Source organism: Ptychodera flava, chromosome 15, assembly GCF_041260155.1.
Source record: "Ptychodera flava strain L36383 chromosome 15, AS_Pfla_20210202, whole genome shotgun sequence".
Classification (NCBI taxonomy): Eukaryota; Metazoa; Hemichordata; class Enteropneusta; family Ptychoderidae; genus Ptychodera; species Ptychodera flava.
In genome coordinates, this window is record NC_091942.1 from 33,463,738 (window position 1) to 33,589,129 (window position 125,392).

The 125,392-nt window shown below is 38.2% G+C and overlaps 1 long non-coding RNA gene across 2 annotated transcripts; it reads right to left on the reverse strand.

The window, feature by feature from the left end:
• Nucleotides 1–50,340: 50,340 nt before the first annotated feature.
• On the reverse strand, nucleotides 50,341–104,544 carry LOC139151952 (uncharacterized). 2 transcript variants are annotated; one of them, XR_011556518.1, is made up of 3 exons: nucleotides 104,204–104,544; nucleotides 54,067–54,217; nucleotides 50,341–52,416 (listed from the first exon to the last, which is right to left on the reverse strand). It is a non-coding gene; the product is annotated as an uncharacterized lncRNA (long non-coding RNA). The 2 variants fall into 2 exon arrangements; XR_011556517.1 differs by lacking the exon at nucleotides 104,204–104,544 and adding an exon at nucleotides 64,609–65,001.
• Nucleotides 104,545–125,392: the final 20,848 nt, after the last annotated feature.

The following is a 125,392-nucleotide window of genomic DNA, read 5'->3' on the forward strand; positions in this document are numbered from 1 at the left end:
TTAAGCCATGTTATTCTGCATACGTAGTTACACATTACCACTTCTTAACAAATATGTGAACAAACATGCGTCTTCTAGAAAATGGGATACATACATATTGATAGACGGTCACGGTGACCTGATAGACGGAGAGCTGAATTAAGGTAGAATGCGTATCGGGGACAGATATTCGGACTCTCAGTCTTTTACGATACTTTCTGGTCTACTACTTGTTGAGGCTAATTTTGAAACTTATGAAGTGATTAAAGTTTTTTGTGTAATTCAGTCATTTTATTTTCCCATATAGAGTCAATACAGAGATGGCGGCCATTTTGAATGTAAAGTGTCGGTAAATATTGGTCACTTTGTTTCTCCGGTACTGAATTTTGCACGATGAACCCTGATTTTTATTCTTGATTTCTAAAGGGAATAGTTTTATGTTTCTCTGCAGAAAGTTTGAGCAAAAGTTTGAGACTTTCGAGGTGCGAACTACCTTAAGCATTTAGAAGACTAGCATTTAGAATAGGCCTATGACTGTCACAAACTTATGGAGGTAGTTTCAGTATTCTGCGCACGAGCTATTCTTCTCTGTTTTAGTTTGTGTGCCTCGCGTCACTGAAATGAGGACACGTGACCATGGGGCATCTTCATTATAGTGCTATCGATGGCAGGGTCGCCATCTCAAGGCGAGGCAATTAAAATTTCTAAAGAGTAAACAATAATCAGGCATACAAATGGATTTCTCTGCGGTACTTGTGAAGTGTATACTGTGTCATTGAAATAAGAATCAATGAGAGAGTCATTATAAAAAAATTATAATTTCAGAATGCGTGTTTTCTTGAATCCCTATTTATAAAGTTGATATAAATTTACTATAACTGTCGCCATCATTATCCTATAGAGAATTTTCTCCCGTATACCACTTCTTTGCTTTTGGCAATGTGAATGTCTATATTCCTGTGAAATTGTCGAGTTTAAAATCTTTTGTGAGTTTTGAACATATCACGACTCTCTGGTAAGCCTTGGAGACTTCCCACATATGCTTTGAACAGTTAAAAGTACCAATGCATGCAGATTCAAGGCTTTGATGGTCTCACCAGTTCTACTCTGTTTTAATGTATTCTTCCATTTTCTTCTGGAGATGTTTCACTTCCTCGCCGGTTAATAATTTCTGACATATCCGAATTGTTCTTCCCTTGTCAGATATTTTAGCACATTAGTTGTGTTATGATAGCTTCAGACACGGGTTGTGAAGGGATCGTGCGTCGGAGCACAATATCCCTTCAGACTGAACTGTACCCAAGTCAACTGTTTATTTTGTGTGTTTTTTTGTTTTTTTTGTTTTTGTTTTTTTTTAATGAATTTGCAAAACTTCCGCCGTTATAATAATTATTGACAACTTCCGCTGTTGAAACTACACAAAGATATTACATCCACAATTATTAATGTAGTTATACGTATATATTATGGATGGGTATGATTGTGATTAGTATAGATACATGAAAGGACAGAGGCTCAATGATGATGGCCATGAAAGTAGTTTGGCAGAATCATCAATAATTCATGGCCTTGGGAATACATATGGTCTGACAAACAACATTGAAAGCATACTTATTCAAATAGCTCTTTGAATTTTTAAAATGTTTATTTCTCTTATAGCCCTAAATTGACTCCAGTAATCAATCGGTTCCTTCCTCATCGGATATTAAAACGTAGTGTACGTAGGCTGTGATCACTTCACATTTAGAGCGCCCTCTCAGTTTGGACTGCAATTGATATCTTGTTTTTGCTTTGTCTACGATTACTACATGTATCTAAATAATCAGAATCTATAAGAGTGGTTAGAGATATTCAAAATAGGCCTACTACGGAATTTTTTTAAAAACAATTTTCAGAATCAGACTTATTCATAATCACCTAGAGGATGATAGGTTGTACTTTTGACGTTATCAAGATTTATGATAATGCACTTTTTTCATTCTCCTTTTAATAAAGGCATATTGAAATATAAAGCATTAGACTTGCCGATGCAAACCATTGTTTTTAATATATATAATGTTATCGTTACCAAATTAAAGTAATCTTGACTAAAATTTAGTTGTCGACTATAACACTCAACCTAACGACGTACGTATAGGCTTTGATAACAAGTTTACCAAAGGGCAGTTCGACATGACTTCGGGAGTAGTATACGGTGCGGTACATGTATTTTACAACCAGAAATTATATTGTGTTTAAAAGTTTTCGATGCTCAGTGAGCTTTGTATTCAGATTTAAGTGACAAACAGATGGATTGTCAAGTTCCATTCCTAAAAACCTTATCAACATTAAACCTCACCTGGAAAACTCTGATGAGTATTTGGCTTTCATTTGATACACATACGCTGAACCTAAAAAGTCCAAGAATGTGCAATTTTTGTGACGCATTGACACTTAAGTAGTTGAAAAACTTGAAAATCTAAATTTCATTTGCACACCAAGTGAATGAGAACATGTTAAACTTTTGTACTATTTTTATAGTTACAATTTAATGGACACTTGCTAAAATTATAAATTTTGTTCGATATTCACATGAACTGCTGAAGTATATCTACGGCGCGCCAAATGTTACAAAAATATTTATCGATTCAGTGCAAAAATAAACTGTCTTTCTCAATTGAAATAAAAATTCGGTCTCATTAGGAAGGAAAAAGTAAGAAAAGTATAATTTAAAAACAAAAGACAGAAATGTCATTTAATACTTCATTTTAACTTGAGAAAAAATCTTTTAAGCGTAATTAGGAAATAAACAATTTTCAACGATTTGAAAAAGTCATACATCCATACTTATCGACATACATACACGTATAATAGTTCGCGAAAAAGGTGCAATGAGTGCTGATTTACAAAAAGAAAAAGAAAATATGTTATACAGTGATACGTCCACAAAATTCACAAAAAATCACTAAAAATCACTACTACCACCGGAAAAAAATAGTACAAAAAATAAAAACGTGAACCACATACAGAAAATAATTGTAAAAGAATCAGACAAAAAAAGCCATGCATACATAAAATTATTTATGTACTTAAGAAAATTAAAAAGCACTACGTCTCATAATAAACGTATTATAGATAATCAAAAATATAATATGAATCACCAGCCGCTTTGACAGTAAAGAGAGAAAATCGGTGAAAAAATTCGGCAGTGATGGCTCTAGACAAAAGTGGATCTCATCTACAAAAAATAAAATAAAATAAAATAAAAACGAAAAAAATAAAAAATGCCATGAACAGAGATACAAAAAAACGCGTGGGCCTGTGGAAAGAAAAAATAAATAAGGACTCGCCACAGCAAAAAAAAAAAAAAAAAAAAAAAAAAAAAAAAAAAAAACGAGCACTCGCCACAGAAAAAAAAAACAACAAGCCCGAAATTACAATTATTTTATTCAAAAAAACTCATGGTTCACGTTTCCTTCGATCGATGAATCCCTAACAGCGGGGAATCCGATCACCACATACTCCAATGTTTGACGAAATATTAATTGAGCATTTCAGTGATAACGTGACATCTTGAAACCTAGCTCTGTTTGGCTGAGCCCTGCTCTACTTGAAACCATACTTGATGAAATGAAGTGGGCAATATTTTCTAAAGAACGTCCAAGTTAACAGTGAATAGTTCCAGAGAGTCAAGTTAACTGAGCCAATTTCAGGCAGTCCACAGGTCAGATCACGAGCGAGACGTACAACCCATGACCCTTCATAGCAACACTGCGAACATATCGATGCCTTAGGCGCGGTATGGCAGGGAGCCCACTGCAGGCCTTCCACCGAGCCGCACTGTCATCGCCGTTTGGCCTACATGATTTCTACACAGTTTTATACGTATGGTTCGATACATCGGGTTCAAATACCATGATAATAAACCACCTCGTTGTTTGCTAATTCCTCGTCTATCCTCAAAGATCACCCAAATTATGATAAAATGAATAGTTTTGAAGAAATCTGCCGCATGTTGAGAGAACGTCCATCGTTTTCCGTGTTCGACAAGACGAGCGACGCAACTGTACAAGCCTTACGACTACGAGTCCCGGTGGTGGCAGTCTTGGAGCAGCCGGGTACGCACGCTCGTTAGAAATTTCGCGGAAAAGGGGGTGATTTTCGCCGGACATCATGGAGAAATCTAGGTCCGCGAAATCGAGAAAAAGGGGTACTTTTTCAGATCATCCTCAAAGAATCAGACCAAAGAAGAAGCGTACCCCACATGTATCTGTTGCAGCTACAGATGACGGACGATGTCTAATAACTCAAGAGCCATCAACTAATACAAGATCAAAACGGATCAGAAAAGTGATTGACAAGAGTGTGACTGATGAACATATGGTGAAGACAAAACAATTGAACGATCACTGTATTTCAAGTTTTCATTATGTTCCTAAGCATACATTGAACAAGGCAGTCTGTTACTGTGCACATCAAACACAAAGTCAACCCATGCTGCTAAGCTAGTGTATTATGTGTTCCTTTTTCACCAAGAGTCAGTACACTTGCTTTGAAATTGGTAAATTATGGTATTCAAATGTCTTGGCAAATATTTAGGTAAAATCACCCAGATATCGGAAAAAGGGGGTGTTTTTCGCAGTGATTTTCTCCCAGATTTTCCCACAAAGGGGGTGTTTTCAGAGAAAAATTCTGGGAAAAGGGGTACATTTCAAACTCTGCTAACGAGCGTGGGTACCCTTCCATCCAGAGACTGCCACCGCCGGGCTACGAGTATGGCGAGAGTGTCCGGCCTTCGCAACGCCAGACACTCTCACTATACTCGCAGGGCTATACACAGTATACACGACATGTCGATCCCCATTGCAGAAATCTTTATATCCACACAGTCCAATATATGGAGCTACGATATTTGTGCAGTAGCCTATACATAGCTCTGGGTGGCAGGGCAGGGCTGTGAGTTACCGGCGTTATACGGCCTGGCCGTATCCGGTAACTCACAGCCCGGCCTTGCTGCGGATCCGTAGCCCTACCACTCCCTTTGCTGGTTGTGTTGAGCTACAGTGTACAGAGAAATAGCGGCTGCTTGATCAGTGTTTGTCAAGTCGGGCGCGTTCGCGTTCTACAGCCTGCTACTACTAGTGAAAACGTTGCCTCGAATTTAGACGGAGTGTTTCAGCCCGATTATTTTTGCCTTTGCCACACTCCGTTTAGAGGCTAAACCCATGGGATACGTGTGTGGCTCGATACATAGCGGCCGCTGCTAGCTTTGCATGGCAGGGCTGTGTACGTGTTACCGGCGTTATACGGGAGGCCGTGTCACACCGGTAACACACAGCCCTGCCATGCAGAACTAGGCCGCAGAGTGCTGCGTAGTATGCAATTTTACTATGCATACCCACACGGCGGCCGCTGTGTATCGAACCACACGTAACCGTGGGCTAGCGGCAAGCCATCGTTTTGTTGGGGTTTGGGCACAGACTGTCTATGATTTGGGAGAGGCGGCCCTACACTTTACAGCGAGGGGATCGCTGGTTGCCGGCGTGTAGGCCTACTGTACTAGCGACAGGACCGCCGGCCGCTGGCTTACCACCTCGAGTGTACATTGGAGCGAGGGGACCGCTGGCAGCCGACGAACCACCAAAAGTGTTTTGTCCATTTTTAACCAAAACTGGTAACTGTTTAATATAGAATGGGACGTGTCGATAGCTTGGACGTCCATGAGATGATATTGAAGACTAGAAGCTGAGAGTTATCGCTGAAATACCCCAAATATCATGTCCAACATCCGAGTGTGATGATCCAAAACCCTCTGGCATTAAACTGTAACAATCATGACGTTGACAATTATTCAATTTTCATGCTGGGCTTTTTATGCGGGGTGTCCCACTCTGTTTTCTTTTCTCGAACGGGCCTCTTTTTTTCTACTGAGGTTTTTTTTTTTTTTTTTTTTTTTTTTTTTTTTTTTTGGTAACCTCTTTTTTTTTTTGTGTAACCTCGCTTTGGTTTTTTTCCCAAGCTGACCTCGTTTTGGTTTCTTTACAGCCTCAACGCCGGCGCGATCTCGGTCGACTTTTCAATTGTGATTCTCTTTCTTTTTTTAGTCAGACCTAATGGTGGTTCGTTTTGTTTTTTGGTAGTAGTGCAAGTACTATTTGTGGTTTTGTTTTTAATCATTTCAATATTTTTTGTGTGTGTGCTTGATTTTTTTTCTTTTTCCCCTTATAATCAGCATTCATTGCTAGTCCAGTCAAAATAGGGTTAGACCCACCACAAATTGCAACAGAATTTTTTTCTTCACAATGCATTTCAGAGAGGTACCCAGAACAACATATTAAAAGTTTACTCAAATCTACCTTGGGGAAATATGCCTAATTTGCATAAATCAAATATGGCGGCCAACCATTCGACAAAATAACATAATTGGTCATATATCACATGTTAAACAAGTTATTTCAGTGATTTCAAAATCTGACACTAGTAATTTGGCTCGGAGAATCATTTTGGAGGTATAATGTTTCATATAGGCACTTCATTAATTTGCATAATTCCAATATGGCGGCCAAAATTCCTACAAAAGACATTTTCGGTCATATACAACGTATTAAACCAGCTATTTAAGTGATTCTAATGTTAAAGGTATATTTCTTTGGCATGGACAAATGATTGTCGAGATGCAATGATTTGCATTGGCACTTTGTTAATTTGAATAAATCCAATATGGTGGCCAACATTCCTACAAAGGACATTGTCGTCATATACCACGCATGAAACAAGCTATTTCAGTTATTTTAAAGTTTTAATATTTTTCTTGGGTATGAAGAAACACTTTTAGTAGTTCCATTTTTACAAAGGCCCTTTGATAATTTGCATAAATTAAATATGGCTGCCATATTAATGCCCCATTGCTTAATAGCTTCCAATATAAAGAAGGGTTTGGTATAGTTTTTAGCACTAGGAATCTATCAAGAAGAAAGTGTTAAGTCCTTGGACATTTATTTTTAAAATTTTTATTTTTCTGTATATGACGACTGTTAATGATTGTTAGTCTTCTGAATTATATATTATCTTTCTCAATATAACATTGGATTCATCAGTGTACGGCATTTTTGTTATTTGTATGGGTTTTTAACACTGTAGAGTGTCAAAACATGTAATCTGTAATGTTTACTGTTGAAAAAAGACGTGTTCAAAATCTTCAGTTTTTAATTTAGACTGAACCCCCTTCTTATGGATGGGTGCATCCTTGTAAGATCCCCCTAGATGGTAGGCAAGAAGTCATAACACATATCAGCAAAAATACAATTAACACAACAAAGCTAAAAAACAAAAAAAATGATATGATCAAAATAAAAAATGCCATAATTCACACAAATTAAAAATTTAGATCTATTGCAAACAATGTCTGATTCATATAAAAACGTTATGGACACACAAACTCACAAAAACTGAAATCAGCATGCTTTAGCAAAGGCTTACAATTAATTCAAACACAGAATCTAACTATTACACAATACATACCAATACATCATGAGTCATTTTTCCCGAGTGTCATTTTTCCAGGTGTACATGTTTGTATCGTGTAACAGTCAGATTCTGTTGGGCTGATGAGTTGTTTGAATTAATTTTAAGCCTTTGCTAAGCATGCAGTTTTCAATTTTTGTGAGTTTGTGTGTCCATAAAGTTTTCAGGAGTCTGACATTATTTGTCTGTATTGTGGCATTTGTTATTTTTGGTCACATCATTTTTTTGTTTCTGCGGTTTTATTATCTTTGTTGTATTTAATGTATTTTTGCTGTTATATGTGATGACTTCTTGCCTATCATCTAGGGGGATGTATCAAAGTCTAACATGCACTCCTCAATAAGAAGGGGATTCAGTCTAAATCAAAAATTACAGATTTTGTACGCGACTTTTTTTAAAACAGTAAACATTAAAGATTACATGTTTTGACACTGTACAGTATAAACTACATATAAACACGATTGGAACTAAATTGGGAAAATTGGATGGTGAAGTAATGACATTTTCATCTGCAAATGTAATCTCATCTGCTTTTCGTTTTAGTTACACACTTGTTTTTTATGAGTAATTTGCAATATTGCAACATTCAGCTATACGGCACCTAACATGTTTGAGAAATTTGAAAAATATGAAAATCCATTTATCCAAAATTAGTTTGTGTCGTCGTTATAAAAATCATAAATAATGCCGTACACAGAGGAATCCAATGTTATATAGAAAATTCACAAAATAATTAAAATTGCATGACCTTCTTACATCTCAATAGTAAACGCACATAAACATGTACGTATTTTAATCCGTTCGGAAGTCATATGTAAGTCTACCAAATTCGCTTTGACACTCTTTTCAAAATACAATATATCTATGAAGGATTTTAACAAATTCAGGTATCACAGACACCTATTAAAATAAACTTTTATTCTAAAATGGATCGTTATTGTCAATAAATTCATAGTATATTTTCCACATTTAAAAATAGAAATTTAATAAAAGTTCAAGGACTTAAGGTGGAGCTGCACATTGCCAATAAAGTTTTTTTCAAACGAATATTTTTTCCTATCTAAGATGACAAGGAAACCCATAGAAACTATATTGTGAAGTGTAATATTTCACTTGAAACAAGAGTATATGTAGGAAAACAGACAATTTTATTTTTCATTATCTATCCTTATTCTAAAATGGCATGGGCTGAAAGAATGACAATCAAAAAAGTGCTTAAAATCATGATAAGCAAAATTAAAAATGCCTCTTATTCAGAATCTAGGAATTTTATTGCAAAACAAAATATTCGTTTTGTTATATAGCATTTAAAGAACATAATTTGGAAATTTCAGAAAACTTGACCCAGCCTGACTGAAGTTAAATTCTTTGGAAATCTGGTATTGGGATAAAGAGGAAGCAGGAAATCGGGTGATTTGCATACATTTGCATACATTAACACTTCTATATCATGCAAAAAAATTACGACTGCTTGCCAAGCTAAAAAGTGAACCTAACCAATTTTCAATCTTGGGTTAACAAATTAATCACAATTGGATAAATATTTGCAAAACAAATATTTTGAGCAACATACGCTGTGTTGGATGCAGTGTCCTCTTAACAGTATAAACTGTGTTGGGTGCAGTGTCCTCTTAACAGTTTCGTCTTGATATTCCTAGTGCTAAAAACTCTACAGAACCTTATTTATATTAGAAGCTATTTAGACATTAATTTGGCAGCCATATTTAATTTATGAAAATTATAAAAGTGTCTTTTAAAAACATTGAACCGCCAAAGGTGTTTCTTCATGCTCAAGAAATATATTTAAACTTCAAAATGGCTGAAATAGATTGTTTAATGCATGATATATGACAGAAAATGTCTTTTGTAGGTATATTGGCCGCCCTATTGGATTTATGCAAATTAACAAAGTGCCAACGCAAATAATTGCACCTCAAAAATCGTCTGTCCATGCAAAAGAAATATACTTTTAACTTTAAAATCACAGAAATAGCTTGTTTAACCCTTTGACTGCTGTAATTTGTACACAAAAATTTTAATGCAATATTTTACCAATTTCTGTGATTTTTTCTGTACCTTTTTTCCATAATTATGAACCAAATTGATATCATATTTCATAAGCAACATTTTTATCAACATTTTGGCAAAAAGCAGAAAAATTGACTGTGGAACATTTTATAAAGTTGATAAAAAAGGCTTTGGCGCTCAAAGGGTTAATACGTGGTATATGACAGAAAATGTCTTTTGTAAGTATATTGGCCTTCATATTGGATTTATGCAAATTAACGAAGTACCTATGCGAATCATTGCATCTCGAAAATCGATTGTCCATGCCAAAGAAATATACTTTTAATATTGAAATCAGAGGAATAGCTTGTTTAACCCTTTGACTGCTGTAATTTTTACACCAAAATTTTAATGCAAAATTTTAACAATTTCTGTGAACTTTTCTGTACGTGTTTTCATAATTTTGGACCAAATGGATACATTTTTCAACAGCTACAGTTTTTTTGCCAAAAGCTTGGCAAATAGCACAAGGTTGACTGTGGTACATTTTATAAAGTTGATAAAAATAGGCTTTTGCGCTCAAAGGGTTAATACGTGGTATATGACAGAAAATGTCTTTTGTAGGTATGTTGGCCACCATATTGGATTTATGCAAATTAACGAAGTACCTATGCAAATCATAGCATCTCGAAAATCGTTTGTCCATGCCAAAGAAATATACTTTTAACTTCAAAATCACTTAAATAGCTGGTTTAATACGTTGTATATGACCGAAAATGTCTTTTGTAGGAATTTTGGCCGCCATATTGGAATTATGCAAATTAATGAAGTGCCTATATGAAACATTATACTTCAAAAATGATTCCCCGAGCCAAATTACTAGTGTAAGATTTTGAAATCACTGAAATAACTTGTTTAACATGTGATATATGGCCAAATATGTTATTTTGTTGGATGGTTGGCCGCCATATTTGATTTATGCAAATTAGGCATATTTCCCCAAGGTGGATTCGAGTAAACTTTTGATATGTTGTTCTGGGTACCTCTCTGAAATGCATTCTGAAGAAAAAAATTCTGTTGCAATTTGTGGTGGGTTAGGTGCCAAAATCTCGTAGATTGACTGGACTATGCACCTTTATATCAAATACACGTGTATGTGTACGTCAATAAGTATGGGAGTGTGGTATTTCCAAATTTTTGAAAAGTTTATTTTCTCATTACGGTTTAAAGAATATTTTACAATTAAGCATTACATAACATTCTGCCCTTTTTTGCAATAATACTTTTCTCGTTTATTTCCTTCCGTAATTCCATCGAATTTTTATTTCAATCAAGAAGGACGGTTGCACGTAATCTTTATCTGTACAGGCACATTCAAATATTTAATGACACATATTTTCAAATGAATGCTATTTTTATGAAAAGGTACATTAATAAAATGCAATGATATGGACGAAAGAACTTTTTTCTTTATTATTCATACACGTTTAAGACTTAAATTTTTAGAAAGAAAATTTGACAGTTTATTTTTACTCTATGACGATAAATATTTTTGAAACATTTGGCGCGCCGTAGTATATCCCAATGCTGCTGAAAATCTTATTTGGTCTAAAAAATATATTCAAATTTACAGGAATTTGAGTGTGTTATCCTATTTGCTCACGTTCCTGAGATGTGCAAATAAGTGACCAATTTTACAGTCGCCCATTAGGTTTAATTGCATCTTTAGATTCTCTGCAAAACACATGTGATATACGCATATGCTATTTATGTGATGCTTGCTTGTCTGAAAAAAAGAATTCTGGACAACTATAGAAATGATCTTAGATTTCCTAAAGTAGCGATTATACGATTGTACAAATTAACCCCAATTATGAATAGCAAAACGAGCACAAACCGATGAACTGATATTCGACCAGAAGGGCAGTTTTACCACCTTTTTGTGGAGTTGAATATTTTTTTTTATCAGAAGTATACTCTTTGCTGTTAAGCTTAATCTGCTCAGTTGTATAACACAAACAGTGGCAACAAAATGTACCGTAATACTTGTCAAGGTAGACCTATCTGTTCAGTTGACAAATAGTTTTAGTATTGTACAGCATAGTAGTGTTATTCTTTTCATCACGTTGATCATACCCTATCACGCCGTAGGGGGCGTTGTTTGATCTAAAATAAGACATTCATTGAATTGACAATGCAGTTTCTCAACTCATTTAACTCGACAGGAGATAAATCTCTTGATCTCAGCAATACTTAGGTTTAGGGTTGATTGATTAGTTGGAATGAATAGAAAACCACATAACCAGAATCAGCATCAAAGTAAAGTAAAAAAATTGATTTCTTCAGTCAATTAACAATTAACACGATTGGAACTAATTTGGGATAATTGGATGATGAAGAAAGGTCGTTTTAACCTGCAAATGTAATCTAATCTGCTTTTTTTTACGTCACACACTTGTTTTTATGAGTAATTTGTAATATTACAACATTCAGCTATATGGGATCTAACGCTTTTGAGAAATTTGAAAATATGCTAATCCAATTATCCCAAATTAGTTCCAATCGCGTTAATTTAAAAATATTTCAAATTGTTAAAATTACTCTGAAAGTCATATATAATGAATATGCACAAGCGTCAGTTTATGGGATGAATGTAGCAAAATATATCTTGTCACAAAAAGATGGCTAGATTTCTCGCATCCATGTGTGTTAGACTGAAAAAGTTCGCGAATAGTCTCGTGATACGGTAACCGTGTGTGGCATCATTAATATTTATAAATGTATCTTGTATGTTGAATTGTAATTGCAGTATACGTACGCCTTTGTCGCACATTTTGAACTTTTACTGTGTCATAGTATCTATTGTCTATATACTTAGGGAAGCTATCATAGATTTTACATCATAGGCTCTCAAAAGACAAGAGTATACTGATTTTAGTCATAGTTTTAGTTATAAGCATATCGCCACCAGTAGAGATATACGTGTAGAAGTAATCTCGCACGTTCACGTTGCCTTACTACGATTGTTGATGGCGCCATCATTTCACAAGTCATACGTCGATGAGATACGGACACTACGAGAAATCGTCTTTGAAATATGTGGAATAATTGACCATTTCTTGTGGGCCTATATTCTCCTGAATTTGGCGACTAATGGAGCGAAAAATGACAAATTAGATGTACAGGCTGAACGTAAGATTGAATTTTATCGCAATCTCCTGAAATTGAATTATACTCCGTTCAGGCCCAGGTGCTATAAATGTTTATAATAGTTATGGTATTCTGGTAACATAATTATTTTCATCACGATTGCTATAGTACGTATCTGTATATTTTAATAAACATAGAACGAGCACATATGCAACTCATTACTTATTCTTTATTAGGCTTCCACAATTGTGTCATTGCTTTCAAATGAGACAGAGCTGGTTACAAATTCGTACACTGGACGTGAAACCGAGTCTGAACAGCGAAGCTATTACTCAGCATTCTCTTTCGAGCCCCGCACGTTCTTTCTTAATTAGATTATATGTGAGTCCCCAAGGTTGAACAAACATGGTAAGCGAGACTTAACACAAATAAAGCACCGGCAATTTTAACTCTCGTGTGCAGTGAATTCATCATTTGCTATTCCGAAGACGCATTGACCAAATCAACGCCTGTTAGCAGGTCAACTCACATGACTTGTGTCGTGCATTTCTTGATGTAAACATCATCTCGGGGGAGATGGAATCGTCCATATGTCTTTGTTGATCGGCTAGAAGACCATTTTCAAATTAGTCCAAGCTTGTAGTCATATATATCTCTTATCCTTAAGATATCTCCATCAAAAGAAGTGTTCTCTGTCCATCTTAAAGGATTGTAGAACACTCTTTTTGTCAATAAATATGTCACTCGTGCTTTACTTCGATTCTTCCATTCTGTGCTTTCATTTATCCGTTATCTCTACTCGTTAATCAGCATAGTAAGAGTAATCTTCCAGCGAGAGCACACTTACGTCATTAAATTTATAAATTATGACCCCATGTTCAATTTATCGCATCGATATACATGAGTATGGACGGTAATGGACGATGTAACCTCTAAACTAAATTTGAAAGTGATAGCTAGACAGGTTCAATGTAGCATGGTGGGTTACACAGTCTTAAATCAAAATGCCTATTCCTCAAGACCAACAATCCCTTCATTGCGATACGAGCTGGTTTATAAATCAAGCCTACAGTTTCAAGCTGCCGTTTATATTTGTAACTCTCTGAGCATGCAGGTAAACCCCCTAGCGCCCTGGAACCAAGCTGATAACGTAACTATATCAAGGGGTAAACCCCCTAGAACATCTGAACCAAGTTGATAACATAACCATATCAAGGGGGTGACATGCCATCTGACGCATTTTTCATATCAATTGTTTAGACCATACAATACAATCACAGGTATCGCAGACTGAAAGGTAATGTCAATTTTATAGATAAGATTGCTTCGATTCATTGTGTTTTCTTTGTATGAAATGATGGCATTGACAAATAGCACGATAGTCAGCAGGAAAAACGAACACACAAACAACAACAACAACAACAACAACAACAACAACAACAACAACGACAACAAGCTTAATTCTTCCTATGTCGTCATTCTTGATATGTTTCCTTGAAGGAGGGTGACGAAGGTAATCATTTCTAATGGTTGTAAAAAATTACTCTATCTGGAGTCTGACATGTCATTCATGTCTGTTGTTGTCATATTGTGCTACACTGAATGGTTTGCCAATCTTAAAACGAGTCATAGGAGGTCAAAGCAAGAAAAAATAAGCCCTTTGATATACTTCGAAATAACAAAATAACCGTAGTAACATTGTTTTGATGGAGAGTTATATTTTACATAATATTTTAGTTTGGTCGACACGACTTGTGTCAAACTTCTGTCACGGTTAATACCAAATTTGCCAGTGACAGATATCAACCTTTCGCCAGGTACTATGCTAAGCCTAAACATGTATTTAACTACAAAGCTGTCTTACATCTGACACTGTGTTCTGAGATACACAACATTGCCGACATTTTGTCAATTTAGGATTAATTAACATAGCATCGATCAGTGTCGTTCATGGAGTCGGCAAACAAAACACACAGACATCAGACACACAATGCTATTCCCAAACACCGAGTCACACAGATCCATAATTCGGACATTTATTATATTTTAACACCATCAACAAGACACACATTGTTTTATAGTGATGGAGTTTGTAAAGACTAATCAATGATCAATAACTACGTATGGAGATAAAAAAGTTAATCGGGAGTATATTATAATACTTTTTTTCAGTGTCTCATCGTTCTTTCATAGAGTTAGATCATTAACTGGATAACAGGAGCTTGCTTCTTGGCAACTTGACCTAGATAAGCCAGACCAGAGTTTTAAACGAGGGCTCTTCGTCAACTCTGAAGACATTCTATCGTGCGAAGACTCTGCTAATGCTACATTTAACTACTTGTTACATCGCTGGTATCGTATCTGAAGATTTAGATGTCGTTAAATCAAATTAACAAACTCTCGAACTGAGGATAAGTTATGTCTCGCAAATTGAAGCGATTAACAGCGAATACCGACTATGCGGCACGCATGGCACACAAGCGAGACGCTTTCTTTCAGCATGCAGCGCCGGAATACTTAACTCTCACATAACACATTCCAGAGGTTAATAAACGCATTGCTAGACTCAAACTGACGTTTGAGGGAATGTTATTTGCTGTACAATTCTATGAGAAAGTGCTTTTGCGGGAGCACAGAGAGAAAAAGTGCTAACAGCCCTTGACAAATTCGCAGAGGTTAATAAACTCAGAGAGTTCCCATTCAAGGAAGTGTGAATATTTTGTTTCTACTATAATCTAAGTGCATTTCATGCTACTTCCAACACTCACCGTGTGAGACAAACACGTTGTATTTACGATATAAACGATCAGCTTGGTTAGCACATCGCATTTCAGAGTAGGCTAACCGACTCATTACAGTAAACCAGCATCAGGCAAGTCAGATAGCAGATCAGTTCTTAATGTACATAACATGTACTTTTGCAATGTAGCCTTCAAAACTTGTAGTTATTGTTCCTGAGAAAAAGCTAGATCCAGTAATATCATCTGATCAGTTATCTGGCCAAACGACTTGCCAAAGATGATTTACTGTATTCTGTTAATGATTCGGTAACTTTAAAATGTGTTATGACACCCGAGGTGATCGTATTCATCGTAAGTAGTAAGGAATATTTGATCTCCAGGACAAAATAAGAATTTTACACCCATTTTATTCATTTATCTACATGGAGCGAAGGAAAATTTAACCATCCATGTAACTAAAGTGTGACCCTGACCTATATACGAACTCACGCATGCGCAACAGGGGTTTGGCGCAGCAGTGCATTGTCCTGAACTAAGCAGGGAAATTCCCTTCTGAGTCACACACAACATGTTTATACATGTACGGGAAATTCCGTGTGAGTCATCACCATCAAACTAGCCTATATAAAGGACCCCGTTGTCAGTCCGGCCGGCCGGTCGCGTAGTCTAGCTGATGTTGAACACGAAGTTCCTATCGGTGCGAACTAACTTTCATATCCATTCAATCCATAATGTCTTAAATATCTTTCCAGAGGTGGACTAAATCCTTCTTGTTTTTGTATTTCTAGCGCCTGATGAAATATGTTCTGAATAAGTTCTGACTCCGGAGCCTCCTCGTTCCGAAGGGTTGCGCCTTTTTCTTGTATTTGTGTAAGCAGCTGTTTATATTGAACATAATAATGTTTATATTTCTCTCGCCTCTTTGATACACCCGTTTTTCCTTGTATTACATCAATAACAACGCCAGGTATAGGAGTTAAGGCTAACAGTACCGGAACTGTTGGAATTGCTGCTATTACAGCAGAGCTTACAAGAATTCCCTTAGTAATATTAAGAGCCATATCAATTCGACCCATTAATTTATAACTTCGTCGATATGCAGCACTTGTTCTTTCTATGTAATCAGCCAATTGTTCAACGCTTTCAACAACTGAGATGTGCATTTTTACTGTATATGTAAGGGGGGATAAAAAATAATTGTAGTAATATAGAAATACAATATGGCAGAAGGAGGAGAAGATATACCACTCCATGATATCAATGATGCAAATTTGAATGATGACGATGTTACTGCTGAAACATCTTTTACCGATGATACTTTTGCAGAAGCCGGTCCTTCCCAGGCTGGCTCACGCGATAGCCCGCAGGTGGATCGTGTGACTGGACAGAGAGTAGAACTTGAAATAGATATGGCTGAAGAATTCTTAGATGAGAATAATATTACTGATGAATCAGCACGAAACGAATTAATTTTGAATGCAAAGATTAGGGATGGAAAGCTGTATTATAAAAACCTCAAGCTATCAAAAACTATAGGACGTGGATTTAGATCACTCGAGACAGTAAAAAGAGAAGCGGGAGGATATGAATTTGTAAGTAAAGTATACAGTTTGAGGGGGAGCAGCGCAGAGCCCGAAAATGTGAGTCATACAACGCATTCTAAAGATGTGATAGCTGATAAAATACCGGCTGAGAAGATGACACCAGAAGACATGGGTATATACAAAGATGAACTGACAGAGTTACGGCAAGATGCTTCTGGTAATGCAGATAAAATACAAGCTTTTGAAAATAAAATCGAAAAATGGAACAATCTAAACCCAGAATATAGAGCTATTAATGATGAATTAAGGATTGCGAATATGCGTCTTGGCGAGCTTAACAATGAAAAAGTTAAAATAAGGCTAGAGAAAAGAGAAGTTGAAAAACAGTTAAAGGAAATTCCTGAAGATCACACCCAAGGAAAAGAAAAAGCCGAGAAACTACTAGCTGAACTAATAACAAGAGAAGCTAAAATTGACAATCGAATTGAATATGAAAATGGTAAGATTAGCGAGGCACGTGAAAGTCTGGCTACGACTAGGTCTCTTCGTGATGTAATTTCTGATCCAGAATTATCACTGAGACTGAAGCTGACAGAGTTATTTAAACGAAATGGTATAACAATCGCTGCAATACTGACTGCCCTTGGAATGACAATATCAACAATTGCCCTGGCTGTGACTAAAGTAGGAGGAGGAGGAGGAGGAGCAGGAACTGGCGGGTCTGGTTCAGGTCCACCCAAAGTATATACAAAAGCGAAAGAAATTGTAAAGCAATTTGGTGAATGGTTAAAAACCTTGGCCGCAAAAAGTGCTGCTGCAATACCAGGTTTAATCGGCTCCCTTGTCAGTTTTCTTTTAAAAACAGCAGGATCAGTTGTTGGATTTGTTGGAGAACAGCTATGGATATTTTTAACTGGATTAACATTAGTCATTATAAATAAAATTATGTACTAATATATGACACCCCTACGGAATCAGCATGTTTGGTGAAAAGAATATTGCAAAGTTTCTTTCTAAAAATAAAGACCTGTTTGGTTTCTCCGTCGAATTGGAATGGTGCAAACTCCGGCGGGTAAATCGACATATCCTTCGAGCAAATCCAGGTGTCCGACTCAAAGATGATAATCTTTATCATAACATATTAGCTTTCGTGAAGGAATGTCAAAAGACTAACTTCTTTAAGCGACTAGAATTCATAGCTGTATTCCAGGATACTGAGGATGACCAAGAGGCTCATCATCTCCAAGAATATTGGGTTCTTCGATTGATTCGCGACACAGGCAATCGATTTATCTTTCAGGCAGACGGAAATATTTATGTAAAGATGTGATTTGAATTTTTTTCTTCTAAGTAATTTATATACACGAAGTGAAACTTAAGATGTGATTAATTTTCTTTTTTTCTTCTACTATATACATTACACGAAAAATGGGGTACGATAGAACATTATCACCGACTTTCACCAACCGAATACCGAATGGAACGAAGTCAGAAAGAACTCATCATGTGATTGCTCATAATCCAAGTGAGGCAGATCCAGGCCAGACACTTATCATACGATGTCCGAAGTTAGAAAGCGGAGTACTCTTAGTTCCAGATACTTTCGACCTGGTTTTTGATCTCGAAGTAATGGGAGGTGGAACTACCCGTGTAGTACAAAATGTTGCAAAAAATTTGGTGGAGCGTATGAAACTCACATTTGAGGGCCAGGCACTTTCCGATTTGAGTAAATATAACCTCATTGAATGCTATCGTGATCTCTTCAAACATAAAAAGGAGAGATCGAACATGACACTGTACGGAATTCAGAACGAAAATCTAAGAAAATTGAGAAGTGGCGCGGCCGATGCAGATGCCGCCGTCGTGGGTGATAATTTACTTTTCGACACATATAAAACAAAATATGCTATTCGTCTCACTCATCCCCTCGTGACAGGTCATGGAGTTGCATATCCAAAAGCGTTAGGGAGTCATATTGAATGGGAAATTACGTTGGCACCCGCCCCCCAATTAATTGTCAGTAATAAACTGATTACAACCAATTATAAATTAAAAAACATTCAAATGGAATACGAGACAATTTCTGACCTCGATCTCGCGAGGTCAACTGCTGGTTATTACAACGGTGGAAAAAGTTACCTTTACGAGCATATACATTATTTTAGAACAATCCCATTCAAAGAATCGGACACGGTTATCAATGAAAATATAAATGTACCACGACGTAGCATTAGAGGTATCGCTATACTCTTCACTAAAAATCAGAATCAGTCAGAACTGAACAGTGAACTTTTCTTTAACCCCTCCATTGAATCTGTGTCTGTAATGATTGAAGGCATTGCAAATAAAGTGTACGCTCAGAAGATGATACCAAGACAATTTTGGCGAGAGTGCGACGGTATTTTGCTGAAGATAAAGATTGGTGTGAAATTGATATAGATGAGGCCGATTATTTGAAGAATAAATTCTGTCTGTTTATCGATCTGCGTAGCTTTAAAGATATTGAGTTTCATGGAAATGGTTTAAAAGTAATGAACACAAAGGACGGAATTCAACTTGAGATCCTGAAGAAAGATACCGCGTGGGTTGGCGATGACGCTCACAATGATAATATATTTGCCCACATTTATGTTATCAGTGATGCCCTGGTCTCTATTGAAAATAGTAGATTAAAGTCTTTACAATTTTAAACCCGTCGTCCGTCCTATCGGCCATGTTTCTGCCAGCCATTCGCCTGTGTCTGGATTGTATAGCTGCACACGTTTGATATCATTTGGCGCCATCATGATTTTACTACGCTTTTCACTACGGATTTCTCCAGCCTTTTTCCGTACAAACTGTACAAACTGTGCCGGCTCGGGCTCCTTCCCAGTTTCAAACAGATCTTTATAATCTTCAAAGTTCAAATGTTTTCTAACACAAACATCTTTCACCCCTTTATTTTTTTTCGTCTCGGAAACGGGAGTTCGAAAAGCATACACTTTCGAGCGTATGCCGACAAAATCAAGAATAGGTTCACCATTCAACTCATCTTTAAATTTACCTATCACTTTTTTATTAATCTTCGGAAAGTTGGGCCCACTCATCCCATAGTATCATATATAGACTTCTCACCATTCTTTTCAACATCTTCTCGGACTATATCATTGAAAGTTACGTCCGGGTCCGGGATCGGCACACTGTAAACAAAACTGTCAGTATCCATGTAGGCTAATCGTATTCCAGGGAACTGTTTTCGAAAGTAATTGTAATGCGTCTCATACATAAGCAGCTTAGAAAGTTCCAGTACTGCGGCGCCGATGAAAACTGGTTTTACATATCTATGCTCATCCGTTTTCAGTTCCAGTAGGGCACTGTCGCAGGAATCGCCATCCTCTTCGGAAGTTATGAAAGTTATATGTTTCATCTTTGGATTATACTTCTGAATCTTTTTACGTCCACTATCCGTGCCGTTCCAGTCCGAAACAAATTTAAAGTCTCTGTACTTTCGAACATCTTCTATTGTCTTACCGAACATTGCATTATTCATCAGCTTATAGAAATTCTTTTCAAAATCTGTCCTCCCCTTTGCCCTCATTTTAGTGTTAAAGTCTATATATTTCGCGAGACATGGAGCTTCATCGAAAGCAAGCACCCGATGAATATTTTTCAATCTCATTCCCATCCGAAGATAGAATTCCAGCAACTTGTAGTGTAAGACATAGGACTCTCTATCCATCACACTTGTAATCAGTCGACCGCCCTGCCTCGGAAATTCATAGTGATGCGGTGCTAATGGCAAATCGCTGTGTTCTAGATGTAATTCGGCTGGGTATTCTAAGTCTACTTCTAGAAAACTTGGTGGAAAGGTGGAACCAGGTCCCCACGCTCCGCCCTCGGCTCCGGCTCCGCCCCCTTCTTCCCATTCTATCTTCATCCAATGAAGTCCGCCCGTAGGCATTGCCTGACTCATTGCCCAGCCGTAGAGATTGTTTGCATCGAGATATTTTATTTCGGTCACTGGTTTCTCTGGATCGTAATTCCCGCCGGCGGGGCCAGCGTAAGCCGGATGATTTGTCTGTAAATAATGAATATTACACTGGCTGATACCTCCTCGTATTCCCCTCTGAATGAATTTCATCTGCTCAGCATCTTGAATGAGTTTAAATTTATTACCCGTGTAAAGTAACATAGCATCCCATGTCAAGCCGGGCGCTGACATGTAATGGGCTGGATCTAACTTGTACGCTTCTAAACATGTGTCACGGAAATTTTCAAATATATTTGCAAGAAGTAGAACGTCAGTCTCACAATAGAATTCCATATAATCTTTAATCGTTTTACATCCAACTTCGTCCCATACTCTTAATGCATGTTCGTAATCAGACTCAGAAATCCCCTCTTCCGTCAATTCGCTATAAAATTCCCCTCTCTCCGGGAGCTCACCCTCTCCCAGTCTGTCAACCGAGTCTAAATATTCGTAGGGGAAGAAACCTTTCGCCCTTTGAATGTCCGGGTACGAAAGTGGCGCCGCCGTCCACCCGTGGTCCGGCACAGTCGTTGCCAACTTCGCCAATGACCCCATCATCAACTGAGCACTGTCCATAAACTTTATAGAAAAGTGGCGTCTCTTTATCTCCATCTCCCCATCGACAACAATTGAGGCGTGAAAAATAAATGTTTTCGAGAGACCCATAATTCCACCATTGCCCGTCTTAGCTATGATTTTAGGCTCTGGTCCCCCTCCGACGTCGATTTCATGTAATTCTTTCAAAATAAAAGAACCATCGTATCCCTTGAGGTTGTGAAAGTAGATAGGAATGGTTCTCAACGGACGGCACTTTTCACAATAAAAAGTCGATCCGTCTAGGTATCCTGCCGGCTCTCCACATGCAATACAGACTGGATTGCCGTAATTAGAAGGATCTTTCATTGGTTTTATTTTCAAATAATACGATTTCGAATAATTCTCAGCCCGTTCTTTCATATCCTTCAGAAAGTCTGTAACACAGGAGAGCCCCGTGAATGTTCTTTTACCATAAACAGTGGGTGGTCGCCCCGTTCCGAAGGCGCCCCACCGTTCCACCATAACATACGAAAGACAAATTGGAATATGTCGGCCAGTGCCCCGCTCAATAATTGCCTCAGTATCTGCATAGACGACGTAGGGGGCGGGGACCTTCTTCCGATGTCCTTCGAATTGACATACTTCCTTAGGAAAACCTGGCTGGGCAGTGTCTGTTCCACAATAATTCTCATGTTCTTCCAACTCTCCTGTTGACGCAAATCCTTTTCCACAAACCAGGCAAATACACTTCCGTCTGTGCACATTCTTACGATTATTATTAGAATTAAGAAGGCGATTTTCCGCAGTAATTGGTACGAAATGGTTCCGTGAGGCGCCGACTATTAGTAAAATCTTCGCTGTCTGTACCGTTCCACCTTCCCCTATCGGAACCGTTCCGTGAGGGGTTCTGTTAGGGGCTCCGTAAAACACAGTTATGCCGGACGGATCGGGATCGGACTCGTAGATCTTAAATACTTTGAGTCTGATGCCCGGATTTTGTCGCTCAAAACGCTCGAAAATAGTATCATCGGCGGGTGTTGGAAATGGAATGCCGTCCCAACAGTAATCGGCTATAAATGGAGAGTACGTATTCCAATTTTTTCTGGTATTACCAGCCTTCTTTTTACGAAACTCGGGGTCGGATAACTTTAAACTTGCTACGACGGCATACTGGAAGCAGTTCTCGGCGCCTCTGAGTAGCACAAGATCGCTCACACATTTCTTATTTTTCAACCATTCCGGCAGTTGGAGGCCGGGGCCAGCCCCGAGTAGTAATTCTACCAGTCTTACTTTAAAATTAAGTATCTCCTCGAGAACTAGACCAGAGCCCTCAACAGCTTCAGCTTTATCAAGCCATTCTTTGTAGTCTTTTACTAATTGTTCTTTCACTGCCGCCCCTCCCTTATCTTTTGTGTATATACCCTCCTTATAGTTAACATAATATTTACGATTTTGCACACTTTGATCTTTTGGATTTTTGAATTTGACTTCCATTTCTGTATAAACACGGTACATCTTTCTTTCTTTGGCCATACCTTCGATATCAATCTGCGCGATATCCTCGACTCGCTTGACTTCGTAGGAAAAATCTTTTTCTATAACTACATCTTTGAATGCTCTCCGTAAGCGACGTTTTTTTATGCTGTAATGCACAGTAAGTCTCCTTGGAATAAACTGCGGCGGCACCTTCTCCCATTTCTTCACCAATTCTTCTCTAAGATCATTGAAATCTATCCATGGTTTTTTACCGAAGGGATTTTCTAGAGTAAAACCTTTACCTGAAGAATCTGTTAAATCTGTGTGAGTCATGGTATACAGATAATTCTGAGTGTCTAGCCCTCTATTTAAATCGAGGTCAAGTATATCGACCAATTGGTTTATCTTATATTCATTCACGATTGGATCCATTGTACTGTCCTATATATATCATAAATAAATTTATTAAAGAAAATATCTATTCTAATTCATCAAAATCCACTATAATATTTTGTCAGCATTTATTTGTTTATATATCTCACCTAATCTTTCTAAGTCGACTAGTTCTTCCGCATCTTGAATTCTGGTTTATTAGGCGCAGCACAAATATTAATCTCTCAACAGTGAAAGAAAGGGCACGTTTATTTAAGCGCGGTTTAAATGCTAAGAATTCTATCTTACTACCTTTTCGGATATTACGAGGTACAATAGCAGGATTTTCTCGGACTGGTAGTAACGGACTCACTGTTTTAAAACCGCAGTCAATTTCTTGAACCATATCAATACATGTAGCGAAATCGTGAGCCCCTCTCCCTCTTTTAAACCGAAATTTAAAATACGCAACTGGCTGAGGCCCCTCGCTCCCTCGCTTCTGATACACTTTAGATGGATTGTAAAATCTGCAGGTCGTTCCGATAGGATTCCCTTCGGTGACGGTTCCGATAGTATTCTTGGAGTGAGCGGCCAGGCTTGCAGCATAACTTTTAGCAGTAGATGCATCGAAACTTTCACCTAGGGTACGGAATATTATTAAATCGGTAAACTTTTGAAGACTCGGTTGCCAACTGACACACACCCCATCGCATGTAGCAGGATCTCTAGAACCGTACTTAGGTCCGATGTTGAAAACTACTTCTAGCTCACTGTCTATGTATATGAAAGGATCTACATATTCACCAAATACTAATTTGCCTCCATCATCAATTTTGATGTTTTCTCCGGTTTCAAGTATTTTTATTGCAGTTGAAATAGAAAGGATTGTCATTGTCTTATCGTATATATCTTAATAAAAAAATTTTAAAAAAATTTCTATGATATAGTATCCCCAAAATGTCATACATATTCATAAATGGACCAACTGGAAGTGGTAAGAGTTACGATGCAGTAAATTTGTCTGCGTCTCACGTACCAGAATTTGACACTAGTTTTTCTAGCAACATTGCCGACTTTTATAATGAGCGCCACGTTTCGATTGCCGATTTTCAGAATCAGTTTATAGAACATACTCTTAGTTTACAATGTCAGGCTGGGAGGGCCTCTCCTTCGGAACGCTACATTATTTGTGACTCTTCCATAATTCAACATCTAACTTTTTCTAGAATCCGGGGCGTTTCCACGGAGTGGGAAGAAAAAAAGATTGTTTCTAGAGCATTTGACCATTTACATAGTTTCATTATCATATTCAAAGATATGCCTTGGGGTTATTGCAGGCGGAATGTGTTGACTCGAGCCAGGTCGTACGAAATCACCGGTACCGCCTTAGAAGAACTAGAAGAGATTCACAACAAGTTCAAACAGACTTTCTTAGAAATTTGCCACGACTACAGGCTTCCATGTTTGGTAATTAGTCAGCCCCTTACGCCTGAAGTTCTCAAGAATATACTTAATCCAACGATTGATACAGAGACAGTCGGACCAGTAGATTTCCACAAGCTTTTGACTTTGGAATTGCATGGGGCAGCTCACGCGATAGCGGCAGCCAGGGATTTTTAATAGACGGTTTCGAGGAGGAGGAACTTGAAAAAGCGTACTTCCCACCTGGTCAAGAACAACTAGAACAACGTCGAGTCTCACTCAAGAACCTACACAAACTTCTTAATGCTTGTGAAACAGTGTGTGCTTATAATGCTCCGTTTGACTTACGAGCACTTGATATGATGAAAAGGGTGGACTTTGGAGTTACTTGTCTATGGTTCATGTCAGTTGTGTACATTATACTTCAACCAGAACTTATAGATAAAGCTGAAAAAGGGGGACTCGAAAGAACGGACTGTGGTAACATGAGAAGTCGTTTTGAAGATCTTGCAAACTTAATATGTTCAGGAACTGAGGGGGTACCACCTCATCCACATACGGCCGAAAAAGATGCAGTAAGTGAACATTACTTACGACAGTACATGATAAATACTTGGCCAGGTGGGTGGAAGCGGGGTGGTAAACTGACACTTTCTTCTTTCAAGAAATTAAGACTTTTTCCATGGTACTTATTGAATAACTTTCGTAAATACTTACGTTAGTACTTGACAAGTACCAGCACAGGAACTTACGTAGTACTTGACAAGAACCAGCACAGGAACTTACGAAGTACTTACGTAGTACTAATAACATTTTCCTCCGGCTCCCAACTATTGAAACTTTCTGGATAACCTTTCCATTTTATCAGATAATATTTCTTTCCTCTAATTTTTTTCGTCTTCAAAATTCGTTCTACTCTGTACAGCTCGTCGCGTTCTGAAGGTGCGCTCTGAAGTTCATCGGAGTAGAAAGTGCCGAGTATTTCCTCTCCATTCAGATCTTTTATTTTGTAAACTGGTGGGTTCCCAAGCCAGCTGCGTACACAACTTTTGAAACTACGAAAATCTCCTCTGTCCAATTTGGCAAATATCCTTTCTTAAAAGTGGTCTTGTATTTTGTAATTCGGACACGTTCTCCCGGCTTGAATTCAGGGTTGGCTCCCCCGGCTGCCAACTCAGGACCGAATAGTGTATAAAATGCCTGCCAATCGTTCTCCTCTGTTACGTCCCTGGGTTTCATTTTGATACTTCCGTGTACGGTGTTATTGTAATTCTCGAGAAGGTGGGGTAGAATAGAAAGCCATTCACGTGTCTGTCTGTATGTAAAGTATTTCCACATCATCGTCTTGAGGGTCCGATTAAAACGTTCAACGACGCTAGCTTTTTTGTCACTGTAGGTGTGAAACCAGTGAATTCCCACCTCCTCCAACCACCCCTGCATTTTTCGGTTCGTAAATTCCCGCCCCTCATCTGTCTGAAGTTTGTCGGGCCTTCTCCCAGATTTCTTAATCACGTCTTGTAGCGCCTGTAACGTATCATCAGCCGTTTTTGACTGTATCGGCCTGGCCCATGCATATTTGCTGAGCACATCGATTACTGTTAGCATGTATCGAATGTTTTATTCTCTTTTGCGAATGGTGAAGGGAATTCCACAAGATCCGCTTGCCACTGGGCGTCTATCGATGTTACAAAAAACGCGCCGGCCCCTTCGGAACGCGCCACGAGTACGAGGGACCGGTTTATGTAGATTATAAGTTAGCTGAGTTTTTAACCAGTCCTGTACCTCTTTCTTAGTAACGTGGAGTCACTGGCGCGTGCTGCGTCATACAATTTTTGTACACCTCCAAAACCAGTTTTCGGGTTGTAATATAATTCTCTAAGAGTGCCTTCAGTGTTGTCGCCTTCAGCTTCAGCTTCCATAATTGCTATATTATACGAATAATTTTATGTCGTACGGAGGGCATCTATATAGTACCAAAATCGGCGGCCACCGGACCCTCTATAAATCTCATACTATACGGATGCCGTAAACGAAATACTAGTTTACTGAATGGCCTACTTTTCAATTGCTTGATTAGGCCCACGGCTTCCCGTTCTGACACCTCCATTCCATATTCTTTTATAATAGTTTTGTTGTCTATCTTGTCGGTGTGTAAAAAAGTACTAACATCTGTATGTTTTCCCTAAATGGTTTACTAATACTAGTATATTGTTGAGTCAGAACCCAGACAGATAGTCCGTCGTGTCTTGCGCTGAAACCAAGTTTGACTAAAACGTCACTGCGCTTCTTCATATCTTTGGACGCGGCGCAGTCATCGAGGATTATTAAAGTGTTTGTACCGGCCCATTCGTTCCGTACGAAGGCTAGTGTATCATCCACAGCATCGAGTCCGACTGGAAACACAAAACACATTGTCATCGGTGAAAATGAATTTTTATTATACGTTTTATTGTCATGAATGTCGGACAAATGAAAACTATATATTCGAATTTTCCTAGGTACGGACCGGTGAGGAGATCCATTACATATTCCGTTTTGCCAGAATTTGTCGGTCCAGTTACAATCATGTTGAATGGTACAGTTGCATACATCGGATCTATATACTGTACATTAATGTAATGAATATTGCTAAAGATAACAAACCAATTTTACCATATTCATGAATAGGGTCTGCGCCGGTCACTGCTGCTGCCCGTTCCGAAGCGTTCGAAGGGCCTTCGGGGACCGAGTCGTGTCATTGTGAGGTGGTGGTGACACTCCGGGCTCGTCCTGCCACTTCACAGGATCCTCCCTCCCTTCCATCTCGTGTACAGCACTTTCTCGAACTTCCGTGTTTATATCACCTTCACTCCGAAGGACATAGATTCTGTTGCGTATTGCAATTCATTATTATAACCTGAGATCGCCGGGCCCGAAAGAATGACCATCTCAGACGGTAAGAGAAGTAAATTGGGCGAAACTGCCATATCAAGTTTGACACCAGTATCATTATTGTGTCTTGATATCGCCTATAACTAATTACTTTGTCGGTATTACGAATTTCATCTTCGAGGAGAACGCCGAATTCTTTTCGGACTTGCTCTGCACTGCCAGTATCGCCTACTATGGTACTGCGAATATTTGCTTGTGCGCCGAGTATGCAATATACGTAGGCTTCAAGGCTTTCATTGAGGCGGGCGAGACCGGCCTTTGTTAGTCCCGAGTCTCCCTTCAGAGGAATGAAACTATTGTATTGTCCCTCCGATCCATCATTTCGGAAGAAAATAGTAGTGCGGTCGTCTTTGTCGGACAGTACATGTTTTTCTTTCCAAAAATGGTATGTGTATAGAAAACGCCTCCGTCGGCGGAGAGGAAAAAGTCCCGACCGTTGTATATCGCTTTTGGCTGTCGAACGGGCCACGATTAGTGTAATATTCATATCCATAACCAAGACCTTTATTTTGACCTTTTCGATAACGAAAGTCGGACTTCGTTGGACTTATATTTCCAAATTCTGTACATAGAAGTTCATATTGGACGAGATTGTACGGATTGTCGCCCGCTTTGAAGGTGGGGGTATCGTCTGGAAGTGCAACGCCCATTTCATGAAGGATCCGACGTATTGTAAAGTATACATGGAAACGGCAGAATGATCGTATTTGCGGAGGAAATTCTTATCAAAGAGATGGGCGAATGATATACCACAACCAGTAGTGCTACACCATACAGCGAAATTCAGTTGCTGGTCCCAATATTTCATGTTGGACCGCCCAGCCAGACATTACTTTCTTTAGCTGATCGATGAGTGATTACGTTATCTTTGAAACACATCCCGTGGATGGAAAGTAAATTTATCTGTCGGCGTTACATATATTTCTAAGTCCATGAGAATAGGTTTTATTCCCCCGTCCGTTTGGAAGGGGGGTATCAGCATGCTGTACTGTCGGTACGCTCGTCTTATTCAATTGAAAAGCAACTGGGAATAGGTCTGTACTCATTATTCGTGTTTCTATATACAGATAGATTTAAATGGAGGAGAATTTTCCCGGAATCCCTGTCGGAATCCCTGTCGGTACGGTTCTGTTAGGGGTACTAACATTCCAGACTATGTTAATACTTTATTTCGGATTCAGGTTTAAACGAATTTTTTATTTTTTACTAAGAATAGATAACATACTGCAAACAATGGAGAATTTAATAAAGTCATCGGCAGCGGCAAATACGACAGCGCCCTACCGGAACGGTTCCCCTATCGGAACGGAAGGGGCTTCGGCACCTTCGGACAATAATCGATCCATAATAGAGACAAAACGTGAAAAAATACTCTGTGTCATCGCAAGTGGTCAAAGCAAGTTATTTTTTGGTAAGGAGTTTACAGTTAGAGAAGTGGAAACTGGAAAGATGAATTCATAACACGAGCCTTTAAAGTCTATGAAGCGAAATACAGTTCTCTTATAAGTGATACCATCACTCAAAGTTTCATAGATCTAGGAGCCCGTGCAATCAGTCAAGTAGTTCCAATCGATGACCGAGATAACTATGCCACTGATCTTAAAAAGGATTTTATTCTAAACAGTGAAATAAAACGATTATCAGGACGGATAGCGTACACATGGGGGCCCGTGATTGCTCTAATTTCCACCGGTTTAATTACGGGTAAACATTTAAATTTTAAAAAAATCGGGTTTAATATAGTACCTGAAATAAATGGATTCAACTTCGACGACTCAGCAAACGGCTCCGCTAGGGACTCCGTCAGAAGCCCCGCCGACGGAGCCCACACCGCAAACGGAAACAACGACTCTACCACCGACACAGCGCAACATAGAGAAAGTGACGTTACCGCCGAAGCATCCAGGGAGAGTTGCTGCGGGCAAGAAATTAGCGGAATGGAACAGGAAAAACAAGGAGAAGAAACTAAAAGCAATGGAGGGGGAGGGAGGGGGGGAGCGATGCGGTAGCAGACCTACCGCCTACAATGAAAGAACAGTGTGATAGCTCACGCTGGTATAATAAATGTTATCTTGTTTTAGGAATTGTGGGAGTTTCATTGACTGCATTAGGGCTATATTGGGGGCGTGCTCGACATACCCCCTGTTCCGTCCGGAACATCCACAGAAAGCGAAAAAAACAGAGCACGTAGCAGCTCCATCCGGAACAGTTCCGACAGGGGTTCCGAGGGGAGGGGAGGGGGAGGGGGAGGGGGAGGGGGGTGTTCCCAGCTCCTCTACATTGTATGAGATGGATTAACTCCCCATATTTTTTATTTTTATTTTTTATTTTATATACTAGTCAGCAATCATGGATATTAAAACAGTTGTAAACACAATGTACGATGGTATTGTAATCGCAGGACTTGCGATGGGATATCTTATGATCTCCAGCAAATTTCTGAAAATAGAGGTTGGCGATCCAAGTCGACCAAATTTAACTCGCTTGGCAAAATTAGGCGGTGCTACTGCTGCTGCGGTTGCGACCAAAGATCTCCTTGAACAGAAAAATATTATTCCTGCAGAACCTTATACTTCGTAATGGGCACCTTCGGAATAATAATAATATTCATCGAACATTTATACTTAGTAATATATACATACAACGTACAACGATGATCATTTGGATTGAAAGCAAAACAGGTGAACCTGTTACTGTTAATTTTTACCCTTGCATTGACACGACACAGTTTACGAAGATAAGACTGCTAGAGTGTGGACTATATAATTCATGGCATAACATAACATCGACGAATAATGTAATAAAATATCAAGAAGGTGACCAACCGAAGAAGACTAAATCAATACGTCCAGGTAACTACAATATCGATACGTTAAACAAAGCAATCGGGTTGAAGCAAAAAATTAATTTTGAAAAACATCTGCCGACAAACCATGTTATCTAACTTTGGCTAAAGATATTAAAGTCTATTTCAATGCTACAGGTAGCTTCGCCAACGTCGTCGGCTTTCAGATAAGCCAGAGGACAACCCAGTTATAAAAAGTACTATGAGTCCGAAGAAAGTGGATTTCTTAACAGTCACTAAATATATAGTTCATTCAGATGTAGTCGATGTTACTGGAAATTATGTTTCATTTGGTTCGGGTGCCTCCGGAGGATACATACAGGGGAAAGTATCGAACTGTTTACAAATACTTCCCATCCGGGATACGAGAGAAATAAGTGAAAAGGTTACTTACGATTTTAAAACGGAGCAATTTCTATGCCATTGAGAAAAGGGGGAGATTACATGAATTCAATGCGTATCTGGATAACAGATCAGGATGGGAACATGATCGATTTCAATAACTGGCCAATTAGCTTTTGTATTGAATTATTGTAGTCCCGAAGCGGGGCCGGTGCGTTCCGAAGGAACCCTATCGGAAGATAAACCATCCCACGACCAATCCTCCAGCAATATAGATCATCTCATATTTCTTTTGCTCAGGACTGGGCTGATAATAATCTGAGAATTGCGCTAACGCTTGCGCTGGACTTGACGTAGAGTTGCTTTGCACCGCTTCTGCTTCTTCCAGGATTTCTGCATCTGTATCTCTTAATTCTGCCGCAGCATGTGCGTCCTTTGCCTGATTTTCTCTTTCCCAGTCAGCCTGGAGTAATCTCTTCTCTGACCAGACGTTGCGATCATGTTCAAATTTTTCTAATGCTTTATCATGTCGGACTTTCTCTTCAATAAGAGCCTCACCATTACCAGAAAGCTTTTGTCCGATAATATTTCCTCCTGTGAATGCCGTTGCATTTAATACAGCACCGAGAACTGTCATTCCTATAGCTGAAGCCATGATTGTGTATGATTACAAGGTATTATTTTAATTTTCACTGTATATAGGTCCCTACGGAGTATGTCTGATCCAAGTGGCTTCGGTCTAGGTACAATTCGTATGCAAAATCTTGAGCTTGAAGATCTGAGTGATGTTAAAGTTAACAATAATACTAAAATGGCTGCTAATCATAATAAGGATTACGTCCTTCGTTATAAAGACCGCGAAAAATATTTCGTTTTAGCCAATGCCGCGGCGCCACCCACGAGCATGCTGTAGAATTTTCCGAACTTAAAGACATTGATGAAACTGTAATTGACGCCACAAAGGCTTCGAATGATTCTACTCCTTTTGCTCTGACATGGGATTCGGCTAGTCAGAAATTCATGCCTTATAATGTGCCGCGTAACATCTTAGATATATTGGATAGTGAAATTGCAGGAGGTGTTGCTGAACCACCAGGAACTCCGAATGTGATTTATTTTGATAGCAATGTAAACAAATATAAATTGTTAGATTTTCGTAGTTGGCTTACTCCTACAAATCCATACATTGCACTTCTTGGTATACCAATTCATCTTAAAATTAGTCCTCTTAATACAATAATGAAGGCAGATAATACACTAAGAAGGTGGATAAACGAGGGGGAGAATTATTGCTCGTATACAGCTAGCGGAGTTCCAGTTAGATTATTTTGGGACACAACTTTAAAGAAACTGGGTCTTAAAAGTGTCGGTGATGAGGCAGCTGTTCTCACTTTACAGACTGTAAATCAACAGATGACTGATAATATGAAAATACTTCAACATGGTACAGTTCTCATTAGATGTGTAAAGTTAGCTACTGGAGATGAATTTGACGATTTGGTTGGATATTATGCTATGAAAACAGATAACAGAACAACTTGTGATATTATCATAAGTATTGATAAAGATCGGGGAGGGGAAATGAGTATTGAATGTTTTGTTGGTGGGAATAGAATAGAGAACGACTTAGGAACTACATTTGTACGTAAAGATAAAAGAGTGAACACTTTAGATATCAGTACCATTCATCTGAAACGTCTCATTTTGTTTGAAGTAATGGTCTTTCGTCATATTTTAAGTTCAGAGGAAATTACTAAAATTTTATCTATCGGGTGAACAAGTTCGCACCGATAGGAACTTCGTGTTCAACATCAGCTAGACTCCGCGACCGGCCGGCCGGACTGACAACGGGGTCCTTTATATAGGCTAGTTTGATGGTGATGACTCACACGGAATTTCCCGTACATGTATAAACATGTTGTGTGTGACTCAGAAGGGAATTTCCCTGCTTAGTTCAGGACAATGCACTGCTGCGCCAAACCCCTGTTGCGCATGCGTGAGTTCGTATATAGGTCAGGGTCACACTTTAGTTACATGGATGGTTAAATTTTCCTTCGCTCCATGTAGATAAATGAATAAAATGGGTGTAAAATTCTTATTTTGTCCTGGAGATCAAATATTCCTTACTACTATCGTACATACTGTACGTCTATACGAAGTGTGCTGCATGAAGTTGAGTTTCATTTACTTTTTGACAACACATGTCTAACTGAAATCTATCCTCATTTATTTTTTGTCACGTTTACATAAATTGATATTTAGGATACTGCCTTTCCTCCAAGACAATAGTTTTCACTTCGACACACGCTGTTTGATGCAGTATTCAACTTCGTCAACCCGGATTTTATTTAGGTCTGGTGGAGTATGTTTTTCTAGGTGTCGAAATACAATTTCTCAGACATCAACATGCTCGGAGTTGTGAAACATAACTCACAAGACAACGAAGTGACTTTACAGGTACATGTATTCAGTTTTGACACGGTTCCTAGATTACAAACAGTAACCATGTAGGATATAGGAGAGGGTAATTTAGCCAATAATACATTGGCTCTGTTTTGCATGTCACATTGACATCAATAAAATTATTGGACGCTGCGTTGAAATTAGGACATCAAGATATTCTCCCCCTAACCATTGAAAAGGTAAGTCGTCATGGTCAGCTGCAGTTTAATAAGGACGGAGTCATAGTTTCAGATCGCCCTCCTATTTGCATTTATCACGATATATGACATGGAATAACATACGTATACCTCTCTTGTCAATATCCGGTTTCATAATTTTGTTCAAAGCGTCTTTATAGTAAAACTCAGAGTAATTTTCCTCCTTAAAATTTCAGAAAATCCTTCGAAATGGTTAGACAGAGGATCTCTGTGTCCTAAGAAAGTGAAATTTATTACAGTTCAGTAACTCCAAACGTGACTGCATGGCTGACTGCATGCATGTGCTATCTTTGAATAGGTGGGGGAGGGGGGAGGTGCGCAAGAAGCTTATGAAAACCTCACATCTGACATTAATACTCACTTACTTGTTGAAAGCTGATGAGTTACGGTCTGCCGCGTATGTACAGTCAGCCAATCACCAGACACATTCATAAGTGCCCCGACCATGAAACATTAATGGAAGTCATTTCCCCTTTCTTCAAGAAAACCTTCACGTTCTGTTTTTTTTTAAAAAGTGCAATTTTCGTCGGCGAGACATTGTATAACCACGTTTTTTTCGCATTGCAGGTTCAACTTGCCTGCAGAGTACTGCGCGTTTAAAGAAACAAGCCAAAGCTCGTCGCTTTGTTTTACGATTAAATAAACGAGAGGCTAGTTTGGAGAAGGTTAGCTATATTGGAAATCGTCAGCGACTGCAGATTGTACTTAATGGCCCAGTCATTATTGCCTGTCAGTATATTGAAACACAACACACTTTTCACAGATTGACACATAAAAAGACATCTTATATGTAATTTGCCCTACGCAGTTTCCTGATGTGTGCGTAAAAGGGAGATTCAGAAAGTGACCTTGCTGTGTTTTCAACCAACTCACATAACTACTCTTCATTTGACTGTGATCGATCCGTGACACATAAATCTCAAGGTTGGCAATCTAAATAATTAGGTCACGACCTCGTCTTATCATGCTGCCTATGGTTCGGAAATTTACTGGTCGGCAGTTTCGTTAAACCTGCCTTGGTGATTAAACGTCAGCTCACGGATGTCGCCACAAATTCCACTCAACCAGTTTTGTTTGTTTGTTTGTTTTTTATTTGGAATTTCTGTGTCAGTGGATGGATTGAACCAGAATGTTAAGCAAAGTTCTGACTCGAGGGCAAAAAGGAAGACTTGTTTCTGGTCATCAAACTCATTCACTCGACAGCTTTCGCTTCAACCTTCCAGGAAGCAGAGATCGATGATGGAGAAAATGAAGCATTGAAGTCACAAGATGTGAACTTTATACAAATCTACCTTCGGCCGATATTCAAATAACAAGAATTCAATACAACACTATGAAAATTAATTGTTCACTATATGCTGACCGGAGCAAAAAAGGGCAAATAGAAATATATAGAAGAGCGTGGTGGCCCCATTTTTGGAAAGAATGCATCACAAGAAATAATTTCTTTTAGCCTTACCATGCAGTGGACAGCAATTCCATCGACAAATGTTAAGATCAATTTTTCTATCCCGCTCTGGGGTTTAATTACCACTTTTTTGACGTCACAATTTTCGGCAGTTTTACTCAATGGCCAACACGTTCTTCTCACCGCCGTGTTTGAACTAACAGCTTCTACTAAGACAGTTTGACCATCATTCTGTTTCCAAAGCTGTATGTCAAGGAAACAACAATGCAATGGTCAATGTCCGACGAATGTGGCAAAATCCTTAGTGTCTCTCGATGCTATCAACACGATATTTGGATCAACTTCTTAAAGAAATATACTATTAAATTACGGCGTGTCATTTCATGGCGTCACACGACACAGACTCTGTAAAATTTAAATTTATCAAACGCATGACTTGTATATGACGCGTTCATAACATGGTACAGGGCATGTAAGTAAGATTTTATTTACAAAAGAGGGAGAAAGAGAGATGTATTCGGACACGAGATTCAAATGCTAAGTGCTGCTACGTCCAAACAAAGCGAAATTACAAGTATCAGAGATTTAAAAGAGGCTCGGGAAAATTGAAACTAAGGGCAGTCAGAAAACATAGATGAGAAGCGATAATCATTGTCTCGGATGTGATCACAAAGTTTGTTTTTTCATGTAAATTCATGAAAACGAACATGTGTTATTGGTGTTTTCGGGTTTTTATTAAAGTAAAAAATCAGATGTAATTGAAAAATGAAAAATACATTTCAACTATTTACTGTAACTATGGACTTTGATATGTTTGAAAGAAAGAAACTTGTTGACATGTTGCATTTCGGCGTCACGTGATAGATCTTTTCTTAATTTTCTTTCTTCTATTGTTTTGAATGTTGAATAACATAGTTGCGCCAAATTGCCACGCGCCATGAAATTGATCAACGCAGTAGGTTTCCGTTAGAACACAACAATGATAATTATTGTGAAGTGTGTCGCATCTAACGTTGCCAATGAGGCAAATCGAACGTCAAATGCAGTCACGCGAAAGCTCTTAACTGTCATTTGAATCAAAACCTACCGGGCTTATTCAAATGGCTTTTGTGAAGTTTCCAAGTTTTGAAGCCGTTTTAATGTTTCATTCAACGCGTCTAACAAAGTCAGTAGATGGGTAATTCTTGTATTAAAAAAGAACATGACATACGTTGGTCATCCAACGCCATTTAAATATTCAAATCTCCAAAGCCCAAGCATTTTACCATTCTCCGATGAATAGTACACTCTCACAACAAATATCAACCCTATAAAATGAACATAAAGGAACGTGAATTTGCCATGAATGAATAGAGTGGCTTTTTACCATTGATAATGACAAATGAAAAATTCTCGCAGCAAAACTTCAATACAGAAAAAAAAAATCTTTAACGAGACGGACGTCTAAGCGAAAGAAACGATCGGCTCTGGTGACTATATACTAGCTTATGAGTCTAAAAACGTGATTGTCGAAACACCACCTGCGTTCATTATCCAATTGTAATTGCAATCTTGCAATCGTACGAGTTATTGCTCTTTTGCGGCACTAAAGCTAAGATATAAGGAGCTACTACAGACTACTTTAATCGGTCCTTGCGGATTTTAGGGACAGCTCTATACTAAAACCGTCTAATATACTCTGTTTAGTTAGATACAGCGGGTCTTTAAGACAAATTGCGCTAAATGGTAAAAGATTGCCGAGAATTTAATAAATCAAGTGGGTAATGCTAATGCAGTTAAGTTAAATTCATTCGCTTTGATTTTATTTACTGAAATATTGCGGTTCTTTTCAAGATATCTCAACGATTTACACCTCAGTGAAATCAAATGTGTGTACAACCACAAATATGGGACTTCGACATCAGATTAAACAAGTTGAGCTTGTTATTGAACGTTAAGATACCCGGTCCTTTTAATTTCATGAGATCCCAATGGAATTAGCGTGAATCTCAGTAAATTCTATATGCGTTGATACTACAATGTCAAAGTCAGAGTCGTTTAGGCCTATTCCTCAAAGGTCAATGCCAACGACCACACGAAATTTGGGCAACATGGAACTTCACGTGCTGCATTCTATGTTATCATGTTATAAAATCAAGTTTACGATGTAATCACGACAGCCACGCAAGAAAACGATAAAACACATTGAGCTGTAGAGATGCGGTCCGTGTTTATATTCTGGTATCATTATAGCGCTCGGTAACAGTCACGGCATGGCTCCTGTATGCTCACTGGGCCCGAGTCAATTTATTTTAATAGGTGATAAAATGTGAGTTAGCTTCTGTGTTGCATGAAAGGGCAGTGTATCAATCAATTTCAGAAAAACGAATAAAGATCAGGGCTTCTCAATCATTTCTTTAGTTCCCTAATATAATGCAGATCAACACAAGAGATACCAAAGTCCACGTGATGCAAAAGTCTGGCTGATAGGATCGAAACACAAAATGACTTGTCATTCATTTTGATAGCATTTAACATTGGTGAAAGGAGTTTTATTGACCTTTCTAACAAGTAATCTTAAGTTGAATATTTGATTCTCTATGAGCGTCGACGAAACCAAAGATCAGAAAACACAGTTCAGTGAATCAATGTAAAAGTACGGTTAGTCTTGACGCCGATCTTCATTTCGTGATTCAAGTGCATATACAGCAGAAGAAGAAAGTGTACTCACAGATTTACCGGTGCGTAGTGTGAGTAAATTATCCGATGGATCAGCCTGACATACAACAGTCAGGCCTCGTAGTGTATGTCAAATCTCTTCAGAGCGCAAAATACCAATATTAGTTTAAATTTCTAACACATCTTTGCTAATTCCGTCTAAAGTTTCTGAATTCCACGCTCCATTATCTCGAAAAAGCAATAATTTCTACCCGTATAAGAGACTGCGGCTAAGCCAGATTTTGACGAGAAACATTTGCAAGCTTTGAGAATATTTCCATGAACTGAGAATCTGGTCGCTGCTACGTGAGAAAGATATTGATTTTGTTGAACGGATAAGACCAGAAAATCTACACATTAAGGAGATGAAACCTTGACCGCCTCCTTTGCCGAAGTAACTGCTCTTGTGTAGTATGTGCAAACAGCCTGAAACGTTTTCATTGTGATTTTAATCGACTTTAAGCCAAATTATCTAGCATCTATTTCACTGGATATTTGTATGATGATAATTTACGCTTGAAACGGCAAAGATTTATGTTGAAAACGTGTCAAGCAATGTTTAACATGTACAGGACAGAGAGATCTGCGAATAATTATTTCACACGCTGTATCATCTTCAGTTTGAGACAAGTGACCAAAACTTCCTCGTTAGGTAAAGTACAGACTCTCTGGTTAAAGCTCCATCAACCAACTGTAACTTTTCACCTATTTCCTACCATTTTTGATCTGTTTATAAAACACACTATCTTATTCTACTCCTAATGCCAACCTTTCAACTTGTAAACACGTTCTGTGTGTTTAATATTCAACTTTACTCTTAAAACATTCACAGTCTGGACTTTAACTCATTTGTAAGTAATCATATTCTGGACATGATATAATAATTTAGCGCGGCTAATAAGATGTATTTCAACAGAGGCAGAATAATAAGACAACGTGCTCGATTTATAGAACAGAAATGATGAAAATATTATCACACGTATAAAAGTTATTTCCTTGGAAGGTAGACCACGTCCAACTATAGATCTTTCAAAGCTGAAAACCCAACGACGGTTTTTCTTGACTTATCGAGAATCAACGTTCTTTCCCTTTCCTGTTTTTGTGACAATAGTCTGTAGAACGTTTTTCCATAGATTATTAAAACATGAGAAATACCTACCTATTGACTTGCAAACTCCAGTAAGTGCAGGGCAAATAGCACGGTCACCCTTGACCCCTGATTTTCTTATTATAAAAGACAAAAGTGTAAAGTTTCTTTATGGGGATGGGTAAAACTTTAAATACTTCATGTTCGATGTAGGCCTACATCGACTTTGACCGTGTAAACAAGTCGGCTCATCATCTGGACTATTTCCCATACATTAGATGTAGGCAGAACACGACACCGACACAACAGATCAATGGCAGCTAGAGTATCATACAAACACTCACGGATTGTAAATTGTGGGCAATGAGGTGACATTCAAGGACAAAACTGCAACTTGATACTCGGCATTACCAATCGATACTTTTAAATATCGATATGTTGCCACTGGGCTCATGACGACATAACATACTCAGTTAAACTTGAATCCTACTCCTCCCCTTCCAATTAATGTTAACATCAAATGATGATAAAGATGGTAGGATCGAGCTCAGAACAATACCAATATTTGGGCTGGAATCCCTAGTATGTTGTAGCTCTTTCTTAAAAAACATTTTTACTGTTCGACTAATGGCTTCGCTTAGCACCCGACAGTGCATAGAATTTACATCGTCTACAGCTAGGACAGGTGGCCACAGTGCGGATCGATCTTCCGTGTACACACTAAGCCTCCCGACAAATAGCTAACGGTGTTTACGCATTCTCATCAAGTTCAAACGTAGACTTTGCTGGCAACTTGAAATCACCGGCCTCAATTCAAGGTTTTAGGGACTGGTCAGTTTCTTCGGCCGGGGGGGGGGCGTTGGATTCATGGGGGGGGGGGGGTCACCCTGTTTTTGACTTTGGTGATAGGGGGGTCACCATGTTTTTGAAATGCGCAATAGGGAGGTCAGTGTGTTTTTGAATTTTGACACAGGCTTTTAACCGCCCTTTTTATGTCGTACGTAAGAATGACATACGATCCTTTTTTCGCTGGAGTTCAATTTTTGTTTCAAGATTGTCCAAGGACAATCGAAGTGATCGTCAGCTCAAGTAGAAGAAATCGCTGAACCGTACACTCCAAATTCACACGCGAATTACCTGTTCACTGATACGTAAGTTATTCCAATGACACGGCAACGAGTTAAGTCCTTCGGCGAAACTACGACCTGGTCGTGTATTACCTTCTCTGTGCATCAGACGTGTTTCCTGCCAGCATTTTCAGATCACACGGTGCTAACGCCAATCCAATAGGCTTCACCATAACAACGCATTCAAATGCACTAGCTGTAATGAATTATATCGGTTTTGACCTCTAGCTATAGGTAGAATGGTAATGGATTATATTTGGGTGGCAATTCTCTAGTATTAATATTCGGGTTAGTACGCAGGGTACTATTGAAGATTTCGATGTGGAAAGAAGCCAAACCGATGTTAAGCTTAACCTTAAACTGTTCACACAGTAAACAGGTTTTGTCAATTTAAGGCGTATTCCTAAATAAGCTCTGAATATTTTGTTGCTATCTCCTTGAATTTCACATATATTTAAAGTGAAAATCATTGACGAAAATCTAATCAATAAACGTCTTCGTATTGTCATTTGTCAAACACTTCCTTCAAGGCAACTCCCTGCGTGTCGTCGGTTACCATAGAGTTAAGTTGTTTATTTGGAACTTGGTGACCGCGTATCTAATGCATCGACAATAGAAGCCACGTTTTGAAATGCTTTTACTTGATAAACTTTAGTCACTGTGATCGATGGCTACCAAGGGAACGGATACCATGGAAACTGAGCGACAGTCACGAAGTCTCCTACACCTTCTTCCTGACTTTCAATGGCGAAGTAGCTGACACCTCACATTCGGGGTATTTCCAGTGACTTATCGGTCACACGATCATGCTCGCAGTCACTCCCATCTACAAAAGTCCTTATCAACAATCGCCCCCGCGTATACATGTACATGTATCCCGCTCCAATGATTTGACGCATTCATTAAGTATGACTCACAACGCATTCATTCCCCAACTTTGAGATTCAATCAGTGGGCATTTTCAGACAAGACACACTGGCTTCTGTCAAAGAGTATACAGATTTCAGTTGTAATTTATTAAGACAGTGTACTCTGCTTGTTATTAGAATATAACTAAGGTTTAATAAGCCACATTTGGGTGCAGAATATTGTCATTTATCAGTGAAAATTGACTTGTAAAAGGTCAGAGAAGAAGGGAAATCGCTTGCGAAATGCAAAGTTGTGTAACATATAAGAGAAACATGTTCCTGTTGCCGGTGACCTGTCAGGTTCCAGTATTACTGGCAATTACTGGAAAATTCAAACATATATGTTTCAGCGATCACAACGACAGACTCATTTAATATCTCTTAACGATAGCTGGATAATTTTATCAGCGAAATGGGAAATACGATATTCAGCTTGACGAAACAATCTTTTTCACATTTCTGTGCGGTGAAGTTTAGGTAAAGAGGCAATTTGCGACTGTGGTTCCACTGATCTGCCGCTCAAAACTCCCCCAGGCGAAAATCGTCGAGGGTCAGAAGGTCCTAGATTGGATATTACTTTGGACTGTCTCCATGACACGAAAGTACACCTAAATTAGATTAAATGAATCGCGATCGTATGATGTGAAATCAAAACCACGGGTGGTCGCTATTTGATGTTCATAGGTTGTATAATGCATTTGTCAGACCCTCGTAACATGCACAAAATGATATCGCCTTCTCATCCACAAAACAGATCAGGTTTTGCCTGTAGTGGATTTCTCCATTTATTGCAATCAGGAAGAAACCCCCCTGGGTCTCACTAAACCTTTCTTATCTTTACACAGATGATTTGCCCCTCACTGCTCAATCACTGCACTTAAAACACTGGATAAAAATTTCAGAGAGTGCACAACGAATAAGAATTTTTGTGATATTTGTCTCGCGATTTAATCATGTTGCTGGGTATAATGCACACATTTTTGCATGTAATAATTGTTATTTGGTGGTTGTCACCTAAATTTAAATCATCAATGTTCTCTGAAACTGATGATATGTGAAGACCATTACGTGATTATTGCGAATTATTTTTATGCATATAATTGAAACTGCTACTTGAATTGCAATGTGCACATGATGTAATATTTTGTTAAAATGAGGGTAAAAAAGTTTGGGTTTTTCTCCACCAAATTTAAAAACAAGGACTGTGCAATAACGTCACTGTTTTGCACCCATCGGGCTACTGCAGAACATCAGGATGGGGTCAGAGGTCAACGTCTGTAAAATGTACTTCATTCGCACCCAGTGCACATCACCTTACACCAAACCTCATTTAACGTCTTATTATCCCTGAAAGACCTTGCTGCAATGCTAGAAAGAGTACTAGTTAACTTATTCCCTCTGGTCACATTCTTTCGAAGGAAAATAAAAAACAATTCTTAACCATCGCTGCATTACCCCGTCTGAATAATTTCAACATCTCTCTCTCTCTCTCTCTCTCTCTCTCTCTCTCTCTCTCTCTCTCTCTCTCTCTCTCTCTCTCTCTCTCTCTCTCTCTCTCTCTCTCTCTCTCTCTCTCCTAAAAAGTTATTCTGTGTTAGAAAAAAGACATTTTCAACTACTTTGTTTGTGATTCAAATGAATTAATCAGTTACCAAAGTAATATTCATGTTTAGTGCAAATTGTCTACTTCAGTGTAATATCTTAACATGAACTTACAAGTATTGGTAATAATCAATAAAGGGGGATTGATATCTTTTTCAAAGGATTTTATCCATCGTCAAATCACAAGTTTTTAAGTTTTTAGTTATATGAAGACTAGTTAATTCGTTAACAAAAATAAAAGGTACTGTGGCTTTTATTTAATTTACCTGTTCGTTGTTTCGTTGAGTTTAATTTTTGTATTAAATCTAACAGCTAGCTGTTTCGTTTAGTTTAATACAGTGTTGAATTAATTCTGTATAAAAGGCGTTGCCATTCAGTGAAACTGGGTTGTACCGCCATGGGTACTGTTCATTTGAGGCCAAGCTCTTTCTGACTTCAATGTGACTGAGAACGCCCGACAATCGTCCATATTCACTTTTAGTATTAATGCTTGTTCCGACATCACATGTCTCAAAGTTTTGTGCCTTCAAGGTGAATAAGGTATTAACATTTGCAGTGACCAGCTATCACCTTTGTATAAATTCCTCCTCGATAAGATAGGAAAAGCTGCGTTCAATCGCTGACCCTGCCTTCTCTGAGCTCAAACGTGTTAGCCATGCATGCAGGCTTTTAAGTAACGCTTATACCATGTCACTGGATTTTTTCTGCTTCGATAAACGACGGGACACATTTGCAAGCATGTGCACTGCAGTATAATCTTATCAATCAATTTGCTAATACGCTAAGTCGGACATAGCGAGATATCAATTAGCCGTCTAAAGTATGGAATCCAAATGCGTTGTAAATCTAGCATACAGATCAGTATGTGCATCGTACATACAACTTACGCTATTAGTGAATGTCTTACGGTTAAGTCAGAATTATGAATATTAGACATTTTCTCTCTTCCTTCTTCAAAAACAGTTCTAGTAGCGTTAACTTTAGCTTGCTTGCGTCAAACTCTTGTCATTATCCCCAGTGCCTTTCGCTTACTAATGACTTTTCTCTGTCTAAGAGCATGTATGATTTTAGGTGCATGCCTGTAGCTACTAATTAGTAAATGTCCACAAAATCGAACAAGCTGAGTAGCAAATGTAGATACTCCATACAGAGTATCGATACGACTTTATTGAGAACCTCCTTCAAATGGCGCGACATGGAAATGGTTATTTTATATGTCAGGCGAAATCAGATCTTATGATTAGTGTTTGTAATTATTCAACGACGCAGTGCACATCAAGTAAATGTTCTGAAAGCGTTCCCCTTTCTCTTCGTCTACATGCCAATTATCTGTCTATGCAATCACGTAAATCTAACTCAATAAAACGTCTAAATTCTTCGAACAGTTTAGTGCTGTTTCATATTGACCTTCATTAAAAGCATATATTGTTTAACTGAATACATAGTATGGTATATCATGTTTCAGATTTTTCTTCAGAATGTTCCCACAGAAGCGCTGATTGGCGATGACACTTTAATGACGTTTTGCTATTCTGGTGGTTGTTAAATTTCAAGACGCCCCCTTTCTCATGCCAGTGTACATCTTTTCGACTGAGAAAATCAAGGAAACGGGAAATGTACTTGACCAGATTTGAATAGTGCTACTGTGCAAAAAATAGGTATTTTACAGCATTTTTTATGATTTTGCAAACATTACAAGAAACGAAACCAAGAACAAAATAGGAAGGCTGAAATGGAAGAGAGAAGTAATGAATTACAATGCTTTATGCTACAGTACTTGTGTTTGTACAAATCTACGACAGAGAGAAGTCTTTTCACAAACGGCGTATGGATCACTCTGAAAGGTTTCGTTGATCTGTTCATTTCAAATTGGTAATTTTGTTTTTTACACGAGCAATACCGACGAGAGAAAGACACGCGCCTATTTCCGTGAAAAATCGGAGAACGCCCACGCACCTTCCCCTTGCTGGTTTTTGTCAGCGTTTCAATTTATTAAGCACTAAAACATTTCCAGATGCATTCAAGTTTGCTCAATCACAGTGAGTGGTAAAATGTACGGCGATGTTGAATGTGTCGCCACAATTTCTGTGGAAGGCATGTACATTTAGTAATGAAGCTTATCATTTATGTTACCTCACGGCAAAGTGTATCGATCTCTTTGTCTCTTGGTTGTCTGTTGCTCTCACCTTGTGACACTATGACGTCGAGTCATAAACTCTGGTCTGTGTGACGTCTTAGGCATCTGTCAGTTCTGCAGATATCTTGAACGACGTCAAAGTAAGCCCAAATGTGGCAGGCAATGCACGGATTGAATGACCAGTCGAAAAGTCATACTTCAATTATGGCGATATTTTCAAAACTTGTTTTCCCATATTTCAGCCAGTAGAGATTTTAGAGCACAAATGATCACTATATGCAGAATACAACATTGCTGTGGATATATGACGTATCCTAATCTGAAAATATTACTAAGTATCCGTTTAAGTGACTGTGTGAATTTTGACAGAAATAAGAAAATTTAGAAAAATGACATTTTTGGATATCCTCATGCGTGAGGTTAATCATGCTCGTTTAAAGTGATCCGAAGTGAAGTTATTTTTAGGTTCTCATATTATGTTTCGCATGTTATCATCTTTTGCGATGCACAAAGCTAAGGATGCAGATTGGATGCGTTGAAAATGAGTGATTTATATCATTTCGCTGTTCAAACTCGCTTTATAAATTGGAGAACAATATATGATGATTACGAAAATTTCAATATAAATGAAGTTCTACAAAGTAAATGTAGTATTACAGACGCAATTTTGTATTCAAATTTTCAAAAGTTTTACCTTCTCAGCTTTACAGACAAGTTGTTCAATAACATATAGATGAGATCATTGCAACGTAATTTAACCCATGGAAAGAACATTGTTTGCATTATACATATATAGACTTGAAAACTTTTCATCCGCGGTTATTGGATCATTTTGGCTGGGTGAACTTGAACTCATACAAAGACGGAGAACGTATTTTATGTATCAGTAATTCCTAAAACTTCCAGTATATGTTATGCTCATCAGGTTATGATCCGGAAACATCTCTACAACTGAATGTATATAACAGGTTTGATTAGAAGTACTAAGGTAACAGAAATAATCTGAAATTATTGCTTCATCCCAAAATAATTCTTTCTTCAGTTGAAATACTGTACTGTGCAGGTAACAGGCTTATCAAAGTACTTTCCCGATTTAATTGCCGATCATAAATTGTTAGAAAAATGCTTGGATTTGATTGATACATGTAGGAATGATAAACAATTGAAAACATCCTCTAACGAATAGAATCTGAATAGACGGAACAAGATATGTAAATCCAATAACACATATTGAGTCAGGTGTTTTCAAGAAAAGTTGATTTAAGTCACTTCAGATTTATCTGCGACCATATATCAATCTTTACTCCGAAATATTGGTGATTACACTCCGAGGCGATAAGTATGCTTTGCCATCTGAGATCATTAGTGTGAAACATGAGAGGGACTTGTGTATGAAATGAAAACGTTAATCTTCATCGGAGACAAGTCGTACAGCTCAAAACCCTTCCGTTATAAGTGACCAACTTTGCTGTAAAATGTTCTATATACCCAAGGTGAAAAAGATTCTGGAGGAAATAATCCCAGTCATCATCGGGAATCAGGACTAGATTAGCATCGATAATCCGTTAATTTATGGTTAAGTTGGGTGCACCATCTTTCGCATCGATGCACACAAATGACATTGTCTGTTGTTCGGTTGCTCAGCTAGGGTAGAGTTCAGTACTAATACGTGAAATCGTAAAGCAAGTCTAATACACTACGCAGAGGATTACCTGTGCAAAAGGCACTACCACATGTGAAGTACGAGGGTATCAGTCTACGAATAAGCGATCAATAGTGATGTCTTCAAAGCTAAGATTGTAAATGACGGATATGATAAGAAACTCCAACCCTTCACCTATCTTTTACCTTGTATCTACCCACAATATGTAATACACAGATGTCCTCCTGAGAAATGACAGTGCGATGCTAAAAGCAGAACGTTGTATATATATATGTGTGTGTAATAACACAAATCACATTGAAATTACAAAATAATACATGTCATATCTCTTCCTTAAGTTTCATGCATCCTGCAATCTTCAGACAGACAGTTAGAACTTTAAAATATCCTCAGTTCTACACTTTCATTTCTGTGGTTGGGACATAGCATTATATTTTGTTGTGGGTGCTGTTGAAATTTGATAAATAATATACGTTTTGTGGCGAGATTTTGAAACCAACTCTGAGCGTTTAACATCGTAGATTTATCAGCATTGATAATGTGTAGTTTTTTCTGATAAGCAAATGCTTATGTTAGGGTAAATCGATGCTTTGTTAATAAAACCATAGTACGCCAAAGGCCTGGTCCTTGTTCTTGATAATTCAGCACTGTTCTCATAAACTTTGTTAGGAGATGATTGCATTGGATCATAGACAGTAGCGGCGAGAGTCACTACTGTCTATGACGTGATTAGCGAAGTACGTCTTGAAGGTGTTGTCAGTGAGGCCGATGCAAACCTCCATATCGACTCCCGTTGAAACTTTGCCTTGTGAACAACACTTCTGGCTTGACGGTCACCTTTTAACGGGCATGCACACTTGTCCCGGCAGTTACAAACAGATGGTTGATCTTTACGCTGGCTTCCGATGATTACCCTCTTATTATAGGACTTGATTATACCGACCATATTCTTCATGCAGCTGTAACTTACTTTAATCGTGTTTCTATTGAAGACCTTGAGAAGTTTGGACCCCTTTGAAAATTGTTTATCAACATGTTGAAGAAATTTCTTGCCGGTATTAGTTTCCACGTTTTTACTGAAAGAGGGTTTGAACCATGTGATGTTACGTTTTCTGTTACTGTTTCTCCTCATTGATTAGTTTTGAATTTGGTCGGTATACCTACCTACCTACCTACCTACCTACCTACCTACCTACCTACCTACCTACCTACCTACCTACCTACCTACCTACCTACCTACCTACCTACCTACCTACCTACCTACCTACATACATACATACATACATACATACATACATACATACATACATACATACATACATACATACATACATACATACATACATACATACATACATACATACATACATATGTATATACAAATGATATCGACTAGAGGATGTTAACATTTTCACAGAAATTGGAAAGCTATCCCAAAAAACGGACTATTAAATTTGTTAAATTCGTTGTTAGTATATAATATCACAAATTCAAGGTAGTGTGCGCCTCAAAAAATAAAGACTTTAACTTATGCTCAAACTTTCCTCAATAAAACTTTCAATCATTCTCTTACCAAATAAAAAATAAAAAAATCAGGGTCACCGTGCAAAGTTTGGAACTAGCGAAATAAATTGCCAACATTTTGTGATATTGAAAATTCAAAACGGCCGCCATTCCTGCTAACGCTACGGGGGAGGGGAATTACAGTTTTGATTTTCGAAAAATCAAGACAGTGAAAGTTTTTCTTTCTCAAAGAGCTTGAAAATGAATTTTACAAACCCATTAAAAAGCATGGACTCACTTAGCGACAATGACGCTACTTTCAGTGCGACGGAGGGCTAGCACCTACCACTGGTGTTGGGGGCCTTCGGCGGAAATCGGCTCATGAGTAGCCAGTCAACATTGGAAAAGTTGTTGACGTTGACCCCAACACTTGTGTCTGTCTGTATGATTACAGTATAGGCATCATTTAAGTGAACAATAATATTTGTTTTATATAGTTTATTGGGGCCGGGTTCGAGGCTGTGAGTGGGACGGTCCCGGGACGAAGCCACCTAATAGTTAATCACAATTGGCTTCGACCTTAGAGTGCCATCAATTTGCAAGCAAGTAGGATTGGAAGGGAGGGTGGGGAATGCCTAAGGTCGAAGCCAAATGTGATTAACTGTTAGGTGGCCTCACAGGTGCCTGGAGTTGCCTGTGTACATGCATGGAGAGAAGTCTCTATGCATGTACACAGGCAACTCCAGGCACGTGTGGGTGGCCTCGTCCAGGGACCATCCCACTCATAGCCTCGATCCAGGCCCATAATAAAACAAGTATCATTGTTCACTAAAATGAGCCCCCACAAGTGGTAGATCAAAAAGTATTGTAGAAATTTGAGAGTCAGACTATCTGTCCCCGAGGCGCACTCTAGTACATTAATTAAGGTCACACTTTCAACCGTCAAAATTTATCTTAAAGCTTAAAGCTATCGACAGAGTTTTATGGAAGGAAACTGTATTCAGAAAAAAACGGGATATACCAAAACTACGAAAAGACGGATACCATCAAAATATATGTATTATTGTCCGAATAAAATTATAGAAATAATCCTGAAGTTAAGTTTTAAAAGTTTCGGAATAGTAGTAATTTGACCAGAAAGCACAAGTTTTAAGATTGATGACAAGGAATATTGGTACACGAGCACGTACGTTGGCTCTGCGTTTGTCGGCAGCAAAGTTCACAGGCTAAAAGATACTGTTCAGATGAGTTGATTAAAACCATCATGTCTAAATGAAATTTTAATGAGCTGAAGAATGTCGGCTGATTTCATTAAACAAATTACTCTGTCATTTAAGCCACATTGGGTTATCCTTTTTGTGAAATTCAATTACATATTCTAAGTGAAAAACGCGGAACCTGAGGTGACATGAAAGAGAGAAATTTGCGTTTTCAGTAACTCGATCTACCTTTCAAAACCAGCCGCAAATGAAATCTTTCTCTCATTTTCAGATATAGTGGGTTAATTTTCCATTTGCTTTCTTTTTCCTTCGACTTAAAGTCAGCAAGCAATAATGAAATCTAAAATCCATGCCGACATTCTCTATATTCGATCAGTGAGACATAAAATATTTTAATCATGGCTCCTGACTGAATTCGTCCATCTTGCATTTTTATTAAGGTGCATAATCAGTTCCGGGCTCCGTTCACATTAAATTTTGAAGTGAAAAAATTGTAGATAAAAATCAACATCTGCAGGTTCATTATAGCTTGAAAATGATTTACCGGGAGTGTCGGAACTTCGCTCAAAGGTCATATGGGACCCATACTACCAATGAAAACACTGTATCCAAGGTACGTTGGCGATAGATGGAAGTTAAAACGTGTTTGTCATAATGTACATCGTACTACTTAAATATTGCAGCTATGATGACGCAATGCATCTTGCATAACATACATTGCTTGTAAACAGGAAAGCCGCGCAGGCGCAGTTCCGTATACTCCAAACCTTTAAATCAGCTCGATGATACTTTGTGGTCTGTCTTCAAGTAAAGCTTTATTTGAACAGGCAGTTCTGTATTATTCACAGGAAAGAGAAATGCACGGATGAATTTCGAAGATACTCTACAGTCAACACGGTGTGACGTATACGTGTTTAACTTCCTTGTGCGGCTCCAGAGCCAGATATCCTTACGGCGGTATTTTCCCACAATGGATAGATTGGTCTTGATTTCCGATGATTCCATGAGCATTATAAAGTGGTTGCTCATTACTAGTAAAAAAACAACTTCGTCTGGAAGACAGTGGGGTAACATGCCCTTCTGTGTTGCAAGGAAAACGTAAAGCGAAAAAACGGAATGTGATATGTGAAAAACAAATTCACTTGCAACAGCAAACGATATAATATGTCACCCCCAAAAATTGTGTTAACTTGCAGTTTGCTTTTTGGTAATGGTTAGTTGGGTGGTTCGTAGGGTGGTACGTACACAGGTTGGGTAAATCGATTGGTGCGTAGCTGTAATAAGTTTCTTGTCCATGGGTTATGTGAACGTGTACACTTGTTGAAGGCTTGAGGTCACATTTAGCGGATGCCACTTCACACTTTTTTATGGGCCGTGTCGATAATGATCGCGAACTATTGATGTCTTCGTTTTGCATTTGATGTCACATTGGAAACCAAGTCAAACACACGACAAGTACAGCCATCGGTATAATATCATAGAGTGATCAAAGGTTTTATATGTTTTCAATATTCCATTGACTTGCCCGGGTATCAAAATGTTATTGTGCAGCAAATACCAACATTGAATGTTTTGAATTTAAATACATGACACGACTGTTTGGTTCGAGAAAAGCATAAATTCGAACAAATAACCCGAAGATTAATATAATGATATAAAATATAATAATGATTGTATTTTAATGTACAACTCAATACCTAATATCATTCTGGCATTATAATGTAATATCAGCTGTACGTTGTATGAGTTTTCTGTGTTCTGGTAATCCGTAAAATGGCGGCTGTTACACAAATGAACAACAATCCTTACTAAACAAAGGATGTCGTCACTTGTATATATTCTAGTGTCTCAATCTGAAATTTAATTCGGCGGGAAATACAAACGTTTAAGCACGACGATTTTCACCCAGTCAATATGTGTATACGTCTACATTTTTGTTGGCCAAACTATGACAAGAAATGCCGCGTTTTCAACAAAAATCACAATTTTTATGGAATTATTTTCAACTATCTGGGCGATGCGTAACTTTGAAAACCTCTGACTAGTCAGTATCCATGGTAACGTACATAAAATTTTAACGACGAATACGTGCTATGAAAATAAAACAGAAAACGACCATAAAATGAAGTACAATGTCATTCTGCGGGAAATTCCGAGGCAGCTGTTGCCAGTCCGCATAGAAACGAACATAAATGTGTATTTCATAGGTTCCTTGGCTTCCATATGGTTCAGTGTAACAACAAAGTTGGATAGTTTTCAAATTAAGATAAATGACGATGTCCATTTATCAAGTTTCATACAGCATGATATAATGCAATCTGCTGATATCTTCTGAGCGGTTGATCCAATGTCTGTATTAGATTTGTCTTTCTCAACAGCCGTGTGCAGAAGTTTGTGGCGCAAAATACTGGGTCACTTGTTCTATTTGAGCGTCGAACGTAATGTTACTCTACGGCGCTTTCGTTTACTTTCTACGAAGTTCTTCGTACTTGCAACAATCAGGCACACGTATTTTATGGTCCCGTACAAATATTATGGAATAAGTTAGCGGACGAGTCAATCAGGTTTCTGCCAGTCTCAATTGTCAGTATTGCGGTTGCCAGAAATAGGGCAAAACACATCGTTCGGTTCCAAAGTGTCCTTTGGCGACAGCTTGATAATCTCGGTTTGATATTTTCCGCGTTCGTCAGACAGTCACGCAGGTTGGCGAAACGCACGCTTGTTCGCCTTAATCAAATGCAAGATCATATCGATAGATAAATACCATGGTAACAAGGTTATCAACCCCATGCACCCTGAAGCAATGTAGACATAATTGCTTAAAATAACGTTTTACTGTGATTGCACATGTCTCTGGGTTTTTTGTTCATTTTCAGGTAATTTTATCGACAAGGCATTAAAGAAGTCAGTGTTAAAAAGCATTAAATTGTAGTAAACTTATGTGACTCAACAATTGCCGTTAGTTTGACTAAACCGATCCTAGAATATATCCTCTGTCCTTTGGGGGATTCCCTCCAATTGTCGTACAGCAAAGGGTCCTATGCAAAGGGCAGCGATTTCTGCCAGTTGAACGCAAACTGTCACACAGAAGCTATCGGCTCGTACGTTGATCTACATCTGCAAATGCTGTGTTTGCAGTTATGGATGTGGCTTTGTGCAAGGTCGTTTTTCTCTGCACGTGCCTTGCAGCACAGCACCACTGTGGCACTGGCGAAACACAGTCCAATCAAGAGGAAAATCCCGCCGATGATGAGAAATATGTTGAGTCCGTTGACCTTCACGGGTGCCAGCACAGAGCCAACTCCCAAAAAGATGAATGCCGGCAGGAATGATGATATCGATAAAATGAGACAGATAATTCCATAAAGTATTTTCAGTTCAACAGGTGGAATTATGTGTTTCAATCTCGATCGGCCTCTTCTGATACTAACATCATCAAAATCCTCCAATGCGCTTGAGTCGCTGGAATCCATTGCTTGTAAGTATTCAAAATGTGTGTAGACTGCGATGGAAAAGTTACCGTGGACCGGATCACTTCTGTCGCCTCTGTAACAAAAATCACAGCGAGACTGATTTGTCAATTCTAGTCACCTCGATAACAAGTCATTTACAATTCTTATGGCAGTATACCTATCTCATGTATACATCCAATCAGAGGTGGGTTGCGGTCGGGCGGATAACACGTTTTGTAGGAAGACACACGCACGCGTGATGAATACCTAATTTACAAACGCACCGTATCTTTGCATAGCAAGGACTCCGTTGCGTGGCTACCGCTTTAAAAGTGTTCTAAAGAATCAATTATGGTATTTCTCCGTAAAAAAGATTTCTGAAACATGCAATTAGAAGTAATATAAAGGAGAGATGGGCGTCGCACTACTTGAATCCGTAAGTTAACGTAAAGTTACGACGAATACTGATAGCGAGCATCGCTCTTAACAAAGATATTCTCCGAAGGAAAAACTTCAAATATACCGCGTGATTCAAAAAAACTAAGGTGCCTTTTATAGAACCGACTGTTGTCAGAAATTGAAAATTAGCGCTATAATGGACGGTTTTCTGAACAATGGACTTATGCACTTAGATAAATATCAGAAATTGTTTGCGTTAGTTAGCTTAGTTGTTAATCTTTTCACATGTTTCAGATCAGAAATGAGATGACGTCATGAGTACACACCATTAGGGTCAATTGATGTCCACCGAAAATGTTATGTGTTATTAAGATATCGTTAATTCTACTTCCACGATATTCCACGCAGATTTTAAAAAGCGTTCATAAAAGGGGTTGTCGACACCAATGCGAATTTACAACACTAGTACAACACTATTCTGGTGGGAATCCTGCGTAAGTATATTGAAGTGTATATAATTATTTCAGTTCATTATCTATAGGTAGAGCACAAATTGCTCAGAGCAATAAAGGTGGGCTTTCCTGTAACATTTAGTTTACCGTAAAAAGAACATGCTTTGTAGGGACAACAGGAATTAGAAAGCTAAGTGCATGGGGTGTATTGAAGATAATGTAGAAGGGGCTCTTTTAATGGAACCATATCATTATGGTTAGGCCTTACGTATGGCAAATTATCAACGAGTAGTGTTGACGTAAAATTCATACACCTTCCGCATTTATCTGGAAAAAGACAGATCTTAATTTGAAAACTCGGAGACTTTTAAGCCACTGTAGAATACTTTTTACGTAGACGTCCAGTTCAGCCCCTAGAGTTCTCTTTTCCCATATAACTGGAAATTTCGCCACCTCCAAGGCTTCTCTTATCGGAGACAATGTGAAATTATGTCACGTTAGAACACTTCAAACGCAGCCCATGCTATGATTTCATACAAAAGATTACGTCGCTAAATCACCCGAACTCACCTTGGCTGAGACCGATGTAAGTTTTCAAGAAGCCTTTCAAAACGCTGGGTACGTAATTCGTGTAATTTTTTTAGGCCAGTAAACTGCATCATCGGTTAGCACAGTGCTATCTGCCAAAGGTCTGTCGGAAACAGACCGAATGGCAATTGTTCATGTATACCACAAAGCAAGCGAGGTAGAAATAATTTGTAAGCCTCTAAACTTTCCAGTCTTCTTCACTTCTAGTCGTTTATAATTCTATATTACCATGCACACAGGCTTCTACGGTTTGGTCTAGAGCATTGAGTCAGAAGGAGAAAGTGTAACTACGTTTATATACTCACCCTGTTCATCACGCACATGCCAATTGGTTTTCCAATTGTATTGTCAAACGTGTGTAAGAGCTTACTATTATGACTTAGCGACGAGGAAATACGACAGGGCTCCGTATGGCTTCTCCCCAGGAGGATCTCCGACTACAGTAGGATTCTATCTCTGCAACAATAACGAGGCGACGAGAGTGCTTAGATAGAAACATGACATTTGTGTGCATTCCAAGATGATGCTTGTGAACCAGAAACGTTAACGTTGTAGATGCCTAATTGCAAGGCGTGATAATTTTGCACAGTTGGGACTGATTAGATGAGGGTCATCTGCAGAAACTAGAGCATATCGTTAATGTTTTTGTCTTCATTACGCTTTCCTCAAAATGACACGACGATTGCAAGCCTACTTTGCGCTTGCGCTAACTCTTTGAAATGTTTACACCCATCACCCCATCCATTTGCCAATCGCTGTTTCTTTCTTTCTTTGTGCCTGCTCTCGTACAGTCTGTTTGTCTACATATAAGATCTTTCATTATTTGTCTGCTAGCCCTGAAACATTGATCTACATATCTACCTACACTCATCTACCTAGATCACCCATCTCACTGACTACCTGTGCGTGCCTGTGTTCCGTCCTACCTGACTGGCCAGTGTCTACTTGCCTATACCTACCTGCCTGGCTACTCATCTGTCTGTCTGTCAGTTATTCTGTTTATTCGCCCATCCATCATCCTTCAATCTACGCATAAATTAACCGATCGCCAACCTCTTGTCTCCTTGTCTCTCTTCCATTATAATACAGTACGTTCACGCCTGAGTCGTTTCTTAATTAGCTGGCATTAATTCAACGTCAACAAAAACATTCATTTTCTTTTTCTCATAAAGACACATAAATCATAATGAAAATTGCAGCTGACGTACACAGTGTTCCGCAAAATGTGAAACACAGTAATTATTTGAAACAACGATACCCTTTCATTTCAATGAAATGGTTGAAACCAGACACAGACTCGTATCAGTTCAGTCTAATTTATGTGAGTAATATTGTTTTTCATAAATGTGTGGACCGAAAGAAGGACGCTACAGATGTACACGCTACGTGTCTAATTTGATTATGCATGCGTGTACCTCTAGCATCACCGACTCATATAAAACTTTAAAAAAACATACATTTTACAGAAAATTACTAGCCCAGTATAGCGTCTTTTGAATAGAAGACAGAAGATTTCCACACTTCCCTTAATAATATGAAACCCAAACTTGCTACAGACTTCTTTGCATAACTGGCATGTATGCAAAGTCAAAATATACAAAGTACGCGTATTTGACGGTAGAAGTACCACAAGTTGGACAGCCCATGTTGCATTTTACTGGCAGAAAGTTGAAACCTTGCAAAATGCAGGATTCGCAATGGAAAAGAAAGCTAATCCTACAGTTATTATACGGGGAACAACGTAGTGAACATCCGAAATGTGGCTGGCTAATGGAGAAGAAACATGCAGCGGACGTGGCGGCGGTTAACTGTTATGTGTAGCTGCACGTCGAAAGAGGCGAATTCTGTCCTGAACCTTGCAAGCTGAGTAGATGATAAATGTGTATGAACCTGTCAGCCTTGCGGCGCACTTGGAGGAGCACGGGTATTATTTCATGAGTGACACGTCATGCCCTGCGGTCAAGGACAGTAACACAGAATATTCCATGTTGCTATGACATGCCTTTTCCATGGGCTAGTAACACTTGCAACATATCTTATCACAAGTCAGCATGATTCATATTTCTCATGTCTTGAGGAAGCAGACTTCCTGCTAATATTACATAGGTGTAGTACGCAAATCCAGCAAAAAGTTCTTTAGCTGTTGAATTATTTTGCTCACCTGTTCAGTGAGATAGTGGCTCGTTTCTCACAAGTTCAATGTTTGGCTTGGTCGCATATTCCGGCTTATGTGAATTTAGGTCTTATTGGCTAAGATAACCTCATGAAGGTCAAAGTTGGTCTCATTTAGATGTGGTAAGACAAGCCCGTAGGGAGAGTTACTCTCATAATTGACTGTATGTGTTTATGTACGGTCCTTTGGGGTACAATTTTCAGTAATTTGGTCTACAATGCGGTATACTAATTCTCTAGAGAATTGACTGAAATTGGTTCGATATTAGTCATCTTCAATTATTCATACGCAGACGACTAGGTGACTTTCATCCACCATTTACCCGCTAGGTTCTATCACGAAAAACATGATGGAAGCCCCAAGCTGGTGATTACCCGGCTTTGGAAATTTATCCTTAGGACTTAAGCTTTTCTCTCACTGTAACAAACTGAAAGGCGAAATAATCCACGAGGCATTGACCTTGAAGCGTAGGCGTGTATGTATGTATGTATGTATGTATGTATGTATGTATGTATGTATGTATGTATGTATGTATGTATGTATGTATGTATGTGTGTATGTGTGAGTGTGTATGTATGTATGTATGTATGTATGTATGTATGTATGTATGTATGTATGTATGTATGTATGTATGTATGTATGTATGTATGTATGTATGTATGTATGTATGTATGTATGTATGTATGTATGAGCAATGGGATAGATGGGTGCATGGATGTATGGATCCATTGGCTCGATTGATGGATGGATACATCCATGGATGGATGGATGGATGGATGGGGGAATGGCTGGATGGACGGATATGTGGGTATGATGTGTGTTTGTTAACAAGCTTACGTATGTGATCTACTTAAAGCAGTACCTGTTATTCATATTCATATTCATACCTCCATCTGCAGTACCTAGACTTTAGCTGCTGTAAATGTACTGACATACACAGAAAGAGTATTTGATCTAATGTGTAACAACATAGTACCCTGAAATGTTCATCTAAGATGAGATCCTTGCCTTTCACCTTTGTCCACACTAAAGACGAACGATGGCGGTATGAAATCTCCAGTTTCAAAACTACTGAACTACTGAACGATTGCAAATTCTTGTGGAGTGGGCTCTAAAACTAAGTAGTTTACAAAATAATTTGCTTAACAACATTCAAGCGTGTCTCTCAAAGGAACGATTTACAGCCAAAAGATTGAACGATGACGTCATTGACAGGTAAAATTTGCAATTCAGTAGATAAGGTAATCCCTTAGTTTTGCATCAACCTAAAATTAGGCTCTGTACACGATTGAAATGTTTCGTTGGTAAAGTAATGACTTGCAAAAATTATTCCGAAAGAGATGGATTTATAATTTGTTGTTCATTTAAATACAAGCCATGTTGTCATACTGGTATTATTTTCACATTGACAGACACATACAATGATGATTTTCCAAATAAATAAATATGGTAAACCATTCTTATGAGGCAGCAGGCCTGTAATACTACCCCTGTTACTTGTATTTGCATGTTGTTCGCTCGATCTACTCCCTTTCCCGCCAACTTTGTGTCTTCTGCATGGCTAGGTAAATCCTTGTCATTCCAACCCACTGTAGCCGAGGTGATTATCACCCTCCACTCTTTCTACATCACTGTTAAACTCCATCAGCCATACATGAGTTGCGTTCAGCAGCTTCTAATGACTTCATCGAAAAGACATTTGTTGCTTGCTGATTCATACTTCACATATCGCTGCAGCTTGTAATGTGATTGGTGAAGCTGATAAAATACATTTCAGGACTTTTATCACTCGCTGTCATGGCAACAGAGCAAAGGGAAAAGCAATTACATTTGCTAGTAATTAATGATGTGAATCTTGCTGGTAAATTGAACCACCCTTCCTCTCGAGATTTTTGAGAGGGATGTGCTGATAACGTTTTTTTTTCTTTCAATATCCGTTTAACATGTCCAACACAAAAGGCATAAAAGTTTGCCAGACAGATAAGACGAGCGGATGCTCTGTGTAGGACGAGACGACATCGTTTGGATAATTCACCTAGTCGTCATTGAACACGTTGAATGAACAAGTCTCACGGTGTCGAAGGCACTGTGACGACACGGGTGAGTTTGCAGAGCGTTGATAGAGCCAGATGTGGTCTCACGTAAGTTAGACGGTATCCTCAATATAATCGCTTATAATTAAGCAATAAACCATCGAAATAGCGGGAAACCATGAGATTTTGGTCAGTTCAATACATACATGAATAAGCCATAGCGAGTATGTATGTTGTGAACAGTTCAAAACAGAGCGGCATACCCTCAATGAGGTGGTTTGTTGCAATTACGTTATACAGTATATTGAAATACTGTTTTGAGAAATATTAAATAGGGGTTCCTGCTCTGACCGGGAGCTCGCGTGTTTTCCACCTGTGGTATTATCTCGTATTTTCGCTTTAATTATCGGGTCTCGACCAATCAGATCGTTATATTTTTTCCATCAATTAGTTTAATGTAAGATTGTTTTCCCGGCTCATATCAACATTTCAAACATCTATGCATTTATCTTGGTGAGGTCATATTACATCAATTTCAACTATGGTTACCGTAATCAAATGGAAATAGAATAGAAATTAATCATGAATAGCCAGCTATGCATGGATTGTATATCCTTAAGTTGCAGATACCAGGCTTCATGAACATATAGGGATTTGTAAACGTGTTCAAGTATTCCTACTGACAAAAGAGAACACGTCAGCTGAGCGTTTACCTATCATTAAGACAACGCAGTGTCAATGAACTTCTTTGTCATCCGGCGGCACATTTTGATTCTGGTTCAGCTGACTTAAAAAGGAAAACTGCGACAAAGATGTGACAAGGTAGTGAATATCAGGTTAATCAACCCAAAGTTCAAACAAGTTAAATTTAAGCATAACCGAGATTTTTCAAACGATCAGCCTGACCGAAACTACAGTATACGATTTGAACAAGTCATCGTTGATGACACAGTCCCCACTTGTTAATGGGTACTTTGATTACATGTCCTAAGAGGATAGAGTCCTCTTCATTAATTGAGACATGCCCAAGTTTTGGCTAAGGACACGAAAAAGTTGTAACAAAATGGCTGCCATGCAGCCATATTGGATCATATCAAGAAACAAATTGACAAACATATGTATGACATAGTTTAATGTCCTTGTACCAACTTTGAATAAAATCGGTTAAGATATGCCTTAGAGTATTATGGCCCTCGACAGGAAAAAATCGTAATAAAATGGCCGCAAGGCAGCCATATTGGATCGTATCACATAACAAATTGACATGCATATGTATGACATTAGTCAATCTCCTTGTACCAACTTTGAATAAAATCCGTTGAAACATGTCTGAGTTATTGCTCTGTACATGAAAATATCGTAATAAAATGGCTGCCTAGCGGCCATACTGGATCGTATCACATAACAAATTGACGTACATATGTAAGACATAGGTCAATGTCCTTGTACCAACTTTGAATAAAATCGGTTGAGATTTGCCTGAGTTATGCCTCTGCATATGAAAAAATCGTAATAAAATGGCCACACAGCAGCCATATTGGATTGTATCACAAAACAAATTGACATGCATATCTATGACATTGGTCAATGTCCTTGTACCAACTTTGAATAAAATCGGTTAAAACATGTCTGAGTTATGGCACTGTATATGAAAAATCGTAATAAAATGGCCGCCTGGCGGCCATATTGGATCGTATCACAAAACAAATCGACATGCATATCTATGACATTGGTCAATGTCCTTTTACCAACTTGAATAAAATCGGTTGAAACATGTCTGAGTTATGGCTCTGTACATGAAAAAATCGTAATAAAATGGCCGCCTGGCGGCCATATTGGATCGTATCACAAAACAAAATGACGTGCATATCTATGACATTGGTCAATGTCCTTGTACCAACTTTGAATAAATCGGTTGCAACATGTTTGAGATCTGGCTCTGTACATGAAAAAATCGTAATAAAATGGCCGCCTGGCGGCCATATTGGATCGTATCACAAAACAAAATGACGTGCATATCTATGACATTGGTCAATATCCTTGTACCAACTTGGAATAAAATCGGTTGAAACATGTCTGAGTTATGGCTCTGTACATGAAAAAATCGTAATAAAATGGCCGCCTGGCGGCCATATTGGATCGTATCACAAAACAAAATGATGTGCATATCTATGACATTAATCAATGTCATTGTACCAACTTTGAATAAAATCGGTTGAAACATGTCTGAGTTATGGCTCTGTACATGAAAAAATCGTAATAAAATGGCCGCCTGGCGACCATATTGGATCGTATCACAAAACAAATCGACGTGCATCTGTATGACATATGAAGTAATCCTTGTACCAAGTTTGAATGAAATTGCTTCTTGCATCTCTGAGATATCTGCGTGAACGGACGGACGCACGCACGGACGCACACACGCACGCACGCACGCACGCACGGACGCACACACGCACGGACATGACCAAACCTATAAGTCCCCCCGGACGGTGTCCGTGGGGACTAATAACCCTTCATTAACCCTTTGCACCCTGACTCCCTGGTACTCTATGCCGTCATCGGACATTTATGTCCGAGCCGGGTTCTGAACTTCATTGATAACCCTGACCCTGTGTCGAAGCCGGTAACCATGTGAACGGCTTACAGTCGTTTCTAAGTTTTTATTGTGTCAAGGAAATCGAATATTTGCACATTTATCCATTTATGTGATCAAAAATTCTTATATCCGATCCCATGCCTTCTGCTTCGAGAACCGGAACGGAAAATGGGAAAGAGCTAGAATGTAACTAGGCTTTCCTGGTGAAGAAAGAGGTTTCTACTCCTCGTCAATCCGGTGTCATTCTCGCAGCCATCCCTATGACCTTTTACCATCACCAGGAAGTCTTGGATTAATTATGCGTGGAGCGTGCCTTTCAGACTTGATAAAAACCACGCTCTCTCCACCACACTACTCTTACAGAATATCAATAAGACTTTATGACGGATATGGCAGACGGACGAGAAAGAGAGACGAATTTCAAATCACTCGAATCTTTCCAGAGTTGGTTGAATAATGCTGCGAGTAACGGTGCGTCCGTTAGTGCCACAGTCTGAGAGCAGTTAATTATATTTCAAATGCTGATTTGTCTTAATTCGTAGAGTCAGCTGTAGTTACATCCATCCACCCATGTGCAACAAGCTTAAATGAAAGATCGATTGAACACAGAATGCAGAACTTCTTCAGATCAAACGTAATGACTAATGACTCTATCATCTCATTCAAACATGATCGGTTTCAAATCTGAGGTTGGTTGAACCACCATGAAAATGTTCCTTGTAGTGCTTAAAACAAACCAAGGATTTTTCAAAGGCGCAAAATCCTTGAAATAATACATTCGGCACGCAAAATAATTTGGCCTGTTCGAAAATGTAGAAAGGCTTTGCACATGCCTCAGTAACAAAATCGTCAGTTTCACGAGAAGAAGCGTCCGAGTCGGAGTAAATGTAAATATAAAGTATTTTGACATAACATAACATAACATAGCATAGCATAATATAACATAACATGACATGACATGACATGACACGACACAACATAACATAACATAACATAACATAGCATAGCATAGCATAATATAACATAACATGACATGACATAACATGACATGACATGACACGACATAACATAACATAACATAACATAACATAACATAACATAACAAAACAAAACATAGCATAGCATAGCATAGCATAGCATAGCATAGCATAACATAACATAACATAACATAACATAACATAACATAACATAACATAACATAACATAACATAACATAACATAACATAACATAACATAACATAACATAATATGAAATACACAATTTTGCCTCAGGGGAACAATCCCCAACATTGTGTGTTGTTCATTCTTTCACTGTTGCCAATAATGATGCAACATTGTGTGTTGTTGATTCTTTCACTGTTTTCAATACTGATGAGTATCACTATATAAAAACCGATAATTAACCGCTGCTGCTTAATACTTTCATCTGATATATCTGAGCTTTGATAAGTTTGGTTTTCGAGTCATTTTCATCAATCTAAGATACAATATAAGACCAGGACGTCTTGTTTATCGTCATTAATCTCTTGTTGTTGTTGAATTGTGTCCGTCAGATATACTTCAGAAGTTGCGACGATCCTCATCAGCGTATTCGTGCAAACAAAGCACGTTTTTGACGTTTTGCCTCCAGTCCACATTTACATACTGAGTAGATCAGATATGGCATTGAAACAAAGATTAGGTAAAAATATCGAACAGGTGATTAGCTGCCCTCGTCAACGATGGCATCAACTGACTGTTCAAGTCATCGAAATGTGATTTTTAACATTGTTTACTGACATCCAGTTTATCGCTGCTTTTTATGGAGTACATAAAATGTACGATAAGCAAATCCACCAAAACTTATAAATTCTAGCAATGTCACATAGTCGTTGCATAATTTGATCAAGTTTTGACCAACGACTTTCACGGTACCGATGATACCCCTGACACGAAGATATGAAGAAAAACGGCAACCGCGAATCTGAAGTGTTCTTTTGAGAAAATTATCGAAAGAAATGACTTGACTAAGGATGAATTTCCAAAACCTTTAGACTGTACGGAAAGGACTTAATTTTTCGAAAGAAGAGAGTTGGATCTCTTCTTTACGTTGTAGTTTTAAAGCGGTGACAGCGAGTACACTCGTACAGAGTTAACAGTCATAGTTTTCAGAGCACCAAACCTGAGGTCAAATTGTTGGAATATGATATCCATGCATACAAAACGTGAATGGTTCGAGAAGTAACCATGCCTTCACAAAATCCATTAAATAAATTAAAGCGAACAACATAAAGTGAAATAATATCGAGGCATCACGTCTAATCTTACAATTCCCCACGAAACGTTGGGGCAAAAAACAGTGATTGCATGTGTACGTATGTATGTATACGCTCTCAATAGAATGGAGGACTCTATGTGTGAGCAATGGTGAAGTCTCTCAGCTTCGTGAAAAAATTGGTTCAACGTTACACGATTGTTGTACATCAACCATTTTTTAAATAAAAAAACTAAGAGTTGTTGAAAAACAGAATTTCGAAATACTTCAAAATACAGCACATGCACGCTAAAATTCATGCAAAGCATTCATTCCTACGATGATAAATATATTGTTGAGTGCGACAAGACTGAATATTACTGAGACACTCATCGATCGTTGTTAACAAACACTATTGATTTCATTGGTGTCAGTTTCAGCTGTGGACTTGACACGTAATGAGTATTGAAATGAAAGCCATTATGAGTATTCTCGTTGATCAGCATACCTTGAAGCGATGAAAAAACTAACACTTACAACTCGGCTTCGTTAACTTGACAAGCTGATTAATGACATGCTAGCGTTAAGTGTTGTTGACGTTCAACTGCCATATACAAATTGGCGAGAGCTCACAATGGGATCACAGGGGAAAAAGCATCTGATGTGAAGACGACATAGAACATTAAACTTTGTTCTGTACAGTGAACGGAATACTCAAGGTTAGTCTAAAATATCAAAGATTCTATGTGAATCATGAACCAGTTCTTATGAAATAATTTAATTAGATCAACGTTGGTAAGGAATATCATCGCTTTCGGGGAAACCAACCGGAAACATTAATAGGAAAACTTGAGACAGATCATGACTGAACATTTGCCTCGGTAGACTAGACCAACGATCTCAGAAACGTCTTGGCTTTCACTGTAATTATCCTCTGACAGACTTTGGTAAAACTCGTTGTGAAAGCCATGATTATTACCTACGTTTTGTCTAGTCATATTATGAGAGTTTGTCATCATGTGATTATTCTTGATTTACTTGCAAAATGACAAAATCGTTGCGACCGTAAATCTGTATTTACATAGTACATTGATTTCAGTGCTCGCTACAAATTTTGCGAACATGTTATTAAGACCCGAAAGAGTGCAATTATACGACTTTAATAAATCAAAAGAGATCGTTGTCATCATGTGATTATTTTTGACATACTTCCAAATGAAAAAATCGTAGCGAAGATAAAGTTGTATTTACACAGAACATTGCGTTCAGTGCTCTCTACAAATTTTGCGAACATGTTATTTAGACCCGAAAGAGTGCAATTATACGACTTTAATAAATCAAAAGAGATCGCCACCGAATGGCGAATAACGTGAGTAAATCATAGAAATAAAGAAGACAAGCCGTCCTCTTTAATGTCTCCTTCTGGGAAACAACGAGACAACGATTGATCCATGGTCATATTCTGTTTGACACGAGTGATCAAAACCTACAGAACACATCAGACCACGTCAGTCAAAAGATGCAGATAGACAAACTAATAGATGAAACAGAGCACACATTTTGAATGATTGTCTCCTGAGCCGCTGAAACGAATGCGGTGCAACCAGAAGCAGAAGAACGACTATAAAATGGCTCTTCAACAAGTTCACGGTCTCGTCACATCACAAGTCATACTCGGAAAGCAAACGTCGTGTATTTGCAGTCCGTTTCCGTACATTTAACTCTGCTTAAAACAGCGTTTATGGTATAGCATAAGAACTCCAAGCGATCTGTTGCTTATTCAAGCGAACATGCTCGTGTGATACTCACCAACTAGCCCTTAACTCGATCTGGCTATGCCCCTGCTTGGACGAGAGAATCACGATTGAACGGTTGACTGTCTTTGTAAAACTCTACGGTGTATCGCCGCTTATCACTTCGTGTTTGAAGTAGTTTGATAGTACAAAGCTAACCAGAGTAAACCTACTCGGCATCAAATGCAGTCATATATACTTTCCAAGCAATGATTTCAACACGATCTGATTCGTGTACAACCCGCTGTGGGAACATTACTATTAATGCGATGTGGCGAGGCACTGCATAGATCACAGCGTCTGATATGAAAGGTTGCCTTCACCACGGCACGTACCGACAACAAATCACAAAGTATCCGACAATGCAAAGAAATTAGAGCCTATTTGTTCAAGTTCTCGGTTTCCTAACGTCATTTTTTTTGGTTTGCTGAGATTATATACTTTCACAAGTTTTCTCATTGGGTATAAACTGCCAAATTTATGTTTTCTAGATCATATTCCATGATAGTTTCCTCGTAATATTTTATGTTGTCGCCGCACCAATTAACATTCAAGAGAAGGGAGGAACGTTTTCACACTTTACATCATAACATACCTAATTCAATCTAAATATTTCCGCAGCTTCCTCGTGAAGGTCAAAACAAACTGTACATTGCCCTACCCTGATGAATTGCAAACCGTGTCCATTTTAGTTTGAAGTTGAAATATACACCGAAGATTTATTTGCTTTAGCTCCGGATTTGACGACGACGCTTAAATTTTCATTTCGTGATCTTCCTGGATTATGCAAATCATTCACTGGTTCCCTGACTTCGTAAGACACATCCTCGATTGCCCAGGCAAATCGCGGCCTAAATAAATCATGATTTTATTTGACTTACCAAGACTTAATTCGTCGTTTACAATGAATAAATCATATTATAGCCGGTGGCAGCACACAGTACATGTATTTTTGGATGTTCTTTTTATGTAATTAGTGAATTAGTTGTTAAGAACATTACAGTGAACGTACTTACCTGTTTGTTCTCAATTATAAAATTTTGCATAGCATGACCTGATTTGAAATCAATGAATCAAGACAAAACATTTATTAAGGTGTCGATCATTTGATCTCGGGAGGGGCGGTCAAAAACAAAAAGCATTTCACAGCATGCTAAGAATGCATTACTTGTCAATTTGTTATGATATTCAGTCCAGTATTAGGAAAACTAAGATAAAAATTTAAAAAGAAACATTTGATTTCGAAATACTTTCAGAGGTGAATCGTTCAAAAGGAACCTGTCCAATCACATCAGACGTTATTTTCCAGAAGATGTCGCTTAGTATATTACTTATTCTGCTCCTTGCCTTGGATATCTTGTTCTCTTAGCCAGAAGATATCACTTCACATAATTCTTGTTCTCAAAGCCAAAATGTCACGTTGTAACTAAACTTGTTTTCATTTAGATTTGCACCAAGTCAGAGACAATGTTGACTTTTAATGCTTCAACCTTTTACTTGGAGACAGAATGGCTCTAGATTGGTGATAATTTTCACCATTTTGCCACGAGCTTTGGTCGGGTGTGACTGTCTCTTCATTATGTCAGAGACTTAGTCTGGCTTGATTTGACACAAAGATGTAGACATGGGGAACAAACGTTGTTAAAGACGTCAATTTTGATGATATACCTTGCTGAGGCTAGTTTTGCCGGTGTGTTTTCAAAATGAGACATTAAGATAGTAAGCACCTTGAAAGTGAAAGACTTAAATTTTTGCTCAAACTCTTCTAAATGAAACTTTCGACCATTCTCTTACCAAATCAAGAATACCGAAACATATTACCCAATATTTTGCGATATTTGAAACTCAAAATGGCTGCCATCCCTGTGTTAACACTATGGGGAAAAATTAAATTTTGGATTTTCGGAAAACTAAGACGGTAAAAGTTTTTCTTTCTTCAAGAGCTTTAAAATGAGCCCCTACAATTGGTAGATCAGAAAATAATTGTAGAAGTTTGAGAGTCCGAATATCTGTCCCCGAGGCGTGTTCTACCTTAAGTCGAAGTGTTTACCGCCACAAGTGAACAACGTCTACGATCATGGGAGCAAAGTCATATGGATTCAAGGTCGAATTCAGCACGTTCAATATTATATTCGAATTCTATACATTTTGAGTTCGGATTATTTCAAGACAGGGAACACGTAATTATTGTTTTAGGAGATTTATCGCATTCCGGTTTAGGAAGTGATTGCGTTCTGTTATTATACTAGCATTGTCGTAAATGGACAGTAACCCGATATTCTTAGTCTCCAAATAAAAGCGTTTCTTGGAAAACATGAAAGTACGCGTTTTGACATTTTGCACACTCCAGAAAACAAGACTTGAGCGCACGGTATGACCGATTTCAAAGCACGTTTACCGGAAAGTGATGTGTACTTAAACCGACTTAGTTGACTACGGATGCCTTGACCTCGAATGACACTGGTGTGAAAGAAATGAAGCCATTGGTTTCCCACAGTGCTGAATCTTTGAACCTTGTTAGAGGACACATTTAGGTTAATTCAATCAATTAGGCTGTTAATTCCTCCAAGGAATTTTCAAGATAGATAGCTTCATCCAGACATTTCCTAACACAATCCTTTCACAATTAGTCCTGAATTTTTTCTGTGTCGCTAAACCCCCAAGGAAATTTGACAAAACCTGTTCAAGAGTCCACATTAAACGGCTCATTTTATTCATCGCTCAATGCAACCGAAATTAGTTCATTTAAAACATTATAACAGTCAAATTGTCATGAATGCATTTTCGTAAATGCGGCAGCTTTATCGCATTTCTTATCCAGCAAGATTCATTCGAGTCACTATTGTATTTTAAAATGGCTGGCTTCTCGTTATGGGTAATTGGAATATGAAAAGAGCGCAACGTTGTCACAAATGAGCAGGAAATTACTCTTTTCACAATTTAGTGCATCGTCGATTTGAGACTGATATGAGAAATATAATTTTGTTGATCTAGGATAAACACAGGAGTGGAATTAATAAAATGAAAAGAGACATCTAAAGAAGGAATACGTCAGACAGGCGCCTTTTTAGTGCTAACACGAATGACCGAAAGCAGGTACTGTAACAATGATTCTTATCGTTTGAAAGAAATATTTGCTCAGAACCGGAGAGATTATATCGGATTTTTTTCATTGGTTTTCATAATTTCCGCAATTTTATCATGTTTGTACTCTTCCAAGAACTTATGTAAAAGAATATGTTGTTCGCTGCTAATGTTAGTGAATACGACAGCGTGGCAGCCTTCCCTCGGCCTGACCTCATTTTTTCAAGGCCATAATAATCAAGGCATTTACTTGGTGTTCACCTGCCTGTCGGGCTAAAAGTTAACATCGACTAATAAATCATAATTATTTGATTAAATGGCAGAGAGTGGGTGAGAAAGAATAACAGAGTGGTGCAACCAGGATTCAGAGAAACAAATCAAACAGAAATGTTTGGCATACAGTATGAATGGGAGAATTCTTATATTAAATAGAGGTTTTCAACGCACGAACGGTTACGCCATGACTGGGACTGACGTAACGCAATCTATGTAGAGCGTGTTATATCGGAGCACTCATGTGTTTTCAGAGTTTAAAATCACTCTCCTACAAATTTTTCACCGTGTTTATTTCGCTCTTTTCCACTGATTTCGGCTAATTTGCAGTTGTGTCCTGCTCTGAATAGAACCCAAACTTTATGAGAAGGTATTCACAACAGGAAGTAGGGTCGCCGCAGACCCTGTTCGGTGTTACTGTCTATTAACTGACTTCTTGGGTCTTAAATCGCAGCTAATGCAAATTCTACCAGCACATAGAGTTGATTAGAACTTCAAGCAATTGCGCCCATGTTCGATTTTACTTCAATTTTGAATTTCTGGATGATTGGATGGAAGATTATTCTCTAAGGCGGCAAAAAGAGGAAAGAGTAATACGATAAAATGGGAATAATGCCTTGCAAAATTATCACCGCCAGATACAAGGTATGAAATTACGGCAACAGATGTATCGAGCACAAATTACAGGTGTCATTATAACCTAATTACATTTAGAACTTTCCGTAATACAAGCGAGGCAGTTGACGTAAATGCTAAATATAAATACTATATTCCTTTGATAGGTTTAACAGGAATTACAAGGTGCAACAAAACTAATTTTATATAATCCATTTCTTTCAAAGTGTAGTCGATACTTTTCCTCGGCTCAATCAAGTACAGCGCACTTATCGTAACAAGACTTGCCGTATATAGACATTGGACACGAGGTAATCTAATTACTAAAATACAGGTTCTATCAACAGTAAATTTGCTGCCATCATATCTATTGGAAAAAAACAGCGATCGAGTGGAACAAATTTCGGCGACTGGTAACCGATTGGTCAAAGTGCATTTCCAGCTCTTTAAGCTGTCTAATGTTAACACTATTAATTCACACGAAGCGGTACTTTGATAACTTGCACAATCTTTCGACTACGGTGGTAATTTAATAGCCTCGCCAGAAGTGTGATGATTTATGGTCACGATGTTGTAGAAAGATTACAGTTTATAGTTGCTAACGCAACGTAATTATCCAACAAAGAATGCAACCAAACGGCCCCATTATAATCCTAGCAGAGTTGAGTTTACCAAGCCGATTGGATGCGTCGACCGTATACGTTGCGCTAGACTCTCCACAGTCGCTGTGCCTTGTTTTATGCGCGCCCACGATGGGCCTGCATTCGAAGGCTACGCTGTGCAGCTAGCTGTGAGCACGCGCTGCCGGACACAGCGACTGTCCATTTTTGCAAGGGTATGAATATTCATAAGGGTAGTGACCTCAAAAGAAACACCTATCTAACTGGGCGGAGAGAATATTACACTATTAGCTAATAGACCTATATATGCGGTATGTTTTTATTTTTCGTTTTTGATTTTATTTGGCTATGGTACTTGTCATTTTTTGTTTGATTAACGGATGCGTGGAGTTCTATAAAGTACCCGGATCAGGCAGAAATCCGACCGGTCGCTTGCAAGAACGTCCAGACCCTGGGATTCGCGTCGCGTCTCTGCGGAAGGGCGCGCGCGTGTTCCAACAGGGAAGAACGCGAATCGCAGGGTCTCTGCCAGACTAACGTTGCGCCAATGCTTTCCAACTTGAAGATGCACTGCCGAGCTCGAAGGCTGTATCAGAGATGAATCAGTGAACTATTTTATGTGTTGATCACTTCCACAGCCAACTTTCGTACCCTTTCGAAATGATTGTTTTTATCACTGAAACTGAACTCTGTATGGATATGTTTGAGCATATCTCTTTTGCTAATCTAGCCTAATTTATGCAAAGGATAGCTTCATTATGCATATTGCCGGAAAACACACCGTAATAATTAAGAACCATTGCTTTCCTCCCGTCGAATGAAAAATCTATGTAACTATCAGATTTAATGAAGCCATCCGTCAAAGACTCATCTCCTTGAAATAGCATAAATGAAGAAAACCGCCAATGTTCGTGTCCCCGAACACTAATGAGGTTCTTTTACACTGATATCAGAAATCACCTAACTAGGGCTGCGATTCTTTTGAGAAAGGACAAAGCTTAAACTCTGACAAATATCAAAACAGATGTATACATCTGCCCACCTACGTGGGGACACTACATCATTAGCTCTGCCTGTCGTTCGGTCAGCTCAAGAAATCGCGTTCTTGCTGGCTCCTTCTTTAAAGTTTACATTGATGTTGACCCCTGAAATAATGGTTAATTCTTGTCCATATAATTGGATTCCTGCCGATATGATTTCAAATCTGTGGGCAAATCTTATTCAAATGTTTATGGGAAAGTTTAAAATAATTCAATGTACCACAAACTTTACAAAAAGAAAATAGAAAACGAATGCTGTTGAAGCTAAGCAAGGTATGCGTTTATTTGAGAACATTTTAAAGGATTACTCAGTCGTTGAGATGACTTGTGTGGATACTGAGACTGTATTCTTATGTTAAAGAATCGCTATTTCAACAACAGAGTACTTTGAAGAAGTTTTGCTGAAAGAAATCTTTCAGCAAAACTTCTACCAACTATCATAAAGTGTTGTCTCTGCAAATTTGAATCCATTTATTTTATCTTAAACTTTTTGTTATTTTAGATATTTCGCCGTGTCGTGCAAGTAGGAAAACAGGGTGAAAGCCGATTAAATAATGTCGTGATTAAATATTCCCTGGCAACTGTCGGCGATAGACATCACATAATTTTGTCATGTTAAACGGTTGCGACATTTCAACGGCCAATTTGCAAGATATTTGTTCACCTGCTGTAACTTGAGAAATTTTTGCGAGTTAATCTTTCAGTAATTGGGAAAGGATTGTTGTCCATTTCGCCGACCCACTGTCATCGCTGACATGTGGATGTTTCTTCTAGCAATTAAACGTGGTTCGTCAACATGCTGGAATTGTTGACTTCACTGAAACTCTACGAACACCTGGGCCTGTGAGAACACTCTGATCCTGGAAAGGTGAACGGCCATAGCCTAGATTTGTGAATAATTTTGAAGTCACAAAAGAAGGAAATATGAGCTCTAGCCTTAACTAATCCTTCAGATCACACATGGGAGCTGATATTGCGCTGTCGGCAAATATCTGGATGTCGTTAGTGATGAGTTACGACCTAGTTGCATCGCTAATCGTGTATTCACGAAGTGTTTGTTTCGAAAGTATTGTTCGTACCAGAATATTGTCAATTTTTTCATCATAGCTGCAAAAGTCACATTTAAACAGACTCCGTTTCCCAGTCAGGTTATTTACATGCCTTGGCACAATTTACAGAGTTGTTGATCGTCATTATTTGAAATATCGTATGAGATACCGCACGGTATGTTCTCTGATAATGATGCTTACATGAATTATATTTTCTAGGTGATCACAAATGTTGATAGATCGGTATGCCGGGATCACACTCTAATGACCTATTTGCGTATTCACTGAATTCTTGTAATGTCGCAATTTATCATGACTTGGCGATCGATTGATTCTCATGTTATGAGATATATCTAATCCTAGTCATCAGTCACTGCCCTGGCATCTCAGCACAGCACAACTTTTACTCTCATCGTGAACATAAAACTTTGGATTTACGAATCGTAAAACGTGTCAACATCCTTTCACCGACCTTCGTAGGAGAAGTTAGAAATTGACATTCTAACATTTTCGACGGTTCGTCTCGGCAATAATCCCATTTCATCTTACTTTAGACGTCTAGATACAGCCTTGATCCCGTTTCCCTTCGGGAACTAATGTCATTATTATGATATTTCTACCATCCAATTAGCGTTATGCTGATGGAAAAGTATAATTTGTTTTCAAGTAGTTGGCCACTACACAATTTTTGTACGCTTACTTTACGCCCTAGAACAGGGTGTCTAGCAACATCACATTCATCTGTACCATCTATTCAGAGCGAGGAGACATTGAGAATTGAGTTTAATATCCTGACTGCTGGTTTGCCTCTGTACTCAAACAGAGAATATACCTGGAAAATGAGACTCCGAGACCTCTGAATGGATGTTTGGAAATGTCAATAAAACGCCACACAAAGAAACAAAATCTGTCGTGATGTTGAAACCCTGGTAATAACCAGCTTCTCACCATGACAAACTATAATTAAATTGAGCATATGTCATATTTTCACCATCGTGACCTTTCACTTTCTCTACCTTTTATCCGACAAAATGTTCCTGTTCGTTTTTTTACTCAGGAAAAATATGCCATCAACAGATTGGAATGCATATGTGATAGTCACTCTCTGCTTTTAAGTTTTCCTAAATTTATTGTGTTTCTAGTAGGCCTGGATCACAATCCTAGCCATCAATCACTCCACATACATGTCATTTCAGAATCATGATTAATGGCATCTGGAATAAGGCTAACGAAAAACAGATGAAATTGTCATCCTCATTATTTCGTCTCTTTACCTGTACACTCAGCTTTCCTGGTATTTGCTGTCTTCCGTAACAAAACGGCGCCATTTTTGAGCCATTAACCTGCCTGGCGCATTAGAAAAGAGAGCTACATTACTCTGAGATGCTTATTGTTGAATACATGCCAAGTCGTGTATTACTATGCAGGGACACGCGATGTTTTCAGATAGCCGCCGCTTGCAGAAGCCCGTCTAGTCAAGTCGAAAAAGCTATGCAAAAACGGATTGCTTTCGGTGAACTACAAGCAGACACTTTCAAATTCACTAAAACTACAATTATGTTCATAGAATCGAAGCAGAAATCTAAAGTAATAATATCCATCTCAGTTGTAGATGACTACTTTACCAAACAATCGAATAACCATTATTTAGTTGAGTATGTGCCAGCTAAAGCTTCATGGAAATTTAAGACTCATTGCTTCGGCGTATAACCTTTCACTTCACAGTCTATTCAAACCAATATGATACATTTTTTAACTGTTGAGTCATTGGGTAAGGTATTGTCACCTTCGCCGTATGATGTAATCACCTTTTTTTAAGGAAGACCCAGCTGAAGAACGTTTTGCCAAATCTTCCCTATACCAATAAGGTATATTAGGGGGGTCCTTCATGGCTTTGTGAGGCGGCTGGACTTTTACGTCTGTTTGTCTTTTGAATTGGTTAGCGTTGGCCTATAGAGTTCCCTATACTTGCCCATTTTGAATAGTCCGGTCAAATGAAAAATAATTGTGTAAACTTTCCTCATCGGGAGCAACATCCCTTCCATTTGTAGTGCAAAGTACGAGTACATCTAATAAGTCACGTTGAAATTCACACTCCGTTATGCTTGATACAGTCGCTGATATTGATAGTATCTATGTGGACACTATACTTCTGCAATATCCATCTTTGCAAACAATCTCGCTGATCTGTGTGAGCTTTTTGAAACATTACACACACACACAAAAGCACGAAGTGGAGTTGAGATTTTCCTGAGATAGATTTTGTTACATCAGTAAATTCTGGATCGGATTCAAACCTACAGCGTACAGCACCTATTCATCTTGCAAAGACATAAGCAGTCAAAACGGCAAGGCTGGATCCGTGCCCGTAAAAGAGAGGTTCAATAACAGAACAAAGATTTACTGCATTTGTTGAGGTTCAATAACAGAACAAAGATTTACTGCATTTGTTGATGATATATATATATATATATATATATATATATATATATATATATATATATATATATTATATATATATATATATATATATATATAATTTAAGCAATAACCCCCGCCGCAGGAGGGTATACACGAGATTTTGGTACAGTGCGCGACATATAGCACGAGCCGATAGGCGAGTGCTATATGGAGCGAATTGTACCAAAATCGAGTGTATACCCGACTGCGAAGGGGGTTATTGCTATTATATTATATCAACTTGTGTGTCTTTGTCGTCTTGGTCCGGCATTTTCGTCAGTTTCAGCCCAAAATGCAGAAAACTGACGTCTGAGAGATCGAACGTCGGAAAATCATCGCCCGAGACCGAGCATTTTTATAAGTTTGGATTACGTTGACAACACACGAACACAATATCCTACGATAACATATGCATTACGTTCATCAAAATTTCATTAATATTTACATGCAACACGAACTGCTTCAGACACAGAAATGGGTCAAGAGTTCAAAGCAAAAGAAAAAGTAACAATTTTTTCGTAAATGTACATAAAAACAATAGCGCTGGCTTTTTTTTTCCGTAGTACACTAAAAATAGATTTGTCTCATTCACTGTCAGTCCGGTGTGCGCCAACCGTCGTAACATTCAGACAGAGGAGGTGGTGCAGTGGGGTTACAGGTTCTATTTTTGATGGATATTTTGGATAGATAATTTGTGCCAGAAAACGTGCAGTTTTGAAATAATCCAGACATGGATTACGGCGACTGTATGAACAGTTGTAATATGCGAGCAGAGTGTGTTGCCCGATTCAGCGAGAGCTGGACGCTGACACAGCGATTTTCGTCGCAGTCGCCAGGAATGATCGCATTGTTATTTTGAACTTCTTCAAGTTCTTGGGCTACATCGTTAGAACACCCTGGTCTGTTACAGCCCAAACTCTAGGAAGGAATATCTGACGTACCGTTACAGTGAGGAAGTTTCAATTTATTTGTGTATGAACGAATACTAGTAGTAGCTTCGTTTTAAAGAGCGGTATGTCGCCTCTCGACTCCTGCTGAATCGATCAAGCAAACTACACAGTGCGCTGTTACTCTATACAATTTTGTACATCATCATACCAAAATAAATGTATTGCTTCGGAGATTTCTTTCATCATAGACCGCTTATTTTCACCAAGAGGTGAGTTGCAGAACCATACTTTATCTCTGTATCGAAATTCGAACTCGGTCTTTGAAACAAAGCGGACTGTTTCGGATTAAGTTCAGAGCCACATCGTTGTAATGCACCGACCGGGCAATTTTCAAAAATGCTGGTTTAGGGGCCCGTTTTACCACCGCTATCAGTGCTAAAACAATATTTTAGCATCGCTCTCGTCCAATCAGAATGGCGCATGGTAGCATGATATAATATAAATATATATATATGTTGTAAATACGTGCGGGACTATGAACAATTCGAGAGAAATCCAAAGAAAGTGGGGGTAACATAAGGGCAAGTTGGGAAGCGGGAACAAGCTATTTATAGATGTATTAAAGCAACGAAGGCCACAAACATTTGACCCCGATATGAGTTGAATTAAGAGTCAACACTACCTGGGGTATCATTCGAATGGTATGAAATATGATGTCCTATTAAGGAGACCAAATTACATTGCTTGGAATATTGCACCCAGGATTATGAAGAAGTGCTTATGAATGTAATGTTCCATCAATGGATGGAATGTATGGAGATTATTATAGATGTTGATGTATCAATGGCGATTAGGCGAAATAACAATATCAGTATTTCCTTTCACTAAACCAAATCTATTTTATATCTATTGACACAAATTTATTTTTCTTGTTTCAAATATAATACATGAATTCAGTAAATTTGGCCACCACCTTCAGGTCACTGTAAGCCAAAAAATAGATCTTCAAACCGACATTTCCAATTTCATAGAATCATTATGTGGGTCACGGTAACACACATACATTCGTAGCTTTCACACAGGAAGGCCAGTTTATTTTGTGCACATTAACCCAGCCAATTTCATTCTTGTTTTTTTTTACATGTAAGTGATGGGTGCTTTGCAAATGGAAATGAAACTTTATCTCTGTCTTAACTTTTTGTTTTTCGTTCATCGTTTTTTCATTACTCCTTGTCAAGTATAGACTATGAAATGACGTTAGCGCATATGGTTTCTCGATTATGCCACTGTAATTGATTCTAAATTTGAGTCGAAAATGGAAACAATATTTGTGAGGATGAGCGCTGAAAGACATTGCGTGTTAGAACTGACAAAAGACATATCACAACTGAGCATCATTAAATATATGATGGCTGGCTGAGGAAATTGCATATTGGAAGTTTATGCTGATAACTTGCCGTGCATATGGGTCTGTCAGCTGAACCTTTGGGATACCTATCATGGATATAATTATCACTGTCACTTCCTCAGACCCTCTCTACTTTAAATCACAACTCCTAATTTTGCTTCCGCTTTTTTCAAACAACTCCCGAATTGACCATTTATCCTATTAAATTAAAATAGCTTCACAATAGACAGAAAGAAAGAGATGGAGAGATATGAGACAGACAGACAGACAGACAGAGACAGAGACAGAAATACAGGGAGAGAAAGGCCGAAAGACAGACATACATAAGAACAGACAGAGATAGACAAAGACAAAGAGGAATAGAGGGGAAAGACATATTGAATGACAGGGGCAAAACTACAGAGCAGTACATCTCATTTCCGTCGGTCATTAAGCCGCAACACACACACTTTTTATCAAATATAAAATACATGTGTTCATCCAAAATTGTCACATGTATACGAATAGATCACTAGCTGAGAGGAAAAGACATTTCTTATACCCTCCGGAGTTTTAGATTAAAAACGAGAACATGATTTAAGTATTAAAAATGAAAACATAATTTATCTAGCGCCAAAGGAAAATATTTCAGGGAAAATACTTAATTTAGTTCCGTAATGGATTAAACATAATTAAATGGGGCAATGTACGCGCACGTTTCCAACGAAAATATTGTCATTTCAATTTGCAGACAGCGGGTTCCTGCTGTGTATCAATTTATCACTCGAAAGACAAATAATACTTTATTTCTAGCGTTCTTGTCTTGTATGTACCGGCAAACTGCTAAGCTACGCATAAAGCTTTCCACCATTTAAGCGGCAACAGTGAGAAAAACGCACACAGTTTATTGGCCAACTTCAGATCGTGTAAGTTGTCTTACGAAGGAAATATTTTTAAAGGATTTCCTTAAATTTACAAGACTTATAAAAACAAAACAGTCTGATCTTTTATTTAAACTCCGTAAATTTGTATTCAAAACTTTGTGTGGGAAAAAAGCAGTTCTTTAAGTGCATATTCAGTTATGTATCTTTTGCGTGGCTCTATTCTTTGTATATGTTTTCTGATTTGTATTTGGGCCGGAGGCCTGGAAATGCAATAAATGCAACAACAAGTTAGTTTTAAAGGATTTTTATATCCACGATCGCCATCTTGGATAATGAGAATACTTCGGCCAGTAGTATTTTCAGGGGTATCATTGATGTTCTGAATGATGTTGGAGAAAAAATTGCCACACGTATGGGTGGGTCGATCGTATCAAAGTTTTCTCTCATGACCATATCAGCAAACCATTCGGGCACTAAACTTCCTCATTGTCTTCAGCGTTCAATATTTGGGTGTGATAAGGCTGCAAGGCGACGCGTAAAGTTACACAATTGTACTCTTCACATCATTTTTCGGTAGCTTCGTTGTAACCGTGACTGCTTTACCTTTTGATGACATGCAAGCGTGTGTGTTCAAGTATTCATTTTTACTTAAAAACACATTGTATATTAATTACCATTAGATATAGTTTTTTTTTCTCTCTCTATACAGGAGTGTTCTTTCGAAGTTGACTGCATCTAAACACGACCTTACCCGGCTCTACAATATTATCATCCTATGGCTAATTGTTTCACCCGGTTTTTTAAAGATTCTCTGATCAGATAGATCCTGTACAATTTTATTTTAATTATACAGAATCAGATGTGCTAGCGATGTAACTGACAAACTGGCTACCTCCTAACGAGAATGTGGTCATGAACAATTCGGTCCTTCAAATCCTTGTAAATCTGAAAATCATTTGGGAAATATAAATCATCAGTCGAGGTTCATATTGGACAAGGTATGCCTAATTAGTTATTCATAGAATCTGACATGTTTCTGAATGATGGTTTATATCCGGTGGCAGAGATTCGGGGGATAGTTGTGTATTGACCTGTCTGGATCGGCGTTGGTTTTCGTCGACACATTTCATAATATTTTCTACGAATAGTATGCGTTAGCAGTAATTTAAAGTGGTGCAAAGTTCACATGATATTGTCAATGTCAAGATCTATTCATCGGGTTCGTTTTCACAGTGTTGAGATAGCTCCAAAAATTCATCTTATTGTCCTGAAAATTGATAAAACGTTTTGACAAGTTAGGGATCAAACTTTCGGGCACTTCTTTGCCATTACAGTTTATTATTCAACTGTTTAAATATTTCTTTCTACCTGCCATTCGTCAAGTTTTCTCAAGGCATCATTGATATTTCTAGTCAACATTACTACCATAGAGATGTCGCACTATGTTTATTTCATTCTTGTTGCAAATCCAGATAATTACTCAAATGTGCATCAAAACAAGTTTTCCTTATGTTACAAATATTTATACGTTATTCATGATACTTAGTGTTTACTATAAGCCCTAAACGCATACAAAATACGAGAAATCTCTTTTTTACCTTAGTTTCTAAATTATTTTCTCCATAGGGTTAAATGTTTTTTCTTTTCAGTTTTTACAGCGATGGATAGGAATACCCTTTCTTCCATTCGTCACACTGTCTCCTGATGCATGAATCCATGCGTTGCATCGTAAACGTGAGATATTCATATACGGTGAACATACACAGTAATTACTCGGTGACGTCATTTAATCTGAATATTGAAAGGTCATCGATACGACTTTTTAGTAACGAAATGGTTATCAAATGGCTGTTGCATGTGTACAATGTGAATATCAAATATTCCTTGAATCTAGAATCAACACTTTTTTTTGAAGTATCAGGAACAAAGGTGCGAAGACGGTTACAACTTTGATAGAATGCATTGTTTTTGTGGAAGAAAACATGACATTTATCTACATTTTCGCTTTTTCTCCCAAAAGTCTGTAAAAATTGCCAATTTTAGGTCACTAGAAAATGTATTTGTATACTATGTCTCTCTTGACGAATGAATTCTAGTCTAGAATAAAATCCAGTTGTTAACAATGAAATTGGACATAACATACATAAAGGCTGCTTTGACAAGGTTAACGCCCAGTGATATTGACATGAGTTGGAGGATATCGAGTGAGTGCATTACATGTACGAAACCAAACCAACGGAAAATACTGAAAACGTTACTAGTAATGGTTCTTTATGGACGAGAATGAAAGAATCTCTTCAGCGTGTCTGTTTAACTCTTAACCAACTTTATTCTATTAAGAGGCTGACAATTCATGACAATTCGCTGTCCAAAGTGATAAATATAAGAAGACTGAGGGAAATCATCACCATGATGATCTCTTCACGCAGGTTTCGTTAATATCCGTTTTGTTAGCTACTCAGTATGGCTTATGCAACCAATCGTCCATCGCACTTACCGTACATGGAATGATGAAACACGTAAAATAAATCACCATATTGCCTTCTTAACTTAGTTAATTCCCATTAATGACTTTCTCCGAATATTGCAATTGAAAAAGTAAGACGTTTGTAATTTCAAATTAAGGACATTTAAACAATCATTAACTGCCAAGGAAAATACGGAACAAATTTATTCGACGGTTTCTAAGTTCCAAATGGAGATAATTTAATTTATTACAAACCAGAGAATGAATTTACTCGGTCGTTTAATATCAAAGATATTAAAATAAGGAGACAGTGAATCTATTAAATTCCCATTAGCTTTTTTTTTCATTTCTCTTGAAATCAAATGCAGCTTTTATAAAAAAATACTTACCGAAGATTTACCAAGAACGTTCTTGAAACATCGGCTACGAACACACAACTTTGATTTTAACAACTAAATAGTGAGTTCAAGTCAAATATGAAAGCCGCATTCATTACGTGTAAATGCCTGAATTTAATCAACCAAATCAAGCACCAAGGATTGGAATACTATCATTTTTAATTATGATATGGCTTAATAACAGAAAAACAAAATAACTGAGATCGTATGATACTTTTTGGCAAGTAATGACAAAAAGATACAACTAACGGGGTTTTAACAGTATGTTGTAGTGCACAGCTCTTAGCTAGATTAGTAGGAAATGTAAAATACCTTAACTGTGGTCCTCATGGTGCTAATGCCCATATTTGGTTATAATTTAATTAAAGTGTGTCAATGGTAACGTTTGATTAGTTTTATATTCTTTTTTTAACAAACTGTACATCTATAACTGTCAAATTATGTCGACATGCCGAAAGTTAAACGTTTAAATTGAATACAGGCTGTGCACGTATAATGCCCAGTGTTATCGTTGACGGTTATTTTACAGCTGACAATGATTTGTTGTCAAAACTTACAAATCATATTGCATACAATATTTGCATTTTGACATACCTATAGGGCACTGTAAGAAAATGCCCTTGTTTACCACAACAAAAACAATGAAAATAGTGGACACAGTGTCATGCATGCATGAATATTAGATGTAACCGTTTGTTGTGTTAGTCTTGCATAGTTGGTGCAATTCATTACCTTTGCCTTAAGAGACAGATATCACCGTTAAAAGGATAATTTCATTGTTTCGATCTTAATGGACAATAAAAGTAGGGGTCCTATAGTTCTAAATGTTAATCGGAAACTTCAATCGTACGAAAACTGGGTAAAGCTATGCATGAACATTACAAGCATTAATTAATGAGACGAATGCTGTGGTTATCGATTCACTATGATAGCTTCAAGTAAATAATGGTACGTTTATTCCCGATTCGAAGCAGTCAGTTAAGGAGACATGATGCATTTTACTTGAAAACAGACTTCGGAGTCAATTAAGCATCTTACATTTCTCACCATAAGATTATTTTTGCTGTTTTTGTAAACTGCCGTTGGAACCTGTAATCACATGATATCCAAGATAGATGGCTTCACCTACATGGACACTTGAATCAAACACGTTGATAAAATATGGTAAAATTAAGCACTACATAATCCGATATCGAAAGAATCAGCTTACATCGAACTGTCAAAAACTTAATTTTTTTTTTAATTTAAAATTTTAATTTAAACAGAAACATCCTACGTTTGGCGACAAAAACATCTTAGAAAACATTGCAGTCACAACGGAGAAGACATTTTTAATGAGAAGAAAGGAGAAAAGACCTGTAAAAATCGATTGCGATATGTCCAAGATCCATGCAGAACCCCAGAGGGCAAATATAAAACCACTTTAGTCGAACTCGTTACCGTAATTAGAAATCGAATTCTAACTGACAACTATCATAGGGCAATTGCCTGATTCACATTTGTGCCCATTTCTATTTACAGACGTGCACGTAGATAATGTGATAAAAACTAGGCTGTTCAGTTGGGCTAGAAAATGCACTATCTAGGTCCTGTATGTGGCCCATTATTCCATAACTCTCGGCATGTTGACCGTGGCAACGTATTAAGCTTTCTGGTACTTCGAAAATAATTGCACACTCAACTAAAACTAATTTCAGTAGATCTAAATTTGTAGCGAGAAATGCGTCATCTAGCGTGAGAAATCGCGCAAATTATCTTTTCTTGCAATTGTTGTAAGAACTGAAGGTTAATTGGAGTGATTTTGGTACTTGAAGGTCAGCCATGATATTGGCATCATGTAAGGCATTGCTGTGGCGGTAAATGGGCCAAGGGCAGTGCAGTAATGGTTGGTGCAGCTACCCTTTAGGAGATCGAGTTGGTGATGATGGTATTGTGTCGGCAGTGGTGGCAGTGATGACTGTGATGGCATTGGCAGTAGGCAGACAATGTTCTTGATTGTTGTGGTTGTAGCATTGAACGTTTTAACGACAATGATGATAGATGATGCATTTTAGTTTTTGAGAATGTTAGTAATTTCATGATTATGGTGAGAATATATATCGATTCGGTAGCAGTTTTAACATTCGTACTAGCCGTGTAACGGTATCTCGTAACGACGAACAGAGTATATTTACCCTAATCTGATGTAGTGTCTGGAGGGTAATGAAAAATGGGATTATTTACCAATCCATTTCACTCTGAAGAGTTTTTTCGCACATGGTGCCAGCTAACTATATCTATCTCTGTGATCGAAAGGTAGCATAAAAACAGGATAGTTTTTCTGCAAACGACGATTCTGGAGAAAGGAGACTTCTAACAATGCTCACAGATATACAAGTAGTTGACGTTGCTACGAATTCAAACAATTCACAAAACAAACTCGTCTCAGTTTTCTCAGTAGAAAATCCGTAGAATGGTAATAGACTGCCTTGAAATCTTACTTTGAAAGTGATAAGATTGCTAGCATGTAACATGTCGCAAAAATCATGTCAACACGATAAATTTCCTCTGTATAATGACGGTTTTTTTAGTTTTGCGATAAGCTTAATTGTGATTAGCTAAACTTTAAACGACAACATGTCATTCAGATTGAAAATCGACATATACTTACAGTTGAAATATGACAAAATGGTTTAAATTTCACAAACACTCTGGTTTAAGGCTTACATCTGCTAACTTTTATGAAACTCCCTAAGTTCGCACAAAAAAGATTATTCTACACTTCACAAAATCGTCGAAATTGCAGAATGATACAACTATTCTTGGTGAACGTTACAATATGAAAACAACGGAGCTCGACAGGATAATATAAATCCTCTAAACACTACAACCATATGGACTCCAAATATTTCACGATGCTCACTTTAGTATGTTCAGAATAGGTTCAGAACTTGAATATATCAGCAAGATTAATCATAGACAATTGGTACCAGTACTCATTTCTGCCAATCAATATACATTAGGCTAAAGCTACGTTTCTGGATTGAAGCAAAGTATCGTTCTGTAGCTTATTACAACATTCATCAGCAGACATAATCCAACTGACTTGTAATGTGTCGTTCTAAAACTTTTCTTGCTTGATTGATAAGCAGTAGTGACAAACTCTTCCTGACCTCGCAAGGCCAGCGAGACTAAGTAGATTGAGACAGCACTTGACCTTGTATTGTATTTCGGAGAACATCCCACAAAACGACAGGTAAGCGGGCAAGACAACAGGAGCGTGTAGGACATGATAATTGATTACTCTTTCTCATCACTTTAACCTTGTACGATGATACTGTACCTATAGTGTACAGCCAGGTTAAACAGACTTTAAGGCCTTGCAAAGTGCACGACCTTAATGCAATGTATTAGTAAGATACCTTCAAGGCTTAAAAGTATAGAAATGTACCATTATTTTCATCATGATTGATATATGTGATTGATATGTGTGTTTATTGTAGTTATCAGTGCCATGTGGCAATTAGACCCTTTTCAATGTTGGGATCTGTTTTCACATCAGATCTAAGTGACTTTCTGCATTAATCATTTGAGATTTGTCATTTTCCTTGCTGAATGTTTCATCCATTCACCAACTTTTCTGTCAAGGTAATGGATCATATCGATCAAAATTGCCAACTGCTATGATTGTGTGTGCATGTGTTCACGAAACACGAACAGCAGAAAGATTATGGGCAAAGCTTGCAAAAACGCGATGGAAGAAATGGACGAAAGACACTTAAACTTCTAATCATATAGATACCTGAAATTAGATTTATCGAAATGAGTGAATCTATCATATTCTGAATGTTGTACCACAATGCATCTGTTTGCAGTACATAGAGGAAGATCATATTTTACGGACATGTACAATTGATGTCAATTTTGTTGATGTTTATTTTTAAGTTCCCGGACAAAGTGACAGAGCAGAGAATAAAGGTTTGGTTTAGTTGCATATTCGTTGTTGTTACATATTCGTTGTTGTGTCCCAATTTGACTATTTGATTAGAGCTGACCGTACGATTAATTGATACTGGTTCAGCTAAATATGACTTAAAACTTTAATCATCATTGCTTGTGAGAAAGCAGGGAGCCACTGAAGTAAGATGCTTTGCTTTTAAACTGGTTCGCTATGATGTGACGGTAAGTACCCGATCCCCGCGTCTATTTTTGACCAAGAAAGGAACTGAAATGTTATCACACGTTTACAGAGAGCATGAATGCCCTTTACATCAGTCTTTCCTCTGCGCATGGAGAAACATAAACATGCAAGACTGTGTGTTATTCAGTTGATTGAGCAGAGTGTTATCAAGAGGTCTCTTTATTGTCGTCACTGGTGTGCATCGCCATTATCTATTTGATAACGGAACTAATTACATCATAAAGGTTGGATTTCCAGCTTTTTCTGAGATTTTTGTCTGGCCATCTTACTTTATCGCTGTAAGTGTTGTCGTATTATGCAAATGACTTGATCCCAATCCCCCAGATTTACACTGAGCTAGTAGCGATGTGTGTTGTAGTCTCGAGGGAGCAACGCTAAGCCTTCCATTAGACAATGGCCACAGTAGCGTCTATCCATCTTCTTGTCAGCTTTACTCTGTGGCTCCAGATGTACAGTGCAGACGCAAGGGACCGAATGAAATTTTACCTACTCGCATCACGGTCCCTCCATGCAACCCGGATTTCCATCACTATGATATGATATCTCAATCTGCTGAATCCGCGTGAGGCAATGATCAGTTCTTGCAAGTCTTCAGTGTGTTTCTCTGATCGATGTATCGACATAATTCCATATAGCTTCCCTATCAAACAACAACATATGAAAGCGATACTCTCTATATACTGAAACTTTAACAGGAATTGAATTTATTAGTCTCGCTGTTGTAGTATTTATGGTTGTACTAAATAATCCGCATAGAAATGTGTCCCTATGCTGTTCAACATCGCAAGTGGATCATAAAACAACCCTGTTTGTTAATTGTCGATCAGACATCGCTCATTTGCAGACGATGCATTGCTCTTCTCTTTCCACACGGGCTTTGCAATTGCAAATTTCATCACGCTTTCAACACTCTTGCGAGTTCATTTGACTATTTGACAGTCCCAACACAAACTAGGTTTTGCCGATTCAAATTTATTAATGATAAGTAATACATTTTCATCAAATAATAAACACATTTTTAAAGCGAGTACAACAATTTCGCCAGACGAGTATTAAATTGCATTGACATCATTTGCATCTGAAGAAAACGTAAAACTAAAACAAAAATGTGCTCTTCAATTTTCATTAAACCCTTCGCCGAATAGTTTTACTTTTGAACGCTCTTCTTTGACATTATCACTACAGAAATGGAATTTAGAATGTGCCTTAGCCATGATATATGAATCTATGGTAACTTGCAAATGTACCTTAATTTTCTTTTACAAAACATGTACAGAATAAAGATACAGCGAGATATCAGATACCTAGAGTGGCATTTATATATTTGGGCATGCTGTTTGACACAATATTCCGTTTCACTTCTGTATAATGCCTGGAAATGTAATTGCTATGCTCTTAATGTTCCGATGTACCCTGTAAAATTAAGTATTACCACTCAATTGTTCAGCAAAATGTTTCACCATTTATACACATTTTAAAAAAATGCTTGTTTACGTGACAATCAACTTATAGTTATTTATCTCCAGACCAGTAGGTCTTTTGCATGCCATTTTGGTTGGCATACAGTACGTAAAATGTTGAAGTGTTCAAACAAAACCCTGGTAGCTTCAATTCACGAAATGCAGACAGGTTCGCTTTTCGACGGTTAGCTGTAACCATTGTAATTAATGTACATTAGACATGATGAGCTGTTGAAGTCCGAGCTAAATGGAAGATTCGCGTGCACAGAGAATAATTCGATGTAAGCCTAGACGAAGGCACTACCTTGGCAGCCGAGCATACAGTATGTGATCTCTATGCTAGGTGCAGAATAGCTAGTTATGTTATGTTATGTTATGTTATATTTATTTATTAAAGTGTCATGTGTGGTCTTAAACAGCTTGGTTGCCACACCCAGCCCCAAGGGCTTACAAGACACTAAAACAGTAAATAAAGTACATAGATATGAATAGCTCGAAATGTAATTTAAGTATAAGAAGCTTCTTGTCTCATTGAAAATGCATGATAGACATAGGAAATTAGAAATTTGAGTTTCTGATGTACATCAAATGAATCAAATACAGAGCACAAGTTTCTGGCTTTAGAGAACAATTGTTTCCTAATAACATTGTAAAGTGTGCAATCAAAAATAAAATGGAGCTCATCTTCTACTACATTTGGACAAAAATCACATAGTCTTTCCTCTTTAGGCACATTCGTGTAACGCCCAGTTTCAATTTTTAGAGGTAAGATACCAACTCTCAATTGTGCTAAAAGTGATCTTTTGGATCTAGAAATGGGAAATTGTAAATATTTCTCCATTCCATATTCCGTCTTAAACATCAAATATGTACGCTAGTATATGATGTGTGTGGCAGCATCAGCTAAAACAGATTGCTTTTGACATTGAAGGGACTATTATAGCATTGATTGTCATCTATCATTCAAATCTGTTGAGTGTACACTGCAGAAGTTAGAAAATACTTTCACATCAACTTTATTTAACCGTACCATGCTGTGCCATTACTCCTGTCGGAAATACACGAAGTTTTGTCGTACAAAGTCGTAAATTCCTTTACCGTTGACATGGCTAACTGCTCGGTGACTAATGAAACCCCAGAGTAGGTACAAGTGGAGGAGGCTTTCAAACTGACAGGCAAGATTACAAATGACACTTTCAATTGTCTTGTCTCGGTGAGACCGTGTCACCCGATGAGGACTGTCTGCCAGCCAGTAGACTAATTTCCGGCTTCATACGATATTTAAAGCATTTCTCCAGAATAACCTGAGATTAAAAAGTCGGTCGAGTTTAATCCCAATGCACAATTAGCTTGATTAGAAGAGGTTTACACCAGTACTACTGATATAAAATGACATTACGCAATTTTCGATATATTCTTGCCTTTTGACACACGATTTCGTACACCAAATTACATTCTTCTCGTAAAATGACACGTCCTAATTCTGAAGTATCGTCGAAAGACTGTAAATTCTTTAGGTCTTATGCCGGTAGTATCTACCATGAAATTCGAAAACGTGCATTAAGAATTTTATGCGTAAAAATCAACTTAAATGCAATGTCTGCTGTGTCAACACACTGTTATCTAAGCATCAATGAAAATCAGTGTTTATTTCTCTGAATACAAGCTTAATGAAGCCATTGTAAAGAAACAGTAAGGAGATCTTTCCATCATGTCAGAGTTCATTGCTGAGTATCATTACATTCGTCTGTGGGAGACATACCAGACGGGAAAGAGGTTGATTTACTTAAAGGAATCTGTTATACCAACACACTTCGCCAATTCTGACTGAAAACATTCTTTTGTCGTTTACAAATGTCTTCTTGCACAGCATGGCTTCAATTCACGCTACTCGAATGTTTTCTATTACAGTGTGTAGTTATAGTCCCTCGTAAATATAATATATGACCTGTGCTGGCACGACATCTCAGACAATATTTTCACATGATTGGCGACATTTTCCATCAATATCATTCCGCTCGCTCTCCATCGATTTCTCAGACACAGCTCTTGTAATTTTCAATTTAGGAAAAGGCTGTGAATTGATTGTTTTCACTTAATACTAAATGTAGGACGTAGTCCGTTAAACCGCTTCTTCTAGGCAGATATAATTCCAGGAGCCTGCGAGGGACTAACAATCTCTCTGTTAATTTCATGGTCGTCGAGCACTTTCAATGGTTAGGCAAAGCGACGGCTTGATTGCAAAGCTTTTGTCTGGTTGTTACAAAAGTAAATTGTATTTCACAGTGATTCGTTCATCCGCTGACTCCTTCTGTCTCGCCTTTGTAGATTTACCTGTGATCGCCATCAACTTGAGATAAATATAAACATGAATTCAGGCAATATCTAATTCCTTAAATGATTTTTAAAGTTGGAATGAGATTTTCACTATCGTTCACTTTCTTCGCTCCGCCCCTCATGCTTTTAAATTGCTCAAACTTCATCGATGGGTTCATATGTTCCTCTGCATCTACAGATGCTTCTCTTGCAGTCGTGACCACAGTCCCTGTCGTTGATGCCATCGGCTTGTGCTTTGCAGCAGAAGACAATAGTAGCCACGGCGAAGAATAAACCCAGGGAAAGAAAAAAACCGCCGATTACGAGGAATATACTGACGCCTTTCACTCTCAGCGGGGCAAATACTGAGCCAACACCAAGGAAAATAAAGGCGGGTAAAAACGATGATATAGACAAAATAAAAGATACGATGCCGTGCAGCACTTTCTGTTCCACAGGTGGTAAAATATACTGCCTTCTCCTTCTCCGAGGCGGCAAATACGTCATTTCCTGGATGTCGTCCTGATCCTCAATGTCGCTTGAATCCATCGTCTTCAGTTCGTCAGTAGACTGTTTTACAATCACTGGCAGTCGGCGTCGTAACAGATCTCGCTCTTCATATTTTGATTGCTGCAGTCATGTAGACAGGACCTCGTCGTCTCTCATATCCAGCATGGGGTTAATATTTACTGCTGGTGATGGACCTTTGCTTTTGTGTGACGTGGACCAATCATAGCAGATCAGACGATTAAATCCTTCACTGCATGAGCACAAGCGATAAGTCGTACATGTTATTAATGTATAATTTTTTTGTCTTCCGCGGTAAATTATACACAATTTGTTCTTGTTTACGCAGTAGCAATAACCTTTCATTTCCTGCATAACATTTATCTCGGAAAGCAGTCTCAACTCAGTTTGTGAGAACAGCTGTTAGCTTATAATTTAATTTTTAGCGTATACTTCTTTTATACACTAGAAATTATGTAACTGGTTTATGTGTCTCTCTATCTGTAGTTGGGTTTTGAAATATTTTTCGATCGCTACTAACGCAATTTTGAACATTTTATTATTCTCCGTGATAAAACTTACCTCTCAAGCTGATTAACATAAGATACAACGTTGCTTTTTTATATTCACATTGATGATATTCATGAAAATCATTATTCTGGACTGATTTCTGTTTCTCTCTTGAAATTAAAGTAAGAGGCCGAAATACCATGCAAGTATTCGTTGTGGATAGAGTCACATTTCTCACGGATTCATGTTACGAAACATACACAAATATACACTTTGGGAATGTTAACTCTACGAGACAATCGACACACTGATACCTAGCGAATTCAACTCATCCAGGTTTACACAATCTAACACATACTTTTCATTGAAGTGTTGTTTCTTCAGTCTGCGGTGCATACAGCTGTCCCTACTTGCTCAATGGTTGCTGTACCCGAATCGTCTGATTGGGTCAAAGGTTTTTGACACGCCGCAGGTGAACGTATCACTTTACAATCGTTGCTTGCTTTACACGGACGATTATTATTGATCGCCCTCTTAATGAAGCAGATGTTACAATTTAGTTTCTGTTTTTTCCTCCATCGATTTCATTTGATCTATAAGACTATCGACTGACTCAGTAGAATTCTTTTAGAGTGATGAGACTCCGTCCATCAACTATTTTATGAAAGACTCCGTCTGCATACACCATGTATCGTAGTTTAACCGAATCTCTTCTTATTTGCACTAGCCAATAACGATCGTATGTAGGACTGGAGTTCCAATATTCTACTTGTTATTGAACTTGACCATCCGTGACCTTGTGAAAGTGCCACAAGGTATACATAAATTTTTAAAATATTTTTGATGCATTATTGAAGCTATATTTTTCAGATCAAAACTCTATTTTAGCTACAAGTCACATCGTGTGAAAATGTCATGCCAAACTTATGCCTTGGCAGATTTATTTTTCCTTCAATCCTACAAAATGCAGAACTAAGACCAGAGAAAATTGTTCCTCGATATCGCTGCATCTCTATTTTTGCCGATTTTGAATTTCCGTAAAAACGGCCACAAATGCGCCTGCAATATTTTCAATACTGTATTTCACCAAATGTACTGAGCCTCTCCTTAAGCAACAATAAATCCAAAACGCTATCGTACAACAAGCCCGGGCTTACTCGAGTCTGATGGAAACTAAACACTGCAGTGAAATGATTGTGTCAGTTGAAGCACGCTCTATCTATTTCAGAATGCAAGACAGTCTACTTGATGATCATCAGATAACATCACACGGATTACAGGTACAGTGTTGTCAAACTCTTGTTTAAATGCATCGGGATAGTGGTAAAGTAACCACAACATGCTGTAAAAGTAAAGTTCTAAAGCGTAAACCTTCAGGAACTAAGGAACAACAGCTGAATGTTCTCAGCACTTTTTATTCAGTATGTTTTCCGCAATTTTGTGCTATTCCAAAACATAAACGTATTAATTGCCCAGCGTTTACATTGCAGATGCTATCTAATATTAACATATATAATTATTGTTGACAATCGAAAAAATAATCATCATTGTAGCTGTATGTACAGGAAATATTAACAAGCTGAATATCGTACTTGTCGTTTCCATATGGTCAACCTTTTACCCCATTTTACTCTGTCAGGTTTTCTTCTACCGTAGAATACAATGGAGTTAGATTTAGCTAATGGTATAGACGAGAATGGGTTTAGATGTAGACCATGAAAGCAGACAAAGCAGAAATACTGGAAAAAACGATCGAGCAGTTAAACCGACTGAAGTCTTTAAATCAAACACTTCGGCAGCAACCATTTTCTTGTTTCATCAAGCAATATGTATTGTATACTTATTCAGCGTCCATTGCCGTATCATTCTTTGGTTGTTTTGTTTAAAATATCGCCCGCCGTTTATGTTTGCAAGAAAAATCCGGATAATTATATATTTTATTGTCTACCCCGCATTACTTAATGTGTGTAGTGCGACTGAGATGTTGTGTGACCAACTTGTTCGGAAATTCTATTTTGTTTACAGCCTTTCTGTGCATTGTGTATAAACAATGTCTGCTTTTCATTCCATCCCTAGTGGTAAGCTTATACATCTTCCTTCTCAAAGTCGATGAAAAATGATATATGTTTGCTTACCCTGAAATATTAAACTCACTCTTAGTACGAGATTAAACTTATGATACGATTTGATGAGAGCGCATTTCGAAGACACCGTAAACCAAATATGTAACTTTATATGTACTTTATTTTTGAACTGTGAATCCTGTCCATGCATAATCAATTGAGCAGGAATGAGAGTAACTGATACCTGGTCAGAGGTGATATGCTCCTAAATATAGTCTGTCTACTGATGTAAAAAGACATTATATACACTACATGCCCCACTGTCTTTATCGGTCTGCCTTTGACTGTCTGTCAGTCTCCCTGTCTTTCTGTACTGCTCTCAATGATGCCTGTAACTCAAGGTTCGCATGAATGAGACAGACAGACAGAGCTGTCTCTAACTGTCGCTAATAAAACAAATTTTGCCTTTAGAACGTCCTTGTTAACAATCACCATGAACGGTATCGAGCCTGAAATTGTTTAAGTATTTCCTAATACGCCAACACGCTTCTAAAATTACTATATCATAAAGACAATAAAAAAACATAAAATCTATCGGACACATAAAGCACACAAAAACAGATTTGCGACAGGTATGAATCAAATAATAGCTGAAGTAATTTATATCTTATATAACTGTAATCCTCGTAAGAAATGGTATTAAAAATTATGATTTAGTGATAAAATAACAATTTTGAAAGGTTCGTTTGTGGAGATGTTGAGAGGCACGTCTAAAAAGAAATGAAAGGAGCTTTACATAAAAAAATCAATTTTTGCACGAACATTCGATGTTGTGATGAAGATCATAAAGTTTGTACAGGATTATTCCTGTCACGTGAAGAAATCTGAAATCTTCTATAAATGCTGTTATATATCTTGTTAGATATGATACTATAGCAACGAGATTTTTTAATATCGCATTGACTCTCTGAAGTATCCATATCAAGTAATAAAAATACATGTGTATGTATATGAGCGAGTTGGAAGCAAAACAAATTTTACCTGTCTGCTATAATGGCATGAATCCATGAAACTCCAGTGAGAGACACCCGATATATTTGAAACATTTTCTCGCTTTTATCTGCGATTGTCTTGCTTCGCGATTATGTATTGAACACCTTGGCCAGCTTTAAAGACACACTAATGTTTATCTATCTATCTATCTATCTATCTATCTATCTATCTATCTATCTATCTATCTTTCTATCTTTCTAATTATAAATGCATTGCAGGAATAAATGTTAAAAGGCAAATATTAAACGTTATATGTTCCTCACTGTATTCTCGTTTTGTTTATTTTTATTTCCTTTTATGGTATGTTTTTGTTGTACCAGTCACGGGAAATGCATGGTGTTTTAGACGACGTTTTATACCACAAGGTGTGAGTGAAGCCATGAAGAGGAACTTGATGACTTACATGTGTAGTTGCAAAGCATTCGACTGTGCAGTATATACATGATTTAACCAAAGTGCAGTTATGCACACCAAGGTAACGATAGATTTCGTTGCAGTTTTTGATGGTTTCACTAATCCTTAAGAGATATAGAGTTGTATTTAACTCGTTCTTTGCAAGGATGGCTTTGTACATTCAGCTTTGGAAAGAACACCCGGCAGAGAAAGACCACAGGTGCCCGGGGTCAGTGTCTATTGTAAGAAAAAAAGATCCCGCCATTACGTTACTTTACGCTGAACAAATCAAATCGCCTGGAGAGAAATCTGTCGGAAGTGCTACCCTGACGGCAGCTTACGTCCGTGATGCATACCAGCTTGAGCCGCATACCTTTATCTCCAACGCTAGTTCAAATTGTACATATTGCAGTGTAGTCTGGCAGAGACCCTGCGATTCGCGTTCTTCCCTGTTGGAACACGCGCGCGCCCTTCAGAGACGCGACGCGAATCCCAGGGTCTGGACGTTCTTGCAAGCGACCGGTCGGATTTCTGCCTGATCCGGGTACTTTATAGAACTCCACACATCCGTTAATCAAAACAAAAATGACAGGTAGCATAGCCAAATAAATTAAAAATGAAAAATAAAAACATACCGCCTATATAAGTGTACCAGCTACTAGTATATATTCTCTCCGCCCAGTTAGATAGGTGTTTCTTTTGACATCACTACCCTTATGAATATTCATATACTTGCAAAAACGGACAGTCGCTGTGTCTGGCAGCGCGTGCTCACAGCTGCACAGCCTTCGAATGCAGGCCCATCGCGGCGCGCACAAAACTAGGCACAGCGACTGTGGAGAGTCTAATTGCAGTGGAAAGTCACTTTGTGTTCTAAATGCAAATAAATGCGCCCAGTCATGTGTATGATAGATACAACAACAAAACTTTTTGTCAAATCGCTTTGCAATTAATGAGACAAAGTTGACTTAATGAAGATTAGTGGTTGTATCTCCATTATCATAATCTCATAGCGATTCACAATCACTACCAATTTCTTGTTAATATCTGTATTATAAAGACACTGAATCTTAGTGGCGGAGTTGTTGGATATGTGACTTTTTGACAGGGTATTTGGAGACCACATCTTAACGTTTATTTAGTAGAAGTGTGGATTTGTCATGTTTGTCAGAAACAAATTTGACCAATCACATTTAACGATCTTGAATTCGATCGGCGACGAGGGAGTTACTTATTGGGAGCTGGGCAAGGTAACAATAGGTAGATGTGGACACCGACGAGAAATAGATCAAGAAAAAGCATAACCTGACACATAATGAAACAGACTGGGACAGAAACAGAGAGAGAAGTGAATGCAGGTCCTTGACAGTGATAGAGAATGAACAGGGACACACAACGAGAAAGAATATAAAAGAAAGATTGACATGATCTGATACAAATGGGCAAGGGAGTGAAAGGTCCAAAGCTTTATAAAAATTTTAGGTATACTTAGTATTTCTGTAGATTTATTCCTCATGTGCAGTCGTATGTGAGTGTGCGATCTCCTACAACGCAGTTTTAAATGTCGGAGACAAAGTGATAGAGTTTGTATCGTGACAAAGAAAACACTCCACTGTTAGATAAACGCTGTGCAAACCTTGCCGATATCAATTATTAATGCATATTGCTTGGATATCTTATAATATTAAATATTTCAATCTCATCCTTGGTTTGACTTGACATTTGACATTTGAGTCGTGAGCACTTCAAAGGGGGAAACAAGATATCTCTATCAAAATTGTTGCATAAGTCATACATACTTAATGCAAATAAATCTGGATTACAAAAAGCCCTATTACGTCCAAATCTTCCCCTAGAACGATGAAAACAATCGCATTCAAGCAGAAGATGCGCTAAAGGCGTATGTGTGTAACTCAGTATTTCGTGAGAATTTCCAGGGCACATATGCACAGTTGATTACACAATAGATGGTGCGTACAAAATCTAGTCTGACAGCAAAGATGCCCACAATGGTTAGTGTCCGATGCAATCGTGCATTTTTCAATGCAATAATTTAGGCAGAGAATCGATGGTAACAGCATTTACACGATTTTGCTGATTAAAAGTGGCTGAACGGGGAAAAGTTATATTTATCTCGGCTTCAGATTCAAAGTCTCATTCAGACATGAGAACACTTGGAGCTTTCTTTAAAAGGCATGCTGCGATGATCCTATATGCGAAGTAAACTGTAGGCGTTACTACTTACGGCAGAATTGTTACTGTAAAATCTGTCTTTAATTCCGCAATGTTTGCCATGGCAACCATAGAGTTGTACGCGGATGCGCAGAAACAAAATTTCCGTTGTCACAAATTTAGACAAGAGACAAAATTTGTATTGGGTGTATGTATGTATGTATGTATGTATGTATGGATGTATGTATGTATGTATGTATGTATGGATGGATGGATGGATGGATGGATGGATGGATGGATGGATGGATGGATGGATGGATGAATGTGTGTATGTGTGTATGTGTGTATGTGTGTATGTATGTATGTATGTATGTATGTATGTATGTATGTATGTATGTATGTATGTATGTATGTATGTATATATGTATGTATGTTGGTGGTGGTTTGGACAGGCAGGTGTTTAGATATACCGTCTTCTTTTCCCAGATAACTTGTTGTATGATGTAATCTCATCAGCGAGAACAATAAGTTCCTCTGTGAAGGGTAAGTTATGATTACTTATGAGAAAAGTGTACGATGCTCAAATATAATCAGAAGAAGAAGCTTGAAGATCATTCCAAGGCGTTCATTTTTACAGGTTGATGGTGAAAGAGTGGACAGTACCATTAACATGAGTTAGTATCAGTGAATTATATGTAAAATTTCTCAACAGTGCATGATATTGGTCGCAGACTACTCATCTTCTGGCAAATGTTAAGCTTTGTCTATGACGCAGCATTGTTTCTGGTAAAAGGTTACGAGAGAGAGGAGGATTCTGGGTAACAAAATAGGTTTCACACGTATTCATACATATAGTTTCTATACATCATTCAAATCTACAAACGTCTTGTACCAAAGACAAACTATTAACATTGTTTCCCTCAGTAAGCCGGTCGCAAGAAGTAAACCTAATATACTTCGACAATGTCTCCATTCTTAAGTAGTCCTAAATATTCCCTTTGCCTGTTCTGATTTCGAAATGTATCCTTGATTATTTCTCGCTTCTTTTCGTTTAGTACATGTGCCGATGCGGAGTCTTTGATCTAAGAGGGACTAACAGCATGTGTGCAAACTTATCCTGACTTTGGCTAGCACGGAAGTATAAACATTTAAAAAGATCATACTCACGACTTGTTGAGATGAGATACACACAGTAGGCAGCATAGTGTGTTGTCAGATCCCTACGGCTTGAAAAGGTTAGGATAACAGTCAGATGTCTCCTAATAGGGTGTCACTCGGTGAAGACGAGGTAACAACTGATGTTTTCCCGTTTAACTTTAGATTTAAAAGTGAGCCAGTCTCATTTTAAAAGGTGTATAGAAGGCAAAACTATGAGTCATCAAAACGCCATTTGCGTTTTGTATTAACGGCGGTGTGAGTTCCTGCAGATGAGCGTGACATCACCAGTGTACGCTAATACTTGATTGGCTTCTCTGCCTTTCTCGTCCTGTTTGAATCCCTCGACGTTAATGTAGACTCTGCCTCGAGTATAGATTTTCCAACGCTCACAATCTTGTGATTCCGTCGTACCTGTCTATCTTGCCAAAAGCTTGCATGGCCCAATTTTACAGCTGTATAGATCAAATGAACTTTTCAACGTCGTGTTCTTGTAAAATCGAAATTTCAATATTTGTTTTGGACGAAATCACAGTGATACGAGTAGTTATTTATAATTTCACATACAAGGAAATTTTTCGGTTGTTGGATGATCTAAATATTTGTAATCTTGATCATAAAAGGGGAGTTTACAGTTTCCTTGGCAAAATGTGAGCAAGAGCGTAAAAGTTGAATTTTCGAGTGGCGCATAAACCTATAAAACCAAAGAAATGTTATACTTCTCTTATCACGTGTGTCCATACCTCTAGTCAGTCATGAAAAGAGTACACTGTGGATAAAGTAAATGCCATTCAAGCATTCCGGATTATTCAAAAACCTGTCGGTTATGTCAGTACTTCACGCAGACCGCCGGCTTATATTTTGTCATTACGTTTACCGTTTGATTACAGGGGTAAATAATTTCTGAAATAAAAATAAATTTAATATCGGGCTCTCGGTGAATCGGTCATTATTTAGCGTATGAGTTCACATTCATCACAGTAAATAATCACTTCGGGGTTTCAGGAATCGTTACTTGTAGCAACAACGCTATTCTTCGACCATATGACTTAATAATTCGATAGAAACTGCCGGGCATTGCGTTTACGTCAAAACAAACAACTCATTCACTTCCCCTAAGGTACAGTAAGGCAAAGAAATATGCCATAACAACGAAAAGCTGTGGCCTCAACGTGGTGACAGCAGGAAATACATAAAGCCATATATGACTCTTTTGGGTAACACATGCCAATACAGATGCTCGTTAGAGTGACGTGACAGGCTAACCATGCTTTCTGTTTTCCAATTAAACTGCGCCTTCATTTTTCTATTAATTTGATTCTTGGTTTTACTTGGCGACTGACAAATGCAAGGATTCACCACAGATATGTGTCATTCAAAACGACTAGCGAGCTGCCAGATCCCTTTATTACTTTGAACTGCTCTTTAATTCGAAATTTCAATGATTAAACTTATCGCAAATTGACACTTTACCCGAACTTATTGACACATTTTCACCACACAAATACTCCAATTTGCGCTGGACAACGTTCTGAAATCTGTCTGCGATATGAATTACTCTTTCTTTTCAAATATTGCGATGAACTTTAAATGTGCTAATTAGATCGGTACCATATGTAATTTTATTTTCCGGTCTGAATTCAATTTACGACTGCAACTTGGAAAAGTATCTATCAATCATTGCTACTTACCTAACTGGCTGCCAATTCAGTGAATAAAAGAATAATTACAGAAAATTTATCAAGAGGTTGACTAGTTTGTGAATGCTTGTGTCAAAAACTGCTGAATTGCGATATAACAACATGGACTAACAGTACGGAAGATTTTCAGGTAGGTCACAATTGCATATCTGCAATTTCAAGTTCTCGCATCATATGCGGCATGTATCGGTATTTTGATTGTGTTTCTATCGGTATTTTGATTGTGTTTCAGGCAAGAGACAGAAAACAGTCACAGTATTCACGTTCTTATTGGAGTTCTGGAAGATTACATACATAAATCAAAGGGTTTACAGTCCCAGCACGTATCTGGAGATTCGTACAAATATTTTAGACTTAAATGGATTATGGGAAAACAGCGAGCACCTGCATTAGCGGGTGTATGTTTTAATCAAGTCCACGCAGCAGTTGCTATGGTTGTCACTATCGCAACTTATGTCTGAATTCTTCAAGGTTAGAAACATAAATAATGGCCACGTGCACGTCTTTTCGAGTCACAGAAAGACTTTCTTTGCCATGCATCAAATTATGTGACACCTAAATGAATCTCTGGAGGGAAAAACAACGACAAAACTTCTTAGAGTTTTTATAAAATATCCGTGGAATGTGATATATAGAATGATATACGTTGAATAATACATGAGTAACCCCAATGGAAGGTAGAACTTAATCCAACGACGGACGCCCAACCTACCTGGGCAGTGCTTGTCTGCCTGACTGCCTGCCTGCCTGCCTGCCTGCCTGCCTGCCTGCCTGGCTAACTAGCTACATCTCTGTCTGTCTCTCTGTGTGTTTGTCTCTCTTGTATGCCATCTCTCATATTATGTAGGATTACTAACAAACCACCTTCAGACATTTTCGAATTCACATGTACAGATTGTCGGCCTTCTCTTACAATTTGAAGGCACATCTTATCAGTAAGCTCTTTCGTAACTTTGAAATTTTGATATTTTATGGGCAGTAAATGCACGTGGACTTTGCTAATCGGCACTTTCCCTCCAAATCAGCATCTTGGGCCATTCTGCATGACCAGCTGTCTCAAGATTACCATGTCATCATGTAACAGCATGATCTACTACAACCTGTTTTTACGTAAGATGAGCAAATATTTATGATATAGCATAACAGAACACTAACAATAGTCTAAAGATATGCCCTGTATTCTATCAGTTTCTTTGCATTTCGATAAACCGATTATCTGTAAATTCTGTTAATTTAGTTTGTAGATGACATATAATTGGACGGATCAGTTCGCTACTTAGAGGACGATATTAAAGAAACGAAGAGAAAATAAGAAACGAGTGCGGCATCGTGCCCACATTGCAACTAAGGAGGATGAGTAACGAGATAGGTAAAACCCAATATGGCGGACATGATACACCTCCCTCTTAAATGATTCCAAATTCCAGCAGGAGTAAACTGTGGAAGTGAACAACTGTCCCTCACAAGCTATTCCTGATGCAGCTCCCATTTGTACCGAGTTTACTGTCATAAATAAAGTGAACCACGTGCACAGCTGCTGTCATGTGCAAGTTGACCACAACGTACATCTGAATAAGTAATATTCCATCTCGGAAGGGCAAAATATGTCCTTGTCATTTTCTTGAAATTCTCACTCGGCATGAGAAGTCATTTCGAGATACCTTTTCAAAATCGCTTTAGCGTGAAATGTTTCAAGATAGCAAGACAACAATATTTTGAAAATCTTCCTTGTTGTTTTTGATAAATATATCACCGTGTATCTTCATTGTGTGGTCAGCACTTGTATCTCAACATATTTGAAAGAATTTTCATGGGAATTTTCATACGAACTCTTTAATAAAAAAACTATATAATATAACAATTCAAAGAGTATAACGTATTTCAATGCGATGTATTTCAGATAGTAAGATGGGAACAACAAATGTTTTCTTCATATTTCATATTCCCTAAAACCTGCAACAAATACTATTTGTACAGTGAGTCTCAACCTCAAAGTCATCAGTTGGTGGATGAAACAACTTGCAAACCGTTAGAAGAATTGCGACATTACATATTTACGTAAGGAAATATGCTGTGTGCCAAATTTTATTGAGCAATATATCCTCACCCCGGGGGGCTCATTGGTGATTTATATATTCATTGAATTGACTGATAAATTATGCACACACAAAGCTTCCGATTCAAGCGGAAATTCACGGTTGAGTCTGTCAACAATATGGCGTCGACCACGATGCCTAGCCAGTGGATGTTATTCACTATACATTAAGCACGTCACTAAAGTTACAAATATGATTTCGTTATGTTCTGTACATCGAAAGGTTCGGCACTGATTCAGGTCGCTCAAAGAAATGCTAAAATAGAAAACAGGCTGAGCCATTGCACGATCATCTAGTTAGAGCAGATAATGTATTCATACGTTTATTTGATAAGGAGCCCCGAAGCAAGCACCTCAAAATATATTTTCATTTTATTACTTGACATGCCAGCAAGTTTCATTTCCCTTTTCAAAAATAGTTTTATTAAAATTGACATTTAAGTCCCCAAGGTATTCAAGGAAAATTGACTCTGATAAAGTACACCTGTGGTGAACGGCTGAAAATTGAAATTAATGATATGTATGAAATTGCATGTGCATTCGCTAACTGACAAATTATCAGTATTTTGGTAGAAATCCGATGTTAAAATCGTTCATTTCTCTCATTTTTAAGAATGTGTACACTATTGTATGAAAATCAGACAAAGTACTCATGCAATTTCCGTGTAAACGTTGGTTTGAGTTTCGTTTATAATATAACGGAGCTGATTTTTTGATGAATTTGGCATAATGTAAGTAATTTTGGTTTTTTTGCAACATATACACTCATGAAAGAGTATCTCTCCATATGTGTCTGGGTGTGTTGAACTATGATTGACTGTATTAACGTCAGCATCCTTTGTTCGTACCAAAATACTCCTCAATTTGACAAGACCCGGAACACTCATCGTGGTCTTGACTTTGAAAACCTTGTGACAAGATTTCGACCTCTTAAATACAGTGTGATACGTAACTGATGAAAGACGTCAATCTTTACGTCAAGAACCTATCGGTACATAGGCATGTTTCAGTTTTCTTGATTAAACCTGTGTGGTCAATAGATGAATTGTTTAAACAACAAGTTGGTCTTTTATGCGTGGAAAACGTGATTGATAAGAATTAAGAGTTAGGAAAAAAGCTTTTGAAATTTTGTTCCTCTGTTCACAGAACGAATGAAGAAACTGTCAACACTCTGCCACCCAAGTCAAATGGAGTGAATACGTCACAGCAATGGTATGAGAAAGGAAGCAGTTGAATGTAATTGTGGCATCAATATTCCATCATTTAACATTGTGTTCCATAAAAGAGAACCGTTAAATGCTTTTCTTGGCTGTATAATTCAGTGATAGTTGCGCTATATCCTTTAATACTATAGATAGTTCTGTTTCATCAAAGAGTACCGATGAGCATCGCTGGCCATATCACACGCTATATAATGGATTCACTTTAACAACGGCGCTGGATACAACGTCATCACCGACAACAGTCCTGTATGACTGTCTGCCACACTAGTAATTAGAATCGCAAATATTCTCAAGGGACTGATAAAGTACAAATCAATCGTTCTTGACGAGTTTGACAACAATGTTAATTATCGTTTCTATCTGCCATCAAATACAAGTGTTAACAACTTTATCTTGAAATTTCATCAAGGAAGCCTCAGCTTCATTAGGGGAAAAATTGAAGGTTATTTTGCTGGAAATTAGAAAATAGCTGCATGAATGGAAAGCCATCTAAATGATTCCCATTGGGAGCATGAATATTTTGTCGAGACTACTTTCCCAGTCCCAGATCATATAAAAACATTTAAAAGCTACCGCAGTTTTGATGGCAACGAGCAAATCTCGTTAATGCGATTCTCTGTCTATTTTTGTTTAAATTAAACAATAGGAGTAAAAAGATCGACTGTTGCTTTTATCCTGTTGTTTAACTCCTGCCTTATGACCATTGATTTAGCTGTAGTCTTCCTACAAGTTGATACCCACGTCGCTATAAATGCAAATCTATTATGATTCACTAAGACTTGCTTCTGTGATATATTCATGATGTGTTGTTATATGCCTAATATAAACGTTGAAATATGTAAACAAACACGTACTTTTACAAAGTTCCTCCACAAGCAAGTTTCCCTGTTGAACCACTATTCATGATGATTGTGAATGTGTCTTCCCACCAATAAACAACACCGTGTCGATTATACTATATAGAGAAGGGAGAATTTTTTACAAAGTGTACTTCAGATCCCTAGATTGGTGCAAATACAACTTGCTTTCGAAATCCATAGAATTTTTCGGTACATTAGAGTAACTGTATAGTGTCCTTGGAATTTAATCCAGAAATCGAAGTTTCCTGTTTATGCTTCCCTGATTTTAAACTAAAACTGAGCTACGTACGATTTGAAATGTCCTCGTCTTTCTCAATTACTTTTACATCCTGACTGCATCTGGCATTGTAAATAGTACGATGACCCCAATGAGAGAATACACACTAGCACATTTCCAAGTCTACATGTGTTACTTGTGAAATATTATTATTGGCTATTACCCAGGCGCCATTGCGCTGCAACGTCAATCTATCCTGTGACGTAAAAGATAATAATGAAATTACAATAGATCGAAAATTACAGCCAAGGGTAATCTTGTAAAGATTTCCAAGTTAGGCAAGCGTGACGTTATTGTGTCTGTCAAAGCCATTTTCACCTTCATATCGGTGGTTATTCTCTTCTCAAGTTCCTAGAAAGGCTTGTTTCACATTTTGCTATTTATCTCGGGGTGTTAGTCCATCAACGAAGAAGTAAGCAAATACAACATTTTGAAGTCAAATTTTCATTCGTTTGCTCCATAACTGTTCACTAGAAATACTTAGATAATTAGTATTTTATATGTAACCATGTCATCCGAGGAGTTGATATTTGCAAGCAACAATGTATGGATGAAGTACGATTGAGGACCATCTAGCACGTGGTTGGTTGTTTGGTTTTACTTGCTACCAAGTAAAAGTGTATTCGAATGATCAATTTATCATCATTAATCGATGTTTTTGTGTCGGGATGGTCATAGACTCATTTTAAATTTCCTAGACGAAACACGATTGGAACTAATTTGGGATAATTGGATCGTCACATTTTTCAAATTTCTCAAAAATGTTAGGTGCCCTAAAGCTGAAAGTTGCAATATTACAAAGTACTCATAAAAGCAAGTGTATAACTTAAAAGAAAAGCAGATGAGCTTACATTTGAAAATTAAACCGATATTACTTCACCATCCAATTATCCCAAATTAGTTAATCGTGTTACGAAGAAATTTTCCTGAATATTATGATTTGAAAAGGTGGAAGAAATGTTCATCAAACGAGGAACTACACATCGGCTGTAAATTTGCAAGAGATACACGTGCTCCTAGTACGCATAACACTGGACAAAACGAAAACACATGCTTATTTCCAGCATTCTTTTTGCAGAGTCATCAGATTGGTATGCACCGGCGGAAAAACTTTGGTACATTTATGGCAGTAACAATCAACGATTTACGTTGGGGATAAAATTTACATGTTGTGCCAGTTATTGTTGGCGAAAACCCGAAATTTGATTCGGAAGTACCAGGGTGATCGTTGACCATCGTGGGCCCTTCACCACCTATACTCTTGTGAATTAGGGATTATTCATATATCAAAAGCTGCTTATTTTGTAATTTCTGGTGTCGGTCATATATCGCCGGCGTGTGAGGAATCTCAACATTATGAGAATAAAAGTCCCAGCAGAGGAAAATATCTATTGAGCTATTATTACAGCTATTGACCTATTGCACATGTTTTACACACGATTGTCTCTATATCAGTATCTCCTGTAGCCATCATGAAGAGACACACCTGCTATTGGTTGTATAGAAGCGTCTTGAAATAATGTGTATTGGATTGAGTGTCATGCTTTTTACAAAGGTCATAAAGCAGGTTCAAAGTGCATGTATATTATTTGTCATATTACAATGGAAGCGACATATTATAGAAAGAAAGAAACTTTGCGTTGACGCCCGGCACAAAATTCCAGATTTAACCAAATGGCCCTCTACACAATATATGTGAACAAAAATTTATGCTATATTTTTCCCACGGTTCTTAAAAGCGTCGGTGTGGAGTTCAAGCAATAATTAAAAATGTCACACGCGAATATACTCGATATGAAATTTAAAGCTACTGTTTTTGCAATTTATTACATCGGTGAGTAGCTAAATAGTGGGCCGTGGGAGGACTGGTCATGCTAGCTGTAAATATTGACTGCACCGAAGGACGTTTATTGTTGATATTAAGTACAGAATACGCACCGACGAAACGTTTAATGTTGATTTATGGCATGGCAATTGACCGGGAACAAAGAATGTCCTGTGTATAGTTCAATGACTGTATTGAACGTACAGCAGTTTGCGAACATGGCTATGTATCAACGAAACATTGGATGAGCAGACAACGTTCATAGCCTCGCTGATTGCGTGTGTCGAACATGATAGATAGCAATGCAAAAAGTTGTCACTAAAATGAATATGAACTGTTTTGTTCACGACAGATGATATTCAAATTTGCTCAGCTTCATTTATTAATGCCAACAGGGTATCACAAACAGACCACGTCGGATTGTTAGCCTCCGGGGATATTTTATCCAACAGCTGTCGACGACAGCTGAACAAAACCGCTCAGATAAGAATCACCAATGATGTGCTTCAACGCAAGTACAATCGAGACAGCTTTAGCTGCCGGCGTAATCTTCTTGCCACGGTTCCTTACTTCTACATAGCGAAGGATGGAATCCCCAGCCGCTTAACGGTAAAAGTGAGTTTGACGTTATTCAAATAGTAAACTGTGTACTCACCTCAGAGAGCGAACTGCACGAGTAAAGTGGACTGAGAGAACACCGTACCGTGAATGAGAACGATCAACACCAACTCTAATAGAGATGGCTACATTCGCCGTTGCTGTCCTGTCCGATCACATCGACGAATTGAATAATTGCGTGAACACCAAAGCTATTATTCCAGTAAATTAAACCCCTGACCGGTAAAATCCCTAGCCGTTCAGAAGAGATCGATTTCAAACAGCAGTGTGGCTACGTCATGCTACGAAAACTTGATGCGGGTGCAGATCTGCTACTGTCTGTAGTTTAGTGCATGCAAACTATAGATCGGCGCACCGGTATGTTAATATAGTATATGCACTTGTGACTGGAAGAACGTTGCCTCGATAAACCGAAATTGTTGGAATGGAATTTTTTGCTCACGTGTGAACACGTGAGCATATGTCGCAGCGATGTCTGTCTGTCTGTCTGTCTGTCTGTCTGTCCGTCTGTCTGTCTGTGTGTCTGTCTGTCTGTGGGTCCATTTTCTCAAAAACGGCTGAACGTATTTCAGTCAAATTTGGTAGACATCTTCAGAATTCAAATGGCTAGAACTGAAAAGGTTTTGGTGGGCGTGGCTTGGATATTAATGAAGTTATGAAAGTTTTAATTTTTCTGTTACGCCGCGTATGACAAGTGAAAACCAGATATGAACTGAAAATGCTCACGTGTTTCATTATATATTGCATTTATGTGCAAGTTTGAACCTTTGCTACATGCTTTGCTACATTTAAAGTGTTATGATCAACACAATGAATTTCACCACAGATCAATTCTAAAGGTCATTAAGTATTCAAATATGTAATTAGCTGAAATAAAAATAATTAATTTCTTTGAGTACTGTCATTGTATCACAATATAGCATGTGTAATTACCTTTGGTCAAGTCCTTCAAGCTCTATATGCCAAACCGTGAAAGCTTGTTAGCTATTTATGCAAATTATGAATTAGCTGACATGAAAATGCAAAATGACTTTCAATACTGTTATAACCTGGTATAATGATCAATGTACACAGCATGTTTCGCCAAATTTTATCAAGTAAATGCCAGTATATATCCCTAATTTGGAAGGTTCATTAAATATGCGTATTGGGAATTGGCTGAAAAAATGTCAAATGACTTTCAATAATCTTGTATCATAGTATCTTTAATGTACATAGCAAGTTTTGCCAACTTTGGTCAAGTCAAAACAGATAAATATCGCTAATAAATGCGGGATATCGGACCGCAGGCGGGCGAAGATTGCATTATAAGCGCGCCAACCCAAACTCACTGCATGGACATCACATTTACGAATCGAAGTCCAAAGTCAACTACGTCATTGTTAGAATAAGAGAGGTTTTCCATAACACGGGAGCATACCACCACAAATTTTGCACAGATGGCGTTGCACTGGCATTGAAAAAGGGTGCATGGGAGCATGGGAACGCGGGCAGTTTCCCTCGCTATGGGTAGGAAATGCATTGAGCAAGACACACTTCCGGGTTCGCAAAAAAACGAGGATCCCATTTACGGGGCGCTCAAATATAACTATTTGCTGTGATACATAGCAGAGGCGTATATGTTTGTGATGCTGAGAATAACATCAGTAAATAATTGACGGGTTTTAAAAGTTGACGTTTTTTGCGATGAAACAGACTTCTGAAGGTAGCTCGCTTGGGGAACACGTCATCCCGGCCGCTGTCCGCTTTGACCCCAGTAATTCACACTGGTTTTGGTCGGCCCCAGGTACCCAAGTCACTTCGACCCCGTCACACTTTTGCCTACATGTCCACGGAGACGATTCAACATGTTCCACAACAAAGCCAAGACAAAAATTGAAAATATCAATAAAATGGCTTCACAAAGGCTGAAATACACGATACTCGATGAAGTATGAAGTTTATGAAATGAAATCAAAATTGACAACACAAGTGTTTGTCTCGGGTAATACCACTTGAAGTTGAACTATTCTACAGACTGTATTCCATACAGTGCAGTATTTGTCAGTGACAAATTAATCTTTGCAATACATTTTTTTGCGATGAGCTGGAAATTTGATTAATATCGAGTTAATGTACATAAATATTCCGTTATTTACTGGGACACGTTTATTTTCTCGATCCGCTATCTGCGGACTACGTGCTGAAGTACATTGACTGTTCATGTCAACGATCGTTTCTCCCTCTGCAGAGTTTCTGTATCCCGTTCAACAACGCTAGTACCTCGATCACACGATAGTGACGCTATGTAGCTGTGCAGTATTGAAACTTATCATAAAATGGCCACCTCGTCTAACAGTAACACGTATTGTCGGGATTATCGTACGGAAAAAAGACTGCAAAAGTAAGACTTATGAATCTTCATCAGAATTGAACACATCATGATTGTACACGAGTATCAACCGTGAATGCACGTTGAGCTCGGCAGTTACACAAGCATGGTACGCTACATGCATAGCCCTACGAGTATGGCGACAGTGTCCGGCTTTGGCTACGCCGGGGGCTACGCCGCCTACCGGAGGTGGGAGGCGGCGTAGCCAAAGCCGGACACTCTCGCCATACTCGTAGGGCTAGCTACATGCACTGCCGCGATGCCGATCGTATGCATTCCAAGGCCTATCCCGGAATTTGTTTCACAAACAACCTCAAAGGAGAGCAAACATACTTCTATGGACAATGACGAATACGTTTCTTGGCGAAGCAAAATCAAAACAGTGCAGAAGTACATGAAGTAGGTCATGGCCTTGGACTCTGTGCACGAACCTGATTGGACACTTCAATACCTTTGACCCAAAGTTATTATTCATCAGCACTTCCATGCCATGAGGCTAGGTAGAGAACGTATTAGCCCTGCGTACGATGCTGTGTGTTCCGCTACAGCTAATAGCCCCGTGATGGGGGCTATTAGCTGTAGCGGAACACACAGCATCGTACGCAGGGCTAAGAATGTATGTACTCATTTCTGGCGATCGAGCAGCGAGGGAAACAATCAATTACCAAGGATAAAGCTAATTTGCTAAACGATATTTTATCTTGAATAGTGAGTTGAATGAGTAATAAAATATCATATTTTTAATGTTCAATACGAGGTTGAAACACGGAGGGACCGTGGTTGAAACCAGAGCTATCCAGCTGTAGCCAACCTGGACAAGCACTTTTCACAGCGCCCTCAAACAGTCGATTGTTTTCACTTGTCATACGCGGCGTAACAGAAAAATTAAAACTTTCATAACTTCATTAATATCCAAGCACGCCCACCAAAACCTTTTCAGTTCTAGCCATTTGAATTCTGAAGATGTCTACCAAATTTGACTGAAATACGTTCAGCCGTTTTTGAGAAAATGGACCCACAGACAGACAGACACACAGACAGACAGACAGACAGACAGACAGACATCGCTGGCGACATATGCTCACGTGTTCACCACGTGAGCAAACATCGACTGTTTGAGGGCGCTGTGAAATGTGCTTGTCCAGGTTGGCTACAGCTGGATAGCTCTGGTTTCAACCACGGTCCCTCCGTGTTTCAACCTCGTATTGAACATTAAAAATATGATATTTTATTACTCATTCAACTCACTATTCAAGATAAAATATCGTTTAGCAAATTAGCTTTATCCTTGGTAATTGATTGTTTCCCTCGCTGCTCGATCGCCAGAAATGAGTACATACGTTCTTAGCCCTGCGTACGATGCTGTGTGTTCCGCTACAGCTAATAGCCCCGCTCACCACAGCCCTGCAAAGACCCGTACGTAGAGTTGGTGACTTCAAATCCATTTTTGGACTTGACGTAAAAAGCCAAATTACTGCCGAAATTCAGCGTTCTTGGGCCCAAGTCGTATCCCTGCCTACCTCAGCTACTCGATCGCTTCCAAAAATGCCAGTCTTTTATTCTTTTTTCGTAAATAACCGTCGATGTCGGCAACTCTCTCGCTAGCCCTGCGTACGTACGCAGTGTACGCTGTGCATTCCCTGTGTGCGTTCCTAACACACAGCGTACACTGCGTACGTACGCAGGGCTAGCGAGAGAGTTGCCGACATCGACGGTTATTTACGAAAAAAGAATAAAAGACTGGCATTTTTGGAAGCGATCGAGTAGCTGAGGTAGGCAGGGATACGACTTGGGCCCAAGAACGCTGAATTTCGCAGTAATTTGGCTTTTTACGTCAAGTCCAAAATGGATTTGAAGTCACCAACTCTACGTACGGGTCTTTGCAGGGCTGTGGTGAGCGGGGCTATTAGCTGTAGCGGAACACACAGCATCGTACGCGGGCTAATACGTTCTCTACCTAGCCTCATGGCATGGAAGTGCTGATGAATAATAACTTTGGGTCAAAGGTATTGAAGTGTCCAATCAGGTTCGTGCACAGAGTCCAAGGCCATGACCTACTTCATGTACTTCTGCACTGTTTTGATTTTGCTTCGCCAAGAAACGTATTCGTCATTGTCCATAGAAGTATGTTTGCTCTCCTTTGAGGTTGTTTGTGAAACAAATTCCGGGATAGGCCTTGGAATGCATACGATCGGCATCGCGGCAGTGCATGTAGCTAGCCCTACGAGTATGGCGAGAGTGTCCGGCTTTGGCTACGCCGCCTCCCACCTTCGGTAGGCGGCGTAGCCCCCGGCGTAGCCAAAGCCGGACACTGTCGCCATACTCGTAGGGCTATGCATGTAGCGTACCATGCTTGTGTAACTGCCGAGCTCAACGTGCATTCACGGTTGATACTCGTGTACAATCATGATGTGTTCAATTCTGATGAAGATTCATAAGTCTTACTTTTGCAGTCTTTTTTCCGTACGATAATCCCGACAATACGTGTTACTGTTAGACGAGGTGGCCATTTTATGATAAGTTTCAATACTGCACAGCTACATAGCGTCACTATCGTGTGATCGAGGTACAGCGTTGTTGAACGGGATACAGAAACTCTGCAGAGGGAGAAACGATCGTTGACATGAACAGTCAATGTACTTCAGCACGTAGTCCGCAGATAGCGGATCGAGAAAATAAACGTGTCCCAGTAAATAACGGAATATTTATGTACATTAACTCGATATTAATCAAATTTCCAGCTCATCGCAAAAAATGTATTGCAAAGATTAATTTGTCACTGACAAATACTGCACTGTATGGAAAAAACAGTCTGTAGAATAGTTCAACTTCAAGTGGTATTACCCGAGACAAACACTTGTGTTGTCAATTTTGATTTCATTTCATAAACTTCATACTTCATCGAGTATCGTGTATTTCAGCCTTTGTGAAGCCATTTTATTGATATTTTCAATTTTGTCTTGGCTTTGTTGTGGAACATGTTGAATCGTCTCCGTGGACATGTAGGCAAAAGTGTGACGGGGTCGAAGTGACTTGGGTACCTGGGGCCGACCAAAACCAGTGTGAATTACTGGGGTCAAAGCGGACAGCGGCCGGGATGACGTGTTCCCCAAGCGAGCTACCTTCAGAAGTCTGTTTCATCGCAAAAAACGTCAACTTTTAAAACCCGTCATTTATTTACTGATGTTATTCTCAGCATCACAAACATATACGCCTCTGCTATGTATCACAGCAAATAGTTATATTTGAGCGCCCCGTAAATGGGATCCTCGTTTTTTTGCGAACCCGGAAGTGTGTCTTGCTCAATGCATTTCCTACCCATAGCGAGGGAAACTGCCCGCGTTCCCATGCTCCCATGCACCCTTTTTCAATGCCAGTGCAACGCCATCTGTGCAAAATTTGTGGTGGTATGCTCCCGTGTTATGGAAAACCTCTCTTATTCTAACAATGACGTAGTTGACTTTGGACTTCGATTTCGTAAATGTGATGTCCATGCAGTGAGTTTGGGTTGGCGCGCTTATAATGCAATCTTCGCCCGCCTGCGGTCCGATATCCCGCATTTATTAGCGATATTTATCTGTTTTGACTTGACCAAAGTTGGCAAAACTTGCTATGTACATTAAAGATACTATGATACAAGATTATTGAAAGTCATTTGACATTTTTTTCAGCCAATTCCCAATATGCATATTTAATGAACCTTCCAAATTAGGGATATATACTGGCATTTACTTGATAAAATTTGGCGAAACATGCTGTGTACATTGATCATTATACCAGGTTATAACAGTATTGAAAGTCATTTGCATTTTCATGTCAGCTAATTCATAATTTGCATAAATAGCTAACAAGCTTTCACGGTTTGGCATATAGAGCTTGAAGGACTTGACCAAAGGTAATTACACATGCTATATTGTGATACAATGACAGTACTCAAAGAAATTAATTATTTTTATTTCAGCTAATTACATATTTGAATACTTAATGACCTTTAGAATTGATCTGTGGTGAAATTCATTGTGTTGATCATAACACTTTAAATGTAGCAAAGCATGTAGCAAAGGTTCAAACTTGCACATAAATGCAATATATAATGAAACACGTGAGCATTTTCAGTTCATATCTGGTCTCTGATAGTAAAACACATTGCGTGCACCAGATTGACAACAGAATAATTTGATATATTCTTAGAAATCTGATGTAACTATGCCATCCAGCCTGTACAGGATGTTGAGTGACAACTTCATGAATTAAGATTGCTCTGACGTCACTCTGGACCAACAAGTGTGAAAAGGGGATAGTGTATCCCCGTTTTTTTAAATATTATGGTGTGTATAATTTAACTCTTTACAGGGCTTTGCATAAGAATATGCTGATTTCATTGAAATCTAACACAAAAGAAGTCATTCAAACGAATGATATACGCCGATACATTTCTAGTTCCCATAGCGACGGACCTCAAGTGTCAGCGTTGATACTTGTAGGCCGCTGTTCGTAATCGTAAGAGAATGTTCACACTATAAGATCAAGGGGCCTAGAGGAGTTTTCTGCAAATTACATTGATTTCGAGTGGACCTCCAAGAAAATATCGTCTTAGTGTTGAGAGATTTTGTTTCTCGCTCATCTAATGTAATCGAGCTGAACGAGCCTTATACTTGGCAAATGATACGTAATTACGGAATAGTATCAGGCATTGAAATTTACTTAGTGTTCAAAGCAAGTGGTCAATACAATATTGTGCTCTATAAACATGCCGTGTCTTACGTCATACGCATTGTACAACAAAGAGATATGATATTACACCGTGGCATAATCACAGTAATGTCCGTTACATATCGATTTTTCAATGCGTTGAGCATCTAAAGGAAGTGGGTAATCAATGCACGGTGATTGTAAGAAAAGTGAGAAATATTCTCAAATCTTGCCGTTCAAAGAATTCTAGTCAAAATTGTATACTTTTTTGGACATCTCATCTTAGTGAACTGACAAATTACGACATCACAATGATATCAGTAACACGTCTCAAGGAAGTTACGCTTTACAAAAGTGAACAGTAAAATTACTCGGTGATTTACTTTTCTCAGACTCATTCTTATGCGCGTTAATTATTGAAACGGTGCAACATTACCAAGCGATGGAAATGAATAGTTGAGCGATCTAAACCTAGGGGACGACGACTGTGGTCGAATGCCTAATGTCAAATTTCATATCTGACTTACCATAGGGAAATCATCAAAACATTAGAAACATGCTGGATTGTAGAAAAACTTAACGAATTAAAATGCAATAGTAGAGATGTTGCCATGACAAATATGATAATAGAGGGAGTAGCTCTAAGATATTTTATCAAGTGCAATCGCCTACTAAATTTATTCATCGGCTTAGCCATTCAAATACATTTATATCGCAGTGGTTGCTGTAGCTGGCAGTCATATGACTCAAATTTTATGACAACCTGCCCACAAAGGAGGGAATGTTGAATAAAAGTAAAAAAAAATATGAAAATAAAATACCAAATCTGATATCAATAGACGTAGAGCAGTAGATTCACATTTCACCACATAATAATTATAACTTACTGAAGAGGGGAAATAAAAGTACAATAAAGACCGTATATGGCTCAACATCTTCGATATAAAAGATTTCTAACTTCGTTTTCATTGATTTTCCATTCACTTTTCAAATTTCAAAATAGCTAATGGCACTGAAAACAAAAGTATTACAGTTTTTCGACCGTTGAAATCATTAGAATAATCCGAAAGGAAAATTGATTGTTGTGACCAATTCTAAAAACTTTATTGCGCTTTCTTTTGAACAGATTTAAAGTGGTTTAGAGAAACGTTAAATCCATGGCAAATTTAGATGCAGTGAAAGCCTAAAAAGTGTGCGTGATGATCAGCAGGACATACAAGTTATAGTTACTTCAAGTCGAGAGGGTCCGTGGCTATGGCGGCCAAGTAAAATTCTAAGATTTCCTGAAATCGATGAATTCAGTTTTAGGCGTAATTCAATTTTTTTGTCAGTTTTCATTGCGTTTTTGTACTCATTATTAAGAATTTATAACGATTTCAAATTGGTTCTGCAGTGTCGGTCTCGAATTTCAAACTTTGTTTTTGAAAATTCAGAAACCAAAATCGAGAAAGCAGAAACGAACAATCGTAACTTTCTTTTGGGTGCTAGGAAATCTCTCGATAAAACTTCACATTTGGGTATCAATAGTGTAGCGAAGATTAAAGGAAATGTTACAGAGCCTGTCTGCCGAGTTGTCATGGCGACAGGTTTCCTGACCGGTCCCTTCATGGCCCTATTTTCAGACAACTTATCTTGCCCTTGTGACCCTCTCTTGTAACGTTTGAACTCGTCGCAAAGGAAATAGGTTTGCAGTCCGGACTGTCGACTACATCGTTGCTGATTATGGAGATTAAAGGTAGTCGTCGCTGTAAGGCACTTCCCCCGCCGAGATCAGCTGTCTATTTCTGCCAAAATCTTATTAATTGACTGGACTAATTGGCAGCCCGACATCGGACTGTGCAGGGAATTTCAGCGATAGTGCGACATCCATTCCCTCCGTAACTTTGAAATGCTGAAAAAACTTGCCAAACGTTGAAGCAATTGTCCCTTCAATATTAGGGTGAGTTAATTCCTATCTCTCGTTTTGAAAACTGCGCAATTAATATTACAAGCAGCATGGACGAGCTTCTTTCTGTTTCCATGCTGTATTACGAATGCATGTGATAAACGTAGCATGAGTAGGTAGGGGGTCTTGATTATTCGGCACCTGTCGTTATGTAGTAAGTGAGTAGGGGTGAATATTGGAGGGGCTGTCCCGGCTGTTTCCGTAGAATTTTTTTAAAAATTGTTTGACATATGGTGCTTTTTGTGCATTCTTAAAAAGGACGACGATACAATTTCAACTTCTCCTTACGATCTCAGTATTTTTCGAAACCGTCCCAGCTTACCCTCAAACTTTTTTTTTCAAATCTCCCCCTATCAATTCTCCCGCCCTCTTGATCTAGATGTGTTTGTCAAAAGAATTTCATCAGCCTTCAAGTGAACTAGTTCTAGTCGATAAGTATTTTTTTTTCCGATTGTGGCGCATTGTACAGTAGTATCGTCACCTACTGATGGCGATACTGACGTATCGTTTACTTTGGGAACTTGTGCGATGAAGTACTGGACGATCAACAAAGCAGAGGCTCACAAGGAGTTAGACTGGTATGAGGAGGGTTTATTGGCTTGATTTTAACCATACAGTAACGTGCCCAGCAGGATCGTGTTCTGCTCTTTCTCATGATATTCTGCCTTAAAAAAGGGAAATTACAATCTAATCGTGCTGATTTACTAAAATGGTCGTCCATTGGGCACAGATTGAAATATATTTCCATACAATGTTAAGGTCTAAAATTTACATCGAGTGATTGGTTCGCACTTAATTAAAGCCGGTTTTGTAACAGTCCTTGATTGTTCCCAAAGATATACTTTCTATTTAAGGCGAAATATCTCCCGTAAGATTAAAGTTTGCTGAATCACATGGTTGCATAGCGTGATCGTTAGCTACTATCACTGATACTTCTTGAACTCTGCTCATACTGAAGTCCGTTTAGGTCCAAGGTGATTGACCTATAACTGTAACTAATAAGAGTCCATAAATATTCGGTACGTGTGGAGTATAATATATGAATATAAAGTGTACATAATTCTTGCCTTGTAACAATGCCATTACGATGAGTATTTTATTGAATCACATGTCAAGTGCACTACATAGCAAATCAGCGATGTGCCCTCTTTCAAATTGCCTTGTCAATAACTTGCTGACTAAGCATGGGTGTAAACAGATTAAAACTTATACAGCTGATCATAAATATCGTCTAGTGCAGATATTATGAAGATTATGGCCATTAAAACACGACAGATATGTCTAGTATAAGACATTAATTAGGATCGCGTTTCTCTAATCTCTGATCTTCACTACAATGTTGATATCCAAATCAAATGTGACAACCTATTTCGAGATTCCCTATAGCACCCGTGCAAAATTTAACGTTGTTCGTTTGTGCTTTTCCGATTTTGATTTCTGAATTTACTAAGCTAATTTGAAATTCGACATCAAACGGCAAAACAAAATTCGAAGATCGCGTCGACTTCTGAACAGTGAGTACAAAAACATGCAATATCTGAATAAAAGCAAAAAGTTTCATGCGGTTCATTCGGTCTTGCCTGGCCGTGTCGAGGGCAGAGGGCTTTTGCCCGCGAACTATCATGTCCCCTCCGGGGAAAAGGCAAGAAAGTGGCGATCTCTTTGAGGCGTCATACAACACTTGGTTTGCCTGGGCAGGTCGACAGCGAGCTTTTGCCCGCGAATTATCCTGTCTCCTCCGGGGAAAATACAAGAAAGTGGCGACCTCTTGCAATTTCATGCAGTGTATTCGGTCATGACTTGCCGTGCCAAGAGTAAAGGGCTTTCGCCCGCGAACTATCATGTCCCCTATATATGTGAGAGGGGCATGTGCCAGCGGGACTGCACGGGGACAGCGGGAGGCTCGGCGGTAGAGGCGTTTACGGCCTTGGTTGCAGTCTTGGCTTTGCCAGCAGAAGCGTAATCCGGCCCGGTTGGCCGGCGAACTATTTAAAGTTAGCCACCACGACCCGCCGATTTGCCCTTAGCGGATTGGCAAGTTCGGCTCCGGTCCGACCAGGTCTTGTTGGGGAGAGCCTATTGTGAAAACTTTTTTTCGGGGACCGAGACGAGTATCAAGATTGCTGACTGTGAGCATCGTGGGTGGGTCGGCCGGAGAGGTGCCTCGGCGCCCACTCGTGCACTGTTGTCTTGCCAGGCTGTGTTTGGGAGAGGCAGGAGTCAAAACTTGTCTTCTCGTCGGGTGGGTAAGCATTGGTTGAAAGTACATTTTTTGCCCTACCCGTCTTATTAGGGCAACAAAACTCTCGAGACGTATTAACGGGATAACTGTCTTGAAAATTTATAAAAGTTCGACACCATTGCTGGTCGATTCTGAAAATTTCCCCAGTTTTGGACTGAGGAATAGCCGTAGTATTCAAAACCAAGTCGGTTGTTGTAAATTATGCGATTAGGAACACAACATCTACCCTTGACCGCCATTCCCAGAAACCCCTGAAAATAAAATACGGCCTAATATCAGTCATAGGCAGTGATATGGCATCGGTTGTAAGCAGATTTTTTGCCCATTTCCGACACGTTTGCACATCCAAACTTTCAAAGCATGTTACCAGGTTAATTACCTTGGAAATTAATAAAAGTCCGACCCGAAAAGCTCAAAGGTCAAGGTGAAGTTACGCGGCCCGGCATCAGTGGGCGGCAATGTCGGACCCCTACAAAATATTTGTAATTCTGGCGTTTTGTCGGGGACCGACATGAGGGTTAAGTTGCAACTAGAGTTTTTACCCTTTCTGACACGTTAGGACATCAAAACTTTCACAGCATGATACCGGGATGATTACCTTGGAAATTAATAAATGTCGGACCCGAAAAGCCGAAGTGTCAATACTCCAAAGCAGTAGTAATCAACTATCAAGAAATAAAGCAGAATCGTGGAATTAAAAATATCGATCACCGATCGCGTATCAACGATCACAATACAGGTATCCCGTATAAAATTCCTTCCTGGTAGAATAACCTACTGGTGCTTAAATGTTGTTTTATCAGTTTCATCCAGGGTATCTATCGACTGACAAAATACCGAGACAACGGAGGTATTATCACCATGCCGCTTATTGTTTTAGACAATACCTCTGCTGTACGATGAGGGCACAATCCCGGTATTTAGCGATTAACGATTTTTTGTTTTACTCCTTTTTAAGTAGAAATTTACAAGAAAAGTCAGATGCGTATTAAGGTATATTACATTAGACAGAGACAGAGGTGTTTAGTAGTAAGATTATCATGTACCAACGCATACCTTATCAGAGGAAGTGGAGTCCCAAAGCGGAGTATAATAATAGCAGAATGAAATTCACGAGAAGTTCTAAGGCGAAGCCCGAGAGGCATACTGTTGAAGTCCACTTTTAAACATACTGACCTCTTATCGAATGAACTCAAAAAGTAGCCGCCTTCCCTTAAGGTTACACGTACCTTAAAACATGCAAGTCTGAAAATTTCGATTTTTACTTGGATCAGGAAACATCTATATATCTATCAAGAAAAAACAACAAAATCAGGGCCACCGTATAAATATTTGAATTACTAAAATCTATCAATTGATGAAATTAAAAATGGCCGACATTCTCCTTTTCATATCCGTGGAACGATTAAATATTGATTTTCACAAAAAGGAAGATTTCAAACTGAGTTCAAATGAGCTGTAGTTAATAAAGAGTTATAATTGTGAAACTCTGAAAGTCAGTTCCGAGGCGTATATTCTGTATTTTTCAGTTAAGACCCGATTACATTTTGAATGATTGGAAACTTAAAACACGAATGGACAAAAACGTAAACCATAGCACAATTTATATATGAGAGACAGTACTTTTCGACCATTCTCTGTCATGTGCGGCCTATGGTTTGATCATGGGCCCGACACTTTTGATACGAAGCCGCGAAAGAAGACGGAACGTCGTTGTATCTCAATTATTCGGAATAAAATATTCGAGTGCAATTTATTGTATTACCAGTCAAATGTGTACAGTGAATATTCCGATGATATTTATATGGTTGTTTTTCACGACTGCTCTATAGAAATTAAAGGCAGGTATACACTAGCCTTTATAATCAATCGGTTTCTAAAAGATTTTGGATTCATTGCAGACTAGAATTTTTTCATGGAGTAACCTTGACTGTGTGATGACAAAAGTCAAATTCTAAGCACGAAAGTATTTCTTTTCAGAGTTGTAATAAGACAATGTATCGTAGTTATACAAGGATGTCTGTAGATCAAATCAGGCCTGACAGTACATACTTGCACTAAATAAGAGTATATATATATATATATATATATATATATATATATATATATATAATGTATATGTGTGTGTGTGTGTGTGTGTGTGTGTGTGTGTGTGTGTGTGTGTGTGGTGTGTGTGTGTGTGTGTATATATATATATATATATATATATATATATATATATATATATATATATATAAATAATTTCAGCAGCCAATAGTGTTGAATTCTGTAAATTGCACATTAGATATAAAATATGGCAGTTGAAATAATATCATCGCCCAATTAGTTTACTGATTAAAAATTTCGGGACAGGACAGCTGACCCAACTACGTCTACGACCCTCCCTCATTCACGGCAGAGATGTAATCTAGTGCCTTCGATACCCGTACCTTGACATGTGAAGGCGGCAAGAAGATAACACAATCAATATAGCAACATCTTGTGACTTAAAAAATGATCTACCTGAATCTGAGAGGATTTGACTCGTGATTATTTCGATGATGAACATTGCTATTGAGGATCAAATGTCTGGCATGTGTACAAATCAACTCGTGAAATTACCGAACTTGCGATGCTTAAGAATCCTTGCCGCCAGTTAAAGCCTGACCTCTGGTTGACATTGCCAGAGAACAAATGTAAATACTGATCAATCCTTCATGGAACTTTTGGCCTCCAACGACAAAGAGGGCCATTGATTCATTGAATAGGTCTCATCGAAATTACGATTTGAAAAGTTCGAGTACTATTTTATTACAGGGCGAAAAATTAAATTTCCAAGAAAGGTCTACTGTTGCTGCGATACTGAAAAAATGATATGTTTGATCTCTTTATCAAACCTTCCGGTGACAAATTCGCTTCCTTTCTCTCCCGGCTATAGTCTTTCAGGAAGCTCATTATGAGGTCGAAGGCACGGCATGTAATATAAATATCACAAGCCTTGCCATGCATCTTTATGAAATTATATCAACGAGGACTCCGTGTCCTGTGAACAATTTAGGTCACAAATTTTAGTGCATTGCTTCATCTAGCTAGTTGTGGAAGGGGAAACGTGCTCTGTTTCGCTGTTGCTACAGCTACATGTAGTATTGGATGTGAACATATACAGACATTTCACTTTGGCTCGGTCTATGTATCACATTGCAAACTTGTAGTTCTCACCTATGCACGCTTGATCTTACACATTGACGATATCAGTGTCTGTCTGTTTATCTCGTGACCTGTATTTTAGATAAGTGAAAGAACAAAGATTAAACATTCCATCGTCTGCATTTGGTGTTTGGAGTCAAGACAGACAACAATACCTAAATGGCTTCATCGAACTAAACAGAACTTTAGAATTTCTTCGTTCATTAGTGGCAGTGCTACAAGCAGGTGTATCGACTTTTTCACGAAAAAATCTTGTAAAAATTGTACAGCAATAGCACTGAAAGTCAGTTTGACCAACTTCAAAATCAGGCTAAAAGCACATTTCATCATTGATTATGGATGATTATTCTTTCAATAATAAATTTTGGTGCAATATTGATCGTATTCAGTGAATGGATGTAAGCACGGTGGAAGAAAATTCTCGAACTGAAGAATCGGTACATAGGGTAAAATGTTATGATAATACATCATATATTCGTCTACACTTCATCAAGGCAAGACCTTCGACAATTCTGATTCTGATTCAGAATACACCAATGGGACAACTTTTCAGACAGTGCTGATGAATTTTATTTTACAGTAACAAGATACGATCATAAATTACATCTACCGTAGAGTTAACACTAAGATTTTAACTATAACTAACATTGAATTAGCTTGTTTAATAAAAACAATTGAATGAAACTTTGATTTTTGATTATTGATTATATGTGACAAATGGTTTGAAATCTCACTGAACAAAACATGGGAATGTTTAAAACTTCGACCTTTTAAATCCTAGTGAACAATATTTATTTTGGTCCAGACCCATCATGTGACGTATGTTCATCTTCTGAAATGAATGCAGGCCGGATTCATAAAGTCCTGACACGACATTGCAGTCTGAAGTTAGTTATTTTCACGTGTATGGAAACAAAATTGCATTTTTGTCATTACGCGTATGTAATTTTATCAATTCGTTTTTATGTGCCCCATAATTTTGGCATTATTGTGGAACAGTTGCCGTTATGCCGACCATGAATGTTTATTTCGAAAGTCAAATTAACGGGCGAAGTTAAACCCGTAAAATAGATTTTTATCGTCTGCTTTTCGACCTTCATACCTACGATGACGTCAACAAAAGACGTTTTGCATCGATATTCAACAACATGGATCTGTAAGGGAACTCCAGGAATTTGACGTAAACCTGACACATGCTTTTGTGCAGAGCGAATTGAATGAAACAACAGTAACTACATTTTGTGGGAGACGCTTTCATGTCTCTATGGCAAGAATTTCCCGATAAAAGAAAAATTCTGATTCCAAGGCATGTGTTGCAGCTCTCCAGGGAAGTGGAACCTAAATGCAAATAATATTGCGTCATTCGAGACAGAAAATTATCTTACAGACTGAAACTTACTTGTGTGTTGCAAAACATCCAGTACTCCAATCCACAGCAAAATAAGCAGGTTTCATTCGTTGAAAGTCTGTATACCTTCTCTTGCAATCGTGTCACGTCTTATCATGATGTTATCATGGTACATGCAATGAACTTTGAAATATCCAGTAATATTAATGAGATATGGATAGAGTACGATTTGTTCGAGATCATACTGATAAGCGTTTGATGAGAACAATAACAAGGATAGCAGTGACAATAAAGAGTACGACATCATATCATGATTTTGTCTTCATTTTTCACCTGTCACGTGAAACCTTCATTTCCAACAGGACGTAAATCAAACACTCATCTCCTTTAACAAAAGGATGTATTCAACTCTACTGAATTACCGGGGTGAAAACGAAGGGACGTTTAAGGAATAAAATGTAGACCTAAGAATTCTGTTGTCAAATGCTGCTGTCGGACTAATGTAATGGTAATTGCTTGTCAGTGAATATATTGCACTTAGAGAGCACACTATACTACCTTGAAATCCTCCGGATCACGGCAGCTAATCATGTCAGGGCGAATACAGCAATAAATAATGGTAGAAGTTTCACAAGACCGATTGCATTCTTCATATCGTCAGTAACGCCATAAATTGCACTCTGAAAATGTCATGTAAAATAGTTCAATTTTGCCGGAGAGTTCACCATGAGATTTTAGAGTACTGCAGAAGCATTCGATGCGTAATAAACCGTCCATGCTATCGCTGAAAAAACCTGACATCTCTATGATACCTGACAGAGGGGGTGTGAGATAATGTTGTAGCATTGCTATTGACCGACTAAGGCAAAGTTTGGAACTTTTTTGTACTTGATTCAAGATGTTTGGTGGATGTATAGGGTGGTATTACATCAATAGACTTCCTGGCATACAGGTAAAAAAAATACTATAATTCCGAAATTCATTGATGCCTATAACTTCTCCGTGAACGATCGGGCTAGCCATCGCCTCTGGCGAGAACAGAACAGAGGATTTCGGTTGTTTGTACAGTTACCAAGCAGGTTTGACTGTCTGTACTGAATATGTTTGTTCTTATGCGTTGGTCGTTGAGAGAAGCATGTCTTTTGGTGATGTTAACTTTTGCGTTCACAAAACGCAAGCAATGCAAGCATTGATTGATGTGGCTGTATTACAGACATAGTCATATCATGGGGATGATTACCTGATGATGAAACTATCAAAATATATAATATTTCATAACTGCCTGCCGGCATCCTTGCTGATTTACGAAGGCTGATGAAACAATGTAACCCCGTGTCCTCATTAATGTAGGCTATACACATATTATCATCACCCATAAATCACCGAAAAAGCCTAGTCAACAAAAAGCATAGTATTAGTTCGCATTAGCGCCTTTTTGAAATATTTCAGAAAGGTATCTCAAGTTCTATTCAATAAACAGCAAGTGCGGTGAAATATTCACACATTCCACCGATCCAAATCAACCCGTTCAAATTTTTATTCGTTTTAATTGGCTACAGACATTCTAGATACCGAGTGGTCCAAGTTGTTTGCGATCGCATGATTTCGAATGCATTATCTTTAACTGAACATGTCAAATTGGTCACCAACTTCAGGATCACCGATTACTGATTGATTGCGAGCAGGCTAGGATTGCGAAGTTGACCTTTTCGGGGAAATGAGTTCGTGAAAGTAAAGTTCATTCCATTGAATTACTTCTACCAATCTCAGCCAAGAGGACGATTAAAGTCTTGACGGAGAGGAACAGGTTTGAGAGATCCTTGAGGAAACTACAGGGTTGTAAAGATAAGTGAGTTACCTTTAACAGTGTATACAGGTGTGAACATAGAGCCGACATGATTAATGGGAACCTGGACAACTAATCAACCAAGATCTGGACGACGTTGGTGTAATTGCTGTGATCAAACAACGCAGTCTGTGTCCCTGTCGCCAATAACAAAAGAGTCACGGTACAGACACGATAATTGCATTCGTGATTAGACAGACAAGAAGATGTGAATTTTCAACTTGTGTTTTGCACAAACCCTCGTCTGACAACCATACCAGACCAACTCTTGCATACAAGACTTAACACCTTACAGAGACACAATACCGGCAGTTTGTGGAAATTTCTTACTCGGTCGGTATCTTGACAACTTGCAGCACGCCTTATTCAAAGACCTGATGAGTAGTATACGGATTTCCATTCCGTATGACCTTGACTTTGTAATTCACGTCATCTTATGAGATGAAATTTACCATAATATCAAACAACGATAATTGAGCTATACCACTCTTTTATGTGTGTATGAGTGTCTCTATGTGTAATTCTGAATGTGTTATGAATATGTGTGTGATAGTACCCTCAACGGTAGAATCATAATTTATTGTATTATAATACTCCATTTTTTATCCAGCATAATTGCAAGATCCGTTAATTTTAAGGTCGTTGAGCTTCTACTTCAATAAAAGGACTGTTCAATTAGCTGTAACTCTTCATAATATTTTCATTTTTTTGCTTTAGAAAACAGATACATTATTTCTGATCTATTTGTCTCTCAAGAATGTTGAAATACAAGGGAGAGTCTTGCTTTGCCAACACAATATATTGTATACAGTGTGAAATGTTATTAATACCGAATGAAGTCTTGTTCAGGCTAAAATTCAGTTCTCACCAATACATTGTGGACACTGTGTATGCATGGACTGTACTGACTAGTTTTAAACACTAGTCAGTTTAGCATGATTTGGGGAGCAGAACGGGAAACCGTAGCTTACAGAGATTACAAAAACACTGGGAAATGTATCAACAGTTACAGCTTAAGGCCCTTTTAAGAACACGGCCAAGTGATCAATTCAACTTACTTTGATTTCAACAAAAATCGACACTTCTGTCCGCTTTCGGGTATGTAGGGACAAGTCTACCTGTCCGCGGCAAGGAATTAGTCAGTCTGTAAGGTAGGTTTAGAAGCTGAAAGTTGAAATCGGAGACAGCCTCGGTACACAAATACTTCGTTCGCACAAACATGGCGTTTAAGATGCCAAGGTGATCATATTTAATCTATCGACAGCAAAGTCCATATTGATGATAAAAAGCATAGAACTGTAGCAGTATTACCACTGAGCTAAAAAAAAAAAGTATTATATATTTCATGGTCGGTTTTGTAGCAGACAGTGGCTGACTGAAGATATGCTACAAATCTACACACTACAGACAATGTTTTCGTATCCAGTAGCCTTATATACGTGAAACCTACCCAGGAGAGCTGAATTAACTTTCTGCCGATTGTTGCAGTGGACCGTGAAATCTGAGTTGCAGACTCACTTTATACTTCGAGCACGGTTTTGTGGATTGACCATGCGTCGAGGAATTTTACATTAATGTTTCTCTGCACCCTTCCATCGAACAATTTCCACCAGTGAGAATACATCTGAACATCTTAAGATTTGGTTGAAGATATTCAGATTCACACATTAAGCTAAGCTTACAGGACGAAGTTTGACAAAACTACACTAGATGACGATTCATTTATCCGATTCTGTTAAGTAATTACCTTTATTATTCACCGGGACAAAATATATGGTGTAAAAAACTTGGGTTTCTCGTCATGATATTACCATAAAGAGCAAAATACATGTAAAAGCAATTAACAGTGATATACTCATAAAAAAACAGACAAAAGAAATAAATAGAAAGAATTAAATCATTTTGATACTCTATCAAAACGGCATTGATACATCAGAGCTAGAAATACATTCAGAGGATGGCGATGGTGATTTTATCGTAATAAATGGAATTGTAAACAGCTCATAGAATGAAGAACATTCTGGAACCTGTGAGACAGATATTGGAAGTAATATTATTATGTATGCTAGATATGTAAACTTAAATTGGCTTTAAATGTATGCATTCAAAGAATGATGACAAACCAAATACGACTGAGTTCAACATTTCTATTCAATAACGACAAAACTACGGGACGGGGTCCTTGAAATTTTATCCCTTTCTGAAGAGGGCCATCAATTAGTTTTGATTGGCAGTCACTAATTTGGCCGAGACACAACAAATATCGGCTGCTCTACCCTTTCCGGCATGACAACTGAACGCTCCCTACAGAAAGAAAGAGAGAGAGTGGGAGGGGAGGGAGGGAGGAAGGGAGGAAGGGAGGGAGAGAGAGAGGTATACAGAATCTGATATTCTGTGCTCGATGCTAAAAGTAGTAATATCTCTTACTTAAGTTCCATGCATCCTGCAATCATGAGATAGATGATTGCAGGATGCACGAATATATATATATATATATATATATATATATATATATATATATATATATATATATATATATATATATATATATATATATATATATATATATATATATATATATATATATATATATGTATGTATAGGATAAAGCCTGAGTACGAGGGCTCTTCTGGTATATAAAGACCAACCCAACGATAAAATGTCGAGGCCGCAGGCCGAGACATTTATCGTAGGGTTGGACTTTATGTACCAGAAGAGCCCGAGTACGAGGGTTTTATCCGACTTAAAAACTATCGCCCCTAACTGATATATTTTCGTTTTCAATGTGTTTATGTCAACCGTCCCATTTGTCAATGTAACATGTTTAGGATATGAATTAAAACTTTTATTTGTGAAATAGCCTTCCAATGTAATGGAACATCCTATAAATGCCCTAGGGCACATTATATAAATGCCCTAGGGCATAGCAGATTTTGTGTTGCAGCTGGTTTCCGCTGTGTTACCAAATTTGAATATTAAAACGTACCAGATGTCTACAGAATATGACATGTTCACTTTTGATTGGACAGTACTTTACTACGGCGCTGTCATTCGTTTCTGGCATTTGGTGACCAAGGCTTTACGAGTAGATAAAACACCCTGAATTGAGCACTCTGATTGGTCAATCAACAGTAGATAGTTTTTAAATATTATATATATATATATATATATATATATATATATATATATATATATATATATATATATATATATATATATATATATATATATATATATATATATATATATATATAAAGTGAACAGGATATCGATAACTTGAATTTCACGCACTCACGATCAACGGATTGATTTTAACGAATAATTAGATATATCTTTGTTGAATAAAACTAGCTATTTATACTAGTTTTTGACAGGTAGTTGGTGTGACGGAAAGTCGATGGGTAACATTTGTTCACTTGTCTTCAATTCGAGATTAATTCAGCATCAATAGCGAGTAATTTCTCCGTTAAAGCATGGTTACATATAATAGGTATGCCTAAGTTGCTAGTTACCTTGGATATGATGGACAATATATATGAAGGACAATATATAGGTCTATATTTGTAACATCTTCAATTAACACAATAATTGTATGT